This window comes from Podarcis erhardii (assembly GCF_964252035.2).
Source record: "Podarcis erhardii genome assembly, chromosome: 6".
Taxonomy (NCBI): Eukaryota; Metazoa; Chordata; class Lepidosauria; order Squamata; family Lacertidae; genus Podarcis; species Podarcis erhardii.
This window is the reverse complement of record NC_138510.1, coordinates 74,607,523-74,751,701: the sequence shown is the minus strand read 5'-3', so window position 1 is coordinate 74,751,701 and position 144,179 is coordinate 74,607,523. Positions and strand designations below refer to the sequence as shown.

General features: G+C 43.5%; 2 protein-coding genes and 2 long non-coding RNA genes across 9 annotated transcripts; 2 read left to right on the top strand and 2 right to left on the bottom strand.

Annotated features, from left to right (window-relative positions):
* The first annotated feature begins 43,873 nt into the window (after positions 1 to 43,873).
* On the top strand, positions 43,874 to 97,383 carry PALMD (palmdelphin). Of its 2 annotated transcripts, XM_081865979.1 has the most exons (9): positions 43,874 to 43,997; positions 72,729 to 72,774; positions 78,484 to 78,564; positions 84,838 to 84,968; positions 89,012 to 89,126; positions 90,394 to 90,427; positions 90,521 to 90,634; positions 93,324 to 94,427; positions 97,081 to 97,383. In XM_081865979.1, the coding sequence occupies exons 2-9, from the start codon at positions 72,730 to 72,732 to the stop codon at positions 97,122 to 97,124; spliced, it is 1,668 nt and encodes a 555-aa protein (XP_081722105.1). In that variant the 5' UTR covers positions 43,874 to 43,997; position 72,729; the 3' UTR covers positions 97,125 to 97,383. The 2 variants fall into 2 exon arrangements, with proteins under 2 accessions (XP_081722105.1, XP_081722106.1); XM_081865980.1 differs by lacking the exons at positions 43,874 to 43,997; positions 72,729 to 72,774; positions 78,484 to 78,564 and adding an exon at positions 83,324 to 83,449.
* Positions 70,182 to 78,461, bottom strand: LOC309344062. Its single transcript, XR_014157592.1, has 3 exons — positions 77,547 to 78,461; positions 76,520 to 76,770; positions 70,182 to 70,347 (listed from the first exon to the last, which is right to left on the bottom strand). It is a non-coding gene; the product is annotated as an uncharacterized lncRNA (long non-coding RNA).
* A 572-nt stretch (positions 97,384 to 97,955) lies between the features above and the next one.
* Positions 97,956 to 98,906, top strand: LOC309343985. Its single transcript, XR_014157481.1, has 2 exons — positions 97,956 to 98,214; positions 98,600 to 98,906. It is a non-coding gene; the product is annotated as an uncharacterized lncRNA (long non-coding RNA).
* A 1,889-nt stretch (positions 98,907 to 100,795) lies between these two features.
* LOC309343831 (ferric-chelate reductase 1-like) lies at positions 100,796 to 137,659 on the bottom strand. 5 transcript variants are annotated; one of them, XM_081865930.1, is made up of 17 exons: positions 137,501 to 137,659; positions 137,304 to 137,389; positions 120,659 to 120,857; positions 118,321 to 118,457; positions 116,578 to 116,672; positions 114,758 to 114,905; positions 113,062 to 113,244; positions 112,345 to 112,446; positions 109,517 to 109,664; positions 108,531 to 108,647; positions 107,633 to 107,748; positions 107,264 to 107,350; positions 105,491 to 105,588; positions 105,143 to 105,201; positions 103,949 to 104,092; positions 102,087 to 102,148; positions 100,796 to 100,932 (listed from the first exon to the last, which is right to left on the bottom strand). In XM_081865930.1, the coding sequence occupies exons 3-17, from the start codon at positions 120,855 to 120,857 to the stop codon at positions 100,840 to 100,842; spliced, it is 1,788 nt and encodes a 595-aa protein (XP_081722056.1). In that variant the 5' UTR covers positions 137,304 to 137,389; positions 137,501 to 137,659; the 3' UTR covers positions 100,796 to 100,839. The 5 variants fall into 5 exon arrangements, with proteins under 5 accessions (XP_081722056.1, XP_081722053.1, XP_081722052.1 ...); XM_081865927.1 differs by lacking the exons at positions 137,304 to 137,389; positions 137,501 to 137,659 and adding an exon at positions 130,265 to 130,447; XM_081865926.1 differs by lacking the exons at positions 137,304 to 137,389; positions 137,501 to 137,659 and adding an exon at positions 122,697 to 122,758.
* Positions 137,660 to 144,179: the final 6,520 nt, after the last annotated feature.

The following is a 144,179-nucleotide window of genomic DNA, read 5'->3' as shown; positions in this document are numbered from 1 at the left end:
CTTCTGAAGATCTGCCATATAATTTATCTTATATAGCACTATATCACTTAAGAAATGTTTAATGGGAAGTTTGAAGGGCACAGTAGGAGGGCTTGTCAACCAGGTTATTCCTCAAAACAACACATAGAAAAACACTTTTTACTTGTTGATGCAATAGTCTGAGCATGAGCCCAAAGCAACTGATTTTGTGGCTTCAAAACCCGTGTAAGAAAGGAAAAAGCTGGTGAGGTTACCTTCTTTCCTGGAAAACAGTTTGGCCTATGATACTATAAGGCAGGCATAGGCAAACTCGGCCCTCCAGATGTTTTGGGACTACAACTCCCATCATCCCTGACCACTGGTCCTGTTAGCTAGGGATGATGGGAGTTGTAGTCCCAAAAACATCTGGAGGGCCGAGTTTGCCTATGCCTGCTATAAGACATTGTACTTGGGACAACCTTTGAAGACCACTCAGAAACTTCAGCTAGTTCAAAACATAGCAGCTAAGTTACTAAATGGCATGGGTTACTGGCCTCCCATATGTTTGTGGGTGCAATTCAAATTGCTTCTGTGAAACCTTTAAAGGCCCATAAAGCTTCGGAACAGGTGTTTTAAGGACTGCCTGCTGTGACGTTAACATATGAGAGTGCTGGAGGTGAAATAGTTAAATAGGTTACCCAATCAGAACCCAGGGGGTGGAGTCAGAGGGACTATAAAACCAGCTCTGGGAGGGGCAAAGGGAGCGGCAACCAGCTCAGATTACCCGATTTAGGAGTGACGTAGATTAATGGGGATGGAGGAGGTAAACCTCTACTGAGAACAATGCCATTTTTAGATAGATATGCATTCCTTTGTCTCTTGCCGTGATTATTAAAGAAACTACAGTGGTACCTCTGGTAGCGAACAGGATCTGTTCTGGAGGCCCCTTTCGCAACATGAAAAGAATGCAACCCGCAGCAGTGCATCTGCACACGTGCAAGTTGCGATTTGCTGCTTCTGCGCATGTGCTAGCGGCAAAACCTAGAAGTAACCCTTTCCGATACTTCTGGGTCACTGCGGGACGTAACCTGAAAGAACTAACATGAAGCGGACGTAACATGAGGTATGACTGTATCTGGTAAGAAACGCTCCTTTTGTTTGAGCTACTTATTTACTGCCACCAGGAGAGGAATCTGATTCCCCAAAGCCAGACATCAACTTTGCCCATTGACTTTGGGGGGCCCAGCCCCCACAAATATATTATTGTGGGTGCCAGGGCACCCACAGCCCTGTGGAGTTGGCTCCAGTGGTAGCTAGTCTACTGATTTCACAGTTGTACGCCTCCTTCCAGCAACTCCGGCAGCCATTGGTCCATGTAGCTACCTACCCTGATATGTAGTGACTCTCCAGGGTTCTGGCAGGGTTCTCTCTCTCTTTTTTTTTTTTAAATAATTTTTATTGGGTTTTTACATTTTATAACAACAAACACACACACAAAGACAAAAACACACAAATACAATTTCATACCCTAATTTTCTTTACCCACTTTCATTGACTTCCCCCCACCCCCTCCTCTTACATCCCAGTTCCAATAATTAATTCAGCAAGTTCTTACCTAACCTCTTAAACATATTCATATTGCTTTTAAAAATTTAATTCTTTTTGTTTATCTATATTCAACTTATCCAATTCTCTTATAATCATTAATTTCTTTTTTTTTTAAGGTCGATCTAACTTCCCTTCCACAAATTTTCCCTTTATTATATTAATTATAGGTCACATTGACCAAATAAACAAATCATAACATTTTATAGTTCTATTCTCTCTCCCCCCCTGTTTCTGTCCCTTCCCAAACAAATGTCCAAAAAACAAACAAAAAATAGTTCTTAGCCCGGATTCCTCACGTCCGAGGCGTCTGATTCTCTGTCAGTCCCTCTCTGCCAACTATATTGGTAGTCCTCTTCGTTGGTCCTAAGACCCCGAAGGAGTTCAGTCAGAGTCACATCATATTTTCTTTCATCCAGAATGTTAAAAAGTGGTTGCTGCGAAGGATCATCTACTTTTCCATACTCAAGAGGAAAGTCCCAATCATGTTGCTTTATTCTTTTTAGTTTTAATATTCCAAGTACTCCAGGGACTTCCCTCTTCTTCTTTCTCATCTTTCGCAGGTTTGTAATCCAAAGGTCTTCTTGCTCATACTCTAACAGTGTAGATTCCTGGTTGATATTTTCCACTTGTAGTGTCTGCACTCCTTCTTTCTTCTCTGTCAATTCCAAAAGCATCTCTTCCTGCTCAGCTGCAGAGTTTTTGTCATACGTCTCCTTTGTGCATTCAGCAGAGTTGTTTGTTTCAGAATTCAAGGTCATAAATACTTTGCTCAGAGCCATACTCTGCTCTTGCAGGATTCCCACGAGAAAGAACATTTTTTCTATCTCCGCCAGTAATTTTCCTGGCAGGGTTCTCTCCCAGCCCTACCTTTGCACACCTGGACCTTCTGCATGTGCTCTCCCAGGGAGCTACAAACTCTTCTCCCGAACCACAGCAAACATGTGGTTTGAACAAAGTTGATCCTTTTGTAATGATTATTTAACACTGGGTCTCTTGTGTGACGCTTCTAACAGCCACCTCTTCTTTCTCTTCAAGGACATATTTACCAGTATAGTGGTCCTTCTGTCAACAATCACAAACAGACCACAAACTGGGGGCTCATTTTCCTGCCTCCATGGAAAACCCACTTTTTACTGATGAACTGGAGCAAAGTCGATTGGGTTCTCTGTAGAATGACGTGGAGCGGGTCTTCCCATGGAAAGCATGGGGGCAAATGGAAAACAGCTCAGACCTATGCCTGTTTAGGGAAGCTTCTAATGTTTGATGCATTACTGTATTTTAATATTTTGTTGAAAACTGTACAGATGGGCGGGGTATAAATAATAAAATTATTTATTATTATTATTATTATTATTATTATTATTATTATTATTATTATTTCTAGGCGTGGGACAAGAAAAGCATGGACGACCTAGGTGGTGATGGTGATGGTTGAAGTGTCCTCAAGAGCAGGCAGGTGGGAAATGTGACAGTCAGTCAGACAGTCCCCCATCCTTTGCAGATTGGCATGCACAAAGATTGTTATTACAGTATTTGAAAAGGCATTTTTAATATGAAGTCAAAAGCGTTTTGAAATGAGAAGCACTGTCATCATCAGCATGTTGTATTTTGCATGTCATTTGGAAAAGGAAAGAAGCCAGTCAGAATGGATATTTCTGCCTACTTCTCCTATACTGGCAAAATCTTGTACCCCCACCCGGCTTCCCACTCCTGCCTTCCGTTGTAAGCAGGGTAGTTAATAGAGCTCAAGTAATGTTGCATCAGACTGATTTGTATTAGATGGCTCGACTCTTCCTTCCAAACAGACAACAAGAATCAATGTGTTGTGGTTGTTGGGGGTTTTTTCACCCCCTAACAAGCTGTCAGCCTTTTATTTACACTGAAGTACAAAATGTTTTGTTCTTTGGCTGTTTTCCTATATATGTGTTAATTAGAAAGCTTCTAAGTGCCATGGAAAGTACTTAGTATAAGCATGAGACAGCACCAGAAGAATTCTCAATTGACAGGAAATGTCAAGGCACAGGGCATATTGTTGTCCTTGGTAGATGTCTCAACGATATATCTGGCTAGTGCAAAGGTTTCCCAGCATCCACACAAGATTAGCTTCTCCCGGAAGGTTCTCTGGGCAAGAAGCATTTGCTGGGGCATAATTTACCACTCAACAGATACCCAAAGCCAAGCCTATACATTTTCAGCCCCAATAAGATCAGTTTTGATAAGGGAAGAGGACCATTGATTAGCTGTGGAAGGGGGGTGGATTTTGCCATCCTATTATTATTATTATTATTATTATTATTATTATTATTATTATTTGTATACTGCCCTATACCCATAGATCTTAGGGCAGTTCACAACATAAAATCGTGACATAAAAACCAGAAAATACGTAATAAAAACAAAGACAACACAATAATCCCTTTCAATGGGATTATTATTATCATACCTAAGAAGGGTACAGATAGGTAGCCGTGTTGGTCTGTCATGGTCAAAACAAAATAAAAAAATTCCTTCCAGTAGCACCTTAAAGACCAACTGAGTTAGTTCTAGGTATGAGCTTTCGTGTGCATGCACACTTCTTCAGATACACTGAAATAGAAGTCACCGGACCTTTCTATATAGTGAGAAGGTGGGGAGGGGTATTACTCAGAAGGGTGGTGGGAATGGGTGATTGGCAGATAGCTGCGATGAGCCTGTTGACGACTCTTAACGACTGCAATAGGTCTAACAGGAAAAAGCAAGGGGTGAGAAGGTGAAAAATGGCTTTGTCATGTATAATGAGATAAGAATCCAATGTCTTTATTCAAACCAGGTCTCTCCATAGTTTTAAGTTTGGTGATAAGTTGCAATTCAGCAGCTTCTCTTTCCAGTCTATTTCTGAAATTCCTTTGTAATAGAACAGCTACTTTGAGATCTTGTATAGAATGTCCTGGGAGATTGAAGTGTTCTCCTACTGGTTTTTCTGTCTTGTGGTTCCTGATGTCGGATTTATGTCCATTTATTCTTTGGCGTAAGGTCTGGCCTGTTTGTCCAATATAGAGAGCTGAAGGACACTGTTGGCATTTTATGGCATACACAATGTTAGACGATGAGCAATTAAATAGTCCCAAGATGGTATGTGTGATGTTGTTGGGGCCAGTAATGGTGTTGTCCGGGTGTATGTGGCAGCAAAGTTGGCATCTGGGTTTATTGCAGGCTCTGGTGCCAGTGTCCGTGTTAAGTCTGGTTATAGTATTATTGTGGGTTAGGAGTTGTTTAAGATTGGGGGGCTGTCTGGAGGCAATGAAAGGTCTTCCTCCCAGAGCTTGAGAAAGAGAACTGTCATTGTCCAGGAGAGGTTGTAGATCTCTGATGATGCGTTGTACTGTTTTAACTTGGGAGCTGTATGTGATGACTAGAGGTGTTCTGTTATTTTCTTTTTTGGGTAAGAAGAAGGCTACTAAGAAGGGTAGTTATGGCCAACTCTGCAATGCATACCCCTCAGCCATCCTGACTTAAGCGGGACATCCTGGAATTACAGAAGCAATCCTGGCTTCTGGTTGGATCCCAGGATCATTTTTTCAGTCTGGTGATCTGGTGAGAGTCAGCTGGCTCCTACGAGAGCTCAGGACCAAAGAACGATCTCCCATTTTGATCAATAGGATGTTGAAGGGCACCCTGGCCATATACTTTTCGCTGCCCTACATCTTCTTCTCATCTCTATTCACTGCTGCAAGGAACAAGAGGAAGGGCTCAGTTGGAAAGTACCCCAGGCTCAATCCCTGGCAGGTAGGACTGCAAAGGTTCCCCATCACTCTGGAGGAAGCCACTGCTAATCCATGCAGACAAGACTGGGCTAGATAGGCCAAGAGTTGATTCAGTATAAGGCAGCTTCCTCTGTGACAGGAGGAGGAGGAGGAGGAGGAGGAGGAAGAGGAGGAAGAAGAAGAAGAGGAGGAGGAGGAGGAGGAGGAGGAGGAGGAAGAAGAAGAAGAAGAAGAAGAAGAAGAAGAAGAAGAAGAAGAAGAAGAAGAAGAAGAAGAGGAGGAGGAGGAGGAGGAGTAGTAGTTTGGATTTGATATCCCGCTTTATCACTAAGGAGTCTCAAAGCAGCTAACATTCTCCTTTCCCTTCCTCCCCCACAACAAACACTCTGTGAGGTGAGTGGGGCTGAGAGACTTCAAAGAAGTGTGACTAGCCCAAGGTCACCCAGCAGCTGCATGTGGAGGAGTGGGGAATCGAACCCGGTTCACCAGATTATGAGTCTATCGCTCTTAACCACTACACCACACTGGCTCTCCACAGGAAGCAAAGTTAGGGTGCTGTGGGCCTGCTGGGTTCAATAGGAACCCAGAGAAACTGTGCAGAAACATGGCGCCTGAAGGAAGCAACTGGCCTTGCCTCCCAAAGCAATTCCTCCTGAAACCCCTCTGTCCACCCCACCCCACCCCCCAAATGGTAGTCACAGAAACATGTCATGGTCTTGAATCTGGAAACTCTAATCACATCTCTTTGAGTCAATCTTATAAATTAGGCTAGCTGCATTATGAAGCACAAGGAGAAAAATTGCACTGGCAGGCTGCTCCACACAATGAACAGACCTTTCTCAGAGATGTTGACAATGCCATGGTGATTGCACGAGCATCGAGAGAACTTCATAGCCACATGACACGATTCCGATTTTCTTTTTGTGGGCTGACGAAATTGCCCTTCTGTGCATGCTGAGCCCCATTTTGCCCTGGATCTAAGCAAACCGCAGGAGAAGGAAAGCGGAGGTTTTGCTCTAATCAACATTCACCTTCAATATCACCTTTAGCGTCACTTGGGTGCAAAGGAACATCAAGCGCTTTATAATTTGAAGTCAACAGAATGACAAATTCCAAGCCATGGAAACTCTTTGGGTTTTTAATCCTGTTCAGATTTTGTGTTTTTTCCACCCCATACCTGCAAATTGCAAGCTACGGCCCTGGTGTAAATCAGCAAGGATTCGTAAATAATACAGTTTAAAAGAAAACCCTTCCTTGGTCAGCCTGGAGATGTTTCACATTTTGATATTTCAAAGCAGGGAGTCTCTTGAGACGACGCTTGCTTCATTGCAAAGGAGCTGTCTCTTTTGCATGGAAATCAAAGGATTCTTTCACGAAATCACTCTGCTGCTACCTGGTGAACCAGAAATTATTCCTGATAGGTGGGAGAGAACATGAAAATACTTTTTACTCTCAGCTACTTGCACAGTCTTACTTTGGTCCATGTGTCACACAAGGCCCAAGTCTTCTGGTGCCTATATTTACATCTGCTCAGTAATCCACCAACTTTCAATCTAGGTTTAGGTTCCCTCTAGTGTGCCTTGGGTTAAACCACAGAGCCTAGGAATTGCCGATCAGAAGGTCAGTGGTTCGAATCCCCATGACGGGGTGAGCTCCCGTTGCTCGGTCCCTGCTCCTGCCAACCTAGCAGTTTGAAAGCACCTCAAAGTGCAAGTAGATAAATAGGTACCACTCCGGCGGGAAGGTAAATGGTGTTTCCGTGCGCTGCTCTGGTTCACCAGAAGCGGCTTAGTCATGCTGGCCACATGAACCGGAAGCTGTACGCCGGCTCCCTCGGCCAATAAAGCGAGATGAACACCGCAACCCCAGAGTCAGTCACAACTGGACCTAATGGTCAGGGGTCCCTTTACTTTACCTTTAGTGTGCCTTATTCACATCATCATCATCATCAAACTTTATTACAGTCACAGACCAACATAAGATAAAAACATGCAAACAAAATAAACCATATAAGACTTAAAGAGGAAAGGGATAAAAGCCGTTTTCTCTGCTTTCTCTTCGTATATACCATAAATATTTTGCCTTAATCCCGAGATAAGGAACCTGGCCTCCTTATGAGGTTAATAGAGCAGCTAGGAGCCACTTTTATTTTAAAAAATGCCCATTCATGATTTGACTGGGATACCAAACCATGATTTGGCATTTTGCTAATTTTTGTTTTAACCTGCTACGGAACCACTAAATTTGAACACAAAATCTATTGCACTTGGTGGAACAAACGCAATAGCTCCACATGGTGAGGGAGGGAATTACCATGAATAATAATATATTTTTTAAAAAGTTTCATGTTGCCAGCAGGTGACATGGGTCCTAGCTGAATCAGTTTTAGCTGTTTAAATTAGTTCCTCTATATGAGGTGTGGAGCTGTGGGTTAAACCACAGAGCCTAGGACTTGCCGTCAGAAGGTCAGCGGTTCAAATCCCCGTTAGGGGGTGAGCTCCCATTGCTCGGTCCCTGCTCCTGCCAACCTAGCAGTTCAAAAGCACATCAAAGTGCAAGTAGATAAATAGGTACCACTCCAGCGGGAAGGTAAACGGCGTTTCCGTGCACTGCTCTGGTTTCGCCAGAAGTGGCTTAGTCATGCTGGCCACATGACCCGGAAGCTGTACACCAGTAAAGCGAGATGATCACTGCAACCCCAGAGTCAGTCACAACTGGACCTAATGGTCAGGGGTCCCTTTACCTTTACCTTTACCTTTACCTTTACCTTTACCTTTACCTTTACCTTTACCTTTACCTTTACCTTTACCTTCACCTTCACCTTCACCTTCACCTTTACCTTTATGAGGTGCAGAGCATGCTAGTTTCAGCTGGTATCTTCCCCCAATCTTGCATCCGTGATACACAATCCAGATTGAGGAAGTGGCCTTTCTCCCACCAATTGCACTATTTTGCAAGGTGCTTTTGAAGCAGAAAGAAGAAATCTAACTGGTTTCTCTTTTGTGGGTGTGTAAAATGCAGAATCACTGGAGAAAGGCCAGCAGGGATAATGATGGGCAATCTAAATATATAGCGATTGGCAAGGAAATTTCCCTTCCAAATACAGTGTGTTTGGCAGAAGGCTATTTCAAAGGCACACACACCTGAGCTATTGTTTAGAGTGGAAATCTAGGAGACAGTCTGCTGGTAAGTGGCATCCTTTAATCTCAAACAAGGCTGATGGCATCCTTGTTTCCTTTCAACTGCCCCATCAACCATTTTAAAATCTTCTTTATTATAGCCCAGTATTCTCCTTCCCCCCTTCACGCTCTGCAGATAATATCCCCCACAGCTATTCAGAGACCTATATAGACACAGCACTAGATTAAATTTAGGCGAAGAGGCCGTGCAGGCTGTACAAAGAGATGGAGAGTAGGCAGGCGAATACTGCAAGCAAAAGGTGAAGGAGGAGAGATGTGAATAAGCCCAGAGCTGGACCATAAAGAAGGCTGATCGCCAAAGAATGGATGCTTTTGAATTATAGTGTTGGAGGAGACTCTTGAGAGTCCCATGGACTGCAAGAAGATCAAACCTATCCATTTTTAAGGAAATCAGCCCTGAGTGCTCACTGGAAGGACAGAAAATTGCCTCTTCAGTTGGTGAAAAGAGGTACCATTTAACAATCCAGAGGAGAACTACAGGCATGGGGACCAAGATCAGAGTTTATAAATGGAGCAGAATGTTAGGGCTAAAAGAAGTTGAGCAGTTAACGTATACAACCAGTCACCATGTGCATTCAGCAGACCTCATGCAGAATGCATCCATGGAGAGGGAACTGTGCACATTTCCCTGTCAGTATGCACAATAACCAACAGGTATTGAGGATTTTGCATATATTGCCTGCATTATGCATATCCTGGCTGCATATTTGCAATATACATATATTGTATAAATAGATACAGATATATGTATATACATATACATATACATGTATATTGTATATTGTGTATTGTATATTGTATATTGTATATTGTATATTGTATATTGCATATTGCATATTGCATATTGTATATTGTATAACCTATCCATTCTTAAGGAAATCAGCCCTGAGCACTCACTGGAAGGAAAGATCCTGAAGCTGAGGCTCCAATACTTTGGCCACCTCATGAGAAGAGAAGACTCCCTGGAAAAGACCCTGATGTTGGGAAAGATGGAAGGCACAAGGAGAAGGGGACGACAGAGGACAAGATGGTTGGACAGTGTTCTCGAAGCTACTAGCATGAGTTTGACCAAACTGCAGGAGGCAGTGGAAGACAGGAGTGCCTGGTGTGCTCTGATCCATGGGGTCACGAAGAGTCGGACATGACTAAACAACAACATGGCTGTACCTCTTGACAGCTCTTGTTTCCATACCTGCATGCACTGAAGTAACTCAAATGCAAGGTGTGAGGGGCACTTGTAGGGGACAATCCACACAGGATGTGCAACTTTTCTCATGCTCGTTTGTTTTTTCCTTATGAATCCCCCCCAGACCACTTCCCCCTTGATAGGTCTTATTTCTAGTGTCTTGAGCCCAGGGGGCTTTTGAGGGGGGGGGGAGCTGAGGTAAAAATGGCAGAGAGGGACATTTTCAGGGAAGAATCAATGGATATGTGGGGAAGGTTAAAGTACCCACCTCTTGCCCACTGATTCTCCCCTACACACACACACATTAGCAGGGCCCCAAATTTACCTAGTAACGTATAGTTCCACCTTGAGAATTTGCTTTTTTACTATTGGTAAGGCTTTGTTTCCATGGAAAGGCCACAAGATGGCACCACACGCTAGGGTCGGACACGACTAAACAACAACAACAAGATGGCCTGGTAATATTTTGTACCATGTGATCTGGGTGGTCACTGTGAGAAGCAGATACTGGTCTAGAATGGGTTTTTAGTATGATCCAACAGAGCTCTCGTATTCTTAGGAGGGGAGGGGAACAAGGCAGACAAAAGGAATAGGCTCAATAAGCAAAATCGTCACAGTCTCCCAATCCCTTGATATTTTCACAGCTACAACAGGAAGCTCCACAACCTGGCAAATCTATGCTTAAATGCTTCTTCCCTGGCCACTTTCTGACACCTCTTGTCCTCCTCCGCTGTGAAAAACAGAATGTCTCATCATGCACATGGTGTGCTTGGCAAAGACAAAAGGCAATCATTGCAAATTTGAGAATGCACCGTTCCCCAACACCACCACCCCACACACATAATTTCTCTGTATGGTCCACTTCACCAGAGACACACACAAAAATACCACATGGATTCTCTCTTGCATGTGTCCTCCTGTTCATCTGTCAATCAGGTCTACCTGTTTCATACAGAAACACGAACATCTGTGATGGATCTGCTCCCAATTTCCTACATCAGTATGATGTGTGTGTGTCCAATCTAGTTCAGTGTCAATAAATGATGTTCTTGACCTTAGCTCAGCTCCGCCAACTTTCTAGTCCTTGTTTCCCTTCTAATTGTCTGGTGTCTAGGAGTCAAGCATCTAAATGCTCAGGTGACTAGGAAAGGAAGGTGTTCCAACACCCTCCAGCAGCAAGAGGGGTCATGTGTTCTGCTTTAGAGATGGAAGTCCTCACTCTGAAGGACAAATTGGTCTGCATCCAATTTAAATGGCCATACAAAATGGAGAGCAGGGGCCTTGAAGCTGCCCATCAGCAGACTGCACTTGAACATCAGTCTCCTGACCACAGTCCTCCTCCCTACAGTGAGATGTGCAACGCTGCAATTTAAACTTAATAATAATAATAATAATAATAAATTTTATTTATATCCCGCCCTCCCCAGCCGAAGCCGGGCTCAGGGCGGCTAACAACACTAAAACAATACAACATTATAAAACATTATAAAAATGAGTTAAAAACAAAATTAATGGCAACCATAAGCTAAAGTCTTGAAAAGATTGCCAAAGGAGGGAGTCAGGCTGCGCCCTAACAAAAGGCCAGGTGGAACAGCTCTGTCTTGCAGGCCCTGCGGAAAGATGTCAAGTCCTGCAGGGCCCTTGTCTCTTGTGACAGAGCGTTCCACCAGGTTGGAGCCGCAGCCGAAAAAGCCCTGGCTCTGGTTGAGGCCAGCCTAACCTCTCTGTGGCTTGGGACCTTCAAGGTGTTTTTATTTGAAGACCGTAAGTTCCTCTGTGGGGCATACCAGGAGAGGCGGTCCCGTAGGTACGAGGGCCCTAGGCCGTATAGGGCTTTGAAGGTTAAAACCAGCACCTTAAACCTGATCCTGTACTCCACCGGGAGCCAGTGCAGCTTGTATAGCACCGGATGAATGTGATCTCTAAGCGAAGACCCCGTAAGGAGTCTCGCTGCGGCATTCTGCACCCGTTGGAGTTTCTGGGTCAGTCTCAAGGGCAGCCCCACGTAGAGCGAGTTACAATAATCCAGTCTGGAGGTGACCGTCGCGTGGATCACAGTGGCTAGGTCAGGGCGAGAGAGGTAAGGAGCCAACTGCTTAGCTTGGCGGAGATGAAAAAATGCCGCCTTTGTTATAGCTGCAATCTGCGCCTCCATAGAGAGGGAGGTATCGAAGATTACACCCAAACTCTTAACGGATGGTGCTGGCACTAATTGCACCCCCGCAAGAGATGGGAGTTGCCCCCTCAGTCCCAAGTCGTCCCGTCCCAGCCAGAGGACCTCTGTCTTCGAAGGATTTAACTTCAACCGGCTCCCACGAAACCATCCAGCCACAGCCTCCAAGCATCTGATCAGTGTGTCTGGGGCCGAGTCCGGGTGGCCGTCCATCAACAGATAGAGTTGGGTGTCATCAGCATACTGATGGCAGCCCAGCCCAAAACTCCGGACAAGCTGGGCGAGGGGGCGCATAAAGATGTTAAACTTCAGCAATCATCTCTGAAATGGCACCTATACATGTAAGTGAATATATGTCTCCACATTTTGTTTAGATCTGTGTTCTTCTCTTTTACCATGCATATGTCACCAGCCTACACCAGGATGAGCATTAATTCTTCAGGGGGTGGTTCTATCCTGATCACTTCCCATTAAGCCCTGTCTGCGCTCTCTCTCACACATTCACTCCCTCCCCTCCCCCCCCCCATCTCTAGGAAAAAAATATATTTCACTACAGTAAACAGAGTACATACAAATTGCTAAGCCACCCTTGAACATTTTAGTCAGAATGCTGCTTTTGGGGGCTTTTAACAAGTTTGCAGTGTGCATGCTAAATCCATATGGAGCAGAGCATGTGTTTTATATTTCCAGAGCTTCATTTCTGCTTCACTGCCTAGAAAGAAAGGTGGGGAGCGATGCACCACTCTGTACCGCTCTGTATGTGTAGCTGACTGGGTCTTTTATTTCTTGAAAAAGGCAGCAACATGTAATAAAATTTAATTGAGCCAGAAGCAATTAGAACTGAGACCTAGAACATGCTTCTAATGCCAAAACTCCTTTTTGCAAGCATGGGGATTTTATCTCACTGCTTGCAGATAAAAGAACCACACAATGCGGTCCTTATCTTCACAACAACCCCACAAATGCTGGGATCTTCTAAAAGATTGTAGCAGGCCCAGGAGCATGCACTGAGCTTTTTGGTGGATTGGAACCCGTGACCTTCCAAATGTTGCTGGACTTCAACTCCCATCATCCCTGCCTGTTGACTATACTGGATGGGGTTGCTGGAGTTGAAGTCCAATGCTATCTAGAAGACCATGTCGCTACCATATAATGCTATGTACATTGCAGCGTAGAAAAGATTCAACTAGAGATATGGGGAAGGAACCCTCCTCTCTAAGAAATTTGGCTAATCTTATCAAAATGATATTATTCAAAATTATATATTTCAAAATTAGAAATATAGACCAATAAATAAAGTCTATATTTCTTACTTTCCCTCAAATTTTCTGCAACTCTTTAGCATCCAGATCAAGCATCAATTTTCAGGTAAATTCAGAGGCAGCTCCAGAAGATAACACTGCCTCTAATCTGGAATATAGCTATAGTGGAGGAGACTGTGCTTAATTTGAGTTTTTGACAGGGACTAGACACTTTTTATATCATTTGGCATTTCTTTATTACATATACGAGGGAGCCATCATTTTCAGGACCATCCTCATCACAAGCCTGGCAAACCTGGAACTATACTTGACAATCAAATAACACTAATAGTCGTGAGGACACGGGTGGTGCTGTGGTCTAAACCACTGAGCCTCTTGGGCTTACCAATAGGAAGGTTGGTGGTTCAAATCCCCAGGACGGAGTGAGCTCCTGCTGCCCTGTCCCAGCTTCTGCCAACCCAGCAGTTTGAAAGCACACCAGCGCAAGTAGATAAACAGGTACCGCTGAAGCGGGAAGGTAAACAGCGTTTCCATGCACTCTGGTTTCCATCACGGTGTCCCGTTGCTCCAGAAGTGGTTTAGTCATGCTGGCCACATGACCTGGAAAGCTGTCTGTGAACAAATGCTGGCTCCCTCAGCCTGAAAGTGAGATAAGCACTGCACTCCATAGTCACCTTTGACTGGATTTAACCATCCAGGGGTCCCTTACTTTTAAAAAGGTAAAGGGACCCCTGACCATTCGGTCCAGTCATGGCCGACTCTGGGGTTGCGGCGCTCATCTCGCTTTATTGGCTGAGGGAGCCGGCGTACAGCTTCTGGGTCATGTGGCCAGCATGACTAAGCCCCTTCTGGCGAACCAGAGCAGCGCACAGAAACGCCATTTACCTTCCTGCCGGAGCAGTACCTATTTATCTACTTGCACTTTGACGTGCTTTCGAACTGCTAGGTTGGCAGGAGCAGGGACCGAGCAACAGGAGCTCACCACGTCATGGGGATTCGCGACCTTCTGAACTGCGACCTTCTGATTGGCAAGTCCTAGGCTCTGTGGTTTAACCGACAGCGCCACCCGTGTCCCTCCCTTACCTTTACCTTTACCTTTAATTGTCATCCCTTATACTTTCTTACTGTCTTCGCAAGTTTTTTCTGTCGCGACTTAGACTTTGCTATTTAACCCAGCCTCATTCCAGCCTTGCAAGGCAGCTTGAGGCTGGTGCTGCTCCAGCAGCGAGGCTTGGGCTGGCGTGCAGTGGGCTCCTTTCGCCCTCTGTGCCCCATGCCCCGTGCCCCGCCCTGTGCATGCGTGCACACTCTGGGAGCTATTAAAGGATGCTCCATCACTGGACATAAGCAAGCTGCACTGGCAGCCAGTGAGCTACCAGGCCCAATTCAATGTGTTAGAACTAGCATATAAAGCCCAAAGCTAGTCCTACTCAGAGTAGACCTCAGGGTTGTAGACCATATGGGTAGGAAACTCCTCCATGTGACAATGATTCCCCTCACCACCATAAAGTTCAGCACCGCTCAAGTTGTCTTACCTAGGGTGGATCTACACACAGGGGGGAAACGCTATAAATAAGTCAGTAATTAAATCGTTATAACAAAAAAAAAAATTCTATTTTAAAAATCGCTTAGATTTTTTTGCTCTCTGGAACCATCTGGTGTTGCATGTTTATAACAAATTCAAAACATTGTTTCTTGACTAATGTAGTTCCTTATCACATAACGCTAGTTCTCGCCAGGAACAAATTACTGCATAGAAGTGCTTACAGGTGGTAAGTGTAATGTCTAGACCACTTAATGATTTGTTCCCGATTAGTCACAGGAGTGCCTTGATGCTCTCGCAAAATTAACAATAGGCATTCCAGGTTATACAGCTATAACCAAGGCCCTTTCAGTTGCAGTCTTGTTTGATCAATCCCTCCCATTAGTCGCATAGGCAACCAAAGCTAATTTGCTCTATGTACATAATGGGCGAACATTTTCATTCCCTTTCAATGCAATATCTGAAAAATTACTGAGAGGGAGGGTTCTCTTAAGCACTGCTGAAAATGTTCCCCAAAGCACACATGCCCCGCTTTTTTGCCCTGGCCCAAGGCTCACAATATGATTTAACTTTAGATCCACAGTGACTGACTGATGTTAGAACCCAAAAAAATCAAGTCTTTCAATCATGCCTGAATTTTGCTATAATCATACACAAGACGCAACAGACAAACGGCAGCTCACATTGTATACGGCACTGGATTCCTAGCTGTGCCTGCAGAATTCACTATGGCTTGATGTCAGGGATTGGACTGAGGAGGAATTGTGGGGACCGCCCCCCCCCCACTCTTCCTGAACCTTCCCAAGAAGAGGAGGACAGTATAGATTTAGAACAGTGGTTTGCAGAAGGTCATAGTTCAGAGGCTACAGAGGGGAGAAGTTGGGAAATATTGGAAGAGCAACAGGAAGAAGAAGCAACAGGGGAGAGACAGCTGACAGACTTAGTGTCTTTAGAAAGCATTCCAGAACCCCCCTCTCCCAAAACCCGGCGGGCATTGAAAGTAAGAGAACAGAAAGCTCAGAGGCAGAAAGCACAGATCAGCTGGCGCAGGGATGACGTAGAATAGGAGAGACTGAGGGAGTGAGACTTTACTTGGAGCAACGCCATTATCTAAGAGAGACCGCATTCCTTTGTCTCTCTCTGTGAATATTGAATAAACTACTTGGTAATAACTCTTCTTGTTTATCTGCTTCTTGGCTGCCACCGTGGGATTCCCTGAAGCCTGACACTCAATTGGAAACCCCTCTCCTCTTTTGTGGGGACACTAGCTCATCCAGACCTACTTTCTTTATGGAAATGTTTCATAGCCTAGTGCCATTAAAGAAACATGGCCATTTCACCATGGTTCCTCCTGATGCCAGCTTCCCTGGCTAAAATATACTCGGAGTTGAGAGTGGATCTCATGCTCTTTATTCAGCTCATAGTGGTGAGGAGGAAAGAAAGTTTCCCCAAAATATCTGCTTTATATATACATTATTTACACAATGGGCTGCACATGATTGGCTAATTCCGGGATTCTCCTGTAGGCCAATCAGGTTGTGGATTCACTTCCACCTGGAGCTGGATTGCGTGGCTCCTGCGGACCAATCATAATGCTGCATTGTTCTAGGACCAATCAGACTGCTGCATTCTGAATCCTATTGTTCTAGGACCAACCAGACTGCTGCATTTTGGATCCTATTCAACTCAGTACATAACACCGGCATTTTGGAGAAATCCCCAAATTCCTCCATCCGTAGATACAGCTGGAAAAGGGTGGCCCGTGGTCACCCTCCAGCATTTCGCCAAGGAGAATAAGGACAAACTAGTGGCACGTCTGTTCTCGTGCTGAGGATTGCTCTCCAGGCCTCACCTCCACAGCACATTGGTAAAGGCTGTTTCTGTGCTCCGTCTGACGAACACTCTCTTCATTCCCTTGCTTCGCTGCCCTGCTCCATTTTAAAAGTTGAGAGTGCATCTATGGTAAGGCGGAAGAGATAATGTTGCAAATGCATATCCCAGGCTGCATACACACTCGCCTTCAGACACACATACGTCATAAGCCACAATCCACATCAATATTGCCGTCGCTTGGGAAAAACTTCACTGTGATGTGTTTCACCCTGAACTAGCTTTGAAAACGTCAGCCAATTGAAATTAAGAAAGTCCTTAAATGGACATTTACTAAGAAACCAGAGGCTTTTCTCCTGGGCATGGTTGGCCAATTGGTGCCAAAGAAGGATAGGATTTTCTTTATGTATGCTACTACTGCAGCAAGAATTCTTCTGGCAAAGTATTGGAAGATGCAAGAACTACCTACTCTGGAAGAATGGCAGATAAAGGTGATTGACTTCATGGGACTGGCAGAGATGACCGGCAGAATTCGTGACCAGGGGAAAGAGGCAGTGGAAGAAGACTGGAAGAAATTTAAAATATATCTTAAAAACTGTTGTAAAATTGATGAATGTTAAGATGTCAAGGGGTAAGAAGCAGAGAATTACAGCTGTAACCAATAAATTTATGGGAATCTAATGAAGGGAACTAAATGGATAAATTGACTAAAGGGTTGCTAAAAAAATTCTTTCTAAAATAAGGATGCAGCGAAAGGGAGGTATGGGGAAGTCGATTGAAAGAAGTTACAAGAAAATAAGACTATGAATTTATTTATGTTTGATTTGTTTATGTTTGTTTGTGTTTTGTGATGTGTTTGTCTTTTAATTATGTGTTTTAAAAATTGAATAAAAATTATTTTTTAAAAAAAATAAAATGAAAACATCAGCCAATATAAAGACCTCCAAGCCCTCTTTCCACCCACTGGTGTGCACAGATATCAAGCAACTTAGAAACACTGTTTTTTTTTGCGATCAGAAGTTGGGCACCATTGCCCAGATCTTGCAGCCTCTCGGGTGAGCACCATTGCCATTATAAGAGAACAAGGGAGGTGTTCATGGCAAGTTCTGGCACCTCTTTTTCTAGATAGGCTGCTCACCAGAGCAAGACGGTTTGAGCATATTACACTGATCCTGGTGCGACTGCACTGGCTACCAAGTAGTTTCTGAGCCCAATTCAAAGTGCTGGTTTTTAACCTATAAAGCCTTAAACAGCTCAGGAGCACAATACCTCAAGGGCCACCTCTTTCCATATGAACCACCCCAGACCCTGAAATCATCATCTGAGGCCCTTCTTTGTGTGCCTCCTACACAGTGGCGTAGCGTGGGTTGTCAGCACCCGGCCAAGGCAAGTAATTTGCGCCTCCTAACCCCTGGATTTTAGCACTCGAGTGCGAGCGCGCCCCCCCCAGATGTTGCGGCCGCCCCCCCCTGCACCCCCCACGCTACGCCACTGGGGCTGGGGGCGAGGAAAGGAGCCAAGGCTCAGCAGGAATTTATTAAATTTATTATTTGCGGAGCCCCCGCGGGCCGAGGCAGCCAAAGCCCCCTCCCCTCGGGCGCCTCCCCGCCCCCTCCTCTCCTTGGGCTGTAGGTGGAGCCCGCGCTCCGAGGCGCTCCAGATCCGGGCTTGGCGAGCGCCTCTCCTCCCCCCCCGGCCTGGTCCTGGGGCTTCCAGCTGCGCTCCGTCCTTGCCCGACCCCCCCCCCCCCGCAGCTGAGACTTGCGCTGAGAGCCGGAGCCAGCGGCGCCCCCTTCGGCCGGGAGACCCTCGCCCGCCCGCCGGCTTCCTCTCGGAGGGTTTTGGGGAGAGCAGGGCGCGGCGAGGCCCCTCGGAGCTCTCCTCCCTCCCAGTCGGCAGAAGCAGCCGCCGCCTGTGGCTGGGCCGAGGGGATGGCGGCGGCGGCGGCGGGGTGCGGAGGCTGCCCGTGCACGGCCAGGCGTTGGTGGCGGCGTCGGCGCTGCTGCAGCGGCTGCTCCTCCTGCGAGCAGTGAGTGGAGCGCAGCCGCAGTGGCAGCGGCGGGGGGCGTGCGCGCGCGCTAGGGCGCAAGGCTGGCAGTGGCGGCGGGGAGCCCGGCGGAGGAAGGAACTTGTTCCTTCCCTCTGGACTCGCGCCCCCCCAGATGTTGCGCCCGGTGCGGCCGGCACCCCTGGCACCCCCCACGCTACGCCACTGCTCCTACATGAGAGGTCCAGAGGGTGGCAACACGAGAATGGGCCTCCTCTGCAGTGGCCCCCCCATCTGTGGAATGCTCTCCCCAGGGAAGTTCGCCTGGCACTTTCATTATACACCTTTAGGCGAGGCAAAAACATTCCTTTTTAACCAGGCCTTTGGCTGACTTGATGGACATTCTATACCCTTTTAAAATGTGGCTCTTTTGGGGGGTGTTATTGGGTTATTGTTTTTATTTTATATAATGTGATCTTTTCTGTGAACCATCCTGAGACCTCTGGGTATAGGGCAGTGTATAAATTCATTCAGTCAATCAATCAATCAATCAATAATAAAATAGCACAGCATCCAGCTATACTGAGGTGTACAACAACATGCAGATGAGATTTGAATCAGGGCATGGGGGTAGTGACTCAACTGTGTTTTAAGCCAAAAAAATCCCAGTGCTCTTGTCAGAGTTCCTCCCCTCCTCCCCACCTCCACACACCAATATTCCATTACATTGGCTACCTCTGTGTTGGGATGGCAGCCTAATATTTTTACCCTTAAAGATCTTTCTAGCAGACAGTGTGTGTTGAACCATATATGGGTCAATTTCCAGTTTCCTGGGTAGCCTGGAAGTACCTTTGCTGTTCTGATAAACACTTTCCCCTCCATTTTGAAGTAGAAATTTAGAAGTATCATCCTTATGACTTTTCGGCTGTAGCCTTCCTTTAAGAAGAAAAAAGGTGTGTGAAACTCTCCCACCGCAACCAACAGGTGTTTGAATTATTTTATTTATTCAGAACACTTCTTTTTAGGTTGAATCCATAAAAATCAGCAAAACGCAGCAATAAAAACCTGTTCCATTTAACAATCAAACTGACTAAAAACAGGACAATAGCTCCCGTAATTGAGCTTCCCAGTTTAAACTCCAAAAGCTATTCTATAAAGATCTATTTTCAAAGCTTGCTTAAAGAAGGTCAGAGTGGGCACTGACCTAGGTAATTCCCCCAGGATCAGATTCCATGAGGAGTGGGTCAATGCAGAGAAGGCCCTGCTTATTTTACCTGCTAGCCAAATCTATTTTACTGACAGACATCCCAACAGGGCCTGTATCATAGATCTGAACCAACAGCCAATCCCCAAGGTAATCTGATCCCAAACCATTTAAAGCAGGGCTTCCCAAACTTGGGTTTCCAGCTCTTTTGGGACTACAATTCCCATCATCCCTGACCACTGGTCCTGCTAGCTAGGGAGGACAGGAGTTGTAATCCAAAAGCAATGGGAGACCCAAGTTTTGGAAACCCAGATTTAAAGCTTTCAGGGTTGTCACCAGTTGACAACCAGAAACATAATGGCAGCCTTTGCAACTGGTGCAGAATTAGTATAACATGAACTGGAAGTCATTGATGAATGTATGAATTACCCTGGATAAGTGCTGGACCATGCCCAATGGTGCTGAAATTGAGGAGATGCTGGAACCCACCAAGCTAAGCCTTGGGTCCAATCTCACCAAAGGTAAGCACTTTCAGTGGGAGAGTTAAACACCCATTAAAATCAAGGGGATTTTCACTATACTGTGCCCATTGCTAGCAAGGGTGTGCATGCAGTATTTGTATTTAGAAGCTCCTGCATTTAGTTATAGGAGCATGACTGATGATTAAACTTTTATGGACAGCTCCTTTTATTTACCCTGCGTCTACATTTTTCATGACAACGAGCGAATGCAGCAAAGAGTATCATCTCCGAAAAGCACTAAGCCCACTAGTAGGCCGACAGAATCAGAAATATTAATGTTCTTCGTGTAAATATTTTAAATCACAAGATTAACCCTTCCTTTTAATCATCTGTTGCCTGCCGTTACGTTTTCCCCTCTCTGCAAGTCACGCGAAAACAAAGCCCAATCAAGCTATTTTCTTTTTATGAAATCCTGCAAAATTTGGAAATGAAATAGGAGGGGAGGCTCCAACAATACATTTGCCCCTTGGGAAATAACCGCAGCTGAGAGAATGTGCTAAAAGAGACAGAATGCATAAAATATGTCATTGGAAGAGCCATGAAACACCGCAGCCTGCCAAAATCATAGCGCACATGAGATTCTTTGGAGTACACATTCTTCACATTGCAATATATTGAGAAGAAATCAAAAGTGTAGCAAGACAATTAGCAAGAACCTATAGTCACACACACACACACACACACACACACGTTCATTCTATGGAGCAAAAGTAATGTCATCATCAGGGGACGCTGATGTCATCACTGAGAGGGCATCCATTTAGATTTCCCAATCTTGAGAAACATCACACTTCATGGTGAACTGTGCAACAAGGTGAATTTCTGACCAGTTCTGCATGCAAAATATTCAGACAAATCCCAAATCAAGAACTGAAGCACAGCCACTTTGGAATCTCTCTGAAGCAGCCCAAACCACAGCAGGAAGGAACTCCTAAGAGAATCTGGGTGTTTCAGAGATTTGGATGTTTTGTTTTTAAATGTATGTTCATTGATTTTCACATTGTTAACAAATGGACGACAACAATAACAGCAACCTTCAGATGCTTAAAAAAAACCGCCAACACTGCAGACGTTGTGTCTGCAAAAATTCAAATGTTCTCCTCAAACTAGCCATATAAGGAAAATGTCAGAGTGAAATAGGCTAGGAGAGAGACGGAAGAAATTCTCCCAACAGTTTTGAGGCATGAAGTTCACCATTAGCAGTGGAAATAGTACAACAGCTTTTCTTTCTCTTAAGGTAGTAGTAGTAGTAATTAATAATTTTGCTTCTTTTGTGAGCAGCAGTAGCAGCTGTGTTGACAGCCTGGTGGGCACCATTTTGAAGTCTTCATGATGCCTGGAAACTAGGAACATTCTAAGGCATTTTGCGTGGGTGAAGGTGGCTTCCGCAGTGGAGAATATCTGGACACAATTCTGCAAAAGTGGCCTTCCTCTTTGTTGGAATGGTGAAAAAAAGAAACGAAAAATCAGAAATGTGCTTCATAAAAATGTATTCCAAGAAATTTTGGCTCAGCTCTATGCCCTAATATCTGGTACTCTGTAGGACACTGTCTCTGAACCTGTAGGTTCTACATGTCTGACAGCTATTTTGACAGACACACCCTCCATGAATCTGTGAGTAAATAAATTCATTACCACCAGATAGGTTAAATAGGTTTTAAACAGATAAACCAGAAGAAATCAAGACTGTCATTTTCCGTCAAAACTAACCTCATTAAGCAATTTCATGTCTTTAAATGACTCCATCCCCCCACTTTTGAGATCCTTGCCCTAAAAATGCAGGTCTGCTCCATTCACAGACTTTCCCATGTGTTGCTGTCAGCTTTGACTTAAATAGGCTGAGAGCATATTGTAGTTCTATGTATCCATAACGTGCACTCCCTCCAGGCATTATAAATAATTTCCATGGAAACGGGGCTGAGGAGAATTGCTGCAAACCCAGGAGAGATCTCTATGCCACTCTCCATCTGACTTCTGCCCTTCCTATTTATTCATTTTCCTTCGGTAAACTGATAGTAAATGTGTTTATTTTTTCTAAATCACGGCACAAATGGGGGTTAAAGCTGCTGAGGGAAAGGAATGAAGAATGAAGAGCTCACACAGATTAAGTCGCCACTCGGATGCTGCACCTTGAGTCTCGGAGAACGGATGGACTTCTTATATACCATGTTACACATTCGTACATAACTTTACACCAGGGCTCTGGGATTGGGAATTCAGAGGCGAGTGGAGTCTATCCCCTTCATCTCTCGTTCCCAGCGAAGCTAGGAAAGCAGTTGCTATGCCACTCCATATTTCTCTGTGCTGAGTAAAAAGCATGCAGAGAGCACTGCTTTCAAAAGAACACTCTAGACAACTATTTGTGCCCAGGAAATAGGCAGCGCGGACCTGAATTTCATTCCTCATTACGTGCTAAAATGGCCCCATTCATGCCACTCGTGGTCCAAAGAGGATATAAGGGATGGCTGACTTTTGTGTGTGTAGGTCCCCAGGCCACCCCTCAAATAATTTCACACGTAACATGTAATTTTAGTTTTGGTTTTGGGGCACTATTTTGGCCACAACTTTATTAAAATACAAAATCAGTGAGTGGTTGTTTAGACATTGGTTATGACTATCTGGGACAGAACTGACATCCCGAGGTCCGATCAGCAGCGGCGTAGTGTGGGTTGTCAGCACCCGGGGCAAGGCAAGTAATTTGCGCCCCCTAACCCGGGGCAAGGCAAGCAATTTGCACCCCCTAACCCGGGGCAAGGCAAGTAATTTGTGCCCCTAACCCCTAACCTGCCGCTGCTGCCAGCTTCTTCTTGCTGCTGCCTGGGCTGGTCGGGTGTGGTTCTCTCCCGCGCTCAGCGCTGCGCTGGGCGGCCGCTGCACTGTCCCTCCCCCAGATAGTCCCTCCCTCGCTCTCTCTCCGCTCCGCACCGCAACGCACGCCTGGCACCCTCCCCCTCCACAGTGGGCGGCGACCCGGCAGCTCGGATCGGATTCGCACAGCCAGCACTGCAATGAGAGAGAGTGAGTGAGCCAGGTAGGGGCAGAGAGCTGCGAGTGCGAGCGCCCCCCCCCAATGTTGCGCCCGGTGCAGCTGGCCCCCCCTGCACCCCCCACGCTACGCCACTGGCGATCAGTAGCCAGTAGAAGGGGAAGACAAACTTGGGGATCATTTGAGCTAAGTGTCGGACTCACGCCGCTCACTCCAGCAGCTCCCCAAGGCTTGCCGGCCCTGGTCCATGACAGGGATTGGACGAAATCGTGGCAAGCCCCAGGATTCCTTTAACGGAATTCCCTTCAGCGCAATAGGAGGGGCAGGCACAGCCTATCCTGACCCCTCCACCACCAGCATTTTATAACCAATGCCTAACCGCAACCTTACAAGTTGTGACGAATTGCTAAGTAGTAGGCAAAAAGCAATCACCAAATGGCAAAATTCCTACTAGGCCCCTGCCCCAAAGCAGACGACCCCATGACAGGCAAAGCAAGGTCAACCGGAAAAGAGGGCGGGCGGGAGGGCGGGCGGGCGGGTGATCCGATGCACTCTGCAAAGAGAAAGAGAAACCAGAGTGCCCCAATATTTAAAGACTATGGTCCCACCCAATTTGCAACATACAATTTGCCCCAGCAACACAGTTATCCAATCAAAGTACCAGGCAACAACCATTAACTTGCCTGGCAACCATAGGGCTGGCCCAGCGGCCCACACCGCAACACACGCTCTCACTTAATTGGAGAACGCGCTTTGTCAATTTCCCACTCTTGTGACATTTGTTCACTAGATTCCAAGCACCTGGGGCTTTAGCATCTCTGAGCATGTACAGAGTTCTTTCTTTTCCCCAGTTAAAGTGAAGCCGGGCATTCCAAATGGAATATTTCATTGCCTTTCTGGAGGCAGCCCTTGTGTGATGTGGGATCTGAGGCTCTGCAACTCACCCTCAGCCTTCCTGATTAGGGTGATGGAGGCCTTACAGGTATATCTAGTCTGGTGGCAGGTAGAAATTCAACTGAGGGCAGGAGAGAATGAATGACCAAGCATGGTTTTAATGTAAATTTGAATCACAACAAATCAGCACTTCACAAAGCTGGTGTTTTGTATGCACAAGATTTTGGAAAATAATGGATCTGTTGCGGGCGGGGGTATGTGCTTAGCTCCAGAATCAAGATGATCGCAGACCTGCCCAAAAATGGTTTGGTGAGAGGAAAGGAAAGGAAATCTCAGTGGCTTGGCAAGTAGGTGAGTGATGCCTCTGGTGGAGTAGGCTCAGGTGAGGGTCATATGCCTCGTAAAGCCCAGAGTATATCACAGGAAGACCGTCCTGGCCAAGCCTGCATCCAGATGAGTTACCTAAGGGTCAAGCTGAATGGTACGAGTAATCTCACACATTTAAGCTAGAAAGGGAGGAATGTGGTGATACCCCAAAGGGCCACAATAAATGTGATAATGTGTACCCCGGAAATCCTTGAGTATGCTTCTAATAGAGAATTTATGGTAACCTGTTGCTTTATGAAACTGATGATTTTGCAAGTCCCCCCCCCCCGGCAATTGGGGCAGGAATACAGCTAATATGTGAATCACGAAGATGCAGCTCAAAACTAGAACATAAGTTGCTACATGCTACTAATGGTTAAATGTAACACAGGTTCCCAACATTGCATACAGTGGAACCTCGTGTTATGGACAGGATCCGTTCTGGAGGCCTGTCTGTAACACGGAACTGATGCAAGCTGAAGTATTGTGTCTGCGCATGCGCGCAGCGCGCTTTAGCACTTCTGCGCATGCGCGAGCAGCGAAACCTGGAAGTAACCCTTTCTGGCACTTTTGGGTTGCTGCAGGACGCAACATGAAAACATGTAACCTGAAGCAGGCACAACATGAGGTATGACTGTACTAACACAATGTAACAAATCATGATGGGAATCAGCAAAATTGCCAGTGCTTATTGCACATGTGTATTAAATATTATATGAGGTAATGATGTATATGATTGGTGAAAATTGAAATGCTTTGTTTGAAACTTTATAAATATCATTGCCTGAACCATCGGGCGGGGTTGTAGTTTTGTGTAACTATCTGACTGTAACCTATTGCTTTGCAATAAACCACGATGGACTCTTAACACCTCAGGATTCTGAATTTATACTGGCATAAACTCAGGAGATAAGCCATTTTTGGCTTACAACCAACTAGTCAGCTAAACCAGGTGAGGGTAGTCAATGGGTCTTAAACCTTTGGTGAGTTATGGACTTCCCCTGCATGCGAAGACAGGCTCTGGTAGATTGAGTGGATGGGACCAATAATTGGTCCAGCAGTCAAGAAGACGTAGAGGGAAGTGATGTGTGGATAGAGCCACATAATAGGAAACATGTGAGTAAAAGGTAAAGGTAAAGGGACCCCTGACCATTAGGTCCAGTCGTGGCCGACTCGGGGGTTGCGGCACTCATCTCGCTTTATTTGCCGAGGGAGCCAGCGTACAGCTTCCGGGTCATGTAGCCAGCATGACTAAGTCGCTTCTGGCGAACCAGAGCAGTGCACGGAAACGCCGTCTACCTACTTGCACTTTGAGGTGCTTTTGAACTGCTAGGTTGGCAGGAGCAGGGACCGAGCAACGGGGGCTCACCCTGTCACAGGGATTCGAACCGCCGACCTTCTGATCGGCGCCACCTGCGTCCCTCTAAGCATATGAGTACAAATCCCCAAACAGGACTTATCTCTGCATCTTTCTTTGGCTTCAATCTTCTATCTGCTTACTTGCGAGATCTCCACCAAACTCAGTGTGACTGACTTCTGAGCAGACATGCAGAGGTCTCGTTTTTTCTCAAACGCAAAAACCACCGTCTGTTGCTTCTCCTTACACAGAGACACATGGATTACATCATCATCAGCTGGAAGCTGGAGAGAGAGCTTTGCTTTTGCCCTATCCAAAACTCTTAAGGAAGACGTCTAACACTTAGTTCCCATGGAAACACATTCGCCTGCAGTTTTCTAAGAAAAGGATGTGTCTGGTACCTTTGATGTGAGGCTACCAAGGAATATTTAAAAACCGTTCTTGTCTGATTAACCCTTTTGCTGTCAACCCCCCCAAAAAAAAAAACTTAACAATCAATAAAGACACGGTGCATGCAGTCTTGCAAAACGTTCGTTGCAAAGAGATCCTGGCGACTTTCACAATGTGTTTGTGGAGCAACGTAAACAATGCCCTGATCTGGCATCCATGCATGGTGTTAAATCAGGTGCTTGTTATTGATTTATTGTAACATTTACTAACTGCTCTTCTTGGAACTGTGCATGGCCTGTGATATAATATACAACAAATGCTATAAATAAAACAACAGTGACAAATTGCGGGAACGGTAGATTAAAAAGTCCAGCACAAAATCAAAATACAAACTGTGGGAGAATACAAAGGTTTTCACTGGCATCAGGAAAAGAAGCGCCATGGAACTGCAGAGTTGGAAGAGACCCTGAGGGCCATCTAGTCCAACCCCCTTGCAACACAGGAATCTAAACTAAAGCATCCATAATAGAGACAGTGCCTGAAGAACCTCTTGTAAAAACATAGGCCCATCTAATCCAGCACCCTGTTCTCACATTGGCCAACCAGTTAGCAGACAAAACATGAGGCCAGCAGCATCCTCCTCACTAGTAGAGAGCCAGTGTGGTGTAGTGGTTAAGAGCAGTGGACTCGTAATCTGGTGAACTGGGTTCGCTTCCCCGCTCCTCCACATGCAGCTGCTGGGTGACCTTGGGCTAGTCACACTTCTCTGAAGTCTCTCAGCTTCACTCACCTTACAGAGTGTTTGTTGTGTTGGAGGAAGAGAAAGGAGAACGTTAGCCGCTTTGAGACTCCTTAGGGTAGTGATAAAGCGGGATATCAAATCCAAACTCCTCCTCCTCCTCTTCTTCTTCTTCTTCTTCTTCTTCTTCTTCTTCTTCTTCACTAATGCTCCCCAGCAACTGGTTTTGGGAGTATTACTGCCTTTGTTGGAAAGCAGTGTGGGGTGCCACAACTGAGAAGGCCCTGTCTCCCATCACCACCTACCTTTACATACCTACCAAGTGCCCTGGGGAAAATGGGACATCCTGTTGTTTTGCTCGAGATTGCGGTGGCCATTTTGGGTGCAACAATCAGGCGTGCTTTCGCGCCTCAGTCTTGTCCCCCAAAAAAGCACTTTTGGGGGAGTGAGGTGTGGGTGAGAGTGAGGTGTGTTGACATTTTTCCGCAGGGCCTGCAAGACAGAGCTGTTCCACCTAGCCTTTGGTTTGGACTCAGTCTGACCCTTATGCTGCCCTCCCCTTATGGTCTTGATCTATCGGCGACTTTTATAATGAGGCTGCATTTTAAATTGCATTTTAGCCTGTATTTTAAATTGCCCCCCCCCTTATGTTTTTACTGTGATTTTATTGGTGTTAGCCACCTTGAGCCCGGCTCTGGCCAGGGAGGACGGGGTATAAATAAAAATTATTATTATTATTATTATTATTATTATTATTATTATTATTATTATTATTATTATTATTTGACTCACCCGGGAGTGCATGCTGGAAGACGCTCACCCAGTTTTGTCTGAAAAAGTTGGACAGTGTGCCTTTACAAAGGCACATAGCAGGACCTCTAAAAAAATGTTTAGGGGTACTCCCATTTTCCTACTCATATTGAAATACTGCCCCTCAATGAGGCCAAACTCAGGTTCACAAAATGCTTAGGGGTATGTGTACCCCTGCGTCTCCCCAGAAAAAGAAAAAAAAACACTGGGTGGGTCCATAGGGATAGGTGGTCCTTTAGGTTTGTTGCTCCCAAGCAATTTAGGACTTTAGAAGCCATACACCAGCACATGGTTCCACATGGCAGGGCCCTCCCAAAAAAATGTGCTGCTGCGTCTTACACTATCTGTGATTTCCGTACCATCTTCAAAGGCAGAGCCACATACAGCCTTGTGTTGCAAACGCCTAAATGAGGGTAGTTCACTGCGGCCAGGCTATTTCACCCTATTAGAAAAACCTACCCCTTATCAAAGGAAAACATCCTTTTGAAGTGTACGGTATTACGAGTAGTAATCACCTGTAATATCTTTGAAGTTTTCCAAGTTTGCAGTGAGCTAGTTTAAAGTGCAGGCATGTAAATAGACATTAACCTGATCACCTCTGGTGAGCAAGAACCACCTCCAGGCAATCAAGCAAATAAACATTTTTAAATATATATATTTTTAAAAAACCTATATACACACAATCTCCTTTCTGGCTGCCAGCATGCCATGCATCTTAAGAAAATAAGAAAAGCCTGCTAAATCAGGGCAATAGCAACTGTGGCTCTTTATCTGGGATGCAGAAAGCATTGCTTCAAGTCATCCATGCCATCATAGACCCACCCACCCCCTTTTTTGATTACTATGCATTGGTACAGTGGTATATATATACACACACACAGTGGTACCTCAGGTTAAGTACTTAATTCGTTCCGGAGGTCCGTTCTTAACATGAAACTGTTCTTAACCTGAAGCACCACTTTAGCTAATGGGGCCTCCTGCTTCCGCAGCAGCGCCGGACCACGATTTCTGTTCTCATCCTGAAGCAAAGTTCTTAACCTGAAGCACTATTTCTGGGTTAGCGGAGTCTGTAACCTGAAGCGTATGTTACCCGAGGCACCACTGTAATGTGTTTCACATTGGACTACCACAAAATATGGTCTATAAACTTCAGCTACTCTTCAGTAGGATATAACCAGGACAATTTGATGACAACGGAACACTTTTCACCAGTACTTTTGACATCTGCACTGACTTCCAGTCTGTTTCTGGGCTCAATTCAAAGGGATGGTTTTAAGATTCAAAGCCATGAGTACCTTAGAGCTAGGCACCCTGAACAATTCTCTCCTCTTGTTGTACACCTTTGGGTCTTTGGTCTGTTTCGGCACAATACTTCTTATGTGTTTATCTACCTCGACCCTGAGATTAAGGCCCTTTTCAATCAAGTGAGATGCAGCAGATGTTCTTCTCAGTGGTGGCCCCTCATTCTGTGGAATGATCTCCCCAGAGAGGCTTGCCTGGCACCTTTTTTGAGTGGTCCTATCAGCACAAGGATGCAGGTGGCGCTGTGGGTTAAACCACAGAGCCTAGGACTTGCCGATCAGAAGGTTGGCGGTTTGAATCCCCGCGACGGGGTGAGCTCCCGTTGCTCGGTCCCAGCTCCTGCCAACCTAGCAGTTCAAAAGCACATCAAAGTGCAAGTAGATAAAGTAGCAGTTCGAAAGCACATCAAAGTGCAAGTAGATAAATAGGTACCGTTCCAGTGGGAAGGTAAATTGCATTTCCGTGTGCTGCTCTGGTTTGCCAGAAGTGGCTTAGTCATGCTGGCCACATGACCTGGAAACTGTACGCCGGCTCCCTCGACCAGTAAAGCGAGATGAGCGCTGCAACCCCAGAGTCAGCCACGACTGGACCTAATGGTCAGGGGTCCCTTTACTTTTTACCTTTATCAACGCAAGGATGAAGACCTGCTCATTTTCCAGGGCTTTTAATTTTTTTTATCTGTTGTATATTTTCAGTAGCAATGTGGTTTCCTTCTCTGACACTGAAACTTTTATATTGAATTTTCATGTTGAAATTTCTATCAGGATGCAAAGCAGAGACCAGTGAGGGCAGTGGCCTGTGGACAGTGCCTAGACCTGAGGCACCCCAGTCCTGAAACAGGTCACTTTAAGCACAAAACCCAACTTACTATTGAGGAAAACTTTTTAACCCCCATCGTTCTGCCCAGATATTGAGGTCCAGCTCCGAGGGCCTTCTGGTGGCTCCCTCCCTGCGAGATGTGAGGTTACAGAGAACCAGGCAGAGGGCCTTCTTGGTGGTGGTGCCCACCCTGTGGAACACCCTCCCATCAGATGTCAAGGAAATAAAGAACTATCTGACTTTTAGAAGACATCTGAAGGCAGTCCTGTTTAGGGAAGTTTTTAATGTTTGATGTTTTATTCTGTATTTAATCTGTTGGGAGCCACCCAAAGTGTTGTTGTTGTTGTTGTTGTTGTTGTTGTTGTTGTTGTTGTTGTGTGATTCTGGTTTGGCAAGCCAAGAGATGGCAACATTTATAGCCAAGATGGATCCACAGTCAATACACAAAAGTAATATATTCACCACTGTGCTTTAACTGTCTTAACAAAACTGTATTGGTATCTTAAGAAGGGATGGGTGAAAATTACATCAGCCACAGAAAACTGTTCATTTTTAATCAGCAGATGAAGCGAGTCGGGTCAAAGATTCTCACTGACCCCACTGAGTCCAGCCACCTGCACAGATTCTGGACAATGCATTATACTTTCCCAAGTTTTTGCCAAGCACCACTCTCACTAAATATTTGGCTGATTCTGCCCCCTGGTGGGGATATGTGGCTTTGGCTTATAATTCATTGGTTTCGGAAAGAAATGCGTGGGGGGAATGCAGTCACGAACCAACTAAAAATATCCAATACATTACATCCGCAGCTTAAAAATCAGTTCAGGAGGAGGAGTAAGCGAAATAAACAATCCTCTTCTATTTGGTGAATTCTCAAGGGGGGGGGGAGGAAGGTTGATCAATTTCCCAGATTTTTACTTCTTGAAATATGGCAACTTTATCTTCTGACTCCTTTTATAATGAGACATTTCCTCCTTTTTGGCAATGCAAATGTGGCCAGTGTTCCTGAAGCTGACAGCTGCTGAACCAGGGTTCAGTGGGGTTGGCACCATGCATGGAGAATTAACATGATATCTGGCTCCATCTTTAACTGAGAAAGAAAAAGCACGTAAGATAATATGCCCAAAATACAGAGGACAATCTAGACAGCACCCCTGATTAATTAGCATGTTGCAGAAAGAGATGCATGTTGGACATTGCCTTTTGTACACACGCATCGTCTCTTCTGGCAGTTCTGAGAGAACAGTTGTTCTCCTCGTATCTAAAATTATCCTTCCCAGCAAAGACAAGACAAATACAGATAAGCCGTGTGTGTGGTGACATAAAGGGTAATTTAGTCCTCAAGCTAAGGGGGCCCAGGGTTCTGTAAATGCTTTGAAAATCTGCTCAGGTTTTCCCTCTAACAATTCGATTCATGTTGTCATTGGTGGGAGCGGGGGCTTTAAAAAAATAATAAATCAGCAAATTAGAGTTTTTAAAAATATATATATTTGTATTGTAGAAATAATGAGACACGTCAGATCTTTAATCTGTTAGGATTTATCCAGATCTTTAATCTGTTAGGATTTATTAGAACTCCCTACAAGAAAACCCACTGGGATAACTAGATGTGAATGAGGTTAGAACTTCTGCACCTTTCATAGCTGTGTAGAAGGGAGGTGTTCTACAGGTGTAGCTAGCCACTCAGAGCCTAGCTGTGCCTGGTGAAATCCTTTTTCTGACAGAACTTTTTTTTTTTTTTTACAATAATATTTATTAAGTTTCATACAAATATAACACATACTGTAAAACAAATGAAACAAAAAGAAAAAAGAAAATAAAACAAGTAACAACAAAAGATACAACAACACACACATGAACAATACAAATTAATTAATTAATTAAACTTCCAACCTCATAAACATATTACTTGACTTCCTCTAGTCCCTCCCATCTGAATTTCCTTGTAACTGAATGTAGCATTTTTTCCAATATCATTATTCAAAAATATTCCAATTATAATCAAATTTCTTAACTTTTCTTAACATTCTAAATCTCATTTATTTAATTAAATCCTGATTTAATCCTAGGCCTATTTAGTACTTTCAGGCAACTTCTAATTTTTAATGTTACAATATTTATTCAAATAGTCTTTAAATTTCTTCCAGTCTTCTTGATATTCCTCTTCTTTTTGGTCGCGGACTCTTCCAGTGAGGTCAGCTAGCTCCATAAATTCCATCATCTTCATCTGCCATTCTTCCACAGTTGATAATTCTTGTGTTTTCCACTTTTTGGCTATTAAAATTCGAGCAGCAGTTGTGGCATACAAAAATACCTTTACATCTTTCTTGGGCAATTCAAGACCTGTTATTCCAAGGAGAAAGGCCTCTGGTTTCTTTATAAATGTATATTTCATCATTTTTAAAAATTCATTATAAATCTTTTCCCAGAAGTCCTTCACCTTGGGACAGGTCCACCACATGTGATAAAAGGTACCTTCCTTTTCTTTACATTTTCTGACAGAACTATTAAAGACACAAGAGGTTTGTCATCCTTGGCATACTCTGGATGCCATACAACAGAGGTGGGTGACAGCCAAGGCCTGCGTTCCCTTCTGAGCAGCCTTCTTCGGGACCCCATGGCAGGAGAGATCCAAATCAAAAGTGGGAAGAGAAACAAATTTAAACAAGTAGACTTGTTTCTTTGCACAGGCAAGCGAGAAGCACGGCCATCGTTTAATGACACATTCCAGCAAGGCAAAACAATCGTGAAGGGTGTGGATACCAAGCCGTATGAGGATCGGTTGAAGGAGCTGGGTACGTTTAGCCTGGGAAAGAGGAGACTGAGAGGAGATATGATAGCCATCTTCAGATATCTCAAGGTCTGTCACTTGGGAAATGGAGAAAGCTTGTTTGCTCCTCGGGAGCAAATGGCTTCAAATGGCTCCAAGTTACAAGAAAGGAGATTTCAACTGAACGTCAGGAAGATATTTCTTATGGTAGGAGCTGCTTGACAGTGGAAAGAAACAGTAGACGCTCAGGTTGCGAAAGTGATCCATGTGGGATGCGCATGCGCAGGTTGTGATTCTGCACTTTTGCACATGTTCAAAGCACAATTTAGCACTTCTGCGCATGCGTGACGGCTGAAAGCCAGAAGTAACCCGTTCCGGTACTTCTGGGTGTCGGCAGTCCGTAACCCAAAAAAAGCAATCTGAAGTGTCTGTAACCTGAGGTATGACTGTAATCCTGTAGAAGTTAGGTCCCTATCTTCCTAAAAAGCCTTCGTACTCATGAATATGTGTGTGTGTGTTCAGTCCAATCCCTTTAGTTCATCATATTTTTAAAACATCTGTTGGGAATGCCTGTGTCCCCTGCACAGCTGTATTTCAAGGAATGCATTTACATGAGTCTGCAGCCTGCTGTGTAAAACAAATTTAAAATATTGGGATCTGCCCTTGATAGATATGCAGCACAGTTAATTAAATATCACACTGGCTTTAGAAAAAAGGAAACACCAAAAGTGATGCCCAGGGGAGTTGCTCGGGCTCAGTTCAGTGACCAGAAATTGACAGCTAAAAGACCTGCCAGAAATCGACAGCTAAAAGACCTCTTGCACACACTGTTTATTTCTCTTTGTTTATCATAAACCTCATGCCTTGGGATCTTCTTCCCCTTGGCACATCTGAGTGCCACAAGCTAATATAATTTGGCAGAGATTTTATTCAAAAGTATTTTTGCTGCTGTCATCTCATTTCCTTTTGTGCTATAAAGTCACTGTTTCGGTTGATGTTTCGAATGGAAAGGTAAACAAAGAAATGCAGTCTGTAGAGGAAAAGATGGGATTGAATTGTGAAGTTTTTTTATTGTAATAAAAGACTTGCTAAGAAAATTGCCTCTTCAGTTGGTGAAAAGAGGTACCATTTAACAATCCAGAGGAGAACTACAGGCATGGGGACCAAGATCAGAGTTTATAAATGGAGCAGAATGTTAGGGCCAAAAGAAGTTGAGCAGTTAACGTATGCAACCAGTCACCATGTGCGTTGAGCAGACCTCATGCAGAATGCATCCATGGAGAGGGAACTGTGCACATTTCCCGGTCAGTATGCACAATAACCAACAGGTATTGAGGATTTTGCATATATTGCCTGCATTATGCATATCTTGGCTGCATATATGCAATATACATATATTTAAATCAACTATTTGGGGCACCTTTTCCTAGTAATTTTCACAAACGATGAAAGTGGCTGAAATTTGTGGCTTAAATCCTTAAAATGCCCCTCATGAGACTCTTAATCCCAGGATTTCTCTGCTAGAAAAAAGGGTGCCTGTACTGAGTACCCAAAGACCCACTACCCAAGATCCATGGTGACTCGGTGGGCACTATATAGTTTTGTCACTAGCAAACCCTCCCAGTTTCCCTATTTTCCAGGGACAGTCCCGGATTAACAGAAGCCATCCCAGTTTCTGATTTGATCCCGGAATGTTCCACTTTTCATTAGGATGTCCCTATTTTCATCGGAGAAATTTGGGGGCCAAGGTGATAAGTAACTATACAACCATCAGAAGACATCTTAAGGGAAGCTTTTTAAAAAATGTTTTATTATGTTTTTATGTATGTTGGAAGCCACCCAGAGTGACTGGGGCAACCCAGTCAGATGGGTAGGGAATGAATGAATGAATGTGTTGTTGTTGCTGTTGTGGTTGTTCTCCTTATTATTATTAGCTGGATATTGTCAATAGGTGACACAGGACTTGGTTGCATTATGATGGACTCAGGAGTTTCCTCCTGCTTTTCCGTTCTTGAAAGAGACAATCAAATACTTGCCCTGCTGCTCCCTGCCTTGTGTGTCCTCTGAGCTTTCCATCACACTGAGCAACAGCTCTAAAGCATGCTCACAAGCATTAAGTCTGCCCTTTGAACACATTTTATTCTGAATCACCGGCCATCAGACTATTAGCCAATCCAACTGGTGAGATTAGAGTCTTTCAGTGCTGAGTGTATCTGCATCTTACAGCTTTGTGTCTCGCTCCTTGGTGCAAGGAGTGACCATTTAAAAAAAACCTCCCATGTGGACGATGAGTGAGCAGCCAGCACACTGCTGCTGTCATAGACTTGAATCAAATCCCAGAGTGCATGTAAGCAGCATCTTTCTAACAAAGAGCTCACCTTTCTGGCCAAGTCCGTTTTTAGCTCTGCTAAAGCAGCCGCTGATGAGAGCTCCTTTTAACGCACCTTCATCCGTACAGGATTTCTCCCTGCCTTTTTTGAAGGACTGGATTCCATGCCGATGCTTGAGTATTAACACAGACATGAATTAGGCTTCATGCAGCAAACTAACATCCACAACAAAACCTTACGCTCCCAAGCAAAAGGACAAGGAGAGAGAGAAGTGGAACTTTAAGTCCAGCACATAAGCAGAAAATGGCGATCAGTGCTGCCAAAACAGAGACATGGCTGTAAAACCTACATTATCATGCTAAGCATATCAGCCCTGTGCCTCTTTCCACTACTATTCTGTAGCGTAAGCCTCTAATCCAGGTGAAGGATGCTATATTTGTTGACATGCAGAGGGCTGGGAGGCCAGCTGGCAAGCCCCAGCTGGCAATCTCCTTCCATCGGCCCGTGCTCCGACGTAAATCAGCGACCTAGACTTGAGAAGCCAGGGCACGCTATTAGCAGAGTGTACTGCGCACACAGAATAGGCGTGAGGCTTGTGAAGTCATACTATAGCTGCAGATTTATTAATCATAAATCAGGACAAAGAAACATGTCGTCTCTCTCTCATGTCGTCGCAGAACAGCAAAAGCAAAAGCTATACACAAACGGAAGTTCCCAGCATACTGTGCTGGAATGTAAACAGACATGTGACACACAACATTTCCACATGCCTGTCCCTTGAGGTGGAATGGAAATGTCAACAGCATTTGTTTTTCCCACACCTACCTATCACCAAATTAAAAACCATAAGGTATGTTCTTGTTAAAAATGCAATCAGCAGAAAAACACAAGAGGACTTCCAATGCAGTGTTGCAGTGTGGAATGTATCCTGCTCAGCATTTCGTAGCCCTTGACCACACTCGGTCCTCACTTGCCTCTTTGAGGGAGGGAGATCTTTTCTTTTAAGTATTTTTCTGTATTTTTGTAAATGGTCATGGTCCCCCTAGCCTACTCTTGCCTCCCTCTTGTCCATGGGCGGGCCTACACTGTTCTAGTGACCTAAGCATTGGCACTTACCGCCTAAGCATCAGCAATGGGCTGGTGCTCTAATGACGGCCATGTTTGCTTGCTGATGGCCTGGTCTTGCCATCACAACCTTCACAGATGAGAACTGGATTAGGCCAAAGGCCCATCTAGTCCACTTCTTGGAGTGGTGAACCAGATGCCCGTGGGAAGTCCCCAAGTCCGCAACAGCACTCTCCCTGCCTGGGATTCCCATCAACTGCAACTCAGAGACATACTGTCTCCAAGATGGAGGTAGAATGGAGCCATTATGGTGAGTAGTCATTGTGACAAAGGCAAAGGCCCCTGACCCAATGACCAGGCAGAGGCCGCCTAGCCCCAAAATGCCTTTACCATGGGACATGCCCTCCATCTCCTAAGTTGGCCTCCTGCCCTCAGGTGCGGTAGAGGACACTGTTGTGCCTCAGATGTTGAAGTAGCCCAGCTGACTTCTGTATGTGGAATGGTTATTGAGGGGACACCATATTGTCCTTCACCACAGGCAAAAAAACCCCAAAAAGTCTGGAACTAGTCCTCATGTTTACTGAGAATGAAATTCCACTGTGTTCTGTGTGGGTTACCTCCAGTTAAGGTCTGAAGAACCCACCCATTTTGGTTTCCCTCCATTCCTCATTGTTCCAGGCTTAACTCTAGCTCACCACATTTCCACCAGTTTGATTTCTCCATTTTTTAAACTCCTCATGAAAATCCATCAACATTTTTAGTGTGCATTTCTCCTTACAGGTACAACTTTGTGTGTGCAGATTTTGATCAAGACACACATTTCAGCGATGAAGTTTCCCTAATGAAAGGCATGTTTGTATTGCACGTTATTTCACCCATACAAACATATGCGCACTTCTTTACTTTTTTGGCTGGAAAACTGCATCTCAAACTTTTTGAAAAGGGTGCGAGTGTTTCACTTCATGCATTGCGTCATGAAGATTAGGGTAGGATGACATTCAGGGATTTCTCACCCATCTCTAAGTGAGCACAGAATCGCAGCCTTGGCACTACATAACACCAAGACTCGATATGTCAAAGATACCCATCCTTGCTTGCTTACTTTTCAGGGAGGGGAAAAGTCAGTACTTTCAGCCAAGCAGATGATGAAATGGATGAGTCTTAATGCCATTTTTTTCTGTCTATTTGAGATCTATTTTTACCTCTGTCAAATGAACGCTTGCCAAGCTGTCTGGTACATTCTATACTGCCACCGTCTGGCCTTTGCCAAATATGTGCATTTCCTAAATCCTGGGTTACCTAAAAGAAAACAACGAAATTCCGTGGGATTGTGAAGGCTTCCTGTATGTCCATGGCTCCACTGTAGCACACCTGTAACCAATCCCAAGCTCATGAAAGAAGTGTGTATTTCTTTTAAAGATGTGCTATTTCCCCACACTGGCATTTATTTCCCCTCGTCCTCTTGTCAATCGCTATTTGCTCTGTGCATTTCACAGAAAGCAGAAGCAGTTTCATCAAAATTAAATGTTGTTTTGACTATTAAATGAAAAAAAAAACAATTAAGGCAGACTAAGAATAGTTTAAGGGACGGGCTTGCCGATCAGAAGGTTGGCAATTCAAATCCCTGCGACGGGGTGAGCTCCCGTTGCTTGGTCCCTGCTCCTGCCAACCTACCAGTTTGAAAGCACGTCAAAGTGCAAGTAGATAAATAGGTACCACTCCAGCGGGAAGGTAAATGGCGTTTCCGTGTGCTGCTCTGGTTCGCCAGAAGCGGCTTAGTCATGCTGGCCACATAACCCGGAAGCTGTACGCCGGCTCCCTCTGCCAGTAAAGCGAGATGAGCGCTGCAACCCCAGAGTCGTCCACAACTGGACCTAATGGTCAGGGGTCCCTTTACCTTTACCTTTAAGAATAGTTTGGTTTTTATAACAGGCATGCCAAATATTCCATTTTGTTATTATACAAGCAATTTAAGGGTGCTAGCAAAACAGATGTCATCAAGGCCCCACCCAGAAAGTTTCTATTTGCACCTTACACACCTTCACACGATGTCTAGGCAGCTAATTTCACCCCACTATTTAATTTATAATGGAAGAAAATGGCCTCTTAGCTAGCCACATCTTGGGCAGGTTAACAAAGGCAGCAGAACAGTTATAACTAATAAATCTCAACTGGAAATTCTTTGTTGGTCTGCAACAAGCAGCATGAGATTTGTAATTTTGGATCACTTACTGTATATTCACAGTGACTCTTTCCTAATGGAGCATAATTCTGAAATATCTAGTTGCCTAATACAGTTCCTTTAATAATATTAATAAAGTTCACTTTAAACTGTTTAGCTTTCTTCCAAATTCTTCCAAGCTTATAAGATATTTCCACTTTTGGACTCAAAGAAACATTTCTATTTTGTTCCTATTGCCACTATGTATGGCAGAATCAAGGGGCAGAAATCACAGAATTGTAGAGTTGGAAGGGATTTTGAGGGTCATGCAGTGCAGGAATCTCAACTCAAGCATCCATGACAGATGGGCATCCAACCTCTGCATGAAAACCTCCAGTGAAGGAGAATCTGTCACTTCCCAAGGGAGTCTGTTCTACTGTCCAACAGCTCTTACTGTTGGAAAGATATTCCTGATATTTAGTCGGAATCTCCTTTCTTGAAACTTGAATCCACAGGTTTGTATCCTAGTCTCTGGATTAGGAAAGAAAAAGCTTGCTCCATTTTCTATGTGGTAGTTCTTTAGATAGTGGAAGATGGCTATCACATCTCCTCTCAGTGTCCTCTTTTCCAAGCTAAACATACCCAACTCCCTCAACCAATCCTCATAAGGCTTGGTTTCCAGACCTTGATCATCTTGGGCACCTTCCTCTGCACACATTCCAGCTTGTCAATACCCTTCAATTGTGCTCCAGGTGTGGTCTAACCAAGGTGGAACAGAGCAGGACCTTTGATCAGGACACTCTACTTCTGTTGATGCAGCCTAAAATAGCATTAGCTTTTTTTTGCGGCTGCATCACACTGTTATCTGTAGCTTGTGGTCTACGAAAACCTCTAAATCCTTTCCACATATACTACTGATAAGCCAGGTGTCCCACATCTTAAATTTCTGCAGCTGATTCTTCCTGCCTAAGTATAGAACCATATGTTTGTCCCTATGGAAATTAATTTTGTTTGTTTTGGCCCAATTCTTCAATCTGTTAAAATCAGTCTACTTGAATCCTGATTCTGTTGTCTTCAGCTCCCAGTTTGGTGTCATCTGCAAATTTCTTCATCCAAATCATTTATAAAGACATTGGACAACAACGGGCCCAGGACAGAACCCTGTGGCACCCCACTTGTCATTTTTTTTCCAAGATGACGAGGAACTATTATCATTTATCAGTTTCAGGCAGGTCTAATGACCTTAAACTGGTCGTCACATAGTAGTTCAGGAATTGCCAATACAGTGCTTGCGAACACCACAAAAAGGTGTCAGTAACTATCTCATCAAATTTCTACAATGAATAGGAGACCGTTTCTTCTTCCTGCTCAGTTCCAGTTTTCTCAACCTCTCCTACACATCCTTCAATTATGTTCACTTCCATGAAAATGGAAAAGCAGAATTTAAATGATGAGATATGACCGTTCTGAAGAAACTGATTTTGGCCATTTGAGCTAGCCAGAGAATGTGCACTTGTACTAGGTTTGAACAGGACCCATTCAAACTGTTTTAGAATTACAAGCAAATCGCATGAGTTGGCATATCGACCCATTTCTTAATGTCAGCGAGCTGGAGGTACATAGTAGCAAAACCAACTCAGGCATTGAAGAATCAGGGCTTACCCCCAAGTAAATGGCTAAAGGGTTGCAGCCTAAATCAGGCCCAACTGATCATTCAGTATCACTAAAATGCACATTTAAATTTAATCAGCAAGATCCACTTATTTAAGGGGAGTTAATTGGTTAAAGGTGTAGCAACTAATCAGCTATCATTTACTAATAAAAAGCTGGGAGAGACATCAACAACTGACAGTGCAAGCCAAAACACATCTACTCAGAAGTAAGCTCCACTTGGTCCAATAGCACTTACTCCCATGTAAGTGTGTAGAGCACTGCAGCCCTAATTTACTGACATAACCAGCTTGACAAACTCTTGCTTTATTTAGTTCTTCACAGCTCTAGTTCCTAATGTAGCTGAAAAGCTTCCGTCAGCTGTTGATGTAATACTGACCTCCACGTTTCCATGGTAGCTCTCATATTGCCATCTCTGTCAACAATCTGCTTCCAGTTCTAATTTGATCAGGCTCTTGCTATTAATAGAAAGATTCTGCAGGCAGCTATTCTATTCATCTTCTTTCAAATCCAAGGAATGGTTATTGCTGAAAATCAAATTTTGGTTAGCACCATTCTAGTCAGGTTTCAATAGCTCATTGTTGTTCACACTATCCTTGGAAAGGTTCTTGCTCTCCAGCTGTGTGTGTGTGTGTGTGTGTGTCTGTGTGAACTTTTCTCCACCCATGTTCAAACTACCTCTTTTTCACTCTCTAGCTACACACTCACACACAGAGCTCTGACAAGCTCATTTCAGTTTGTCATCTAGGAATATCAACGGGCCATCAGGATCCATCAGTGTGAGGAAGATTTGATCCAACAAAGTTGTCCTGTTAGTACAAGAACTTCTGCCTGCACAATGGGACTCTCCTTGTGCACCCCCACCTCAAAATCTGTTCTGGGGAGTTCCCTATGGAGCAGATTGAGGGGGGTGCCAGGAAGAGGAGATGGGTAGAGGGTTGGGAGAAGGTTAGAAGGTTACAGAGAGGATAGGGGTGGCAGGTGAGGCATGTAATTATCCAGAACAGCCTGGTTTGTCTTGGTAAGGAACAGATGAAATGAACTGTATTATTTCCATGTTCTTTTTAAGGTTCTTTTTTATTTTACAGTGCATTTATGAGCAATTCTTTTTTCTGGGGGTACTCAAGGCTACACAGTACTGACATCTTCTCCCCCCCCCCAAAAAAAAAAAATGTCAAAAGTGTGACATTTACTGTAACAATTTCATTGTGAGTACTGGCACTTTTTTCCTTTAGGGGGAAAAAAAGCACTGGTGTGTGTGTGTGATATTTGTGGCCTGCTTTGGAATCCCTTTGCCAATGAAGAGTGGGATATACGTTCTGCAAATAAATAAATAAAACAGATGGCCTCTCACATCTCTCTGTCCTGTATGTGTGTGGGAGAGATTGGGAGCAGCGTTTTGCTGAATTCCTCCAAAAGGAGGAGAATTTCTGCGACCATTTTTCAAGATTGCCACTCACCGTTCATGGAGGAAGCAGTTGGTGGAACATGGGATGGGCTCCCCTGCTGCATCTGCACTGCCCTGAGCTCCTCTCTGCCTTGCTTGCTCCTTCCCCTCTCCCTCTAGGTAACCAGCTCTGATGGAGAGCCTTGGGAAGTCAGGTGAGCAGTGTTGCAATGCCCACATTGCCTCAAATACTGCAAGGCCTGTACCACCATGTTGGCCACTCAGAGAGAGAGAGAGAGAGAGAGAGAGAGAGAGAGTGTTTCCTGCGGTGATGACAGCAATTGTGCTAGATCCTCAATGATGTTCTAGATGTAGCATCGTTCCAGGGCACTGAGGAGGGGAAATGGCAACTGCTGCCCCCTCCCCACAAAAAAGAATCCAAAACCAGTGGAGAATATTCAAAGAAAATTCTGTAGGGTGGCCTTCTCTCTCTCTCTCTCATGAGTAAGAAAAAGAAAGAACTCTCAGAAAAAAATCTATGGTGGGAAATTGTGGCTCAGCTTTGTTGTTGTTTAGTCATTTAGTCGTGTCCGACTCTTCGTGACCCCATGGGGTCGCCAGGCACTCCTGCCTTCCACTACCTCCCGCAGTTTGGTCAAACTCATGCTGGTAGCTTCGAGAACACTGTCCAACCATCTCGTTGTCTGTCGTCCCCTTCTCCTTGTGCCCTCCATCTTTTCCAACATCAGGGTCTTTTCCAGGGAGTGGCCAAAGTATCGGAGCCTCAGCTTCAGGATCTGTCCTTCCAGTGAGCACTCAGGGCTGGTTTCCTTCAGAATGGAGAGGTTTGATCTTCTTGCAGTCCATGGGACTCTCAAGAGTCTCCTCCAGCACAGATAATTCAAAAGCATCAATTCTTCAATTCTTCGGCTCAGCTTTAGAATCATATAATTGTAAGTGGTCCTGGGGGTCATCTAGTTCAACCCCCTGCAATGCAGGAATCTCAACCCACTGTCTCCCATCCAATTTGAAACCCTTCTCAGCTTGGCAAATGTGCTCGCATTTTCATTGCTGCACCAGTGGTGTTAACCATCAGAGAAAGCTCTGATCTTTCAAAAACTTAAAGATTCCTAAGTATCATTAGAAGAAAAGAACACAAGAACAGGCATCCTTGAACAGCTCAAACCACCCAGTTTTCCCAGCAGCCAGCCAGGTGCCTGTAGGAAGGCTGCAAGCAAGACTCAAGTGCAATAGCCCGGCTGTGATTCCCAGCAACTGGCAGTCTCAGGCACTTTGCTTCTGAGAGCAGAGGGAAAACATAGCCATTATACTGTAGTAGCTATTGATAACCTATTCTCAAATCTTCTTTTAAAGTCATCAGAGTTGGTGACCATCACTACAACTTAGGGAAGTGATATCCAGGGTGTTTTTTTCAGCCAGAACTCACCAGAACTCAGTTTGGGCACCTCTCACTTTGGCACCATTGTCATTATGAGAGAACAAGGGAGGTGTTCGTGGTGAGCTCTGGCACCTCTTTTCCTTGAAAAATAGTACTGGTAAAATCCATAGTTCATCTGGAGACCATCTGCAAACCACAAGTTCCTGTTGAAGAAACATCAGCTGATCAACCTGAGCTATTAACACTTGGGTAGGCAAACTATGACCTGGGAGCTGGATCCGGCCCAATCGCCTTCTAAATCTGGCCCATGGATGGTCCGGGAATCAGTGTGTTTTTACATGAGTGGAATGTGTCCTTTTATTAAAAATGCATCTCTGGGTTATTTGTGGGGCATAGGAATTTGTTCATTTTTTTTTTCGAAATAGAGTCTGGCCCCCCACAAGGTCTGAGAGACAATGGGCCGGCCCCTTGCTGAAAAAGTTTGCTGACCCCTGTATTAACAGCAACCCTTCTAACAAAGCAATGGTTAGGCAGCAACAGCAAAAGTCATAGCACTCAATCTTGTCTGCTGCAATTGAAGAAAATGAACACCATTGAAAGCTTTCACTTTCCACAAGGGGGAGACTTCACCTCACTGGATATGCGTTGTTCATTTCAAATGAAACTTCAGTGATTTTCTGTGGAAGCACAACCAGAATTTTGAATGTATCAATTACAGGGCTTTTGATGTGACTTCATTAGTTTCCCAAAGAAACATCTGAAAACATGTGTCGCAAATTTGTCGGGTATGATTTTAGCTGCATCTTAACTGGCAGTGCTGCAGTTGGATATCTCTGGGGTTAAAAGTGACTAGGCTATTCAAATTCAAAATCCATGAGTCATTGTTATTTCTGTTTTGGCAATGGGCCAGAACTTTCTGCACATCAAAAGCAATATGTTAACCTTCCCTTCTTCCCTGGGTCATCTCGCCTGCTGTTCACCAGCCTTGACTCAAGATTTGCCCAGGCATACATTCCCGTCAGTTCATGATTGCATTCAAACCCTAAATTTACCGAGGTTAAATATTTACTAATCTGGTTTAGTGTGCAGCTGTCATGTTGAAATCAATAACAGATTGGTGATATTATGCTTGCTATGCCAGCAGGTGCCTCTCCCGTAAATTAGATACTTACGTCAACAAAACCCAATAGCAGTCAGATGGTAGCCTTCATTATTACAGATTCGAAGTTCCCTACGTACACTCTGACCCGATGCCATTTGCAGTGTGGCACCAATAACTGCTGCAGCAGTGCAAGGCAATTCCTTGGATTAATCACTGCTCTACGAAAGCACAAAGGTAAGAGATGGGGTGTTTCATGCTATTTGCAAAAAGAGAAACAGATGTATGGACAAGGTTTTTGCCTAGAGAATTCTACTGTATGACTCTGTATGAGGTTTTCTCATTTCTGTTGCGGGTGGATAGCATAGCTGTCCCTCCCCCCCCCTTTTTTTTTTTTAAAGGGAAATTCCCTTATTCTGAATAGGATTCCTCACAGGAAAAGGGAAAAGTTGACAGCTATGTTGGGTAGTGCAAGACCAGCAGGATGTAGCCAACTCATTGAGACTTTACTCCAGCTCTCATAGGCTGCCTCTGCAATCATCACCATACACACCTGTGACAGCCCATTCAAAGAGGAAATCTTTGGTAGACCCCCTACTCTGGATTCTTCCTGGGAAGAAAAAAAACATCCAAAGTAGGGGTCTACCCAAGCTTTCCTGCTGCCCCTGTTACATAAGAGTGTGAGGGTTCTCAATCTTTTAATGCAAATGATATAGGGCAGAAATCAGGAAACTGTGATCTTCTAGACATTGTTGGATTCCATCTCTCATCAGCTCCAGCCGGCACAGCTGATGGTCAGAAATGATGGGAGATGGAGTCCAACAAGAGCTGGAGGACCACAGGTTCCCCATCCCTGATACAGGGACACCAAGCTATATTTGTGATGATGCAGCCAGGATACACAAAGAAGGTGTCATACATATCAGGTGTCATCTGTAAGCAGGGCTGCCAACTTGAATAAAATATGGGGGGGACAGGTAAACCTCACCCCACATAATCGATCACATGACGCGGCACGCACACACCATTTGAATGGCAATACCCATCAACTGGGGGAGGGGGCTGGCCCCTTCAAATATTTTATGGGGGAAGCAAAGGGATCTCAACCCCTAGGAGTTGGCTCCTATGTCTGTGGCATAAATACACATAGGTAAATAAAAAGTAAATACAGTGGTACTTCAGGTTACAGATGCTTCAGGTTACAGACGCTTCAGGTTACAGACTCCACTAACCCAGAAATAGTACCTCGGGTTAAGAACTTTGCTTCAGAATGAAAACAGAAATTGTGTGGCAGCAGCAGGTGGCCCCATTAGCTAAAGTAGTGCTTCAGGTTAAGAACAGTTTCAAGTTAAGAATGGACCTCCAGAACGAATTAAGTACTTAACCTAAGGTACCACTGTACACTGATTCATGGGCCACTATGGTTTCGACAAATACATTCCAAATATCATTACATTTGTCCATATATAATTTCCATCTGAAAGTGATCTGTTCGTGGGTTACTGTACAAGCTTTGGCGTGTCATCTATCCATTGATTGAAGGAGGCTGTCCATCAAAATGAAGAACATGCATACTTCCCCTAACCACCTTGCAACAAGAATATGGCATCTGCTGCTGAATTTTGCTGTGCTTTCTTTTGACAAGCCAAGGGGAAATGGCCAGCGACTCAATGCCACCTGGAAGCTGGAATGTAGAAATCTAGTGCCTAAAGCTTTACAATGGAGGGATCGCTGCTGCTTTCAAGAGCACTGTGTGTTAACAGGAAGGGAAGGAGGAACCTGAAAGACATATCACACAAGCTTTCCTCAACCTGATGCCCTCCAGATATTTTTGGACCACAGCTCCCATCATCCCTGCCCACTGGCCATCCTGGCTGAGTCTGATGGGAATTGGAATCCAGCAACACCTGAGAGACACCAGGTTGTGGAAGACTGCACAGCATAATCTCAACAAAGACGAAGGCCAGTATCTGAAAGGACAGGTTAAATTGAAAACCAATCTTAGAAGAACCTGAAATTGAGTCTGCATAATTTATGGTGAACTTTAATGGGCTCTTTTTCTTTAGGTGGCGTGAAGTCACTGAAATGAAATACATTTGCGGCAAAGATTATTTAACTGCTTTGCAATTTAAATTAAACCATGATATATGTCTCAGAAATATCCATTTTACTTGTGTCTGTTTAGCAGGCCTCTGTTTTATTACTTATTTATTAGCTTAAAAGGTTTTAATTTTAACTTTCAATTGAAAAATTCAGAGTGGTTTATAATAAATCTGTTGTATCAGATGGGCATGGGATTATACTTAGAATTCTTGTGTTTCCCTTCTTTTTTCCTTCCTTGCTCTGGTTCTTTATTATTATTTTGAAGTACATTAGTTTTGCCCCCAAATCTATAATGATTACTGGGGAAGGAATGAAGGAACATCCTCTAATATGATTTACATTATTCAGGTATGTTAACAGAGCATGAACACAGTAAATTTAGACACTCCTTTTATTAAATGGATGCCATTTAATACGCTTTCCCTCCTGGAATTATAAAATCATAGAACTGTAAAGTTGGAAGGGACCACAAAGGTCATTCCCTGCAGTGCAGGAATCTTTTTGCCTGATGTGGGACTTGAACCCATGACCTTGCGATCAAACTCTACCAACAGAGCTCTCCCTATCCAACAGCATTGCCTTATATAGGCTTCCGACTATTAACAGAATGGCCTGAACTTCAATTACGAGCACCACATGGGAGATGGCTTGGATGGGAGTTGGATGTACATTTGATACTATATGTGAGATACCCTCCACCATAAGTGGTATCTCTCAGGGACCGTGCTGAGGAGGGCTGCACTGAGGAGGAATGGTGGGAGCCTCCCCCTCCCCCTGCTCCTGATCAGGATCCTGAATCTTCCCAGGAGCAGGAGGACAGTATAGATTTGGAAGAGTGGTTTGCAGAAGGACATAGTTCAGAAGGCAGAAGCTGGGAAGTACAGTGGTACCTCGTGTTACAGACGCTTCAGGTTACAGATGCTTCAGGTTACAGACTCCGCTAACCCAGAAATAGTACCTCGGGTTAAGAACTTTGCTTCAGGATGAGAACAGAAATCGTGCTCCAGCAGCACGGCGGCAGCAGGAGGCCCCATTAGCTAAAGTGGTGCTTCAGGTTAAGAACAGTTTCAGGTTAAGAACGGACCTCCGGAACGAATTAAATTCTTAACCCGAGGTGCCACTGTACTGGAGGGGGAACAGCTAAGAGAAGAAGCACTGGGAGAGAGAGAGAGAGAGAGAGAGAGAGAGAGAGAGAGAGAGAGAGTGTTAACAGACACACTGTCTCTGGAAAGTGTCCATCCGCTCAGCCCAATGTCAAGAAGACCAGATAAGGTGGCAGCACAGGAAAGCACAGTGGTGGAGAGATCAGGTTACAAGAGGCTGTAGTGACGTGGGGGACTAGGGAGGAAGTGGGTGCACCTTCATTCCTAGGAAATGGATTCTTTGTTCCCTCGCTGTGATCATTAAGTTTCTAACTGGTAAGAAGACTCCTTTCGCTTTGTTCTGCTTATCTACTGCCATTTGGAAGTTCCACACTTAAATTGCTGATAATTTCAAAGAGGATTAACTCTTGATATACTATTTGATGGGCAAAACAATTCAACCCCATGATCTACTACCCTAGAGGTGGCTTTGATGAAGGAGAGGTGTCCCTCTGCCCAGCTCCACCAGTGTGAAGGGTCCTGCTCCACGTGTAGAAAGATGAGTAGAAGCTGCTGTCAACAGTATGCCTATTAGCAGTAGCCTTTTGTATCCTGCCTCCATAGCTCACAGGTCTAGTGGGATTCGAGACCAAAATGGTTCATTCCTACTGCACAAATTTATGGGGGGGGGGGCGTGTAGCACATTTTTTTTCTCAGTTTCAACACAAAGTGCCCCAATAGATCCAGGCATTTCAAGTCACCAGAAAGAGATGAATATCTGAAAAAGCATATTGGGGGGGGGGGGAATTATGCATGTGTTCTCCAAGTGCTACAGGCTCCCAGAAGGATCTTTGGCACAGCCAACATTTGATGTCTAGGGCTGATGGTCTTATAAAAACAAATGGGTGAAACAAAAGGGGGGAATTCCTGAGCTACTCTGCATTTTTGCTGCATGGAACCATCCATGTGCTTTCAGGTATTTCCATTCATGGCTATTTTGAACATTCACATACTAACAAAAGCATTTGTGAAATGCTACTGCTATGGAATGCAAACAGGAAAACTATGCAAGATGCCGGGCCTGTCAGAAAACAGTCAAATCAATAAAACTACTTCCATTTCTTTCCCTCCTTCCATATATTATTATCAGGCCTTTTTTTCCAGCCAGTATTAACAAGAATTCAGGTGGGCACCATTGCCATTATAAGAGAACAAGGGGGGTGTTGATGGTGAGTTCCAACACCTCTCTTTTTTAGAAAAATAACACTGATGATTATTATTATTTATTTTATTATTTATTAAATAAGTATACAACTCTTCACCCACAGATCTCAGAGCAGTTCACAACATAAATATATATATATGATAACTTCAGCAAACTATCAAATGTAAAAATAAAAAACAGCAATATGCCAGTAGATGACACAGATAGAAAAAACAAGAGTGTTCCAATCCAGTTTGTTCAGATTTGAAAGTAGGGATGGGAAATGAGTTTCAGCCAGTGGGCCAAATCCTAATACCCCTTCCCCAATATCTATATGGGCCACTTTGACAGGTGAGCAGAGCCTGTCTATCACCTGACATCGCCATGATGTCAGCCAAAGTCTTTCCCTTTGCAGACCAGCTTTGATTCAAGCCAGTCCACAAAGGGAAGATGTTCACTTGCCTGTCAGTTTTGAAATCAAGCTTCATGGGCAAAGGAAGCATGGTTTGCTGCATGCCCACTCGGGGAGCTCTTGAGGGGAGCCAGTCCCAGTAGGGCTTGCATTGGGTGTGAAATACTTTAAAAGACGCTGACTGCAGACCTTGCTTGCCCAGGAACAACTGGGATTTCTTGAGATATGAGAATTGGGATATAGCATCATGTAAAGCAGAGACAACACCTTGCCAAAAAAGGTCCGTATAGTTAAAGCTATGGTTTTCCCAGTAGTGATGTATGGAAGTGAGACCTGGACCATAAAGAAGGCTGATTGCCGAAGAATTGAGGCTTTTGAATTATGGTGCTGGAGGAGACTCTTGAGAGTCCCATGGACTGCAAGAAGATCAAACCTCTCCATTCTTAAGGAAATCAGCCCAGAGTGCTTACTGGAAGGACAGATCCTGAAGCTGAGACTCCAATACTTTGGCCACCTCATGAGAAGAAAAGACACCCTGGAAAAGACCCTGATGTTGGGAAAGATGGAGGGCGCAAGGAGAAGGGGAGAACAGAGGACGAGATGGTTGAACAGTGTTCTCGAAGCTACCAGCATGAGTTTGACCAAACTGCAGGACACAGTGGAAGACAGGAGTGCCTGGCGTGCGCTGGTCCATGGGGTCATGAAGAGTCGGACACAACTAAACGACTAAACAACAGCAACAACAAAAATTATGTCAGTTACGGAGTAGATGGGTGCAGCTTGGGGAAAACGAACTGATGGGCCAAATTTAGATCCCTATGGGGCCTAATTGGCCCCACAGGTCAGGGTACCATACCACTTTTTTAAGAAAGAAAGAAAGAAAGAAAGAAAGAAAGAAAGAAAGAAAGAAAGAAAGAAAGAAAGACAATGCGAAATAGAAAAGAAATGGGACAGACTTAGGCAGAAGTGATCTGGACTGAAAATAGGCCATATCATCTCCACCCATAGGTTCCCATATGCCGGGGTAGTCAATGTGGCTCCCTCCAGATGTTTTGGGGACTATGACTCCCATCATCCCTGAGTATTTGCCATGCCTGTTGGTGCTGATGGGAGTTCATGTTGGCTATTCCACTGTGCAGTTCCTGACAAACCCACCAAGATCTAATCAGCTGTTATTTTGTGTCATGTATTGGCACCGTCAATCCAATCCAGCTCACAGATTTGGCACACTCATTTTAAGTATTTATTCTTTTAGGACTTAGAATTTAGGTGAAAACACGTACCAATGTTTAAATTCCTGTCTTTTAACAGATTAAAAATAGCACAGTTCCAATGACTTCTTGGAGACCACCGAAAGGGACTGTAGTTAAGTCTTCACTAGTGATAAATGGTAGTTAGGCTCTCATGGGCACAATGCTCACCTCCTGCTTTTGTAGCATGTTTTAGCTAAAGCCACCTGGTTGGTGCTAGCATCCAGCAGGGAAATGGGAAAATCCCCTGAGGGCCTCATGCCTACTGGGTGGTGAGGAGCTCACAGAAGCAAAGCGAGAGAGATAATTCCCTCCCAGAAATATGTGTGTGTTGCTCATTCACATGCAAATGCCCTGGATGCTCTGTGAGCTCCCAGCAATTGTAGTGAATTGACACTGTCCTAATTTTGAGAGCTGGCTGTATTCATGGTGAGCCTTTGTGTTCATTTTCTATGAAGAATGTAATTATGTGTGTTTTCCATAGAGCAGACTGGCAGCACAAGAACCTCCATTCAGCAGAAAGCTTTCCATTAGGGCGTGAACAGATAAAGTCAGCCGTCAGGGCCAAGGAAACAGTGAGTCAGAATATATAGCAGCAATTGTTACGTAAGGCAGAGAGACGTGGAAAGAGTCACAAGTGTGTTCCTGTCAATCTCGGAGGACGAGGGTTTGCACATCAACTGGATATCAGGTGCGAGCACTGCTTGGTAGCTCGTTCTGTGTTTGCCGGTAAATATTTGCACACTACATCAATGGAATGTCATGCATTTGGCTTGCATGTGCAACTTGCCTGGCCTATAAGCTGCCTGAGCTCAAGTTGGACTAAGGAAGCATGCACAGCTAATGAGATCATGCTGGAATTTCACTTAAGGACCCACAGATGTAAAAATGGCCAGCCACCCATTCTTCTTCAAAGCAGACTTCAAGCAGCCGTGAGGAAAGACTGAAGGACATCTGGGACTTATACAGCTCCAGGGAAGTCCAATTTATACAGGAAACAGTTGAAAGGATCCATGCACAGCCCATTATTTTCTGTGCAATATACCTATTATGGCCCAAATGCATATTCAGCCCCTCCTGGTGGCACAGCAATTACAGTAAACTGCTAGCACATTTGCAAAGCTAAGCAGGGCCTGGTATGGTTTCAAGCTGGATGGGGGACTGCATGTTGAGATACCTGCACTGCAGGGGGTTGGACTCAGGATCCCTTCCAACTCTATAATTCTATTATTCTATAGTTCTATGAACTTCCATGGTGTATGTGGGACCATAAGCTGCTCATAAAGGTTGTATTTTGGAAGATGCACTGCTGGCACACTAATTTTACACACAGATGGGGCAGCGCATGTAGAAAGTGCATTTAAACATAGAAAGGCACACATGGGAAGCTTGGCTGATCCTGTATGAATCAGGACTGATCTATGAGCACATTAATTAGTTTTCTTTATTGAGTACATTCTGCTCAGCCAAAGAGGAAGATCCCATCAGATCACTGAGATTAAAGCAGTATGCAGGTTTATCACAACCTGTAGGAGGAAAGGAACTGATTAGACTAATGCATCTGCTGACTAACCATGTTTCTACAAAGCAGGTCTCTATACGAATGAATTAAAGGTGTGTAATGATTTGATGTAGGACCAAAAGAGGCATTGGCCCACAATATACAGAAAAAGAATCAAGTGCTCTTGCTTTCTTCTCATCAGCAGGCACACATGTCTGGGCATGCTGAATGGCAAAAGGGGGGAAGCTAGGACAGGCATGGGGAGGGAGTTCAAGTTGTTGTCTAGCAATCTTGTGACTTGCCAGTGAAATATACTGATCTGGCTGTAAAGAAAAGTGGACTTCTAGCAGAGGTTTAAGAGGCTTATTGACTCAACTCAGAATGTGGAATGCCTTCTGAAGAAGGATCCACACAAGATTACAAGACTCATTTCCTCTTCTTCTTCTTCTTCTTCTTCTTCTTCTTCTTCTTCTTCTTCTTCTTCTTCTTTTCCTCCTTCCTCCTCCTCCTCCTCCTCCTCCTCCTCCTCCTTCTCCTTCTCCTTCTCCTTCTCCTTCTCCTTCTCCTTCTCCTTCTCCTTCTCCTTCTCAGCCAGCTGGACTGAGAAGTCTAATCTGAAAAGACTTAATTTTCCTTTCACCGTTCAAAAGAGCCTATTGTGTTTGCAGTTGATTTATTCTAAAACACTTCCTTTTGGCTTATTGCCAGCTACATCTCTGAGTTATCCATTGCTATTCTCTTCATATTCTTATTGTTCCATCCAAATTAATTGCCAGAACACTTGGGATTGCCATTTAAAATTCATTGCATTTTAATTTTCTTATACTCGATGAAATTTGTCGACATCTATTCTATGAATAACACCAAATTCTGAACCAAAATGGGGAGAGAGAGACAAGGGCCTTCCTTGCTCAAATCTGAGAAAGACCAGTTCCAACAGAGGGGCAAAAGGAGATGAGAAAAAGCATTTTCTGTTTAATAATGATATGTGCATGTTTTTAGCCTGAGTATTTATAAAGATGAAAGAAGATTCCGCCTAAACATTAGGAAGAACTTCCTGACAGTAAGAGCTGTTCGACAGTGGAATTTGCTGCCAAGGAGTGTGGTGGAGTCTCCTTCTTTGGAGGTCTTTAAGCAGAGGCTTGACAACCATATGTCAGGAGTGCTCTGATGGTGTTTCCTGCTTGGCAGGGGGTTGGACTCGATGGCCCTTGTGGTCTCTTCCAACTCTATGATTCTATGATTCTATGAAGAAAGGGGAAAGAGCATTATCTGAAAAACAAACCTTCATGATATGTACAACGCCAGTCAACTAAAAGCAGACGTTCTCTTGCTCTGAGGAGGAGAGTTCCAACTTGCAGCCCTCCAAATGTTGATAAACTACAAGTCCCATCATCTTGGACCATCGGTCTTGATGGCTAATAGGAACCACTGAGAACAACATCTACAGGACCATAGATCAGGCCACCACCCACTTCTTGTGGACATTTTTAAAGACAATCTTTTGTCTTCGGCCAGCAAACATCTTAGTTGGGAGCAGGGGCAGCGTCATACAGTACCTGCATTACCTCACAGACATAACAGTGCTATATGTTGTGTGCAATAACAATTTGGATGTACATTGCTTGGTAGTGTTTTATTATAGTGTTTATTGGAAGCAATAAAAATTAGTTTTAAAAACAGACAAACAAACAAATAAACTACTTCCGAAGGAAAATTATAGAATACAGTTTTATAATAGGGCTTCCAGGCCTATGTGTCAGTACAAAGTCTTAAAAGCTGATCCTGAAAATCAGGTCCTATTTGCATGCATGTTAGGAAGATAACTGCTTCCTTTGCCCACTACACCTCTGTCGTAAAGTCTGACTGCTTTAGATGCAGCCAATGACCTTTGGATATTGAGCCAATCTTCCAGTGCACTGAAAACAAGTCTTCCTTAGTTCAATAGGCTGTATGGCAAAAGACTGAAACCAGTGATGTCAATGAAATCTTAGGGGAGTTTACGGCAATGGAGACTGTGCTTTATGCCTGAAATTTATACGTTCAGTTCCTTCCCAAAAATAAAAGCAAGATGTATTACAATTGCAGTAACAAGTAAAGGTTGGCATGACATCTGACACTTCTGTGAATGCAATAATAAATTGCTGATAACATCACATGAATCCAAAATGGCCTTTCTCTTTTTTAAAAAAAAAAAAAATGAAATAGTATAGTCATTGTTTAAACAAACCACTGATTTGGCTGCCCCTGATTTATATTGTTCTACATTACAGAGAAAGGGACAAAATGTCACATAAACACATTAATCAAACATACAGACCTTAGTATGACTCATGCTAAATAACAGACCAACATATGTTTTTTAAAAGCCCTCAGTATTAGAAATCTCTGAAAGTCTCTTGTGATTCTCAGCATTCTTACTCTTGAGATTTTATTTTATTTTTACTTTAGCCTGTTAGCCAATGCTCCACTAGAATCTCTAATATAGAATCTCCTTCCCCCTTGTTAGGACCAGCCCAAGACATTTTGCTGCCTGAGGCAAAGATGGCTCCTCTCGCATTGCATGTACAAAAGCTGACCAGACCACTAATTCAATCTTAGGTCAACTGTCATGGGGCAGTGTCTTCCACTGCACCTGAGGGCAGCAGGTTGGCTTAAGGGACACAGGGCAGATCACAAGGCATACACAGCTCTATTATCCAAAATCTTGCTCTCCCCTCCGTCCCTCAGAGCTGCCTCCCTTCTGCCTAACAGTGGGGCTGTTCCTGGCCCTTGTCAAACCCACTTTCTGAAACAAACTTCCAAGGTAAATCCACCCGAACTCCAACTCCCTGGTTTGTTTTTTCTCAGCTGATAAAAACATTTCTATGTTGGAATGCTTTTTCCACTGTCAAAATGATGTGGGCTGCTGTTTGACTGGCAACTCGCTGTTGAGTTTTGGTTTGGGGCAAACACCTAGATGCCATTATGTTGTACCGAATACCTTTGGGAAGGGAAGGCAGCTGCCAAATGTTCTAAATAAATAAGACAAGCCTCTAAAAATCTAATTTGCAAGAGGATCTTACAAAATCATTTTTTAATTATCTGGCCAGACTATGGTTTTAATGTTTACATACCTACCCACATGAAGTAATTTGTGCTCAGGCATTAGTCTCTTATTTCTACGAGTTAGTGACACAGAACTGAACAGGGCTACTTCACATGTTATGAAGTGAGATGCTTTTTCATGGGGGCTAGGATCAATGTGTAGGTCGTTTGATGGGGAAGTGTGGGCACATGCATGTACTTTTTCTGCATGCCTGTATACACATACTGTGTAACATATTTACCCAAGGATAGATTATTGGAAGCCCTTGTCCCAAATCTGGTTCTCTAAGATGAACTAGCTGGATCCACTGCTGTCAATTCAGAGGGATGAGATATCAGTAGAAGATGCAATGGCTATGGCAACAAGATTTGGAGGTCAGCAGTGTTCGAAACGCCCATTGTTCTTGGAGCATTTTGCAAGAGGGAATGTCATTTGTGTGAGCAGTTTCTAAGCTCTGGGTGCTGTACTGAGCCTAAGATTTCAGATTAAAACTGCAGAGTGGAAGGAAAGGAGGACCTTTTTCTGCCTCCCCACTTCCGGCCACTCTCTGAAGACTGGAGAAGAGACCCTCTTAAGAATATTAGGGGTTTGGGCAGGGGAAGGACTAGACCATGTGAAAAATGAACACAATATTTTAGCTGCAGTTGTGCATATTCTTGTTATAAAAAAGTGCACCTTAGACATTCCATTGTTGTGCCCATAACCTCGGTTTAAGGTGACTTTTAGCTCCTAGCTTTCATATCTCAGTTTCTATCACTGGAGGAGAGAAGAACTGGTGTCCCATCCTCTTTCCCCTCCTCTGTGCATGCCACCCCATCCATGACCAGAGAGTTATGCATGGATTGCATGCAAAGTGCTTACACTGAGCTGCTAAAGCAAAGACTGGAGCGCCATTTGTCAGGGATGCTGCAGTTGACTCCCGCACTGTAGATCCTGCACTATGCAGGAAGATGAATTGGGCCAGATGACCTCCACAGCTCCTTTCAATTCTACAAGTCTACAGAAATCTGGCAAGAATGAATTTTTTTTAATCTGCGAAACGGTTGATGAAGCCCTGTTTAAATGATGCACACCAGTGGTGAAACGAATAGTTTTGGGATCGCATGGTGTTCTTTCCCAATTTGCAAAGCATCAAATCATGAGACTGGTGGCTGTGAAATGCTGACCGCTCCATATCTACATGGGCAATGTAGATCTGCTTTTGAGAACTGCTTCCTCTGTCTCTGTCAGAACCACGGTCAGTTAATCATCTGTCCTATAGTCTCATTGCTGCTTCTGGCAATGGTTTAACAACAATCTCAGCCTGTCAATCCCTTGCCTTTATTGCACCTGATTCCACTGTCACTCCAATTTATTGCCTGCCCAGCAACTCACTTTATTTGTCAGAGGACGGAGCTCATCTATGCAGGCTGCCAGGGGAGCCAACCCAGCGATTTGTGGGTAAAGAATGCAGAAATGCACAGCTATGTACCTTCTTCTTCCCCAGGAGGTTCCTCTTTTACAACTCTTAGCCAGTATCTTATTAACTGGGGGTCTCTTGCCCCCTTGTTAGCACCACTCACCTCTCTTCAGCATCCTATCTGTGCTGGACTTACTTCCCAGGTCAAATCTGTCGCTGCTAATGTTCCCTTTGACTCATTTTCAACAGATAGTACCAGAGATCCAGACAGATCCAGACTGCTAAATGCATTTACCATTCTGTTGGCTTGCTGTATTACTTTCCTAGCATTTTCTTGTCACCTTGCTATGGTCACTAAAAGCAATGTGGACCTCTATTCAAGTAAATTCTGATTAGGACTATGTGTTGGTTTCTCTGGGCTATGGTTTCAGGATCGCAACTTTCTTCGTTTTAAGTTCTGCAGCAGCTATATCTGGGCTGAGGTTATGAACTTGCTATGGCTGAACTTGACAGGGGTGCCATTCAAATAAGATAGCAGTCCCCCTTCCTTTTGTTTTGGATGAAGAAATGTCCATCTAGTTCAGAATCCTATAGAAATGGCAGCCACCCAGAAAATCCTGGGAAATTTACGAGCAAGGTGTCAAGGCAACAGGCCTTCCCTTTCAATTCCACTTGGAATCAGATGCTCAGAGGAACACTGCATCCAAACACAATGAGTCCATTTAGCTGTCACCATGGGTATTTGCTACTGACAAATTTATCCCCACCATACAATTCTTTAATCTTTTTACCTGAAACCATCCAGGGATGTGTACACAGAGGAGAGGAAGTCCCATTACATGAGAGGAGCACCACTTGTGTTGGATACAAATCCAAGCCTTGTTTGTCAAGGTCACACTATAACGAGACAGAATACTTAGAACTGGTGTGTTTAAAAGATATGTATCTTACAAACTTGCCCTTCTAAGGGCATGTCTCCATCAAGCACTGGCACTGAACAATGTCCTGTTATTTCATATTAAGCATGCATTAGAAGACAGAAGACGGTATCAAAACATATCACCCACTTAATAAGAAGACAACAGGGGCTTTGATGTTTAATTGCATCCAACCAGCTTGTCTTGGTCTTTTGCTGAATGCAAAATAATGTTTTCCAAATACATCTGAAGATGATTGTGTTGTCTGCGAAAGGTTTCTCCTAATACAAAGCCTCAGGTCCATGTTTAGTTTGTTCCGGGCAATAAGGTCTGGAACACATATTCCACATCAAAGGCCTTCTTTCATCTTCATCTAAACTATCTCAGATTTAACGCAGAAGGCCTTGGTGGAATAAACAGCACAATGGGGTTGCTTTGCTGGGCAGGCTTCTATGGCATCATCAGAATGTGAAGTACGTATTGGCCAAAGCATCTCACCCTACCAAGACGTGACGCCTCATCTCTAGGAAACCTCTGTTCAAGAAGTACACATCTAAAATTTAATTAAGCTGGATTCCTGAATTTTACTTCCTTTGTACAGTACAGTTGTACTTCAGGTTAAGAACTTAATTTGTTCCGGAGGTCCGTTCTTAACCTGAAACTGTTCTTAACCTGAGGTACCACTTTAGCTAATGGGGCCTCCTGCTGCCGCCGCACCACTGCCGTGCGATTTCTGTTCTCATCCTGAAGCAAAGTTCTTAACCCGAGGTACTATTTCTGGGTTAGCAGAGTCTGTAACCTGAAGTGTCTGTAACCTGAAGCATCTGTAACCCAAGGTACCACTGTACTCTGCAAGTGGATAAAAAAGTATTTATATACATAACTCCATTTGAACGTTCAGCAAGCCAAGGAATTCTGTCTTATATACTACAGTGCCAATCCTTATATGGCCAAAACAGTGCCATCTATGCACAAGAAAGAGGCATCAAGATGCTTCGGGGAACCCAAAGCTTTCAAGAGGCATAAACTGGAGAAGAGGGGTGGAACTGAGAATCCTGGAACTCTGGATCAGGAGGAATCTACACTGCCACATGTTGTTGCAGGTCCCATTCTTATATAACCTAGTAATTCTAGATGACCGCTCACCTACATCATTCGCTATAAACTGACATCTCAAAACTCAGAATAATGGGAACCATACACCACATAAAAAACTACTGCTGGTCTTGGGAAAAATCAGTAAAACATGGAGCAAGATGCTAAGCAGAAATCCATAGGTACATGCAGTGCTTTTTTCAGGGCGTACTCAAGAGTACACAGTACCGGCACCTCTTTTTTGTTGTTAAAAAGTGTAACAACTTCATGGTGTGTACCAGCACCTATTTTTCTAGGGGGGAAAGCACTGGGTACATGTATGGTCTCACAGAGGGAGGGAGGGAAAGATGTTAGATATTACTTTCTGAAGCTGGAGGTTGCACACAGTTTTGGCTTCTATGGCTGGGACACAGTGATAGGTCCAAAGTAACGCAGGGAGCATCATGGCTTAGTGTGGTTTTTAACAGTGTCCTCTCTGGTCCTAGTCCAGCACTCTAAGCATAGTTTGACACTGGCTGGTCTTGGCACAGTACTTTGGTGTATTATTCTGCAGAGAGGAGGAGGAGGAGGAGGAGGAGGAGGAGGAGGAGAAGAAGAAGAAGAAGAAGAAGAAGAAGAAGAAGAAGAAGAAGAAGAAGAAGAAGAAGAAGAAGAAGTTTGGACTTGATATCCCGCCTTTCACTCCCCTTAAGGAGTCTCAAAGCGGCTAACAACCTCCTTTCCCTTCCTCCCCCACAACAAACACTCTGTGAGATGAGTGAGGCTGAGAGACTTTAGAGAAGTGTGACCAGCCCAAGGTCACCCAGCAGCTGCGTATGGAGGAGCGAACCCAGTTCACCAGATTACAAGTCCACCACTCTTAACCACTACACCACACTGGTGTGCATCATTTAAACAGAGCAGGGAGGAACAGTGAGGCAGAAGCCTGAGAGAGCCAGGGGTGTGTTTCTGTTTCAAATACGTAAGGGGATCTCTACGACAAGTAGAGAATGGTGGGTGTCATGCAACCGTAGGCTAAGTGCAGAACACCACAGCACTGTTTACATTTGGACACTGCAAGGGAAAGCTCAAATGCTTCAAAACAACACCAAGAATTTCATGATGGATATGGAGCAGCCAATGTCCAGCCAGTGTGCCAGAACTGGAACAAACATCCCCTCCACCCACACCAGAAGTAACAGCCAGGGCTTTGGCTAAGGCAGAACAGGAAACTGACATGGGAAACCCAAAACGTGATTGCTGGTTTAATTTTCCTGGCAGAAGCTGCTATTAAGTTATAAGTGGAAGAGGTTTCAGTGTTAAGCCTCCCCCATAAGGGCGTCTTCTGTGTGGATGGGAGGGTAAAATACAACAGAAGTGTTTTGGAGTTGTTGTTTTCATGATCACAGTCTTAACAGAAACATATCACAAAGGCCCCAGATAATCACCGTATTTGACTTTCCCTGGCAGCCATCTATAATGAGCTCTGTACATTTCCCCCTTAATTAATAATCTTCTAATACTATTTCCTGAGGTAGTTAGGAAAGGTAATGACATTCCAAGGGGAGTGTGCTATTCTGATGAGACTCCAGGAGAAAGGCTAGTCTTAATTAAATCTGGTTTCAGAAGCTGCCAGTTCTTTATCACAAAAACACTGTGTGTGGATGTCAGCCCCTAGACAGCTGTTTCCTCCATCTAAGGCTGCAAGGGAGGGGAGAGGAGGGATGTCTCATTAAACGGAGAAATTGACATTTAAGACTCCAGGGAAAGCCAAGAAAGCTGCAAGAATCCTTTCAAAGGAGCACATGAGCAAAAATGCAGAAATATGTTACAAGCAGTTGTGAAATGACAGGGTGGCATTCAAGGGTCAGAGTGCTGAGAAGTGTTGTTTACATGAGCAAATGATATACGCTCTGTCAGAATGGCCTACTTTTGGTGACCACGGCAATTAAATGATTCCAATGGCGCTGGAAATAATTGCAATATGCTGAGATTTTTGTCCTTCCATGCAGAAATGTAGGGCATCGTCCAGAAGGCTAAGATTAAGGTCATATCAGCACTGGGAGACAGAGATTAAAATGAAAGTTGGAGACACAACCATTTTGTTTTTGTCATTCAATATTCATTGGCACCCGACATTTCCTATCGGCCTTAACAAAAGGAAGTCAATAAAAGATACAAGGCCAAAGAGAATGTTTTTAGATAACATTATCATTTGCCTGCATGGTGACATTTTTAATGCAGCTTTTGTTTCTTGTTTACTTTTCTTCTTTTATATTGATAATTCATATTTTTGATGGTTTTGTAACTTTTATTCCATTATTGCAATATTGCAAAGCCACCTTGTGAACTTTTTGCAGAACTGAAAGGCTGGAGAACTCCACTCAGTGGGGGCCAAGCTTGTATACTAGCTTCCCCCTACCTCAGTCTCTTCTGGGCATTTAGGCTTTTTCCTCCAACACCCTGACCCCTATGCCTCTTATTGAAACCCCTCCCCCCCCTCCAACAGCAAAATGTTTGCCTTTATGAGAGAATCATTACAGCCACCATTCTGAAATTTGGCAGGCTTCATCCCCTCAGAAGAGCTCACAATGCCTGCAAATTGTATGCCATTCTGGCAAAAAAATAAAAAATCAAAGTGTTATAGGCTTGCCCTTGGGTTTTGTTTTTTTTAAAAAAAAAAAAAAATCAGAGTTGAAAGGTGCCCTAAATGAAAAGCCCTGGATTTATTTGCCCACAATTTGGCAGGCTTCATCCACTCTGGAGGGGCTTCTGTGCCTGTAAATTTCTTTCATTTTGGCCAAAAGTGGGGAAACAATGCATTTTTAGAATTCCCATTGCAGGGAACGGGGCACCCATTTTGTACAGGGTGGGCTTGGAATCAAGAGCACAAATTGAAGCAGAAAGAACAGAGTGTGACTCAAAAACAGATCAGATTGTTTTTTGGGGGGGGGATGTGTATATACAGATACAAAGTGATTCTTGGGACCTGTGCACTCCCCTTATCAAGTGCCCATTCATTACCCTGGTCCTTTCCCTGCAATGATATTTTCCAAGAAAGTGTCACCCCATCCATGAGGATTATATTTCCAATACATATCTGGGGAAACTGCAAAAAGCTTTCAAATAGATTTCGGCTTGTCAGGTATGAGAACCATAATACAAAACATTTAAGTTATGCTTTGCTGGACATGCCAAATTGTAAACCAGCTGAACACAGATGCCGTCAAATATTTTGCTTGTAAAATTCTGAGGATAATTAGATTCAAGGAAATAGATTACTAATTCAATAAATGTACGTGTTTAACATGCAAGGGTTTATGTAAGTGGTGTCTTTTTGCTGACGAAATACTATTTGATTGCCAGAGCGATTGCCCCAGGAGCTTTTTCTTCCCTGAGCCAGCCCTGCGTGACTTTGCCAGGCTGGGATTTGATTAGATCCCAGCCTCTCATAGCGGCTTGGGGAGGGTGGCATGAGAAGGACGCCATGCAGCCTTCAAACACAGCCTCTCCCCTGAGGGGCTGGGATCGAATGGCACATGACTGCTGCATCCTTCTCACATTGTCCTCCCTAGAGATCACCCTCAGAAAGCCTGACCCAGCCTGACCCAGAAACTCCAGCGGGTGCAGAATGCCGCGGCAAGACTCCTTACAGGGTCCTCGCCACGGGATCACATTCATCCGGTGCTATACCAGCTGCACTGGATCCCGGTGGAGTACAGGATGAGGTTCAGGTGCTGGTTTTGACCTTTAAAGCCCTATACGGCCTAGGACCCATGTACCTACGGGACCCCCTCCTGGTATGTCCCACGGAGGACCTTACGGTCTTCAAATAAAAACATCTTGGAGATCCCAGGCCACAGGGAGGTTAGGCTGGCCTCAACCAGAGCCAAGGCTTTTTCAGCTGTGGCCCTGATCTGTCACAAGAGACTAGGGCCGTGTGGGACTTGAGATCTTTCCACAGGGCCTGCAAGACAGAGCTGTTCCACCAGGCCTTTGGACAAGGCACGGTCTGACCCTCCTCCTTCAGTAATCCTCACAGAACTCTAGCCCAATGGTTGCCATTAATTTGATTCTGAATTGATTTTAGAATGAATTGATTTTAGAATGAATTGATTTTAGAATGTATTTCAATTAATTGATCATGATTTTATGAAAACTGTGTTACTTTTACTGTTGTTAGCCACTCTGAGCTCGACTTCAGCTGGGGAGGGCGGGATATAAATAAAAAATTATTATTATTATTATTATTATAAAACATCTTATGTTCAAGATTGCTGTTTTATTTTTGTATGAGAATGAGTTAAGAAAGAAAGAAAGAAAGTTGACTACATATAAAAGATCCTATACAGTGGTACCTCGCAAGACGAATGCCTCGTAAGACGAAAAACTCGCAAAACGAAAGAATTTTTCGTTTTTTGAGTTGCTTCGCAAGACGAACTTCCCTATGGGCTTGCTTTACAAGACAAAAACGTCTTGCAAGTTTGTTTCCTTTGTCTTGCAAATTTGTTTCCTTTTTCTTGAAACCGTGCATTCACTTCGAGGAGCAACTCATAGCACGCGGTGTGGTAGCCTTTTTTGAGGTTTTTGAAGACTTTGGTGATTTTTGAAGCTTTTCCAAAGTCTGTGCTTCGCAAGACGAAAAAATCGCAAGACGAAAAAACTCACGGAACGAATTAATTTCGTCTTGCGAGGCACCACTGTATTTAAAAGACAGGAGGGGAACAAGTCTGCCACAAAACACAAAGGTGAGCATCATGGGACTGGTACATGCCAGTAACAGTTTTTTTAAAGTATGTCACCATTTACAGAGACCAGAACAGTTTACAGACCAGAACGCTGCTAAGGAGGTCTTTTTCTTCAACTTAAAAGGTTTAACAGGGTGGTTATGAATAGAAATAGGAAGGAACAGAGGAACAGAGTCACGGAAAGCTTTCTTCCAGAGGTTCAGGGCGTGGAACTTCTTGTACGAGGGAGAAAGACAAACAACATTTGCCACTTGCTGCGGTGTAGGGTTATCCCAGCAAATGTCCAAGGACAACGTCAAGAGAGATGTTCCCACTAGGCAGAGGGAGCTATAATCACTTATTCCAAGGTTTTAAAATCATTTCTCTGGCAAAGACATCAAAACAACTACGGCTGGAAGGATCTGTCAATTTCAGTTCTCATTTTTTCAGTTTTAAATTTGTTACATTTCCACATCAGCTTGCCATTAAAAAAAGAGAGAGACTCCTCAAAAAAGTGTCAGCATTTTAGTGTGCTTTTCTCCCAATACACCCATTTTGTAATCAGACACAACACAATGAAAGTTAAGGTGTTTTCTCATTAAATACATGAATTTAGTGTATTACTGTGGTTCACCCTTCTTGTTGTGCTGTAGGGTTCCTGCTATGGAGGGCCCAACCAGCACCAGATTTAGGGCAGTGTTGGTGCAAAATTGAGATGATCCATTTGGGGACACCAAATTTTGGCCTTGAACAGGGCGTCATGTTACCAAAGATTACCCAGTCCATCCCTGGCCCACCAGCCCTCCCAAAATCAAGTGTCTCTGCCTCCGTTTACATACCCCTCAGCTACCGCAGTGAAACTGGCATGTCCCATTTTTATTTTCGTGTAAGAGTTTGGTGCCCATTTTGGGTGCCACAGTCTCGCCTCTCAAAAAGTGCGTCTTTCAGTACCACAATCTCATGCAGGTCATGTGACTTGTGTGGGAATGCCTTTCTGGAAGACACATGTCACAGTTTTTCACCTTGACGTGTTGGAGGATATGTTGCTGTGGGGATGTTTAGGGATGCGGGGAAGGATATATTGTCTAAGATATCCCATCCCAACTTGTCTTTAAAAGTTCAACAAAATCAGCAGAGTTAACATTCCCCTTTTATTTAAACACATGCACAGCAGATAGCTTGCTCAGCCTCATTAGAGTCTCTGTAAATATTTCTGGTCTTTTCCACATTTTTTGTTGTTGTTGTTTAGTCATTTAGTCGTTTCCGACTCTTCGTAATCCCATGGACCAGAGCACGCCAGGCACTCCTGTCTTCGACTGCCTCCCGCAGTTTGGTCAAACTCATGCCAGTAGCTTTGAGAACACTGTCCAACCATCTTGTCCTCTGTCGTCCCCTTCTCCTTGTGCCCTCAATCTTTCCCAACATCGGGGTCTTTTCCAGGGAGTCTTATCTTCTCATGAGGTGGCCAAAGTATTGGAGCCTCAGCTTCACGATCTGTCCTTCAATGAGCACTCAGGGCTGATTTCCTTCAGAATGGAGAGGTTTGATCTTCTTGCAGTCCATGGGACTCTCAAGAGTCTCCTCCAACACCATAATTCAAAAGCATCAATTCTTCGGCAATCAGCCTTCTTTATGGTCCATCTCTCACTTCCATACATCACTATAGGTAAAACCATAGCTTTAACTATACGGGCCTTTATTTTCCCCATTTAATCCCTCCTAAAATAAGACGCTACACAGTCTTCTGTAAAGTATAAAACATTTACTCACAAGTAATCTTCTGTTCACACAAAGATTCCCAGAAGGCAGACTTATTAAAAGGTTAGAACATAGTTTAAATGTGGTAACTATCTCCTTATGGGAGAAAGCCCCCCTTTTCTTCTCTTGGCCTGGAGCCAAGGGTGCATCTTAGTAGTGCTGTTGTTAAGATGGCATCGATAGAGACAAGAGAGACAAGATGGTCACCAGCCTGTGATTCTGGCTCCTTTACTTCAGGAGAGGCCACGCCCATCTCAAGTTACACATAGGAAGTTTCGTCTCAGTCCTGGAAAGCAGGAAGTTCTGGCTGGAGGACTGAGACAACCATAATGTCTACTCTAGCAATGTTGTGTTTGACTGCACCTGATTCTTACACCCCACAGTTGCAACGACTCCTCTCCTCCCTCTGGTTCAGTACCATCATAAGATGCTTCCTGTTTCCTGAGGCCTGACACCTCCTTGCAATGGTGATGAGGAAAAGGCTTCAGCATGGTCAATGGTCAGCACGGATGGTCCTCAGATTGTCCATCGCTGGTTAAGACAATTGCTCACCTTTGCCTTCTCCATCACTTTAAATGCAGTCCCATTTCCAAGTGTGTGGACCTCAGTTTTTCCTCCAAAGATCTCACAAGGCAGTGAATATGGTTCACTACCTCACAGTTCCATCATCTCAAGAGTCTTAGAAAGTTAGACTGTGAGAAAGTGAATGGGCCACTAGTGAGCTCCATGGCTAACAATGTAGTCCCAACTATGTCTACTCAGAAGTAAGCCCTGCTGAATTCAATGGGGTTGGGCCACAAGACAACTGATCACTGCATGCCACTAGAAATAAAATAAATAATAATCAAAGCATCCACCCACAGAAGAGACTGTGTATCTCTCCATCTCTCCTTGACTCATTGCTTGGAGAGGGTGTGGAGATGCAGAAGGATCTGCCATCAGAGGAGGCTCACTCTGCTATTTCTACACTAGTCTACATGCTTTGGACTTCCTTTCTCCCACTCAAGCCCGGAGGCTTTCTCAGAACAGTGATTCATGGAGAAACACAGAGGCTGGGCCCTGGTGTATGTTCGCATGTGTTTATGTATTTCAAATGCAGCTCGGTGTTTCTTATATGCCGCCTTGGAAGGATTTATATCCCGAAAGGCAGGATATGAATTCTTGCAATAAATAAATAAAAGCATGCCTCCAATTTCTATTCAAAAATGAAAGTGATTTCGTCTCCTGATCAGCTCTTTAAAATTAAAATGTAAAAATAAAATACAACAATAATAATGTTTTATATCAGGCTTGCAGAATTGGGGGAAGCAGTCTTAGAAGATGTTAAAAGCTGTGGGTGGTGGGATATCAGGTGCAATTCTGATGTACTGGTACCAGTCTGTGCAGTTATTTAAAATTGCCTTTAGGATCAAAATATCCATATTCATGTTCAGCTGCTGGTGTTGCCATGAAAATCTCCTATGGGTTTTTTATTATTATTTTTAAAAAAAGATTATCTAGTCTTCAAGAGCCCCACCCACTTCCTAATACAGTTGTTTAGTTATTTGCTCTGGTAATGCATCATGAAAGCAGACTCCTGCGGTAAAAATAATCCATTATGAAATAGAACTGAATACAAAAAGCATGCAGTGAGGGGTGGACCCCCACAAAAGAATGCAATCAGCCTGCCAGATCAAATTGACTACAAATGTTGCATTCATAAGTCAACATCCGTTAGGTCAAAAGAAACGTTTGCTCAGTATCTGCTACAGAGAAACGAAGGTTGGAAACAGTTTTCAGTAGATCATGCTTCCCAATTTGGACAACAGGCTTGGTAAAAATAGCTGTAAAGGAAACTATTTTAATTGTCACAAATCTCACAAACTCTCTTCCAGGAATCTTACAGAGACCGTGCCTGTTGAAGTTTCTGAGCTATCTGTATGTGATATCTTGGTTATGGCACCATCATAGACAAAGTGGGCTTAAGGCCAGACAAAACGACAGCTGGTCCATTTCTCCCTTTTGCCATGCAAATCCAATTCAGAATTGGATTAAAGTAAATGGTGGGAAAGGGATGTGAGTGGCACTGTGGTCTACTGAGCCTAGAGCTTGCCGATCAGAATGTCGGTGGTTTGAATCCCTGCAAAGGGGTGAGCTCCCGTTGCTTGGTCCCTGCTCCTGCCAACCTAGCAGTTCAAAAGCACATCAAAGTGCAAGTAGATAAATAGGTACCGTTCTGGCGGGAAGGTAAACGGTGTTTCCGTGCGTTGCTCTGGTTTCGCCAGAAGCGGCTTAGTCATGCTGGCCACATGACCTGGGAAAACTGTCTGCGGACAAACATCAGCTCCCTCAGCCAGTAAAGCGAGATGAGCGCCGCAACCCCAGAGTCGTTCGTGACTGGACTTAACTGTCAGGGGTCCTTTACCTTTTTTTAAATGGTGGGGAAAGAACATACAAGTGAGGAAACTATTGAAGGAATTTTTGCAATATGACTCACTTGAAAAACAGTGACATTATTCTTAGTCTGCAATGATATCTATGCAAACTAATCTGAACATAAAACCTACTGAAACTATTAAGCAAACTTTGCGCTCAGTCTATGTTTCCTCATGTATAGCTGGGTAGTTCTAAGTGAGTTCTGTCCTCTGCATGTTTGGTTCAGTGCCTCACTGCTATGTGCAAGGCCTAACATAAGAAAGGCTTTGCTCCTTTCTCCTCAAATTATACACCAGGGGTTTTTGTTTCTTTGTTTCTGCACTCAAGTGTTATCAAATTTATTCTCTTTCTAGGCCTTGTCTGGATTATTTAAAAGACTTTGCTAATACTTACAACCATGCTTGGTTTAAAAGAAAGGCAAATAACATAAAAATGGGGAAAGAAAAGATGCTGACTTGTTCACTGAAGATTTATAATTATCCAAAAGTAGGGGCAAGCAGATAGTCTGTGATTTAGCACCACTATGCAATTCACTTGCTATATAATCAGCTATGGAGTCAAAACAGAAATTTTGCAAGCAACATGTAGCAATTGGAACACCTTATAAAAGCGATCAATTCACATACTCCCTTTTACAAGGGCAATACCAAACCATATTAATTCCTCTGGTTATTATGTCTTTTAACAGCTGGGTGTTGTTGGTGGTGGTGGTTTTGTTTTTTGTTTTTTAAAGGAAAAAACTGGCTAGGTCTGAAACTATTCTGCTACTTAACTTTGGCAGAGCCTGAGACCCTAGAGAGAGGATAAAGCAGGAGTCTTCAAATGCTTAAAAAGTTCTTTTGTAAGATAAAAAACCAGCTGTTCAGTATGACCAAAGATGGATAGGCCAAAAGCCTGGGCATCAGGTTACAGGGAGGACAAGTGTGGCCAATTATTTGGAAATTCTTTGTGCGTGATTTTGCAACAGGACTTTGACCTAGGTAAAAAAAGTAAAACTGATTGCTGGAAAACAATCTTTTCTACTTCATTTTATTCATTTTGGGTATACGACTATATCATACTCATGGTAGATTAAATCATACTCATATCTGTTTGATTTACTGTGTTCTAGTTTTTAGAGTTTAATTTTAAATTATTTATATTTATATGCTTTTATTATTGCATATGTCTGTATTTCTGGTCTGTGACCATAATAAATCAAAATTCATTCATTCATTCATGGTAGTCCCATTGTTTATTGACTTCAGTGGGTCTGCTCTGTGTTGGATGCCACCTTTTAAGTCTCTTTAGGCTTCCTTTCCAAGTAAGGTCCTCTATTATTATTATTATTATTATTATTATTATTATTATTATTATGTACTGAAGTTCTCACCCTGGGCCAGCAGGGGGATACTGTACATAGTTATGCAAATGAAAGATCGAAAGTGATGTTCAGTGATTGGATAGTTTGTATGCAAATGAAGGATCGAAAGTGACGTTCAGTGATTGGATAGTTTTAGAAAGTTTTAGAAAGTTTTAGAAAGTTGCAACAGTTACATTGTTCTGGAGCTCTGTATAAGCAGGCTGACTGAGCTCCTCAGTTCAGTTCTGTTCTAGCTTACAAATAAAGAGCTGCTTTGGAAGAATCGCTATATCGTCTGATATGTTCGCCCACAACATCAGATGTCAAAGCGATAAACAACTACCTGACATTCAGAAGACATCTGAAGGCAGCCCTGTTCAGGGAAGTTTTTAATATGTGACATTTTAGTGTATTTTTCATCGTTGTTGGAAGCCACCCAGAGTGGCTGGGGAACAAATAAATTATTATTATTATTATTATTATTATTATTATTATTATTATTATCATCATCATCATACCCCGCCCATCTGGTTGGGTTTCCCCAGCCACTTTGGGCGGCTCCCAACAGAGGACTGCTTGGCAGGGGGTTGGACTCGATGGCCCTTGTGGTCTCTTCCAACTCTATGATTCTATGATTCTAAAAATAGAATAAAACATCAAACATTAAAAACTTCCCTAAACAGGGCTGCCTTCAGGTGTCTTCTAAAAGTCAGATATCTGTTTCTTTCCTTGACATCTGATGGGAGGGCACTCCACAGGGCGGGCACCACTACCGAGAAGGCCCTCTCCCTTCTTTAGAAATAACTGTTCAGCCACTGACAAAACTTTAGAATATTAGAACTTGATTTCATCTTCTGATCAGCTCTTTAATATTAAATACATAAAAATAAAACACAACACTAATAATGTAGTAAATTGCCTTATCTTTCCTTTGTGGCCATCAATCTGCATAATTTCAGCTTTGTGGGAAAGATATCAGGTCTACAGCACAGTGCTTTGAGATGAATAATGTAGAATGTCACTTTCTGTAAACAGGGGCCACATTCTCACAATAAATTTAAAGCCCTGTTGTGCCAGTTTTTAGGATTGCCCTAGAGAATCCTGGGAACTGTGATCTGCTAAGGGTTGTGAGGTGGCCCCAATTCCACCCCTCCCACAATTCCCAGAGTTTCCTGTGAAGAAGGAGTTATTGTTAAACCACTCTGGGAATTGTAGTTCTATAGGAGGTGAACAGTGGCATCCTAACAGGCATCAGCACTTTTAACAAACTACAGTTTGTTCCTTTGCGGGGGAGCCATGACTGTTAAAGTGGTACAACAGTGCTGCAAATCCATGGCACCAGGTTGAGGAAAGCTGAGATACAATGAGAGGGAATGTTTCGCCTGTTCATTCCTCCTTGTAATTCAGATAATAAAGGCACAGAATCTATGTGCTATGGACAAGTGACACTGCATTCCCTTCAACATTTCTCTGATGAAAATAGGGACACCCCATTCCATTACAACAACAATTTTATTATTTATACCCCCAGCCCCTCTGGGCTTCTTCCAACATATCATTCCCTCCAACATTTCTCGGATGAAAATAGGGATGTCCTGTTCTTCTTCTATTATTATTTTTATTTTTTTATTTATTATTATTATTATTATTATTATTATTATTATTATTATTATTATTATTATTATATTTATACCCCACCCATCTGACTGGTTTGCCACTCTGGACTGCTTTCAACATAAAAACATGAAACATTTTTTTTAAAAAAACCTTCCCTATACAGGATCCCCTTCAGACGGCTCAGGGGTCAGATAACTCCATTCCCTTCAACATTTCTCCAATGAAAATAGGGACATCCTAAGGAAAAGCTGGACATTCCAGGATCAAATCAGAAACCGAGATGGCTTCTGTAAATCTGGAACTGTCCCTGGAAAATAGGGACACTTGGAGGGTCTGGCACAGCTTCACTGCACATTTTTCAAAAAAAAAAGAAGAAAAAAAAAGCATAGACTGATTCCCATGTTCATCTATATTTGAAGAGATTGTGAAGTTACAGTTACATGATACCAAAGGCACAGAACAATTTCAAACCAACTCAGATTACACGTTGAAGAGATTTGTCAGTCTTTTTGCAACGAGCAGATATTATTTTTCATCATTCTACCTGTTTTGCAAGTTTTGTGTGTATTTTTAGAATGCTTGCCCTTTTAACTTGGAAGATAAAGAACTTGCTCAACGTTCTCAGCCGTATAAAATCACATTCAGCTTCACAGTTGTTGAAAAAAGCTCAGCTTTACTTTCAGAGTATGGAAACTCCCCTATAATGAAAGGGGGGACATTAATTTTCTATGTATAGAAAAGATCAGGTCCTTAATAATTCTGAATTAACGCTTTCTTCTTTTCTTTTCTAAACACTTTTAATTTATATCCTGCCCTTCAGTGTATGCTAAAAACTCCCAGGTCACCTTACAAAAGACACCATGAACACTATGAGTAGGTTATGGCCCCACATACACAATGGAACTTCATAAAACCATAGAGTTGGAAGTAACTTCTGAGGGTCATCTATAGCCCAACCCCCTGCAATGCATGGTTCCCCCATCCAATTTGAAACCATAGCAGACCCTGCTTAGCTTTGCAAACGTACGGTGGTTTTTCTTTTTAATTGTTGCACCACTGGGGGACTTTAGGGTCTATATATATTGCAAGTGATTCTTGCACCAGATTTCAAATAGTCAGCTCAAAGTATTGCCATATTGGTGACCTAGAGAACCATTTTCCGTGATAGACTGAGCCCCCGTTGCTCTGTCTGAGCTCCTGCCAACCTAGATGTTTGAAAGCACACCAGTTCAAGTAGATAAATAGGTACCGCTGCGGTGGGAAGGTAAACGGCGTTTCCATGCACTCTGGTTTCCGTCACAATGTCCCATTGCTCCAGAAGCGGTTTAGTCATGCTGGCCACATGACCCAGAAAGCTGTCTGTGGACAAACACCGGCTCCCTTGGCCTGAAAAGTGAGATGAGCACTGCACCCCATCGTTACCTTTGACTGGACTTAACCGTCCAGGGGTCCTTTTTCTTTTAATGCTGCCTCTGCAGAGGCCAAGGCATGACTTTGGCAGTACTTGCCTGCTTCTCTTCTCGCTTACCCCAACCCCAAATTCCTCACCACACAGAGTGTGGCAACCAAGGCAGGGGATGGTTCTGTTAGCACTGTACTGCCAAATGGTAGCCACTGCCGAATTGGTGCCCCACCTACACACAGCTGGTACATACATTGTACACAACTGTACAATGCCATAAGAACCTGCTATCCAGTGGTACCTCGGGTTAAGAACTTAATTCGTTCTGGACGTCCGTTCTTAACCTGAAACTGTTCTTAACCTGAGGTACCACTTTAGCTAATGGGGCCTCCCGCTGCCACCACACGATTTCTGTTCTCATCCTGAAGCAAAGTTCTTAACCTGAGGTATTATTTCTGGTTTAGCGGAGTCTGTAACCTGAAGTGTCTGTAACTTGAAGCGTCTGTCACCCGAGGTACCACTGTATACTTCTATCACTAGATTATAAAATGTTTTTAAAGCCTACATTTGAGTTTAAATTTAAATTTAAACTCAGTGGATAGGTTGGTTGGTTAGAGCATAGTGCTGATAATGCCAAGGTTGTGGGTTCAATCCCCATATGGGACAGCTGCGTATTCCAGCATTGTAGGGGGGTTGGACAATGATCCTCAGTGTCCCTTCCAACTTAATTCCATGATTCTAAATTACCACACACAGAGACAACACTGTGGGACGGCAGCATTTGGAGCTTCGTTAATTATGGAGCCCAAAATTTGGGATCCCCTCCAAACGGCTGACAAATTTTTGCAGGGTTTCATAGCAAAGAAAACACATTTTGCAACACATGCCCCCCCCCAACTGAGTATTCGAAATTTCAGGGTTTGTGGTTAATTAAGCTAACATCTGGTGTAGTATAGCAGCTAAGGACTTTGAGGAAAAGTTTGAAGCCTGCAAAAGAGAGCTCTGTTACAATTTAGGTTGTGATCTAGGTGACCTCAGGCCAGCTAATTCTTCACAGCCTCGAGCCCTCATCTATATTATGGGTACAAGTTATAAAGTCTGCCCTTACAGGGGCAGCTGTATGGGTTACAAAGGAAAAGCTTTAAATACTACAAAACTGCTAATTATTCTGATGACGGCATCTCAATGAACACTAAATGAGGGGTATAGCTTAAAGATGTCAGGGATTTACATTTCACCTCTTTAAAAATAACTCCTACCATTGCGCATTAAAGAACTCCAGCAAATATGATTTGCTGGGGGGGGGTTGGGCAGTTAACGGTTAATCTATGGCATGCCAAGTGTGCATATGATTACGACAAAGAATTGGCAGCTGCAGAAGGAAAAGGGCTTGTGTTCTGCCGTTCAAACTTGTCAGTCAACTCATGCCAGTATTCTGGATGTCTGCCTCCCTAGCACACCCTCATTACATGTGTCTGTCTGAGCCGACTTGCTCATCTGTTCGGAGAAACACACCACATAAGTCGGGAATTCTCTCTCCTCTGTGGGAATTAGATCATAACCCTTCAGAAGCATTTGCCTCGTCGCCCTCCTCCTCCTCTTCCATACGGGAAACCTCTGTGCCTATGTAGTGTTTCTTTGTAGATTTCAAAACCTGTGTGTTTGTTTGATTTCTAGAATGGAAGAAGCTGAACTGCTGAAGGAAAGATTTCAGGCCATAACCGTAAGTACTTCTTCTCTATAACAATCTTTATGTGTGCTTGTGTGTGTCTGTCTGTCTTGTAATATATATTTTAGAAAATCATTATCAAAGCTGCTTAGAGGTTACTAGGTGGCTGGAACGTCTCCCTGTTCTGTATGAAATCCTTCGTTTCTGTCCTTATTTTGTTCCGTTTTGTAGACTACAAACTTTGGGCAGTCAGCAAAATTCTGCATATGACTTGCATTTATGGCAGGCAAATAAATTTAACCATTAGCTCCCAGGCGCTGAATGCCAGAGATGTAGGAGTCAGGTAATGTTTTATATCAGGCATGTGTGATGCTGTCATTAAGACCAAGTGGCTCAGTGAGTGTGCATCTGTGCATCAATTTGAAGGACACCAGGTCAGAAAGCTAAGAATGAACTGGAACAAGGAAATTCCATAGTTTAAAAAGAAAAGAAGTACCCTGGGCAATTAATCTTCTGCTTAATTAAATGAGTATTTGTTGGTAGTTCATGGGAACACCAACATTCTGTGTGTGTGTGTGTGTGTGTGTGTGTGTGTGTGTGTGTGTGTGTGTTTTAAAGGAGTATGATATGGGAAATTCAATTCAGTTCACACTATGGTGGAGATATTTTATTCATAAAGAACCCAGCGCTTGCAGAAAGTTGTCTCAGAACTGTGCTATTCTTAAGAGGAAGAACGACAACTAATAGCACTGACGTCTAGCTCCCTATTGATCTGATCTAACCCTCATTCTCTCATCTCATGACAAGTTTGGGCCGGTAGATTAGTTCACTGGCTATTCTTTAAGGGCAGAGCTATGATTGGCTGTGGGTGGCATCATAGCACAATAATGATCATGTTCCTTTGAAGCGCTACTAAAGCTAGACGCAACATGCTTTGGAAGAATGAGAAAGCTCTTTCTGACATTTTTGTTTCATGCATGTTCCCATTGCTCCCAGTGCTTCCCTTGCTTACACAACTAAAGAGCTGATGGTTAAAGAACGGAATAAGTAAATTCAGCTGTTCTTTAACTTTCAGGAGCTATTTATTTCACAACCCTTGGTTCAAACTCTTATTTTGTTTCTCCATGAATAGCAAGACTTCTTGCTGGTGAACTGGCATCACTATCAAACGACTTCATAGTCAAGCTTGCAAATGCAGCCACTGGCAATGTACCCATTACCAACTTACAACACAACTTGGTCATTCTTTTTCTCAATTCAGATCAAAGCTGGTTTGGGGCGAAAATGCATCAAAACACAGTATTTCATAGGAAATGTCAGGATAGATAAAGGATAGTGGCTAATGTCATACATCCATTGCTTCCCATACATCCATTGCTGCAAAAAGGCACTAGATGCGGGCTACTCACTTTGTAGCCCATGAATAAAGAGATCTGCTGTGGAAATATTTTCTTCCTCTTTTTTTTAAGATGGAAGAGAGTCAAGCCTTCCCCATTCCACTTTTCAGACCACAAGCGACTTAATTCATGGTGCGCAAATATTTGCAGGCTAGTAACTTTTATGGGCTTGTTTGCAAGGTTGTTCACAAGAAACAGAGGATTTCTTCCCGCATCCATAGGAATGTAAAGGAGAAATGTTGCTTCCTGCTTTGAGCCTATAGCAATAGTACAACACTAGACAACTCAAAATTCAAAATAAATCCTTCCAGTAGCACCTTAGAGACCAACTAAGTTTGTTATTGGTATGAGCTTTTGTGTGCATGCACACTTCTTCTTCTTGCATGCACATGAAAGCTCATACCAATAACAAACTTAGTTGGTCTCTAAGGTGCTACTGGAAGGAATTTTTTTGAATTTTATTTTGTTTCGACTACGGCAGACCAACACGGCTACCTACCTGTAACTAGAACTAGACAACTCAGTTGGTCAAGCACTGCTGATACAGTGCTATCAATACACATCGCTGCTTGATACGATACAAGAGGACAGGTCCCTGCCTTAGACAGCTTGCAGTCCAAAATTCAATATGGAGGAGACAATAGGGGAAAGTATAGGAAAAGGAGGCAGGGGTATACCGAGGGAGAATGCATGTTTGTTTCCATTACATGTATTTAGACTTGGTTACAATAGGATGTGGGCACTTGAGGTTGTGCCAAAGGCTTCATGGGAAAGCTGGGTGTGTTAAGAAGGGGTTTGAAGAAAGGGAGAGGGCCTCAAGAAGGTATGGGGGTTTTTTAGGGGAGGTAAACTGGTTGGGGGAAAGAGGGGGAGCTTTTTCGGGTACCCTAGAAGTAACTGAGGAACCTCACTACAAGAAGCTTGAGCAGGCATCTTCATCCACAATCCACTGCAGATAAGAAGTTGGCTTGTTGATTCTGGCTGGTCCTTACATTATTACATTTTCTAAGCTATTAGTCTCAACATTGGCTATGTTCTGGTACCCTTATTTAGCTTGCTGCTTTTGAAAGATTTGTGCTTATATGGCCCTTTAGTGATAATAAATGCAAGTTAATATAGAAAGTGGTTCGATTAAACACATAGATTTCTTGCTGGAAATGAATGAAGTTTTTTTTAATTTAAAAAAACCGGCTGAGAAATGCAACAGCTTTTAAGCTTTAAAAGTGTGTCAACTGACATATATTGAAAGGGGATGGAATAAAGGCTAATGCATTAGTGGAACTTAATAGCTGAATAATAATTCTTTCGTTGCTGGAAGAAGCTCAATTCCTTTCCTCTCACTGCACTGTCAAAGGCCTATTACATATAATTTTTCTGTTTCGTGAAAGGTTCCTAGTAAGAAAGGCTGGATTAAACAATAACTACAACCCCCACTATGCTTCTGGAATTCTCTGTGACTACAAGCCATATCTATATAAGATCCCACAAGTCATTTCAATGACTGTAGTGAGATGTGGATTTTTTATTTCAACAACAACAACAAATATATTAGAAGGAAATTCCACTTGTTTCAGTAGGACATATTTTCTTCAAATAATTGTGCCTAGGTTGCTGGTAGCTAGTTTGATCCTTAGGGGGAACAGGATTGCTTTAGGAGATTGCAATGGTAAAACTGGAGGTTCGGAAAAGTAGTATCCCAAACTGTGCTCCAATGCACACATTCATGCCATTCCCAGCAGTGGTACCACAAATATATATATATATATTGTTAGAATTCCTGCTCCATGATTACAGTCATGGGATTTTTGTCTATCACATGACGGTGTATGTTTTGACTCCACAGAGTGGGAAGTGAAGGAGACAGGACATTTGTGTTACTGTGTTCCGTGAAGTGGGACTATTGTCCTTTGTTCTTTTTCTGTTTGCTGTCTGATGCTAGAGAGAGAGGGAGCCATGTTGAAGTGCTCTGTGTGTGTTTTTATATAAATAAAGTAGATTAACCAAAATGCTGAGTTGCTGAGGTCTGTTACGCAAGCTATGAAGACTCTGCGGATCCCTAAGTGTGCCAGTGTCTGTTGGCATAGGTCGCTGTGATGTTCAGGCAGAAGAAAGCTTTTGAAGCTCCTGAACAATCGACCAGGAAGGCGAGAACATGCCATTCGGGCATGTGTCTCTGCCAGGGTCCTACTCGAGAGTAGAACGAGCTCCTAACATATATATGTGCAGGGCACTAGGGGGTTTTTTAGTTTAGTTTATTTCAATTATTTATCCCTTCACACAACTGAAAGGAGTCCCAAAGCTATTTACAAGAAAATATAAAATTACATGATACAATATCCATAAGTATGCAAAGAAAAATACTAAAAGTCTTTATCCAGAATAATCAAAAGCAAGAATATCACCTCCAACACACTGCCGTGAACTTCTGTGGCAGGAGTCACTAATGGGCCTGTGGGCACACATGTCTTTCTCTGGCGCCCACTGAGTCCCTTCGACTGCTTCTCTCCTCACTGAAATTCGGCTTGAAAGAAGAATTCTGTTGCAGCCGGTAGATTAGACTGAATTATGTGCTCATCTGTGGTACGTGTCTGGTGCCCACAACAGCTTCTCCAGTTTGAAAATTAGCCCAAGTGCCCAAAAAGTTTAACGGTCCCTGCAATACAAAGTAGTGGTAGCATTACCTTATGGAAATCCCACAAAAGCTGATGAAACACCATCTGCTCTTTCTATATTGTACTCCAGTGTAAAACTCCACTCCTAATTCACTTAGGGCATGTCCAGATATACTTAATAACGAGTGGTGATATGTTGCTATATATTCCAATGTAAAACTCCACGATTATTCCATTACTTTTCACTTGGGGGGGGGACCAAATTTATGTTATGTGTGCAGTAAACTAATTCTGGAATTGAGCTCACCTTGTTTTGGTCAGACGTACCGCCTTAGTTTAAGTGCTGAGCTCAAGAGAATCCCATTTGCCAAAAAAAGGGGGGGCTGTGCACTGTTCTGATTGGTTGGCCCTCATAGTGATCTTCCCCCACACCCCCTCACCAAATACCCCAAATTTCCTTAGAAGGGAAGTCCTGCCTTCCTGGAGTCGGGAGAGTGAGCAAAGAGAAAAATTAAATTGTCCCTGGATTTGGAGCCAAGAATGTGCCATTCGTTTCTCGAGCAAAAGTGGGGGGGAAATCTGAGATCCTTTTGCAGGATACTGTGAAGGTATATCTGGAGGCATGCTCTGAGTTAGGAAAAAGTGCTCTCTTTGGGAGTTTGCTTTTAATCTACAAAGTCATTTTGATGACCTAATTCATGGCCAAATTAATATAATGGCATTCAGAAGAAAGGAAGGCGTGAAGTTCAGACTGGCAGCAGGATGTTCTTGAAATCTGGATTAACTGAACCGTTCAGAATTGCAACTGGGGGCGTACCTTAGTAAACAAAGTTTAAAAATGGAACGACAACACCAGCTATCATTCTTCTCTCAGATATGTTCAGCTGTTTCTCTCAGCAAGATGCGGAAGTAGAAGCAGGAGGCCCTGCTAAAAGTATAAACGTTATAAAGGATACATGTAAATACAGGCTAGCAAACTATTTACATCCCAAATGCTGTTTATAGTTGCGTTATAGGATGTGTGCCAGAAATAACTCCTATCTGCAATGAAGATTATTCCAAGTCTCTAGACAATGATGGGAACAGAGCCCAACCTGGTTGCTAAATTTTCTGTAACTGAAATTACCTCAGTTAACACCACCCTTGCTGTTTCTCGCTTGTAAATATGTAAAGAAAACAGAGGCATATTTGGGGACTTGAAAGAATTGCCTCCTGAAATTTGAATTTGTTTTCCTGGTGATTGATAAATGAAGGGAAACAATCATTTAATAGTTTTGCATACCTAAACCTTTAATACTAGACACAGCTGGTATGTACTAAAAAGAAAATGATATGTTGAAGAAGAACCCTGAGATTTGTTCTCAGAAGACAGAGATGGATTTAAAACTATTTTAGCAATCCTTTCCTCTTCCTAGGGAAACCAGGAAGTTGCAGTTCTGTGAGGTGGCATTCTCTAAATTCACACTAAACTGCCATCTCCAGGGTTCTTGAGGGAATCCACAACCATTGAAGAGGTATAAAAAAACCTGTATGTTTGTAGTGTAGATATGCCCAGTGACGTCCTTTCCTTTTCATTTTTTCTCTTTGTTAAATGAAGGCAGAAAAAGGCAGAGAACTCCCACATCCCCATCTCAAGCACTTCAAATAGCTTCTAAAATCTAAGATCTCATTTCTTACTACACAAAGTTTTCATATTCCAAGATATACTGTACATTTTATTCTCTTTGGTTTTCTACCATTTTTGTAATTCACAGGACAAGAGGAAACTTCAAGAAGAAATCACTCAGAAACGCCTTAAAGTCGAGGAAGAAAAACTAAAACATCAGCACTTGAAGGTAACCTGCCCATGAGGAGACTCAGATAATTTTCTTCTTTTCTTTTTTGGAAATCCACTGTATAAAAATATAAGAAATCAATTGGCTTATACAGGTGTATACATCCCTTGATTTCTCTACACCGGATGTCTGTTAGCTCAATATTTGACCTGAGTTGATATAAAAGCAGCCTTTCCGCAAGCAGGTGTACAAACACACAAACACACACACACGACTACAATTCCCATCAGCCCCAGACAGTATGGCCAATGGTCAGGGATGATGAGATTTGTAGTTCAAAATATCTGGAGGACATCAGTTTGGAGTATGTTGATATGTGGTGTCACATCTATATTGGCCCATTCACACATGTAAGTAATCACTTGACAAATATGCTTGTGTGAACCAGTCTGACGCAACTGTCCTGTATAATCAATACAGGTCCAGTTACATACATTCTTTCCTTCACAAATCTAAATATTTCTTTAATTTTTGCAGTTTGAATGTCATCTTTACTTAGGTGTACAGGTGAATTTTGAATTTTACTAGCTAGAAAACAGAGTGCATTAGTTAATAATTGTCAACCTAGGTTCCTTTAAGAGGAAAGGCAATATATAATTTTAATAAATAAATAGCAGCACTGGGCATTTCTTAATAGACTTGAGTTGTTTAGTGATGGTTTAGTGATGGCCAGAAATAACTATTTAATAGAAGCACAGCTGCACATTTTTCAGACAAATTGGATCCTCCCTTAAAGAAGGCATGTGTTGCGGTGAGACCTGACAACCAAACCCTGTGTTGTGGGTGGGTATGATTGGATAGCCACAACACCCAGTTGGTAGGTCCCTTGATCCTGGGTTTAATCAGGCCAATGGGACACAGGCTAAACGGATAGAGGGACCTACATATACCTATGCACGTGACCCAGAGCTTCCTCTTTCAGTGCATGCATCGGAACACCCGCCCACCTCTCCTTACTTTTAGGGCTTGTTGCGCTTGACCTTGCTATGCTGTTGTGTGTCATCTGTCATTGGGACAGGGGCACAGTAGGAATTTCCCCACTTGGCTGATTGGCTGTTGCCATTTGGGTTTTGCCTGCCACGTAGCAAATTGTCACAACTTGTAAGGTTGCGGATAGGCACTGGTTCAGGTGATAGGGATGGGGGAGCGGTCTTGCCATTGCTATGCGGAGGGTATTCCGTTAAAGGAATCCAGGGACTCAGTGGTTTGGTCAACCCTGTGAGGGGGTTGTGCCCATGCCTGAGTCCAGGGGGACATCTGGGTGGTGGACATAGCCTGTTCCCGGCTTTCTGCCTAACGGGTGTTCACCATAGGCTGACCTATGCTGGTGCCCTGGGTCAGCGCTACCTGGAATGGTGCAGGGAGCTAGAAGAACCAGAGCCTATGCAACCACTCACTTGCTGTAATCAATAAAGTTGTGGCCTAAATTCTGCCAAAAACCAAACAAAAATTTGAGTCTTGTCTGAATTTATTTAAGGGGGAGGTTAAAAGGTCTGAACATGCAAAGCATTTTCAATTTAGTATTGACTATAGACTCCATAACAATGGGATTCACCAAAGCATTAAATAAAAGATTCTTCTAAAATCCTCAGGCAGTAACTTGGTGTATCTGCCAAATGTTTAGTCAATTAACTTAATGGTCCTACATGAAAAGATGTTCTGACCCTGCTTCCCACGCACTACAGAAGCACCTACAGATGTCAAACTTGCCAAGTTCCTTGGTACAAAATCCCAATTACCGATGGATCAAATGGCCAGCCTCATATGAAAAGCTGAGCTTTTCAAGGACAGCTTGACATTGCTTGTCATATGAAGAACGAAACAATAAAAAATAAAAACTCACAGTGCTCATTTGTTGACAGTAGTCAAAACAGTGTCACAAAAATCTCGGCACAAATTGTGTCCTGACTAGAGGCTCAGTAGTAGGACGTGGTTGTCAAGGTCAGTGAGAAAGTGCAAGAACTGCAGAAGTCACAAAAGTGGTCTCCAGGTTCTCCATCAGTTCAGTAGTGAAAGGGTTGATGCTGCTGCGGCTGTCATGGCTGGGCGCATTGAGTGTATGCAGCATCACGTATATACAGTGGTACCTTGGGTTAGGTACTTAATTCGTTCTGGAGGTCCATTCTTAACCTGAAACTGTTCTTAACCTGAAGCACCACTTTAGCTAATGGGGCCTCCCGCTGCCGCCACACGATTTCTGTTCTCATCCTGAAGCAAAGTTCTTAACCCGAGTACTATTTCTGAGTTAGTGGAGTCTGTAACCTGAAGCGTATGTAACCCGAGGTACCACTGTACATTGAATGCCTGAGCAAGGGTCCTGCGTAGAATTGTATGCCCAGAAGCATCTCTGCAGACAATCTAGAACCCTTGACTGTGCAGGGATCTCAACTGTGAAGACAGAGCGCTCTGCTCATTCAGCTGGACATGCAAGGAACCTATCCAGGCAATCAGTAAACATGGGTGGATTGAAAAAGATGGAACCTGCTGCTCCCTATCCACACATGTCCACCGCACAGCGAATTTCAGTGTACAGATTAGAAGGGATAGGAGTGGGTAACATGTGTCCTCCAGACATTGCTTAACTACACTTCCCATTACCCCTGACCTTTGGCAATGCTTGGTGGACCTGTTGAGGGCCAGAAGTTGCCCTTCTCTAGAGTAGAAGAATGATAGCATAACACCTGAAAATGAATTCTTTGTGTTTTCAGTTATGACAACCATCCAGCAGCCACTACCCTCCCCTTATTCATGGGTGCTTATAGCAGAGAAGTTGTGTCCTGCCAAGGACAAAAGGATCAGCTGTTCTTCCTCTACTCAGAGGTCCAGGATATGGTTTAATATAGCTGTGGCACACCTGCTGCAGAATGATTGTTTGGGAGCCCTTAAGTTGCACGTGCAAATGAGCAATGACGAATCTTTTTCTTAAGCCATTGAGAATCTGCATTGTCTTTAACCAGTGAGAAGGGGTGCATGGAGCCCCGGAGCTCTAAAAACCAGGAAGCATGTCCCATCAAACTGGTACACTACTTCTTTTGGACAGCTTCTTGTTTAATTAACATACCCATCATATAAGCTTGCTTCATCAATTTTTACTGCATCACTTCCACTGTTAATGACCCAGACTGTGTTATGTAGTAGACAGAATTACATAATTTTAACATATTCTCGCTCTTAAATGAGGTTCTCATTGCTGTCACTCCCGTGCTTTCCTGTTTTACCCCCATCCAACAGAGAATTTTAATAGTGTTATTGCTAATAAGTATGATTGCGCAAATTATTATACAGGGATTTAGATTCCATTACAGTATTTTGAGAAAATATAATTAAATAACCTTGAGAGAGGCGTAATTAGAAAGTGATGAATCGCTGTAGGAGCAAGGGTTTTCGTGAGCACGCTGCTCTCCGTACTAAAGAAGGGGCAAAACTACTTGCCTACAGATTGCAAAGCTGGAAACAAGGAATCTCCCACCAACATTAGTGCACATCTCATGGCTAGGTTTGCATGTGAAGTCTCCAAGCACACGAAAACATGCTTGCTTTTGTGGAATAATTCACATAACACGCTTAATGACTGCAGCACTCATTTAATGGGTGTGAGATACAACTTGTTGTTGTTTAGTCGTTTAGTCGTGTCTGACTCTTCATGACCCCATGGACCAGAGCACGCCAGGCACTCCTGTCTTCCATTGCCTCCCGCAGTTTGGTCAGATACAACTAAGCCTCCTTTAATGGCAAATTACGTTCCTTGGATGCTTTGCAGCCACAGGGGAGTGTCGTCGCTGGAACTAGAAAAACCCTAGAGTGGGTATAGAATATGGTCAGCTATCGGGAACAGTCAGTTGCTGAGCAAGAGGAGAGGAGGAGTTCATAATCAATTGCTAGTGCTCACAGTCCCAACATGACCTCTGTGAAAGGGACAAAAAGATGGGAGGAGAAGAACAACGGAGAGGGCATTGCTTGCCTTTTGCTCTTGGAGTCTTTTCGCATATACAGTGCTACCTCAGAAGTTGAACAGAATCCGTTCCAGAAGTCCGTTTGACTTCCAAAACGTTTGGAAGCCAAGGTGCAGTTTTTGATTGGCTGCAGGAAATCCCTGCATCGGACATTCAGGTTCCAAAGAACATTCACAAACCAAAACACTCACTTCCAGGTTTGCGGTGTTTGGAAGCCAAAAACGTTCAAGTCGCAAGGCATTTGTTCAACCAAAGTACGACTGTATATCGTTTTGTAAAGGAGGGTTACCCAGTGTGTAAATGTGTTGTAAATGAAGGCAGTTGAAATGGAAGTGGCATCATCTTTGGCCATATTTCCATGACAATTAAAAAGGTTTTTTATTCTCTCAGACTTCTAGTGGGAACTAATAAGACTGTGCTGTTATGATGTTGAGGAAGGCTTTGACATTCGCTGCAATATTTTGATGGGAATGGACTTTTATAATGGCTGTCAGCTGCTGCTTCATATTGTGTTTTATTGTATGTTGTTTTAGTTGTATTATACTGCAGTTTCTTTTTAATGTTGTTACTCACTTTGGAATTGCAAAAAAATATATAATTGAACAATCAATCAATCAAAGCTCTTTACCAATGAATTTCAGGGATATGGGAAGGCAACGGTGAACATTATTATCAGACCAGTTGTTGGTTGACTGCCATGGCTCTGTTAGGCAGCTTAATGCTACATTAAGACATCAGCTTTCATGGCTACCTTTCCCCAGTTTGAGAGTGGAGAGAGCTGGAATTGCAGTTGCTATGCAACTATGGAATGCATTCCTTAACTCCTTCAGGGCAGCTCAGAGACCATGTCCTTTGGTTGCCCAGCAAACCCTATATGTGCTAGCTAAAAATAAATGAGAACTGTGCCAGGACTGAAACTCTGGCACGAACAGGTTGGCATCACTAGTAAAAGAGAACAATGCTGCAAGGGAAAACAAAAACCAAAAAAAGAAGTAATTATCTGTGATTATAATGGCAGGCCAAGTCCAGGTGACATATCCCTGGAAGGAGATGGGGGGAAACAGGCCTTAGGGATGCTATCTCCATTTTAATGACATACAGGAGGGTCTTGCAGTATATTTTACAGGTCCTCTTCATTTGTTATGTCCTTTATCCTAACTAATGAGTAAAATGTTCTCATTGAGTTCCAGCTCATAAAAGGAATGTACTTGACTCTTTTAAGAAATTGATGTTGGGGCAGAAGAATCTGTCTAGAGCCTTAAAAGGGAACCTTTTAGATCTTTACCTCTTAAAGCACTGTAGGCACATGTGAAACTTCAAGCAACATTTACTTCACATTATGAAACGGTTGGCTCCTGAGGAAGTATTGTGGGAAGTATTTGCTTCCAGGCATGCCTGGAGCCTGATGGCAGAGGTCTGTGCTATCTAATGCCTCGGTGCCAATAATATGGTGGAATGTGAACTACGCTAGACAAATGTAGCATGCCATCATTGAGGCCAATCTGAGAATCTTATCCCATCATACTGTGTTAGTAGCCTCTGTTTGGCATAATATACTTGCAGCACCTAAGAAGCCACTCCATAACAGAGAGATCCTCTCTTTTTGAACCTCCTTTTTACAAGTTCCCCTAGATTCCTGGTTTGAGGGCCACCCAAGGAAATTCCTACAAAAGCAGCCCACGGTTAAGACTATTTCTGTACAAGTAGCCTCACACTGGAAAGGGGAGGAGGAAAGAGGAGGATGGCAGAAATCAGATTGTTTGTCATGGAGCAAGAATATTAAATATAATCATTCAGATGATCTGCTCATGAAGCCAAGATATGAGCCTTTGGGCCATGTACATAGCCCTTTCAAACCTTCCTTCACTTGAGGTGACAATCAAACCAGGAAGTCTCTAACCATAGTTTCCCATTTCATCCAAACCAGGAAACTATGGTATCAGAACAGGATACTGAGCCTTCAAACCATGGGTTAATATCCTGATTTGTTCCATACTGTTGACCACAGTTTCCCAGTGGAAATGAATGAAACAGGAACCTATTCGTTAATGGAAGGCTTCCTGGCTTTTTCGCTTGATCAGAGGGGTTGTATGCATAGCCAAAAGGCTTTTTTAAGCCGAGACATGAAACTTCTGAATGTCACCACTGAGCGACCACTGCTTCTGCAGCCTTGCAGATGCATATCTGGCCTGTGGTAAAACAATTTGGTTGTTCATCAAGGTGGAGCCAATGCATGCTTGATATGGGAATTTGTGCCAGATGTGTGGCAGTCGAAGGAAACTGGTAATGAGATTCTTTTAAAATATGTTAATATCTGTAGAAAAAAGCTCTGCGTGAGAAATGGCTCTGGGATGGATTAAATACTCTGACTCCAAAAGAACAAGAAGAAATGCAAAACCAGAATCGAGAGGATCAACAACGGATGAATGAGCTGGAACAAAATATCCTCAGGTACAGCACAAATTCTTCTTTTTATTGCTCGGTTATTAAAAGCTATGTGATCAGATCACTTTTCTATTCTTAATGGGGATTATTGTCTCTGGGGCCAGCTATTTGCCTTCTGCTGTTTCAATAATACAGCCAAAATTCCCCCCCCCCCAATACCTTGTTTTAAAATATCATGTTCTGGATATGCTGCAAATGGGTGAGATTTCACCATGTTTTTAAAAATCATTACTTAAAATTGGCAGCAAATGAGCATTTTAACATTTCAAATGGCACTTCAGTCCCTGGTATCTTCAGGTAGGACTGAGAACAACTGTTTTAAATCCCGTAGAACCACGCCTAGTCATTATAGAGAATGCAGAGTTGCATAGGCCAATTTCTGACTCAATATAAGGCAGCTTCCCATGTTCCTGTGACATTTTGGATAGGACAGAGTTTTTAAAATTCTGATGTTCAACTAACAATAATAAAACAAGGAATCAAAGTTGCCAAAACTGTTTCGACATATTTGCATTCCCTCTGTTGCAACACCCCTACTTCAGTATGAACGCTGGTATCGCAAAGTGTTGACATTCATATTGGTAGAGTAGAGCTCAAATCTTGAAGTAAAGAATTTGAAATGGTTCTTTTTTTAAAAAAAATCTTTCTTCTACAGAATGTGGTTGGTTTCGAATTCAGCAGAAGTACAGTCATCCCTCAGATTACAGATGCTTCACGTTGCGCTTTTTTGGGTTACAGACCGTCGAAACCCAGAAGTACCAGAACAGGTTACTTCCGGGTTTCAGCAGTCACGCATGCGCAGAAGCTTTACATTGTGCTTTGTGCATGCGCAGAAGCACCGAATCACAATCCGCGTATGCGCAGATGTGCCACTGCGGGTTGCGAACGTGCATTCCGCACGGATCACATTTGCAACCCAAGCATCCACTGTAGTTATTTTCCATATTCCATTCAGTCAACTTTAAAGTGCACTCAGGGGTGTAGCTAGCTGCTACTGCACCCAGAGTGGTGGGGCGAGGCAAACTGCCACGGGGCTGCAGCAATCCGCGCATGGGGGTGCCGCACAGGGGTGCCACGGCAATCTGCCCACTGAGTCCGCCTGCTGGATGCAAGCCCCATGCTGCCGTTTCGGGCAGCATGAGGCCCGAGCTACCACGTCACTCCCAGAAGAGATGCATGGCTTGGGGGCACTGCAGGCCAGGCCCTGCGGTAAGTGCTGCCCCCCACATTGTGCCATATTGTCACCCCCCTCAAGGATGACACCCAGGGTGGTCTGCACCCCCCTTCCTACAGCCCTGAGTGCACTACCTGGTCTATATGCCTGAATTGTGCCTCTCTGCTTGAGGTGCCCTAATCACCTCGCAATCAACGCAGGTCTCTCAGCAACCATGGAAACTGGTTTCCCACATGCTGTGAGTAGGAAGGATTTGGAGCGTGGAATTAGCATCAAAAGAACCCCCTGTAATGTTGTTACCAAGGAGCACACCCGCAGCACCTGTTCAGATCCTCTGTGGTCTTATTAGAACTTTCTCAGCCAATTCTTTAGAAAAGAATTCTTTAGAAGCCAAGCACCTTAGAAACCTCAAATCATATCCAAGGCTCAGCACATAACAGTAGGGAGAGCTGAAAACAACATTGGCCGACACTGGCACGATTTGGAGTTGCTCCACACATTACACAATGCATTTTCAGTCCTGTGCGTGTACATATATACGTGGCAGGAATTTGTGGCCGGTAGATGATACGAACAAGAGAAGATGTGTACCTGTTGTGAGCATGTGTTGCCTTTCTTACATGTACATATTTAGGCCTGGATGAGGCCTCTGCGTGGCAATGGGGAGGGACACCACCCCCTCCCTTCCTCTGTGTAGTGCTGTTTCGCCTCCTCACCCCAGGGGAAAGGAAGCCTGGATGAAAGATTATTGACTTTTAAAACATAATTTGCTTTGTTTGCCAGCTCTTTCCTTTTTAATTATTTTTATTTTGACCTTTCACACGCAGGACTCCTCCAAATTGTTGTCACTCCCAGAAAGTCTGTCTTGGTGCATATACACCCCCCCCCAAAAAAAAAGAAGCACCCTGGCTTTTGTTGGAATAGATGCCAACCGATTCCCAACCAAATGTCATCCGTACAAAACCAGAAAGGTTATCTGACAAAAGAGATTCCGTTAACTCCTGGATACAGATAATCATGTAGCAAATTAGATGCTACATGGGGGGGAACAGGGACAAGCAAATACCGCTTTACTCAGTACTGATTGCATCAGGCCCTGTTCTACTCTTTTGGCACATTTACAGTGACTCAGTAACTGCTAACTCTTCAGTACTATTTCTCACCGACGATGCTGTGCATCTTCTTTTTTGCTTGAGCAGCATTGTCAAATCATCCATTTTCGGATTGATTTGGCTGCTAAAAACAAGTACTGTATTCATGCCCAAGCTGAGTGAAAGTATTTCTGTCCATTTCCAAGAGAATGTGAACTGCAACTCCTGGAAATAATACATTGTTCTTGACATTCAACTTTTATGAAGTACCAACCCAACAAAAAGATGCTGTACAAAATACAAAATGGAAAAACCCTCTCCCTCACCACACTGCTCCATTCAGTGTTACACAGGGCAGACAAGAGCACAGCTTTCCAAACTGTGTGTTGTGACACGTTAGTGTGTCGGCCGCAGTGTGTAGGTGTGTTGCACGAACGCTTCCTGCTCTCCTTCCAGGGCTAGAAAGGAGTTAGTTTAACCTCCGGTCTGCTAATAAAACTGAATTACCGTGTTGCGAAATGATGCATGTCTGCAAAGTGAGTCACAAACATGAAAAGCTTGGAAAACTCTGGAATAGAGTGTGCGGCAATTGCATCTGATAATGCGCCGTTTGAATAGTTGGCAATGTCTCCTCATTATCCCAGCTCCCATTTTGAGTAGGGATGAAAGAAGGCAGCAAATTCCATTCTAAACTGCATTCGTAACAAACAGCACTGTTTGCATTCCACTGCAGTTTGGATTCTGTCAAATACTATGTTATCTGTCTTTCTGTCCCCTATTTTACATACGTTATGTAACTATTTAGGTAACTAATGTAAATTTCATTCATTTCAATGTAAGAGAAGCAACAAATCAATGTTCAAAAAGCCACTTATTGTATATTATTTGCGGAATTAAACAACAACATGCTTGAATGTTGAGCATATTCATTTGACTGGTTTCTGTTCCTGGTTTCCACAGACTAACCATGCGAATTGCAGAAATTTCTGCTTCCTTTTCTATTTTCATCAGAATTTTCTGACATCCATTTCTTAGAGGGTCACTAATCTAACCAAGCTGATGTGACCCACAACAAAATGTGGCAGACTGTCATGTTCCTTATTCAGTGCCATTCTCCAGGACACTTCATTTCATTCCTCCTCCCACATAGTTTTCTGCAGTATTCCATGGTCACTGAGCATGCTCAGTCCTCTTGGGGATATTTTCGGAGATTTTTCATAGCTTTACCAAACCTTGGATTCCCTCAGACCTGCAGAGACCTCCCTCTTGTGCCTGAACATCAGAAATAGGGGTAATGATGGGCTCGAAATCAAACCACTGTTGCACTGCTGGAGATTAGGTGGTACGTAGACACGGGTGGCGCTGTGGGTTAAACCACAGAGCCTAGGACTTGCCGATCAGAAGGTCGGCGGTTCGAATCCCCGTGACGGGGTGAGCTCCCGTTGCTCGGTCCCTGCTCCTGCCAACCTAGCAGTTTGAAAGCACATCAAAGTGCAAGTAGATAAATAGGTACCGCTCCAGCGGGAAGGTAAACAACATTTCTGTGCACTGCTCTGGTTCGCCAGAAGCAGCTTGGTCATGCTGGCCACATGACCCGGAAGCTGTCTGCAGACAAATGCCGGCTCCCTCGGCCAATAGAGCGAGATGAGCGCCGCAACCCCAGAGTCGGTCACGACTGGACATAATGGTCAGGGATCCCTTTACCTTTACCTTTTAGTATGTTTTATCTTGGCACCAGTTGGCACCATTAACTATTGCTTCTCCAAATATTGTACATAATGCAGACTTGAAAAAGAAATTGAGGACCTTGAGAAAGAAGAACTGGCCATCTCAGCTAAAGAAAAGGCCATACTGAAGAAGCTTAAATCGGTAGAAAGAACCACAGAAGATATTATAAAGGTCAGCGTCTAATTTTAAAGTCCTGCTACTGATGTAATCTCTGTCGCTTTGCAAAAATAATCAATTGAGGGGGAGGCAAGGATGAAAGCAAGGGAATGTCAGAGCTCCAAAGTGAAGTTCAGCAGGGGGAAATAGGAGCGACTAAAACTTACAGTGGTCAAGCCCCTCCAAAACATGCAGGTTTATCAAGATATGTTATGTCGAGATTGCCACAGGAATGTTGCATCACATTTATACTCTAGCACTGGAATATTTGCACTTTGTGCTCTGAACTACAGCATTATTTTAGCATTAAAAATAGCTCAGGGTTAACTGTTGACTGTATATCTACGTTGGCAGAGTATCAAGAACATATGGAGGGAGGGGGGAGCCTAAACTCAGAGAGGAAAAAATGCTCTCTATGTTTATTCACCCTTCAGTCAAAGACTGAACAAACACACAAGCTTGCCAGCATGTCCTGAAAGTCAAATAGGCCCAAAGGGGTATTATGCAATCACTTTTGTAGAGAGAAGCTACTGCCATACATTGCCCCAGAGTGGTTTAATTGAAGATGCGGCAAGGCAGAGAAAGTCATAGACGAAAAGCTATATTGCAAGAACAGTTGTCATCTCACCCAGGAATGACAAATATATTGACCAATAGCATATGCCTCATAGGAAGGTAAAATACCTTATTTAATAACCCAGCAAAATTATTTTTATTTTTGATGTTTATTAAATTTGTATACAGTCCTATACCCACAGGTCTCAGGGCGGTTCATAAGATAAAATCACAAAAATACATAATAAAAATAAAGACAAAAACAATCCAATTATCCCCCCCTCCCCAACACATTATAAAAGGGCATCCGTTGTCAATTAGCCAAAGGCCTGGTGAAAGAGGAACGTTTTTTGCCTAGGACCTAAAGATATGTAACAAAGGGGCCAGGCAAGTCTCCCAGGGAAGAGACTTCCACAGTCGGGGGGCCACTGCAGAAAAGGCCAAGTCTTGTGTTGCCACGCTCTGGACCTTTTGTGGAGGAGGCACATGAAGAAGGGCTTCAGAAGATGATCTCAGGGTCCAGGTAGGTTCATATGGAGAGAGGCAGTCCCTGAGGAAATGTTTTTTATATATGGAGGATATGGTGTAGCGATTTACAGAAATATACATATACACATATATATATTCCACTGCTGCTACATATTCTGTAGCTGTGTGGTTGACAAGCTGTGACACTTTCAACCCTACTGGTGGTTATTTACAATACTTGCTTCTTCTTTTTTCTTAGTCTGTGAAGGTGGAAAAAGTAGAGACTAAAGAAGGTATGTTCACTCAGAAGCCTAGAATTTTACATTATTTGTGCCTAACATTAGAGGTAAAAATGGTTATGTTTTAACCATTCTCTCTTTTCACAGAGCCACCTGACTACATTTATGCCAACATACCTGACCTTCCAAAATCTTTCAGGCCTTCTGCACTTAAAAGGACAGGGCATCTAGAAGCAGAGGACGATGAAGAAAAGCGAAGAGGTAAAATTCAGCAATGCAGTTGAAGAAAGGGTGCAGACTTATAATGGGGTACATCTAAAATGATTCCAGATTTAGGAAATGAAATGTGTATTTGAAATAAATAAATAAATAAATAAATAAATATGTATGCATGGATTAGATTAGATTAGATTAGGTAGATGATAGAACACACAGAGAGACACAAATCTTTTTTTCTAGTCCATATAGCTCAGTATTGTCTACTTCAACCTGTAGTGCTCTCCAGGGTTTTATGCATTTGACTAAACTTCTAAACAGACTTTTCTCTTAAGATATATATATATATTTGAGGATGTGTGGCACTGGCTACACACAATGTTGTTTTGTTTGTTCTATTTTGTTTTGCATGAGTTCTGCGTGTGCTTCGTTTGCCAAGTAAAGAATGTGATGGTGAGCACACTATTCTTCCTTGTCAAAGACACCTTGTTTCCAGAATACTGCTAGCTATATCTGTTCCATGTTCCCGAATATCTCCAATGCTGAAAGGAGAGGATGGACAGGTTTTTAGTTAGCAAACATTTTGAAACGCCCAGAGCTAGCCCTAGAGCACTGGCAAAGACTGAACACAAACCAGTGCCTTCCAGATACCAACACAGAAATTCAAGCTCCACCCCATGGCTGATCTTTAGCGAGAGCCAAAATGACAAGCTGAAAGATGTTCCCTTAATCGCTCCTTTTGTTTCCTCAAACCTTGCAAGTTGGCAGAAGAACATGAGGTCCAATGAGTGTCATTGTCTACCTTAACTTTATTGTGCTATATCAAACTTGCACGTTATCCCGGTAGCAGGAATGGAAATGGTTGTCTCAGCTCTGCTTACGCGTTGCCATGGGTGTAGCAGGCTCCTCAGCAGCACGGCTTAAAAAAATAAGAGTCTTGCTGAATCACGCCAGAGGCCTATCTAGCCCAGCTGCCTTAAACCAAGTCAGACAATTGATCCATCTAGTTCAGCATTATCTTCACTACTGCCAATAGCATTTTGGTCTTTTCTTGCCCTAACCTGGAGATGCCAGGGATTAAACGAGAAATCTAGTGGATACAAAGCATAGTCTCTACACAGCTTTGGTCCTTCCTGAGGAATTGGTGCTTTCTGTTTTTCAGGCAATGCCTTAGAGGTGCACATGTGCTCAGATAGGCTAGTAGAACGACTTCCTGTCTTGAATTTATTTGTAACGCTGACTTACAAGCTCAGCCCTATTGCCACCAGAACACAGACAACCCACCAACCTGTTCTGGCTTTTTGCAGAGAGGGAAATGGTAGCACAGTATTACAGCAGCTGTTTGTGTGGACCTCCATTCCACACCCCCATCCTTGCTTTAAAACATTGCAGGTAGCCGAACAGTAAGACCGAGAGCTGCCTCTCTAGTCTTTAAAGGACAGGTGACATATAGCTCAAACCAGCGAGGAAAAGATAGGGAGGGGGCTGGAAAAGGGAGAGGGAAAGCCCTCTGTTATTCCTCATGAACTCCTCCTGAGGGCCTCCAATCCTTACAGCGTTGGGCTCAAAATCTCCTCCTGAGTAGCAGTGTATTCTGCCAGTGGATTCTAAGATATCTGATGTCTTTCTCCAACCATCTGTGACCCCAGTTATCACAGAGGCTAACTGCATGTGACAGTGGCAAAAGCCATTTCCTGGAGCGTGGGTTGTGCTGTACTTACATAAGGTAGGCTCAGGGTGATTGAAACCAGACAAGAAACAATATAAGGCATGGAAAAGATGTGCTCAATCTTCGTGCCTGCACTTTCCCTACTCAAAAACACACTTCCCAGGTGCTTTTAAGAGCAGCAGGGCTTGCCGCCAGTCTTCGAGCTCCATCAGGAGAAAAACAGCTGCAGGGAGAGCAATACAAGTAAGAAAAGTAGCAGCTGGAGAAGAATCTATCACACTCTGCATGCATTGCTTGAAATTATTCGACACGTTCCACAGGAAACTGCTGGTGCCCCATGTTCTAACACAACCGCCTGCTGCTGTCATGTGCAAGTTCTTGTAACCTAGCATAATATTATTATTACAGTGGTACCTCAGGTTACATATGCTTCAGGTTACATACGCTTCAGGTTACAGACTCTGCTAACCCAGAAATAGTACCTTGGGTTAAGAATTTTGCTTCAGGATGAGACAGAAATCGTGCTCCGGCAGCGCAGCGGCAGCAGGAGGCCCCATTAGCTAAAGTGATGCTTCAGGTTAAGAACAGTTTCAGGTTAAGAATGGACCTCCGGAACAAATTAAGTACTTAACCTGAGGTACCACTGTATTATTATTATTATTATTATTAACATTTGTCTGAGAGAGTGAAGTTGGTGTTGTTTCATCTCTTCAGGTCTTTTTTGATTTGTCGCCACAAATCAAAGTTGTGGAGGTATAATTTGTTGAGGTTTCTGCTTATTTGTACCCCTAGGTATCTGAACTTGGTGCGGCAAAGTTTTATCTTGGTGATGTTGGCGAATTCTTTTTGGGTATGGGGCACACAGCTTCAGACTTTGCAAAGTTTACCTGTAGGCCCGACACCATTGCAAATGTGTTGAGTTCTCTGATTATGGAGGTTGCTGTATTTATGGGGTCTGGTGTCGTCTGCAAAGAGCCCTAATTTATTGTACTATTGACATTTGTATATATCTTTAGCACTTGTGTTACTTTGCTTTATAAAGAACTCTCATTTCTTCCAATGCAGCATTGTTTGCTATGGAAATTAAAGTTGAAAAAGACCTGAAGACTGGAGAAAGCACAGTTTTGTCGACAATACCACTACCGTCAGAGGAATTTAAGGGCGCAGGAGTGAAAGTGTACGATGACGGCAGAAAGTCGGTCTATGCAGTGTGTTCCAATGGAAATGTCACAAACAAGGAAGTAGATGACCTTGCGCCTGTCGAAGTGGAGGACCTCTTGAGGCAGGCAACGGAGAAACAATCCAAGTCTCCCACTGAATATCACGAACCAGTATATGCAAACCAGTTTTGCAGGCCCACAACTCCCCAGAATGATAAGTTAGTCCAGGGATCAAATAGCCGAAAAGGAGCTCTTCAAAACAAGACAAACAGCCTGGACTGTTTTTATAAGGAACCTGCCTATAAAAAAGAGCAACCATTTAAAGAAAATGGCCTAGATTCTTCCAAGAGCTATCGGCACAATTCTCACTCTCCGGTCCTTCAACGAACACGAAGCCCACCACAGATTAGCCCCCCAAACAAGATGGCAACTAATGTTCAAAGAGAAATTCTACAAGAGGCTGTTGAACCCTATCAGAAGATGGGAGAGAACCAACAAGGTATAAAATTCAGAAACTCTGTAAGTACCCATGAAAGGCCTCCTTCAGGAACTCTGGAAAGTGATGAAGGTTCTAGTTATAGTGTGGTCCAAGCTGTGCCATGTTACGTGGATGATACCGAACCCGTTACAATGATTTTCATGGGTTACCAGCATGTGGACGATGAAGAACTGAATAAAACTGTCTGTGGGTATGATGGAATTATCCATGCAGAACTCGTCGTCATTGACGATGACGGCGAAGAAGAGGACAGCAAGGAGGAGAGTCGAGCTGGAAAGCCTTTGTATCATCCAGTTGTTCCTTCTAGCCAGGTTTACCAGACCCCCAACCAAACAAGTGCAATTCCACAGACAAACCCCAGCAAAACCGCCAGTGACGGTGTAAATGTGTCGCCTTATAAAAATTCCATATCGCTTAAGGAGCAAGAAGAAAGTCTAAGCTGTGCTACCTACAATGGTCAGATCGATGGCCGGTTATCAGGTGATGGAACAGAGGATCCCTCCTTAACAGGTAAAAAAAGGGGCAAGTCACAAGACTGTTGCGCTCTCATGTGACAGACTGACTACTTCTGTTTCTCCCTTCATTCCTTCCTTGCTTCCTCTTGGCGTCTCTACACCTCAGAGCTGACTAATACAGACTATCTAACCCATTTCTCCTATCTTCTAACACTTTCATTCAAATGTTAACAATGTTAACCATGCTACACTGAAGGACCTAAGTGCACAACGCAGAAAAAAAAAAATTTAAAAGCTGCAGATAGGGCTGGTATAAATCAGATACAGATCTCTGTACTTCAAGTGCAACTTGGAAACACTGATTAAAATGTTATCTCCTTGGTCCTATGGCATGTGAGAAAAATGGTTGCATTTCAGTAGTAAATAATAGCCTTTCTTCCTATTCTGCGTCTCCATTTCTGGAGCTCAGTCATGCCTCTCTCTGTTCTCCCGACTTTGTACTGTATAATGTACCTTGCACCTTAACACAGAAAGGCTGGTTGAACAGGTTTGCTTTACTTTAACCTTGATTTAACATTGGCCACTTCACTTGAAATGTATTTATGCAAGTTTTGATATCTTTTCTTAGCCTGCTTGATTTGGATGTATGTGGGTTTGTTTGGTTTTTTTTAAAAAAAATAGTAAGTATGACTAAAATCCAATTCTTTTGTCTAACCTCTGTCTGTCTGTCTTCTTTAAAATAAAAAAGGTGTTACATTTTCTAACCTGTTTGCATGATTACTTTCACTCTGCTTTCACTCTCCTCCTTGCTAGAAACTTTGTATTCTGTATGCTTCTTAGAACACAACAGCCTCAAATCCAAGTACTTCAAACTTCTGGTAATAGTTCTGTTGGGGGAATAAAGGACTGGGTTCACCCAACGTGGACTGCAACATATAGGCCTGATCCCCCAAAGAAGTAAAGCTGAATTATTTGGATTTATAACAGTTTACATCTATTGACTTAATTTAGGACTAATACTGTGAATATGCATGCAGTTGCACAGAAGAAAATCCCACTAACAAAAATCAGGAAAGTATACTTCAATATAAATGGATTTAGCACCAAACAAATTTATTTCAATGGGCTTTGAACTTAGGCAAGCCTGCACATGTATTGAAGCCTGCCGGTCTGTTTTACAAACTCCCCCCACTTCACTCCATCTTTGTTTTCAAGGCAGTTGACAAAACCAGAACATTAATCAAGCCACAGATGAGCCACCATACATGACATTGTGTTGTGTTGTGTTGTGTTGTGTTGTGTTGTGTTGTGTTGTGGGGTCATGAGTCCTGCCTGTTTTATGTCTTCCAGCTTAAATGGCATTTACAGAGCCAGCTTTTCGTGATCTCTTTGTGTTAAAATTTTGGAATGCATTGCAGCACATTCAGCTCAGGCGCTCACCACCTGCCAATAGTACCCCTCCAAATATGAGTTCCATAGCAGAATAATGGAATTCATATTAACCTAAGCTAGCCTGGAGCACATTGTTCCCTGACTGCAGAACTTGTGCCCACTGCTGAAGCCAAGTAGTTCTTCTTGCTGCTTTGGTCCTCTTCCCATGCATTGTTACTGTGCCTCACCACATACGGAGTAAGCAGAGAATGCTAGGAAATGAGTAATTTTCCCAAACAGTCTCCTAATTATCCTGCTTGCCCCCCAAAGAAAACAAAGCCAGGAAGACCAGCTGTAGGGCAAGGTAGCAAACAAACAAAGAGCTGCTTGTGAGAGGGGAATAGAGGTGTTCTCAGATCTCTTTTATTTACTTGTTCCTTGTCAAAACCCATCTTACGAAAAGCCCTGAAGTCAGTGCCACCCTGCCATGTCAGGGGAAGGCCCAGTAGTCCAGAGAAGCATTCCTGGATGCCTTTCACATTGGAGGAAGAGCGCGCTTAAAAATCTAAACAACAAAAAGGGGCAGCCTTTGTAACCGTGTGTGTTTGTGTGTGTGTGTGTGTGGAATAAGAGTTTCGTACCAAGGAAGGAAAAGAGGCACAAGTGTCAACAGGCCAGAATGGAAATGGTGGCGCCTCCTGCAGTTTAGTCCATGAAGTTTTTAGCCTTCAAACATTTTCAAACCCAACTCCTTGCACCTGATTGTGGTTCTAGACTATGGAGTTTTGATGTTTTTATTAAAGTAGATCCTACAAGGCCCACCATGTAGTTAGTGAACAAAGGCTGTATGAAACATTTCCTAGCTTAAAAAACACAGCAAGGTCACTCTTTTTCTTGACTTGGAATGAGGTTGGCTTGGTGGGCAAATGCCTTAAAATCCAGTATTTCATAAGAAATGGCACGATACATATGAATCTAGCATTGTGCATACATCACTTCCCAAACCAGTGGCAGGAGCGCACTGCTTTCAGAGTGAAGAGAATTCTCAACTGAGAAATTAAAAGGCATATTGTTTACTGTCAAGAGTCCAGCAGGTTAGAGGGCAGATCAATGACCACTTTGACAGCCGTGCAAGCTGTTTTAGTGCCCATTCTTCCTTCACCTGCCATCTATGCCGTTGTCTCTCTGCACCTTAATAACTTCTGATTTTTAACTCTACTAAAACAATGCTCTCTTGGACCTAACCATTTGAGGTAAGTGCAATTCTCTTTAAAAGTTAGATTTAGAATTGGGATAACGCATGGAATTTGTGACTTTTTTATTTCTTTATGTTGCAGCTCTGAGAATGAGAATGGCAAAACTGGGCAAAAAAGTCATTTAGGAGCTGCAGTGGTATAAATACTGAGTATCTGCTGGTGTGATGTGAAGCAGAAGAAGAGCTTTCTCCATTTCAGACTTTGACGGCTTTCGCCTATTCAAAAGAAGCATACATAAGAATAATGGCACGCTGCAGGAAAGTGAATGGACCGCAAGTTGTGCTTCCAGCTATCCAACCCAATCCATATGAATTTAACTTCAAGTGCCTTCAAAAATTTCTGATAACAAATGGGACATTTCTAATAAATGCTATGACTATGTAATTGGAAGCTAAGAGCCAGTATCTTTAACAAGGCAGCATCCATAAGAGTCCCATTTATTGAGTGAGGATTGGCTGTTTCCTATTCAGATCATTCTCTAAGCCCAACCACACAAGCAAGAATATATCTTCCTAATCTTACCAATTGTGGATGGAGTGTCACAGCTCATGATTTGTACATTCCCATAAATCATGGGATCTGAAGTGGGACTATGACACTTCAGGATGTTTACTACTACCCAAACCCACCATCTTCCCTAGAGATTATCTCCATGTGTTCTTTTGGTTCTTGTTAAGGAAACCCCTGGCAGGGTGAACTACTGTACTGTATTTTTCACTCTATAAGATGCACCAGACCACAAGACGCTACTAGTTTTTGGAAGAGGAAAACAAGGAAAAAAATATTCTGAATCTCAGAAGCCAGAACAGCAAGAGGGATCACTGCACAGTGAAAGCAGCAATCCCTCTTGCTGCTCTGGCTTCTGGGATAGCTGCGCAGCCTGCATTTGCCCCATAAGACGCACACACATTTCCCCTTACTTTTTAGGAGGGAAAAAGTGAGGAGAGAGACTGGGTGGGTGGGAGAGAGACTCACAAGCAGGGTTTAGGTGGTTTCTTTCCACCATCTTATGCTTATATCCATCTGTCACTTTTCCACTCCATAGTTACAGACTCCCACTGACCTAGGAATAAGCCCCATTGAATTCCATAGGATTTACTGCTGCGTAGTCATTGTTAGGATTGTGCCATTAGCCACCTCAGATTAAACAGCGCTTCCCTGCCCCACTGTGGTCATTTTTCCTCCAGCGCCTCTGCTAAACACATTTTCAGACAGGTAAAAAGGTAAAGGTAAAGGTACCCCTGCCCGTACGGGCCAGTCGTGTCCGACTCTAGGGTTGTGCGCCCATCTCACTTAAGAGGCCGGGGGCCAGCGCTGTCCGGAGACACTTCCGGGTCATGTGGCCAGCGTGACGAAGCTGCTCTGGCGAGCCGGCACTAGCGCCGCACACGGAAACACCATTTACCTTCCCGCTATAAAGCGGTACCTATTTATCTACTTGCACTTAGGGGTGCTTTCGAACTGCTAGGTGGGCAGGAGCTGGGACCGAAAGACGGGAGCTCACACCACCGCGGGGATTCGAACCACCGACCATACGATCGGCAAGCCCTAGGCACTGAGGTTTTACCCACAGCGCCACCTGCGTCCCTTTTTCAGACAGGTAGACATGGCCAAAGTTCTGAAGAAGTTAAGAAAAATAAAAATCACAACAATTCATGCTCCAGCATAAGGATTTGCTAGAAGGAAAGTTCTCTGCTTCAGGACATAGCTATCTGCTGCACAAGAACTCAGCCTGGGCCACAAACAGGACAGAGAACAGAATGGGCAAGACTTGCTGATTTGGAGAATTTCTGGAGACAACAGGCTGAAGTATGTGTACAAAAAAAATATTTAAAATAGTTGAAATTTTGTTTGGGCATTGTGCTTTCAAAGCACAGATTTCTATTCGGATAAACATTTAGATTTGTTCTTGTGGGCTGTTTCATTTCTTTGAGTTGGCAACCATTTAAACTTAACCATGATTAAACTCTGAGCAAGAGCACCCCACAGTGTCTCAGCAGTAGAAGTGACAGTCCCAGTGGCTCGGCTGTGCATCCAAGAGTTTTCTATGAAAATGCCAAGTGCAGCAAGACTGCATCTTCCCTACAAACAGGTCAAAGACAATGAGAGAGAGAAAGAGAGATTTGGCAAGCAGATTAGCCTGCTTCAATGCATAAGTAATACATATAGTTATGGCAAGAGGCCAGGGGTTCTCTTTAATTGCCCATTTCATTAACTTTCAGACAGTGAATCAGGGACACCTGAAAATACAAGTCCATGTGTGGATGGCACTTGCTTCTGGACAAACTGAGATGGCTTCTTCATATAAGTATCAAGAAAAAAGTACACAGAGTACACAAAGCAACTCTTTTAATTTATGCAATTCACACTCTCATAATAGGATAAAAAAATGAAGCACTGGAATGTAATGCACAACTATAAAATCAGTGCAGATGGCCTCACACTTGATTTGTGCAGGGTGTAGCAGGTAGGGAAAGCAAGGAAAGGGTCAAGGGGACAGGGAGTAAGAAATCCAGTTATTTCAGTCCAGTGTGGAAGACAACATGAACCACAATGGGTGGAATCTAATTGCATCCTTTGCCTGTGGGAAGAGTTTTTCATCTAGCAGCAGCCTTTGCAAATGGATGAGGACAGATTATTTTTGCTCATCCTGCACCTCCCCCTCCCACCGGCAGCATCTTCCATGCTATTCTTGAGGGACCCACACCATCTAGAGCATTGTCAAAAAATCACCCACCTGCCTCTGCTGTTTTCAGTGACATCCAATGGATAATTGGATTTCACCCAGAGACTGCAGGTTGACAGTTTTTTTCATATACACACATATTTAGATATACATGTGCCAATCATTCTTTAAACAAATGTTGGCACTAATTCTAGAGAGCTTTCTGGGACAGCTACTAGTTACCTGTTAAAGAAAGAGTGAGGGGAGAGATGTAATCTACAAGAACACTGGTTGCTTCAAAGGAGAAAGGGCAGTTAGATCTCCACCAGCGCTGTTCCCCCCCCCCCTTAACACCATATAGTCTTCCAACAGAGCTACAAATCCAAGACGTTTGTGTCAAACACAATCCTTGGGATCTCCGATGCCTGAAATAAGTTGTTCCAAATGATATCTGGCCCCTAACTGGCTTCCGTTCTCGTTCGCTCTCGACTCACAAAATTGTTTCCAAATATAACTGCAGAAATCCCTATGGATGAGGCATCCTTAAAAACTAATGCCTTGCAGTCTGAAATCCAGCCACAAAAGCCTTTAGTGGTAGACCATTATTCTTCATCACACTGAGACAATGACTATCTGCATCCATGCTCAGGTTAGAGGCAGGCTGGGGAGAGAGATATGTAGACCTTTAACCATCCTCTAGCTAGCCTATAGACCATGAGCACATGGAGCTCCTATGCCATAATGGTGGTGGTTGCAGGTGGAGACTAGCTAGGAGTGACATGAACATGTTGACCTATTAGATGGACAGGCAGACAGCTGATCAAGTGCAATGGCAGGCAGTCCAGTTCAAATCAATGGCAACCCTGGAACAAGAAAGGCCAACTTCTCAAATGGAAGCTCTCCCTTGAGCCTTGAAGTGACCGATGAATCTACAGGATCCAGATAGACAAATGTTGAAGGGAGGCGTTCTGACCAGGTTGGGACAACGTATTTGCCAAGAAAGGTCTAATTCTGCCCTGCAACGGCTGTATAACGAGGACCAGGTTTATATGAGGTTTCTTAAATCCCGAATTGGCAGTGTTTACGTTACAGATCATCCTTCTGCTATGAACTTCAGCAAGACACATCAACAGTTCTATTGCAAGCTCTTCGGAGTATTAAAGGCTTCTTCTTTGTCATACTTTTACAATTGCTGTCAGGAAGGTGATGAGAAATGCCACATTGCCACTAATGTAGATGAACAGTACTGTCTTTTTAAATGTATGCCCCTGTAAAGAGAGAAAGGGAAACACTGGGAATGCAACCATTTGTAAAAATGTTGAGTCAGTTCAGCAAAAATAAGGAGTGGAGAGGATATACGGCAGGTATGTGAAAACCATAGCTGTCAACATTTTCCTTTTTTTTAAGGGAAATTCCCTTATTCCGAATAGGATTCCTCACAAGAAAATGAAAAAGTTGACAGCTATGGTGAAAACTCTGGCCCATCAGAAGCCAACTTCCATCAGCCCTAGCCAGGAAAGCCAATGGTCAGGAGTAGGGGTAGACAACATTTCCAGTTGTCTCAGTTTCTCATTTTTCCACTCTAAAATTGTCCCCATTTGGCACAAATGTGATTTCCGGTGTATATATATATATATATATATATATATATATATATATATATGCTTTCGTAGATTTTCACGGGTACAGGAGGACACCCGAGGACACCAAAACCATATATATATATATATATATATAACCCTCATGAAAATTTATCAAAATCTTTGTAGGACTTTCTCCTAATAAACGCATTTTTATATGAAGGTTTGACTAACTTAGGTACACATTTTCGCAATCAATTTCCCTTAATATCATTTATTTTTCTTTGTTATTTCACCAACATATTCATTTTTACACACACCTTCCCCCAGTCTATTTATTTCTGTAAAACATTGTTTGGTTAGGCAACTACATCACAAACTTTGGATAAGTGTGAATTTTGAAGGATAACTGATTCAGAAAGTTTGAATTGGACAGATTCGGCTTTAAATGTGAACTGGATTTAATTTCCCCTTCGTTCCTAACTCAGGAATAATGAGAATTATGGTCTGGCAACATCTGAAGGGCCACAGGTTAGGAAAGGCTGCTCTGGAATGTACCACTACAGGATACAAATGGGGGGAAGACACATTCCAAACGCTTCCCCATTGAAAGAGAAACCCTCTGTACACGATACATCAAGGAGATGGGAATGGAAGAAGGAAGCTTGTGCACAAGGCTAGTCACCTTTTGCATTAGCTTGCTTTTCCCTTAAAAGCACATGGGAGCATTCAAATGAGCTAGCCTTACGCCCTGAAAGTAGTATAGTTCTTAGGAGGCAGCTCCATGCTCAGAAAATATATATATGCATATATTTATCCTCTCACATGCATTCTGTGCTTACCTGTGCCTCTGCCGTTGTAATGGACTGCAGAATCTGTATCCTGTCATCTTCCAACACTTGAACTGCAAAATAAAAGTTTCACAGTAAATTTTTATTTAGCCTGAAGCTATCAAAGCACTGTAGAAGATACAAATATAAAGGTAAAGGGACCCCTGACCATTAGGTCCAGTCATGGCTGACTCTAGGGTTGCAGCGCTCATCTCACTTTATTGGCCGAGGGAGCCGACGTCATGTGGCCAGCATGACTAAGCCACTTCTGGTGAACCAGAGCAGTGCACGGAAACACCGTTTACCTTCCCGACGGAGTGGTACCTATTTATCTACTTGCACTTTGATGTGCTTTCGAACTGCTAGGTTGGCAGGAGCTGGGACCGAGCAACGGGAGCTCACCCCATCGCGGGGATTCGAACCGCCGACCTTCTGATCAGCAAGTTCTAGGCTCTGTGGTTTAACCCACAGCACCACCCGCTATATAATCCCCCAAAATGCAAATTCTGAAATTAAAACCGTGCCTACAAATCTAGATTAGAGCTACACTCTACCCTTTATGTTTTTGTTCATTTACCAGATTATCTTAAAAGACACCAGAAACAATCCAATGCTAGATGCTTAAGAACCTCTGTTTTAGATTGTTTTGAGCTTCATCCACCAGTTCCCAAAAAAGGGGGTGCCGCTCGTTCATTTGAGATGGAGACACTGTTTGAAATGAGCATATTCTGATGGAGAAGTGGGAATGCTGTCCTTCACATAGTTCCATTCTGGAACACACTTTACTTATACAAGACACTCTGCAGCAGGTATGTGGAAGCTTTGACACTCCATTGGCCATGCTGGCTGAGATTGACAGAAGTTGGGAGTCCAACAATAGCTAGAAGGCCACTAGCTGGGGAAGGCCATCCAATGGAAGACACAAGAGGGCAGGGGAGAGAAGTGTGGACAGATATTTCCATTTGGTCCCAGGAGAACAGAGCTCAAATGCCTGTTTATCCATGGACTCCCCCTGGTGTCAGAAGCATTTACCATCTCAGCCTCAGACCCTGTTCCATAAATTAAATCAATCAGAAGTTCTTTGCCCTTCAAACCCATCTCTCTTCAAACTGATAAGCAAAGGCGTTGTGTGATGGGCTAGTTTCGATATGCATCCCTCCAGCCACTTCTGCCACATTATCGCTCCTGAATAAAAATTATTTTATCAGGTACCGTATTTTTCGCCCTATAGGATGCACCGTCCCATAGGGCGCACCTAGTTTTTTGGGGGGGAAATAAAGGGGGGAAATAATTCCCCCCCAGGCGCGGGGCTGGGGCGGGGGAGGCCCAAGCTTCCCCCGACCCCAGTCCCCAAACAGGCAGCTCTCTGCAAGCCGTGGGAGCCTGGGGCTGGCTCCCGCTGCGTGCGGAGAGGTCCGCGAAGCCTGGACGCGCTGAGCTCAGCACGTGCAGCCTTTGGCATGCAGGCACCTCTCTGCAAGCAGCGGGAGCGCTCCGCTGCTTGCGGAGAGGTCTGCGGAGCCTGGAGAGCGAGAGGGGTCTGTGCGCACCGACCCCTCTCGCTCTCCAGGCTTCAGCGAAAGCCTGCATTCGCCCCATAGGACGCACACACATTTCCCCTTCATTTTTTGAGGGGAAAAAGTGCGTCCTATAGGGCGAAAAATACGGTATATCATGTTACATTTCTCCACTCAAATATGTACCTGGGGCTTTCACAGCAATTGTGAAAACTGCAGGGGGGGACAGCAGATGAGGATAATGCAAACAGGTCTTTAGACAGTGAAAAGCAATCTCTTTCGTGAGCCAGGATATCTGCCTCTTGTTGCAACTGCATTGTGTTCAATGCAAGCTAAAGTAGAGATTGGTCATGCTACCTTTGTGAATGAGGCAGTAGCCATGTATCTCCAGGAGAACATCGGTGCCAACATGCCAAGCTACAAATCCCATCATCGTATATGTATCCCATGGGTCTGGAAGGTTGAGAGCTGGCAAGTCCATTCCGAGGAATATTACCACCACTAAAGGACAGGGCCAGGTTTACAAAAACAGAGAGTAAGCAAAATTAGATCAAGTAATTTCAACCGGCAGTACTGCAACTTATTGCTGCAGTGTGGTTAGCAACAAAATACATGATAAAAATACAACCCAAAGTCCCACATAATTACAAGCTACCTGCTCACTTGTATAAAGCAAGAGATTCCATATCCTCTGTGGTTTCCAATGCACAGACACTAAGGTTTCCTCCAGAACATTTTGTAGGAGTCATTCAAGTGACCACTGAATTTTATATTTGTGCATTTAGAGCATTGTGGACCCATAACAACACATCTTTTTTTTTTTTTAAATTGACTCTTTGCAGTTTGGAAATGACAGGGAAATGCATTGACAAATGTTGGATGAACAAATGACTAATGGAAAGGTGTAAGCAAATCAGAACAAGTGTCCAATAAAGACCAGACATAGGTAAACTTTGGACAAGTCAAAGTTGGGATGAATACCCAACAACTAGGCTATCCAGAGGAGCTTTAAGCCTTCAGACACAATGTTTAGCAGTTGTAGTCTATGCACTCCCAGTGATGGTCAGATTGTGGTCACAGAACAACATGCATTTATTTGATATTGCATGTGAAACCAAAGCAATTTCAAGTACACTGGTACCTCGGGTTACATATGCTTCAGGTTACATATGCTTCAGGTTACAGACTCCGCTGACCCAGAAATAATACCTCGGGTTAAGAACTTTGCTTCAGGATGAGAACAGAAATCGCACGGCAACGGCACTGCAGCAGCAGGAGGCCCCATTAGCTAAAGTGGTGCTTCAGGTTAAGAACAGTTTCAGGTTAAGAACAGACCTCCGGAACGAATTAAGTACTTAACCCGAGGTACCACTATAGTCAGCAAGATGCCAGAGTGAAGTTACCACAAAATGCAAGATCTGTAAGTATTGGACTGCCACTTGTAGAAAGCCACACAAATTAACTTAAGAAAAGCATAATTAATACCCATTCTTCCTAGCCATCTTACAAAGTCAACATTTTAGATAAGGCTAGAATGAATTATTCACTCACCTGCTAATATTCTAGCAGTTGTGCCCGTGCTCCAGTGTAACCAGTTGAAGATTTCTCTTCTGTTCCCAAAGAAAAAGGAAAAGAAAGTCAGTGCATGATTCCAAACACCATCAGTGCCCGGGGTGTGAAAAGAGAAAGAGGATGATTACATCACCACACACTCATTAGGGTTGCTGTAACTGGAGTTTGCAAACTTGGGGGTTACAAATTTCTGGAAGAGGGCGTAGGTCTGGGGTTTCCATACCCATTAACCACTGGATCATTGCCCTTTAAAACTCTTAACCCGGCTGGTAATTCCCTCGCACTCTCATTGGAATATATTTATGTAACTTGAGCATGCAAGAATACCTTGGTGCTTGAGGTGGAGGTCTGAAGCCTGCCATAATGGGCTGAAAGATTGCCAGTGCCATCACCGTACAGCCAAGATATGGATGGAAGCCTGCTTGCTGTATAAAAGATGGGTTTGGTTATGAACAACCCTCCAACAATGCTTTTTTGATAAAGACTGCACTTCACAGCAGGATATAGTCATTGCATGGATATGCTATGCACGTTCTTGAATACAGTGGTACATTGGTTCTCAAATGCCTTGGTACTCAAACAGCTTGGAACCCAAATACTGCAAACCCAGAAGTAAGTGTTGCGGTTTGAGAACTTTTTTCAGAAGCCGTAACATTTCAGAATGTTACGCTTCCGATTCGAGTGCCACACTTCCATTTTGAGTGTTATGCTGAGGTCTATCTGTTTTTGCTATTTATTTTGCATTTTTGTTTTTGCGGCTCTTTCTTTTTGTTTTTGTGACTGTGTGGAACCCAGTTCAGCTACTGATTGTGTTACTGCAGTACATTGTTTATTACTTTCATTTTATGGATCAATGGCCTCGTTGGATAGTAAAACAGATTAATCCATTTTGCATTACTTTCTATGGGAAAGCGCACCTTGGTTTTGGAACCCTTTGGTTTTGGAGCGGAATTCCAGAACAGATTAAGTTTGAGAACCAAGGTACTACTGCACTTAAGGGACCGTTTTCCATACTTAGAAAGCCAGACTTGGAGAGAACACTTTTATTTTATTTTTTAAAAGATTTTTTTTAAAGAATTACCATTATTTACCAAGTATCAAATAGAAGCACACACATGCACAAAGACTCCAGAACAAAGAAAAGGCCCCAAAGCTACTAGGAGATGGCATAATACCGTATTTTTCGCCCTATGGGACACACTTTTTCCCCTCCAAAAATGAAGCGGAAATATGTGTGCGTCCTATGGGGCGAATGCAGGCTTTTGCTGAAACTTGGAGAGCGAGAGGGGTCAGTATGCTCCGCACTTTGGGAAGCTATCCTTAAGCCTGGGGAGCCCGCGGGAGTTCCCGCAGGGCTCTCTAGGCTGCGGATAGCAGCCTGCTGCACGGAGCGCGGGGCGCGCTGAAGCAGAGCACCCCACGCTTCGGGCAGATATCCGCATCCTAGGGAGCCCTGCGGGAGTTCCCGCGGCTGGGGGGGGGGATAATTTTTTTTTCTTTATTCCCCCCCCCCAAAAAAAACCTAGGTGCATCCTATGGGCTGGTGCGTCCTATAGGGCGAAAAATACAGTAATTCTCAGTTGGTTAGACCATGGTGCTGATAACACCAAGGTTGCAGGTTTGATCCCTGTATGGACCAGCTGCACATTCCTGCATTGCAGGGGTTGGACTAGATGACCCTCAGGGTCCCTTCCAACTCTACAGTGCTATGATTCTCTCATTGTGGAGCAAATTCTGAAGACAATTATGCTATTGTATTAGGGTGCATTCCTAACCTTCTTTGGACCAGGTTTTGAGGAGGGGTGGATGAATACTGGCACAGCAATTTACCTCCTTCACACACACACACACACACACACCTTCCACCCCAGCACAAGTTTGCCTAGACCAGACGGAAAATACAGGATTTTTCACTTGGTCATCCACATCAGGTGTCTTACATAACAAATCAAGAACAAACTTAGCTCTCGGTTCTGAACTTAGTGACTCTTTTATAGGTAACGGGAAAGAACAGTGTCAGAACACATTTTTTTTAACATAGCCACACCTGAGGAGTTACATTGTTGAATGAAAGCATCAAGCTTATGTAATGTCACTTACATCGCTCCAGCCTCCCCGGTATAAGAATGGAAGAATGAAAGATGCACCTGTAAGCAGCACTGTCATCACCATTAGGGCACGATGGACCTATCGATAAAAAGTTAGGTATTTTAAAGAAAACAGCTTAGTTCAATAGAATCCAGAGACTCATTCTTATGCAAAATTCTAGTAACAAGGAACATGGTGGCAGAAAATCAATCTGTTTAGAATAAAAATGGAACCTATGCTCTTAAGGAATACACAAAAGGATTTGAGGGAAATCTTGCAGAAGGTTGGATTGCAGGACCTTAGATATGCCTTCCAACTATTATGATTCCTAGTACATCACTTAAATAGAGACAATGGCCATCTTCTGGCTTTTCCTCCCACCTGAAACCAGATCTCTTCTCCAAACAGCAATGAATTAGGCCAGACAGGCTTGAAGAATCGGGCAACGATCACACCAATGCTAACGGTGGTCATCCATGCAATGAACATTAATGCACCTGAAAAAGGAAGACACAAAAGGTTCTTGCAAAGAGCTATAAGTTGTGAAGTAGCCACGATTTAAAAATAAAATAAAATCAAAGGTCACTTTTATGGCTTCAGACATTCAAAGAGTGCTTTTCGAGCCATTATGGTTTCTTTCATCCCCAGCCTGAAATATCAGAAGCTGTTCTTACACTGCTTCCTATAAAGATGGTATTATATACTGAGTTGAATAGGATCCAAAATGCAGCAGTCTGATTGGCCCTGCAACAATAAGATTCAGAATGCAGCAGTCTGATTGGACCTAGAACAATAGGACCCAGAATGCAACAGTCTGATTGGTCCACAGGAGCCACCCAATCCAGCTCCAGGTGGAAGTGAATCCGCAACCTGATTGGCCTACAGGAGAATCCCGGAATTAGCCAATCACATGGGACCCATTGTGTAAATAATGTATATAAAGCAGACATTCTGGGGGAACTTCCATTCTTCCTCACCACTATGAGCTGAATAAAGGGAATGAAATCCACTCTTGACTCCAAGTATATTTCAGATGGTATGAAAGTTTGCATACCTTCTTCCTCTGAGAAGCTTTCGTGTAGAAAACACAGGATGTTGTCTATAAGAGGTCCCATCCAGTGCACTCTGTCGTCCCCCCTAGCATCCCATACAGAACTGCAAGACTTTGAAAGTTCACCTGTTACAGATGCTGCAAGAAGACCCCGCCACCCCAGCTACAAGTCATTGGACCACAGGAGACCTAGCCCATCCTTGCACATGAAACAGAGCATTAGCTTGCCATGGATCTTGATGAGAAGTGGGGAGCGGGATCCTCCAATATCCTTTGCCGGTCCTGTAACGTTAAACTTTCCATCTGTGATCAGAGGCTGCCTGTAGTGTTTATGGATCATACCTCCTGCGCAAGAGATGAAGAACAGATAACATGTTAATGGCAAAGGAAGGGTGGGGAGAATTATCTGCACCCTGCAAGGAACAGGGACTGCAAGGTAGGTTTGGATAAGAGGTTAGTGATTGGCTCAAGATTACCCAGTGAGCTTTGCAGCAAAGTAAGGATTTGAATCCAAGTTGGTGGACCTGTAAAAGGGTAAAAAGAGTATTGGGAAATAATTTATAAGGAATTGGGGAAAAAATGTTTGAAAGTACTTTTTTTAAAAAAAAACCCAGAATCCTTTTGGGGGGGAGGATAATTCAGATGGAAATTCCCAGGTGTCAAAAAAGGCTATTTATGTATGCCACTACTGTGACCCGTGTTTTGTTAGCCCCAAAATGGAAAATGAGCGAGCGCCCATCTAAAGAAGAATGGCAACTCAAACTGATGGAATATGCACAGCTTGTGGGTCTAACATATAGAATAAGAGAACAAGAAGAACATACGTTTAAAGAAGACTGGAAAATGTTTACTGAATATATGGGGGAAACTGTGTACACTTGAAAACATTGGCAGCATTAAGATAATTTCAGCAGTGTAAACAAGTCTTGCTGGATGTATTAATGGAATACTGAATGGTTTAGTTTATGTAAAATATGCAGGGATTTATGATATGCAGATTGAACCATGGAAAGAGAAGAAGGGAAGTCATTGATATTTTAAGGTTTAATGAATATTTTAAATTGCAAAATAGAAAACTTAATAAAAATTGCACACACACACACACAGATTTGAATCCAAGTCACTCCAGGAGGGCTCCATTGCCTAACCACAGTCCATAACCAGTAATGGAACCTTAAGGATTTTTGTCAGTTTTCTTTCAGTTCCAAACTTACCTTCACTGACTTCCCCATCTGCCATAAATATATAGTAGTTTGCATCAAGATTAAACCTCCCTTGAAGAGCAGGAAAGTGAATTCTTCTTCTGAAAGAACACTGAATAAGTCCGTCAGCCAGCCTCCATGACATTTCATCCAGAGCAGGCTGTGGGGAAAATAAATTAATGCCAGTTTAACATTTCTGCCTCCCAAGCTGAATGACCACAAATATAGCTTTGTTTTGTTTTTTTACATGCCTAGTGCTGCCATCTAAAGCTTACAGGCAACCGGGTTTATCAGAACAAACATTCCTGATCATGGGCGTGGCCAGGATTTTTGTCACAGGGGGGCAGAACATCAGTTTGCTATGTATTTTTATTGATTGGGGGAGCAGTTGCCCCTCCCTGCCGCCTCCTTGGCTAGGGCCCATGTTCCTGATCCAAACTGGCTGGCTTTTAGGAAGCAACCGCAGTGCATTTGAGACAACCAATGTATTTCTAATGCTAAATTTGGTGTACCTACACAGTGATTTCTCAACATCATCCTACCAAGACCCATGAGGAACAGAGGCAATTTTGAAAGCTCAGAGTCCTACCATACCCATGCTCTGTGGGCAAGAAACTCTTATATTGGAGTGGATGAGTTGAAAAATGTTTATTCAGATGAAGAATCGGAAGTTCCTTAGTTTCTTAACTTTTCTTTCTTTCTTTCTTTCTTCTCCTCTGCATCAGTGTTTTTATTTTACTTAGATTAATGTTTCAGTTTGGACAGGAAAGATATTTGATAATAATCTTTGTATCTCTCTTTATAAAATCTAGTAAAAAATTATTCCAAAAAGAGAGAGGAACTCTTTGCAAGCAATGGAGATCAGAGGCAAATAAAAGCTGGATGCATGTGCCAGTTTCACATGACTACCACACCACCCACAAAGGTGCCTCAGGCTGTGTACAGAACATATATTTAAAGCACATGACTTGACCCAAAGAAGGTTAGTGTAATTTAAATACTGGTGTTAATTGCATTAACTGTGCTTAGGTCTGTCTCTCAAGTTGCCCTTCCCCTGGGTCTGATTTCTGTTCAGGGTTAGGATCCCTTCTGAAACAGCTTGAGGCTGCAGGATTCTGGCATGACTCATCCCACCCCTTTCTCACCAGAGGGAGAAGTGAGTTTGTGCATGTGTGTATGTTGGCTGATATATATAGCCAGAAGCAACCAGCAGCCTTGCATGGATCTCTGTCCGGTTTGAGTCTCTTTGCCATTCTTACCTCAACTTCCTAAGACAAGGTTACTATACTTAGTTTGTTAGCAGTGTATAGGTTACAATGCACCAGAATCTCCTAACTGCATGTATGTCACGTGAATAATTGTCTTGTTGATTTGCAGCAATAAAATACTTTGCTTTGAACTATGTGGGCAAAGAGTTTTCTTCAACATCAACTCTGAAACGCACTGACAGCAGAAAAGGGCAAAGATCCCAAAGCTTTGCTGTGTTGTTCTGCTAGTTACGCTGGTATAGGTGCGACCTTAAAACATTATCAAAGAATCCTGGACACTGTAGTTGGTTAAGGGTGCTGTGAATTGTGAGTAACGTACCAGTTCCCAGGATTCTTTGGGGGAAGCCAAATAAGCCAACATATGTAGGAGTGTACGTGTCTATCAAAGGAACATGATGGATTCAATCCTATAATTTGCATTAAGAAAATAAAAAAGGGTCCATGGAACAAATACCTCACTTTGGGAAAGAAAAGACGAGCTTGTTAAAGCCTCAGTGGCAAACTGGGAAATTGATATAAGACACAATATACCGTATTTTTTGCTCTATAAGACGCACTTCTCCCTCCACGGGGAAAAGCCCCCAAGAGCACACGCTCTGTGCGCTCTTTAAAGGGAGCACGGCTCTTGGAGGAGCCTTCCTCCCACTGCCCGGGAGAGGCTGCGCACAGCTATCCCATAAGCTGTCCTGAGGGCACCGGGACAAAGGCTCCCCCTGCCCGCAAGAGGCTTCATGCGGCTATCCCAGAAGCCAGATCCCTCTTGCTGTTCTGGCTTCTAGGATTCAGAATAATTTTTCTTGTTTTTCTCCTCCAAATACTAGGTGCGTCTTATGGTCTGGTGCGTCTTATAGAGCAAAAAAATACGGTAGATTTTTAACCTCTGGGGAAAAACTCTGGAAAAGTGACTTGAAGTTTACAGCATGCTATTCTTTGAAGGAGAACTACCTGAAAATGATTCACAGGTGGTATTTAACTCTGAGTAGGCTTGCTAAGACGTATAAGTCTGAATCAGATAATTGCTGGAGATGCAAAGAGGTGGAGGGGACGTTCTTTCATATGTGGTGGACTTGTAAAAGGGTAAAAGTACTGGGAAATTATCCATAATGAATTGGGGAAAAAATGTTTAAGAGTACTTTCCCCAAAAAACCAGAGTCCTTTCCGTTGGGGATAATTCAGACTGAAATTCCCAGGTGTTAAAAAAAGAGGTTATTTCTGTATGCTACTACTGTGGCCTGTGTTTTGTTAGCCCAAAAATGGAAAACGAGCTAGGTCCCAACTAAAGAAGAATGGCAACTTTAAACTGACAGAATATGCACAACTCACAGACTATATAGAACAAGAGAACAAGAAGAACATACATGTAAACTACAGTGTAAACAGGTTTTGATGGATGCAGTAATGGAAAACTGAGTGATAATAGCTTTTGTAAAATATACAGGGATTTATGATATGTAAAATGAGCCATGGAAAGAGAAGAAGGGAAGTCACTGATATCTTGAGGATGTAAAATGAGTATTTTAAATTGCAAAACAGAAAATGTAATAAACATTATATCTATAAAGACACAAATACCTCTGAATCAAACTCTGGATAAGCACGTCCAGTTAAAGAAGCTGTCTTGATGTCAACGTGGTGACTGTCACTAATGCAGAGATAGGCATCGTCACCACCACCCTGCAAATAATGTCAAAGAGATTGTTAAATAGCATTCCCGGGGCAGGCAGTGCCCCCTGGCTACACAGCCAAGACAAATTCACTTAAATTCATTAAGGACACATTCACTGAAGTTCCTGTTATAACAACCCCAGGACTAGAGTCAATTCAGCTTTAACTTGCACAAGTAGTAAGGGGCTGCAAACTCTGGTAGCGACATGATGCAAGCCCCTAGGTCCTAGGAGTTTGGGAGCACATACAAAAATGAGCTCTCAGGATCCGTACTACCACCAACACAAAGAATAGCACGTCGGAAGACTTTATTTGCCACTCTTGTAAAACGCCCTTCATTCAGCCAAATCCCTGGGTGCTATACTTAGCAAAATAGATTTGATAAAGTATATTATCAATGAAATGTGCTCTGTACATCTCATACTTATTCAGTGCTGGTGCAAGCAGTCATGCAGTTGGAAATGTATATATGCCCTGGATACTCATGGAAGGGAACTTCTAGCTAATTGCAGCTCCCTCGCTCAAGTATATTCTGGCTTTTTATGGTTCATTCTTATTTCCAGAAGTCTATGCAAATTCCCCAGATTGGCAGTAGGATCCGAATGGAAAATAATGTTTACGAACCATCCGCTGGTCATGAGACAGTGCAAATGCAATATAGCCATCACTAGGACCACTCATTTCCACCACAATCAAATCGACATGGTCTCGTTTGAAAGACAGAAAGAAGCAGTCGCGGGCTCCAGGATCACAGTCGGAAGGGTTTCTCACACAGAATTTGTTGCTGCCACAGTCGGATGCACTGAACTAAGGGAGACAAGAAGCCAAATTACATTACCTAATAGATCACTACTTGAGAAATGGCTGACATTCTGGAAAATGTACTCGCACCGTTGCAGGATTTTAATGGGAAACCATTTCCCACAACCTCAGATTTCTACCCAGCAATTACAGTTAGTTTCTCTGGCCATTATTAAGCTGCAAGCCTCAAATCGACATCGTTCAAACTCTGTAATTTTGGGTGCACAATACAATCCCACTCTTGTCTTAGTCAGGCAGCTCTGTTAATTGTTCGAAACTTTGCATTAGCAGGAGTATAATTAAAGGCTTTCTGAATCATACCAAACTGCTCCAGATAATTACACAAGCTCTGTAAAGATTAAAAAGGAGGTCCCTATGGATTTTAATGAGGAGAAAGAATGAAATACTGTCTGTTCATTTTGCAGGAGGCCGAGTGCAAAAAAAAAAAAAAACCCCACTCTGCAGCAAATAATCATTTAAAGAGATTACCCTAAAGTTCAGTATTGGAGGCAACAAGATTCATCTAAGTTTTTGAAATGGTGGGAATGATAGTTAATACAGTACTTGACAAGAGACAAGAAGACTGAAAGGAAATCTAATCTATAGCTGCTACCCAAAAAGGCAAACAAGATTCAACAGAAAGCAGGTGACTGATGCAATAGATTCATGAAGAGGATTAAAAGTGTGGTTTCATGGTTGGAAAATCTGTGTAAAGGCTGGCATCTATTTCTGCACTTGCGTTTGAGCCAAGGATTAGGCAATGAACAGGGGAAAACGCTGAGCCTTGGGCATAAGACTTCAGATCACCTTGAGCCCCATTTGTCATGAAGATTCTTAACGCAAGAAATCTTATCAGCCAATATATAATTTGTGTGACCAAGATGTGATAAGGCCTAGTCATATTGCACACTCCTTCCAGTGTCCACCACCGGGGGGCATGCAGTTTGAACAAAATTATAGCCCTGGAAGCACATCTAGTGTGAGTTATGGCGCATTCTGGCACCATGCACCAAGATGCAGATAGGTATCTGGAGGTATAAAAGTCATCTGGCAATGGTGGTTTGGAGCCAATCCATGCATTCCTTAGCACACAACAAGCAGTCAGCTGAGAAGGCTGATACAAAGTGCAGTTGGGGCTATCCTTCAGCATGGGTCAAAGGGGCACTTACAGGGCTGCCATACGTCCGGGATTTCCTGGACATTATTGGGATTTCAAAGGTGGAAGTGACGTTTGGGGGGAATTTCCAGAAGGCAGTGGCTTGTCCTGGATCTTCGGCAAGTAAACCGAGAAATCGTGGGGGTTTTGCGTTTTCGACAACTTTGGGGTCTTCCTAAAAAACGCTTTTGGGGTATCCTGGTTTTTACTTTTGGAAATATGGCAACCCTAGGCACTTATACTCAGTGAGAGGGGAGTGTGTGACTGGATACCCCAACTCTTTTTCAGGCTGCAATCTTCCCTGATGAAGTCACATTTTACTAAAATCCAAACAGTTCCGTTCACGAGCTCAGCACTACTTACTGGTTGGGTTAGATGAGAAATAGGCAGGGAAGTTCCAACAGTCACCTCAGTCACCACAGGTGTTGCCAAGGTTGGTGTATTGGGCTGGGAGATTGTAGGACCTGGAATTTTTACCCAAAATACTCTAAATTTTTCTACAACAGTGACTCTGAAAACAAGACAAAAGCGAGATTTGAACCAAAATTGTGTACTGTTCTCTTCTGCATAGAACAAGTCCTTCCTGAAATCCAAAACAGATGTTTTGGACCAGCTTTCTTTAACCTGATGCCCTCAAGATGTAGTTGGGGGTCCATTTCCATCAGTCCCAGCCACCATGACCAATGGTCAGGCATAACAGCAGTTGTCTGCAGTGCCCCAAGTTGGGGAAGACTGCTACATATTTATTCCTGTGTTAAGTTACCAGGAAATAATCTCTGACCTTATACCATTGCAAGAGAGTAATGGTTGCCACCAGTCATGGTGGCATGGGCCTGTCACCCAGAGTTTCAGATTGGTGGAGAAGATAGCAGGTGTTTAGTTGGACAATGGAGAAAGATGTGCACAGTGAAGACTTGGTTGGTACATTTCCCTGCAAATATTAGCAAGCTCTGTGTGTCAAACAGCTTTCACCATCAAAATGCTTTGGACTACAGCTCCCATCAGCCCCAACCATTGTGGTCCTGCTGGCTGGGCTTGATAGGAACTGTAGTTCAAAGCATCTAGACAGCACCAAGTTGGTGAAGGCTGCTGCAGAAAATCAAAACAAGGCCACAAGCTTGTCATGCAGAGGTTTCAACTAGCCTTGCCACACAGGCAGGGAAACCCATCGCCAATGGGCTTAATTCTCTGCAAAAGCAAATAAAAACATTGAATAAGTGGAGGTGAGTCATCTCTTAACATCTAAAACATGACAGCTTTCAGGAAAGAGAAGTCTAAAATAAATATTTTGAAAGCCACAGGAATATAGATGCAACAGTGGTTTTGGTGATACAACAGTAATGTTACTTTTTTTAGTCATATTTACATTGATTTCCTTTTACAGAATATCAGAAGCAGGCTTTTAAAAGAGGGAAGCCCTTTACTCAGAACAGAAATATGTTCAAGACTTATAGGAACATAGGAAGTTGCTATTAAAAAGGTAAAGGTAAAGGACCTCCAGTCAAAGGGAACTATGGGGTGTGGTGCTCATCTCACTTTCAGGCCAAGGGAGCCAGTGTTTGTCCACAGACAGCTTTCTGGGTCATGTAGCCAGCATGACTAAACCGCTTCTGGTGCACCGGGACGGAAACCAGAGGACACGGAAACGCCGTTTACCTTCCCGCCACAGTGGTATCTATTTATCTACTTGCACTGGCATACTTTCGAACTGCTAGGTTGGCAGGAGCTGGGATAGAGCGACAGGATCTCACCCTGTCATGAGGATTCGAACCGCCAACCTTCTGATCGGCAAGCCCAAGAGGCTCAGTGGTTTAGACCACAGCGCCACCCGTTGCTATATACAGAGTCAGATCATTGTTGTCTACATTGGCCGGCAGCAGCTCTCAAGATTTCAGACAGGTTTCTCTCTTAACCCTACCTGGGGATTTTTTTATATTATAGAGCACCTTGTGCTCTCCAGATGAAGGGTGCTACAAAAATTAGAAGAGGAAGAGGAAGAGGAGGAGGAAGAAGAAGAAGAATTGAATTGCTACATACAAAGGAGATGATCTCCCACTGAGTCGCATCTTCTTCATAGCAGTATTGCTGTTTTTGTATATAAGTTTTGAAAGGAGACTAACCTAAGAACACTCGGTCAGAAGATTCCAGCTATAGCTGAATTTGTCTTTATTATTCATACTTACAGAAATTGTATTCTCTTTGGTGCATCTCTAGGAGCAATCCAATAAGCATCTAGGTGGCTTTTCTTGGATTTACTTGTATGGCTGACAGCTGAATTCTGTAACATACAAATGCCCCATTTAAGCATTACGCAGTGAGATCATGCAAACTACGGTACTCTGTTCATGAATCATCTAAATGGTTAAAGCAGTCTACCACAAGTTGCATTTTAATATTTGGCTTGTATTGTAGGCTTATTGACATCACATACTAACGAGGTCATTAAACTCAGTATGGATTAGAAGAAAAATATTTCTCTGCCAACACTAACTGCTACCAATGGCAGGAGAAAAATCTAGGTGTGCTCATCTGGGGATCTTTATAATCCAAGCAAGATTTGAACCAAAGTTTCCCCACATCCAGCCATGACATCAGAGTAGAGTCACGTGAATTTTAATTCATAGTACATTCACATAAGCTCAGTTCAGGCTTGGGGTTGATCTGCATACGTGTTTCATGAAAGTGACACAAAATCTTGAGAAACGCTTTAAACAAAAAAATAGGTTTGTGTTGAATGGGGGGGGGGTCACAAAAGCACAGATAGATTTTACTCCAGAGTTGTTTATTTTATCAATGTTTACAGGATCTAACAAGAAGATAAGTTCTAAGGATTTCATAATGCACTTATTGGTGGCAGCTAGAAAAACAATAGTACAACATGGGGAAAACCCTGCATAATGTATCTTTGAAGACTTAGTATGGAAACATATGGTATAGCAATATTAGGGGGGAAAGAATTACTTTCTCCACATGTTTGATACAAGGAAAATCAAAGGCATGGGATTTTAGTGTACAATTTAGTGTGCAGTGGACATTGGAGAATACGAGGCATTACCAGAGGTGGTGATAAGGGTGTGGCTCTGGTGAAGTTGTCATCGACTATGGACCACTGATTATTGTACACTTTGAATCATAATGTAGGATTTAGATAAGATATATATGAGAGATATACTATATCATTTGGATCACCTCCATAATGGTTTGTGCTTATATAGATAGATGGGTGAGGTATAATTAATTTGTTGTTGTTGTTGTTGTTGTTTCATTTGTAGACTTTGAGATTTTTGCTTTTGTGTACAGTCATGGCTATCCTCCCATATGAAAATAATGATTATTATAATGATTACTTGGTGGTCAAGGCATATGCCAGTTACCAAAGGAAGCTCCATGTTAGAAAAAGTTTGAAAACAATTTTGGAAGCGGTTTCTGGAACAGCTTCTGAAAAAGGAAACCTAGAAATTTGTTGTTTTGGTTTTTTAATACATTTGTAACAAGATGGGCTGCTGTGCTATGTATATTACAAAGGAGAAGTGACTTTGCTCTGAGGTCCACTAAGGTACTCTAGTTACATATGCTATGGAAAAGACAAACTAAAAGCTAAGTTTAGAAATTGTAGTCTAGTAGCAGCCATTAACACACTTTCATGTGGATACCCCAGTAGAGGGAGCACTAACATTTAATTGTTGCCAGTAAAGGAGAACATTCATCCCGAGCCAAACTTCTGCCAGTTTCATTTATAAATCTTAAAAGAAAAAGAAAAGGGTATTTTCATACTCATACAATTTATTTCTGCTATGCCATGCCAAGCAGATGCAGGTGGGGAAAAGTAGCAACAGCATATTCTGCTGCTGGGGGGGCCTAATCCACTTGGAACTAATAGGGAAACCTGCTTGCCAAAGCCATCTGGAAGATGCAGGGACTCTTACCTTAACACGCCCACAGGTGAGGACCTGAGATCTTTTCCTGTCAGCTAGGGCAAAGGAGCCAATGGCAGGCCCCTCCAGGTTCTCAGCACTGCGGGCTTGTAGAAAAAATCCTTCAAACGCAGGTCCGGACAAACTAACTGAAACCAGGAGAACGAGGGAAGAGATGGCTATTAATAAGCTCTAGTTATGTCGCCAGCACCTACCTGCCTCTAACTATGTTTCCAGGAAAGGGAGGAACTGGGCGTACCTTTCTCCCTACCTGCTGTTAAGAACTGTGAGCTGCTGGTCTAAGATGCCTTGTAAATGTTTCAGTACCTCATATTCTTGTAACCTCCGGACTAGACTACTGCAATGCACTCTGCATGGGGCTTCCCTTGAAGCTACAACTGATGCAGAAGCCAGGTTTGTTGGCGGGGCCATACTATGCCTGTTCAGAAGCAGCTTACCTAGTACCTTCCAAGCCCAAATCAAGCTGTTCACATTCGCGTTTAAAGCCCTAAATGACTTGGCCTCCAAATAAATAAATAAATGACTTGTGCCTCCTTCTCTATAGAACCAACACAGGCATCAGCTGAGGGAGCCGTGCTGGTAGTTCTGCCGCTGCGAGCGGATTTCTTGGGGCCACTACTGACACCTTCTGGTGAGAAATATAATAATTACGAAAAACAACAGCCAGGACACACTCAAGAAGGGTTGGTGTCACAGGAGAGTAGGGCTGGATGCCTCCTGAGGCCCACATCACCACCGGTCCTCTGTCCCTGCCTCTGTTCCTCCTGAGTGGCTCTGTCTCCTCGTGTCTGCTCTGTCTCCTCTGCCCACTATGAGCAGGGCCAAGTGCAAGGGGAAGGAGCAGCTGCAGCCTCTTAAAAAAGTAAAAAGGTAAAGGGCCCCTGGATGGTTAAGTCCAGTCAAAGGAGACTATGGGGTTGAAGCACTCATCTCCCTTTCAGGCCGATGGAGCCGGTGTTTGTCCACAGACAGCTTTCCGGGTCATGTGGCCAGCATGGCTAAACCGCTTCTGGCACAAGAGAAGCCTGAGCACACGGAAACACCATTTAGCTTCCCGCAACAGCATTACCTATTTATCTACTTGCACCGGCGTGCTTTCGAACTGCTAGGTTGGCAGGAGCTGGGATAGAGCAATGGGAACTCACTCCGTTGTGGGGATTCAAACCACTGATCTTCCAATCGGCAAGCCCAAGTGGCTCGGTGGTTTAGACCACAGCACCACTCATGTCCTGCTGCAGCCTCTATACACCTTGCTCTCTCCACCTAAGGAGTGGTGTGGATTAGGTCCTGACCAGGGCTGGATTTAGGTTTGATGAGGTCCTAAGCTACTGAAGGTAATGGGGCCCTTTATATGTCCAACTGTCCTTTGTCAACAAAAACTTGTTGCTGTTTTTGTGTTGAATATATGCTATATGGTAATTTATGGACCTAACAGATATCTAACCAGTGATATTTTAGGGAGCAGGCTAGCAGGTGGGGCCCATTACTTACATCATAGGAGCCTACGCAACACAAAACACTGTTGCTGTATGTAGGTTTTATTTTGTTTTTTATCTTATATTTTGGAAATGTACATCCAGTTTTTTTCTTTACATTTTTTTTGGGGGGGGGGGGGCTAAGCTATACAGTCCATACCTCGGGTTACAGATGCTTCAGGTTGTGTTTTTTCAGGTTACGGACCACCGAAACCCGGAAGTAACAGAACGGGTTACTTCCAGGTTTCAGCAGTTGTGCATGCGCAGACGCGCCAAATCACGCTTTGCACATGCGCAGAAGCGCCGAATCGCATCCCCCGCGCGTGCACATATGTGCAGATGTGGGTTGCGAATGCTGTGGGTTGCAAATGTGCATCCCACACGGATCAAGTTCGCAACCCAAGCGTCCACTGTAGCTTGTTTAGCTTATACAGTGGTACCTCAGGTTAAGAACTTAATTCGTTCTGGAGGTCTGTTCTTAACCTGAAACATTTCTTAACCTGAAGCACCACTTTAGCTAATGAGGCCTCCTGCTGCTGCCACTGCACTGCCGGAGCACGATTTCTGTTCTCATCCTGAAGCAAAGTTCTTAACCTGAAGCACTATTTCTGGGTTAGCGGAGTCTGTAACCTGAAGCGTCTGTAACCCGAGGCACTGTATGTAAATCCGGCACTGGCCCAGATGAAGTAGGAAATCAAATGGGCAAGAATGACACTGGCAAGGGGGTGGGACTGAGGGCCCTTCAACGAAGGGCCCCACAAAACCTGGAGCACCACACCCAAGTATGTGAAGAAGGCAGCGAGCGTTATGTCCTTCTTGCTGCGGACGGTAGTGAGGCAAGAGGATCACAGTACCTTTCACGTGGTCCCCTGGCTTGAACTCCGTCACATTTACTTCAACGGTGTGCTTCGGGAAGCGCTGAGGCAAAGAGTGTCCATGTAGGGGCATCATAGTCTTACACGCCTCTCTTACTTTGCCATTTGGGAAGCCGGTTGATGGGCCAGAAAGGCAGGCGAGGACCCAGAGCATCAAGGCTACTCCAGGAGACTCCATCTACAGAAAAGGAACAAAGTTTTAGTCCCCCAGAAACATTTCCAAAAGCAGCAGATTTATTTTTTAAAGCCATGGCTAGGAGAAACAGGCCATTGCTGTTCACCCCTCCCCTCTTTAAAGGAAGGAGCTTCGCCCAGCTACATTACCAGATCTTTTTCTATAGACTATTTCTGCATCTTTGTATATCTTCACAACAACTCTGCGAGGTAGGTTGGGCTGAGGATGGCGAGCTTCATGGCAGAGCTGGGATTGGTGCTGTGGGTTAAACCACAGAGCCTAGGACTTGCCAATCAGAAGGTCGGTGGTTCGAATCCCCATGACAGGGTGAGCTCCCGTTGCTCGGTCCCTGCTCCTGCCAACCTAGCCGTTCGAAAGCACGTCAAAGTGCAAGTAGATAAATAGGTACCGCTCCAGCGGGAAGGTAAACGACGTTTCCATGTACTGCTCTGGTTCGCCAGAAGCGGCATAGTCATGCTGGCCACACGACCCGGAAGCTGTACGCTGGCTCCCTCGGCCAATAAAGCGAGATGAGTGCCGCAACCCCAAAGTTGGGCACAACTGGACCTAATGGTCAGGGGTCCCTTTACCTATACCTCCAGAGTTACTCTAGACATGACACTACACTACATTGACTCTTCAATTCCTTTGCCCACCATCCTCCCACACTTTCAAGATTTAGAGACCTAAAGTGGCTGTTTTCTTTAGTTGCCTGTAATAATTTTGAAAAGGTACAGTCGCTGCACAATAACCAATCAATCCTACATGTTTTGACTTGCATTATCTCCTCTGTCTATTAGCTATACTCCAAAGGAAGATCTGTTCTCATTTCCATTTTAATTTAATTTTGAAAGACAATCCGTTATTCATCCAAATATTCGGGAACTAAGCCAGTGCATTGGAACCCAAATTTCATGTGAATCTATTCCAGTGAGTGATGCCACAGTTACTAAAATTTATATTTCAGAGCATGGATAGTTTTTAAACCAACTATTGTTTACTATTGGGGGGGCGAGTTGGGAGCAGGTTTGTTGCACAAGAGCACTAAATCCTGAATTTGTACAACTTGAAAATGCAGGTATTTGATGGAATCCCATCCACAAAATAGAGACAATCTGGATGTGACCATTAAGCACGATGTTTTCTCTACTCCCAATACTGATAATTATGTCATGCAGCACATAGACTGAACAGACTAAAAGTGTCACCTATAAAGCCTTATCTCCAAGCCCTTTCAGAGGTAATCCAATGGCATGGAATGTTCACACACATTTCAACTGCTGAGCAAGAGTATCAGCAACGAAATCCCTACAGAGCTGCTTCTATACACAGTGAGGGACATGAACTTTTGGACAGAAAAAGGCTTACACATAACGCAGGAATAGGAGGTGGGGTTTTTTAACTGTTCTTATTTTATCTGTAAGCTACCTTGAGTCAGGGGGGAAAGGCAGGATATAAATAAATATATAATAATTATAATAATATTTTTTGCAGGAAAGGATACTAAACAGGTAAACAGGTTTAGAACAGGAAAGCCGGGTGAGGAAAATATCAGAGGAAACTAAGAACAAGGAGCTAAGATGCCCTGGGCAATGAGCTGAGAAACAGAGGGGCTTCCAAACTGCTATTGTGCACTCGCAATTCTATTACTGCACCAGTAATTAGTGCAGTAATTTGCACACTCCGAATTCTAGAATTGAGCAAAAAGTTTTCCACTTAGAAAAGTATATACAGCAGTCTCTTTGCCTTCGTTCAAGATCCAATTGGCTGGTCTGCAACCCTAAGCTCAAGGACCGTGGAGAACAATTTCAGAACAATTTAGATAGAAGTACCAACTCATACCTGAGGAAACAAAGACATCATCGGTCAGGATACTTAGTCCAATGGAGTCGAGACATAAATATGGAGAGGAGTCAGCGCTTCTTAGCTTTGAAGATTAGACTCCTGCCCTAGCGATTGCTCCTCCCAAGGCATATGGCATTCAGGATAACAGCAAACAACTGTCTGACAAGCAAACTGTATCCAACCTGCCTTAAGAGACCCAAAATGAAAGCTAATCTCACGGTGTCTTGCAGCATCAGTGATACACCAGGAATTGAAGCTTTGGAAGCATCCAGCCTTTTAATATTAGCAATTGTATCACACTCCTTGTTGAGCAATTCATCTCTTACACTAGCAGGGAAAAAGTGACACCGTCTGTGACTACCATTTGGCCTTTTAGCTGAAATTGTCACAAATTAATGAAACATGGATGGGCTGAATTTGATGTGCAGGCTTCATAAACTGCACTTGACCTTGGTTATCATTGGCCATGGTGCAGCTAAGGCTGGACCTCAAAGCAAAGGAAAGGATCCTTGAGCCCTGTGGGGTGGGGGGCAAATGACCCCAAAGAGCAGCTGATAGTGGGAGATCAGTGAAAACCTCAGTATATGCACCTGGGCCAGAATGGTCGCATGACCCACCATGATCGTCCCTGGTCACCACAGCAGCCACTCTTCCCTCGTATTTTTAAATACAACTTTATAGTCAGGAAGCAGCCACTTAGGCCTCATCTGCACTGTACATTTGAAGCATTATTTAAACAGCCTTGGCTTCCCCCCAAAGAATCCTGGGAGCTGTAGATTGTTAAGGGTGCTGAGAGTTGTTAGGAGACTCCCCCTGTTCACAGAACTGTAATTCACAGAGGCATTTAACAATCAATCCCTCTTCGTAGGAACTCTGTAAATCGTAGCTTCGTGGGTAGCAGTACCCTTAACAAACAACAATCCCAGGATCCTTTGAGGGAAGCCATGACTGTTTAAAGTAGCATGATACTGCTTTAAATGTATAGGGCAGATGCATTAGGAATGCTTGTTTTATTATTTTTAAGCTTTAAAAAAATCTCTTCTACAAAAGAATGGTTGTTGTTTAGACGTTTAGTCGCGTCCGACTCTTCGTGACCCCATGGACCAGAGCACGCCAGGCACTCCTGTCTTCCACTGCCTCCCGCAGTTTGGACAAACTCATGCAGGTAGCTTCAAGAACACTGTCCAACCATCTCGTCCTCTGTCGTCCCCTTCTCCTTGTGCCCTCCATCTTTCCCAACATCAGGGTCTTTTCCAGGGAGTCTTCTCTTCTCATGAGGTGGCCAAAGTATTGGAGCCTCAGCTTCATGATCTGTCCTTCCAGTGAGCATTCAGGGCTGATTTCCTTAAGAATGGATAGGTTTGATTTTCTTGCAGTCCATGGGACTCTCAAGAGTCTCCTCCAGCACCATAATTCAAAAGCATCAATTCTTCGGCGATCAGCCTTCTTTATGGTCCAGCTCTCACTTCCATACATCACTACTGGGAAAACCATAGCTTTAACTATACGGACCTTTGTTGGCAAGGTGATGTCTCTGCTTTTTAAGATGGGGTATGTATTCCCAAATAAATATATTTCAGATCGGAACAGCAGAAGCAAATTCACTCTCTGGCCCCCACCCCCCAAAGTAGTGATATGATTCACACAAGTTTAAAATGCAAAACTGCACACGCTCAGGGATATTCCTTTTTTTCTTTTCTTTTTTATCAGGACTAGCAAACTTTTGTTTTCCTCTGGTATCTCAGGGATGTAGAACCAGTTGCAAATGCATGTAATGGTGGCAGAGGGCAAAAGGGGAATGTTACTGTGCTGTCTAAAATACACACAAACCATTAAGTCCATGGACTAAAGCTACCAAGCTGCATCACTGGTTGATAGCCTTGAGGTAATTATTTTTCTCCCTTACACAGAGACATTCTTGTTCAAAATACAGATACAAACAGTCAAGCTTAGTTTCACATTTAATCTTTCCAAAAGGTTTGTGAAAAGATGAATGGACTCACATTTTCATGGCAAAAGACAGCCGTTAATGTGAAAAACTATGTGTCACATAAATCATAAGGGTGGAAAAACAAAGTCACTCGGGAGACAAGGCTTAGGAATTCCCCATGCAAGGAAGAGAATCAGCAAGGAAGCAAACCACTTACAACTGGTCCTGAAGAAGCAATCAAGAGAAGCTATGGGTCGCATTCAACTAACCTTTCCTCAAGGTAGATCCATTGAAATGATTGGACCCAACTTAGTCATGGACATTAATTTCAACGGGTCGACCCTGAGTAAAAGTTAGTTGAATGCCACCCTACACTGGCTTAGATAAGAATATCAACTTGGAGGTAGAAAGACAACGCATGATAGCCAAGGCTGTGTCCACATTCCCATCAACAGCACACTCACTGTGTTGCCCGTGCTGAGTTTTTAATCCATGTTCACATGACACGATCTAACATGCATATGCATCCTGCACTTCGTTATAAGGTGCCACAGTTTCATGCATTGTTTCTCAAACCAGCTTTGGAGTCCTTAGGCCAGGATTTCCCAAACATGGGTCGCCAGCTGCTTTTGGACTACAATTCCCATCATCCCTGATCACTGGTCCTGCTAGCTAGGGATGATGGGAGTTGTAGTCTAAAAACAGCTGGAGACCTAAGGTTGGGAAACTCTGGCTTAAGCTTTTCCTAATTCACCTATAGCAGGGGTGTGAACTCCTTTGCATAGGGTTAAGATATCCCCATCATGTCAACACCTTCTGGTGTGTGTACACAACCAGAAAGTCATGTCGATGTGGACAGCTAGGGCACTCTAAGTAAACTGACCACATCCTTAGAAGGAATGAACAATAACAGAAGTTTAACTATCACTTTAAAAATTACCATGTGATAGTCTAATACAGTGGTACCTCGGGTTACATACGCTTCGGGTTACATATGCTTCAGGTTACAGACTCCCCTAACCCAGAAATATTACCTCGGGTTAAGAACTTTGCTTCAGGATGAGAACAGAAATCGTGCTGCGGTGGCATGGTGGCAGCTGGATGCCCCATTAGCCAAAGTGGTGCTTCAGGTTAAGAACAGTTTCAGGTTAAGAACGGACCTCCAGAACAAATTAAGTTCTTAACCAGAGGTACCACTGTAACTGCACAAATTCACATATCTCTGCAGAACTGCAGCAAGGACCTTGGCATGGGTTTCAACAGCAGGGTCCTTTCCCATCAACTAAGTAGTAACTTAAATCTAGGCAGAATACTAGGGACCTGATTTGACACAAAAAAGTATAGTCACTTGAGTTCATTGATGGCATTTGCAAGAGGAAATCCCATACCTATCTTGGTTCTCCCATCTATGCAAGATTTTTGCCTGAATGTGCCAGCATTAAATGCTTAATTAAAGGAGAACTGCCTTTAGAATAAATCTTTTCGTTCTACTACAAAAGAAAAAAAAGAATGGCATAATTGTAAGGAACGCTAAGCAACAGTGTGCTATGAATGAATGAATGAATGAATGAATGAATGAATGAATGGTAACACATTAAGAATGTTAAATAATGCTGTCATTTGTTTGCTACCAACAAATCCAGATTATTCAGTTATTGCAACACCAAGATGACCAGTTTGGACTTTGCAAACTAAGCTCCATACTCAAGGATAAGCCACAGCAAAGTTTGACACCTGATAAGCCTGTGTAGAAACTAACAGGAGACAGTATTTGTTGAGCCTTTTAGAAACTTGGATCTAACTGAAAGTGGACCAGAAAATTATTGTAGAGGGGTACACACACACACCCCACAAGAAGTGCATCAGTTTGTGTTCAGGTTCAGCCTTCCAAGTTATGATTTACTGAGACCCAAACTTTCATGGTCATTAAACCACAGTAACTATGAAATGCAAGGCTGTTAGTAGACATCTAATACTTCATTTATCCATCCACCACATTCATATGACTACCTTCTTCAAAGGATCTGAGTGCTGTGTATGGGTGTCTCCAGATTGTCAGTATTTTGCAGGATGGATATAACTGCATACCAGAACTGCAGGTTTGCACAGCTTTTGTGTTCCAGTGCCCGAGTGCAACAAATCCAGTTTATAAAAGGCATCTGTGGTTTGAAAAATGCATTGAAAACCCAGAGTTTCCAATGGAATATTGTCTAACAAGCTAGATTAAAAAGCCATTAATAAGATCAGCTCAGTAAATAAATAGCCGGGAAAAGCTAAGTTTTAGCAGTTACCTAGTCTATCCACATGTAACACCTAGAACAAGAATGATTTAGAAAGCATTTGCAACCCAGAAAGTTCTCACAGTGAGATTTTTCCAGCTATACAGCTGCAGTACTAAGCACACTTGCCTCGGAGTAAGTCCCATTGAACTCAGTGGAATTTCCTTCTGAGTAAATATGCAAAGAGTCACACTGTGAAAGGAATAGCACATTCTACAAAGGTTTAGGAAAGATGTTTGGTGAAGCACAGAGATGTGACTTCTTATATTTGTGTTTTCATTCCAGACTTTCACCAGCTCATCTGTTTGATCTTTGGTCCCTTGCCATCAATGGGGTTTAACTGCCTGTATCTATGAACAGTCCCTTAAGGTCTTCACAGTCAGACATTTTGACAAGTTGTACACATGATGCACATATTTTCTCCTCACTCAGTGCCAGAACTCACCATGAATAGCTCCCTCATTCTCTTGCAATGACAATGGCGCCCACCTGAGAGGTGCCGGAACGGAGTTCTGGCAAGTTCTGGCTGGAAAAAAGCCCTGTCCCCACCCATCCAACTACAGTGAAGAATTTGGGAGAATCTCACCATGTTGTGAAATATAGACAGCTTTGATTTGCCAGTTTGAGAAGCCATTTGTTTCAGTAACCACTTCCACCATGATTCATCTTTCCTATGACCTTCTCCAGGAACTTCTGCTTAAGAAACTTCCTACATTTTGGTGGCTGTTTTAAGAAAGGTTTGAAATTGCCACCACACTGACTTCTACGTATCTGGCCAAGATAATTTAATGCTTCTCACTGCTCAAGTGCACCCCTCAACTTACAAACTATGGTATGTTTCATGCAAATACTTTACATGTGTTTAAATATATATGTAAGAATGTTAATAATTGTAACCACTGGTTTTGTTACAATAAGTCACAAGAAAATCACCAAAAGTATCCAGCAAATTACTATGTATCATATACTATCTTACTAATGAACCCAATAGCAAACAATTTAATCTATGTTGCCTCGATCCATACACCATTATTCTTTCTTGTTTCACAATAAATGGGATTTTAGCCATATTGATACATAACTTCCCAGAAGCCATGATATCTTGTTAACATGTTGCTTTCTATTGAAAGAGTATACAAGTTCATATTTCCCTAACCCTACATTCCAGGAAACCCTCAGATAATCATAAGATGATCTGTAAAAGGAAAACTAACGTCCCCACAAGGTTTGTTCCCGACACCTGATCTTGCCTTGTGACAAACAACTGCAGGGAAATGTTGGGGTGTCCTCCAAGGTTCACCCACATTTTACACAAATGGAGCAGCCTGACAGGCCAACCAATGTCTTGCCTAACCCAAGTGCAAACCCAACAACACACAGGATCTAGAATCCTCCTTGGAGCTCTGGAGTTCCTTGATTTACCTGTCAGTACAGAAAGGACTCCCTGAAGGTAGGAAGATTGAAAACCATGGATCTAGTGAACACACGTTTTCTTCCCACTGTCAAGTGCCCTCTCCTAAAGGTAAAGGTACCCCTGACCGTTAAGTCCAGTCATGGACGACTCTGGGGTTGTGTGCTCATCTCGCTCTATAGGCCGAGGGAGCCAGCGTCTGTCCGCAGACCAGTGGCGTAGCGTGGGTTGTCAGCACCCGGGGCAAGGCAAGTAATTTGCACCCCCTAACCCATGGATTTGCGCCCCCTAACCCTAACCCCCAGATGTTGCGCCCGGTGCGGCCGGCCCCCCCTGCACCCCCCACACTACGCCACTGCCGCAGACAGCTTCCAGGTCATGTGGCCAGAATGACTAAGCTGCTTCTGGCGAACCAGAGCAGCGCACGGAAACACCGTTTACCTTCCCACCGGAGCGGTACCTATTTATCTACTTGCATTTGATGTGCTTTCGAACTGCTAGGTGGGCAGGAGCAGGGACCGAACAACGGGAGCTCACCCCATTGCAGGGATTCGAACTGCTGACCTTCCGATCAGCAAGCCCTATATTGGTACACACCACTCCAATCTCTGCTGAGCAGCAGCAAGATTCAGGGAAGTTCCAAACAGTCTGTTGAGAATTCAGAGGTTGTAGCTTTTTAAGATATATGGTTCATTTTACACCTGGATCTACATGGAGACGAATAGAGTTCACAGCATTACATCTCCAGAGTGTCTCTCCTTCTTCCTCTCATAGCTTCAGCAAGCTTGAGTCCAGAGCAGCCAGCTATGCTCCCCAGTCTCTGGGTTGCAGCCTCTACAGTCAGAAACACTCTTTGTTCTCCCTTCTTGTTCCCAGCACACCTTGCTAAGACCCAAACCCACCCTTTTCCTGGCACCTAGCATGCACACCCCATCACTTGGCAACCTCTGTCTGCCCAGGCCCAAAGATTCCCCCTCAACATGGGCCATCAGCACCTTTTGTCACATTAAAGACTTGGCTTATCCCTTGCTAGCTGTACGCAGATGTCTGGACTTGTGGTCCTAAACTGAACAAAACCGTGCTTGGCTTAGTTTTAATTAACTAAACTTTGCGTACTTCATGAATTTGCGAGTTGACTCAAATTCTAGCTCTTTACTGACCCTAGAGATTATGGAGACAAACCCTCCAACATTACTTCCATGAAAATAGGGACGTCCTATTCCATAATGATAATAATTTTATTATTTATACCCCGCCCATCTGACTGGGTTGCCCCAGTTATTCCGGGTGGCTTCCAACATATATAAAAACATAACTAAACATTTTTTAAAACTTCCTTGTATAGGGCTGCCTTCAGATGTCTTCTAAAGGTTGTACGGTTACTTATCTCCTTGGCTCAGGGGCCGCATAACTCCATACCCTCCAACATCTGCTGAAAATAGGGACGCCCTACAGAAAAGCAGGACATTCTAGGGTCAAATCAGAAACTGGAATGGCTTCTGTCAATCTAGGATTGTCCCTGGAAAATAGGGACACTCAGAGAGTCTGTGGAGAGTCTGCCCCTCCCACAAACTCATAACATCAAATATACCCACCCACAACTTTGAATATTTGGTTACCTTAGCACACACTGCATTGAAACAAAGGCAATAAAGTTTATAAGTACAGAATCCGATCAAGTAATAACTCTATTTAAGAGCTCCTTCAGCTTTTCCTTAATTAACATAACCAATCTCTGCAATATATATTGGGATTTTTTAAAAAGAAGAAGAACAGGGTGAGAGAAGGCACAGGTTTGGCAAAGCCATCCAACACACAGCCAGCCACAAAGTCCCCTCTTATAAGCGTCACACTGAACACAGTGTCTTAAGCACAACATAGACACCCAAGATGTACACGCACACACCCTCTTAAGAAAGGAATTCATAAGACACCTGTTTCTTACCTTAAGGAACACGCTGCTCGTGCGGCATAAACGCAGCTGCTAGGCTTTCCCCTTTTACCCAAACAGGATTTTTCCTTTTTTCTTTTTAATAAAGGGTGGGCATTTCTCTGGCAAGCAGGTCGTTCCGACTCCCTGCTGTGAGCATGGAGGCTGCAGTGAAGAAACGCGCTCTTATCTTGCAGGAGGCTCTTCCTGCTTTCTGACAAGCTGTATCGCATCTCTCAGACGTGGGTGGAGCCAAGCAAAGTTAAGGCGAAAGCAAACTCGTCCTTGAAGCAGCTTTGGGGAAGAATTGGGTGGGTGGGTGGGTGAACACCCCGCTGGAATCAGCGGGACTTACTTTTTCAGATCAAGGAAGAATACATAGGCTCAGGCTGCTGGGCTCCTTTCATAGATACATCTGGGAGTGACCCCCAAGAGAAACAAAACCCATCGAAGCTTGTGGGATCCACTTCCAAGTAACTGAACTTTAGTCCCTCCTGCAGCCCCTCCAAGTGTCTCTATTTTCCAGGGTTTTACAGAAACCCTTCCAGAATGATTTGATCCCAGAATGTCTCACTTTTCCTTAGGACACCCCCATTTTCATCGGAGAAATGTTGGAGGGTGTGGAGTTATGTGACCCCGCAGCCAAGGAGATAAGTAACTATGCAGCCTTTAGAAGACATCTGAAGACAGTCCTGTATTGGGAAGTTTTGTAGTGTTTAATGTTTTATAATGTTTGTATATACGTTGGAAGCCACTCAGAGTGGCTGGGGCAACCCAAACAGATGGGTGGGATATATTATTATTATTATTATTATTATTATTAAATAGGACATTCTTATTTTCATCAGAGAAATGTTGGAAAGTGTGAATCCTGCTAAGAATATGCACTCAGTTTTACAGCTGCCTTTTAACCAAATAATGAAGAGGCCCTGATCCTGCATTCACTTACTGCTAAAAGTCATTTGAAATCAACTAGACATCCTTAAGCACATTTGGCTTAGGAACAGCCCCTTGTCTTGCCGCCACCTCAACTCCCTCCCCTCCACTTCACAATACCTTAAAACCCTCCAAGAGAGAAAAAACCAGAGCAATTTCATAAATTGACCAATGTTCAATCCATTCATAAAGTTCAGAATCTTTTTTTAACAGCAACAAAAAAATTGTGTATGGCACTACATGCTTGTTAAGTATTTACAGAGCAAGGGCAGCAGAAGCAACTCATTTCACTAGCTTTCTTCCCTTTAACCCCTCAAACACTCATTTGGAGTCACTGGAACAGCTGCAAAGACTTCTATTTCCAAGTCCTATTTACCTCTGCTCAGGATCAGGGAGCAAAGTCCTGATATTGCCTCTTTCCTCCATTTGCTGACATGTTCCTTTAGCTATTTGCTTGCACAAAGTTTGTCCAGAAGTTAATGAGCCCTATTTACTGAGCATTCATTCTGATTTGGTGGCAATGGAGGTTATAAGACTTCCTGCGAATCAGCTGCGTTTCTCTGTTGCAAAACTGCATTTCTATGGGTCTCAGACAGGAGAGTGAGAAAGTATCTCTCTGAAAGTATGCCTTGGCAGACTGCATGTTTTTAGCCAAGTTAATGTTAGCACTGGGTGGAGGAAGGTGGGTATTTGCTAGAAAAAAATCAAAGCATGGTGGTTTATCCTTCTCCTGCCTGCTAGTATCCCTTTAAGACTGTTGTTACTCTCATTGGATGAACTGAGCTGAAGGGAGGTGGTCAGAGAATGGATATGGAGGGGACACGGTGGGCAAGGGAAAAACTAAGCCCCCTCCTGCCCTTCAAATCCTCTCACCCGCATGAATGTTATTAGTTTTACCTCATAATGAGTAGCTGTCAGCTGAGATGACAGGAGAACAGACTGCTTGGAAAATCTTGGTAATTCTCAATGTGCTGCTTATCTGCTCATCTTGTTATGGCTGGTGGCAGTTATTGCTTCAACCTCCTCCTGAACTGAAAGGACAGAGAGTGGCTTAAAGCAAATCACCAACCCAGGCCATCTGAGGCTCTTTTATGTGTGCCTTCACCATGAGAGGTCCAAAGCGTAGCAACACGAGAACAGGCCTTTTCTGCAATGGCTCCCTGTTTGTGGTATGCTTCATTGCATATCTTTAGTCACCAGGCAAAGTCTTTCTTATTCTCCCAGGACTTTGGCTAATTAAACAATATATGGCCTTTTAAAGGGGAGGAATTATTGTTTTTGTTAGTTATTATTTTTGTGTTTTTATATTGTGAACTGCTCTATGATCTTCAGATCTTCGGGTTACATACGCTCGGGTTACACTGGTACCTCGGGTTACATACGCTTCAGGTGACATACGCTTCAGGTTACAGACTCCACTAACCCAGAAACAGTACCTCGGGTTAAGAACTTTGTTTCAGGATGAGAACAGAAATCGTGCTCCGGCGGTGTGGCAGCAGCAGGAGGCCCCATTAGCTAAAGTGGTGCTTCAGGTTAAGAACAGTTTCAGGTTAAGAATGGACCTCCGGAATGAATTAAGTACTTAACCTGAGGTACCACTGTAAACAGATTTAATTAATAATGATGATGGTGATGATAATAATAATAATAATAATAATACTGTAATGATGGTGAGCATGATAACTATGTACCAATAAGAAATGGAGCAGTATGTCTGCACCCAAACCATGGCAGATGCAAGCAGTACTGAAAGCGAAATTGCTTATAAATATCTTGATATCATCAGGAGCAAAAAAATCACAATAAAAAGCTGCCTTCTTCTTGTCACTTAGGCTGATCACAATTCCCCATCTCTTCTCTCTGGCGAAAATGAGGGGAAAGTCATGCCAGTTTCACCAGTGCCTTCTGATTTCTTTCAATGTCTCCTGAAAGTCCTGTTTCAGGGATGCTGGAAGAATTTCCACCCCTTTTTCCTGTCCCTTTGGGTTTCCTTCAGCACTGTGTGTGCACCAGCATGTGTGGTGTGCCAAGTACTACTTTCAATCTTACTGGAGCACAGGGAGGGTGGTGAAGTAAATGGCTGTGAGGTGAGATGGAAGGAAACCTCTGTTAGGATATTGATGTTCTGTTGCAGCTAAACAGATGTGTGGAGCTGTTGTATGTCACATGTCTGTTTACATTCCAGCACAGCTTGCTGGGAACTTCCGTTTGTGTATAGCTTTTGCTTTTGCTTCCTGCTCTTGGACATGAAAGAGAGCAGACATGTTTCCTTTGTCCTGAACTATGCTGAATAAACTGCTTGTAAATATGCTTTACATATGCCTCTGTCCGCCACTTCTGCTCTGCTGGTTAAGGCGTGCTCAAGTTTCTGAAGCTGTGAGTCGCTGTTTGATGCTGTTCCAAAGAACCAGAGTTTGCCCAGCTGCCGGCCAGTGGGCTGGAGCCAGCTGGGGGCCTGCGAATTGCCCCCCTTCCCTTGGACACATCGCAACAACCACTAGGTCTGCATCCAAATCTAGTTTCAGCAGAGTTTATTGAGCCAGCTTTGGGTAGCCAATCAAGTTAATGTCCTCTTCTGCACTTGCTGGAGTAGCTGTAGTGATATTTACAGTAAAAGTATCATTGGCAGACAGGGAAGGGCTTCCTGGTGATAATTACAACATTTCAAAATACAGCCAACAAAACCAGTTTTATCAGTTTTCAGCTCCACCGGGAGGCATCCTTTGTAAGGATACTGGGCTTTGATTGCCTAATTCAAACCAAACCACACATTTGGCTCAATCTCTTTAATTCTAATGTCATGCCCTCCAAGTATCCCGATTTTCCAGGCACAGTCCCGGAATTACAGAAGCCATCCCAGTTTGTTTTTCTCCTGGTTTTCCTTTTTCCTCCCCTCCGTTTCTCAGAGAAGTATTAAAAGTGGTGTGTGTGGATTTGGGTGTACGTGCAGAAATGGAGTCTGTTTACATGGGAAATAAAATCCCTGAACCAAATGAAGGAAATGCTGAAGCTGGGATACGGAGCCCTTCCTATAATTTCGAAGGAAAAGGCGTACCTGTTAATTTGCTCTGAGAATCCACATCTTTGCATTGTTTCTTGTAGAAACTCACCAATGTTAGTAAGCTATCCATTCAGGAACTCATTTTATTGTTCTAGCCATGGCAGGCATCACTCAGTACGGAGAGCATCCTTGTGGCAACTATAATGTGCGTTCCAGTCCGGTAATATTTCTCCAGCTGCTTGTAACTTCCATCCTTTGCACCTGGCAAAGTGATCAATAGGAATTACGTCCCTGTGCAGCAGAGCCCTATTGATCTCCATAAAACTTAGCAAATGCTGAAGTTGTGAGCTAGATTACGTTCATCCCAGCATATAGGTAAAACTCAAAGCTTACATTTCAGGGTTATAGATGGTGGAGGAGGCAGACTAGGTAATGTAATATTTTGTGGGACACAAAGACATCATTAGAAAAATTGATTCCATTCTGATTTTGTTACTGTCCTGAGAGCTGTAACACAGGGACACTCAAAACATTTAAGTTAAGCAAATCACTTGGCATATTTGCAAAGCACGCTGTTGCGCTTAACAGCTTGTGAAGAACCTTGTCCATTTTAACTAATGGTGTTCTGTTGCACCAGAAGCGGTTTAGTCATGCTGGTCACATGACCCGGAAAGCTGCCTGCAGACAAACGCCAGCTCCCTCAGTCTGAAAAGCGAGATGAGTGCTGCACCTCATAACCGCCTTTGACTGGACTTAACTGTCCAGAGGTCATTTACAATGAATGGGGTTTGGATATTGAGAATGCAAATCAGATACTGTGTAATTTCTATCCAGTCTTCTTTTTAATTATATCTTCCAGAAGCCTAGAATTTTAGCAGTACACAGAACTGTAATTATGCTCTGCAATGACCTATCTCATTATGTAGGTACTGGAAAATAGATATACCACAAATCCCAAACAATATCAGATTGTTAAGTCTGCTCAAGCTCATTTTATTTATGAACCTTCAAGACCCTGTTATATTGCATATAACATGTACCAAAATGCAATATAAAACAAGTCCTTATATTTCAATGAAGCCAGTCAACAGAAATAAAAAGGAACAAACGAATAGATGCAAGATGAGGATAACATAGAAAATCAAACAGATTTGGAACTAGAATAAAGTTTCAGCCTGTTCCAGAAGGCTTTTCTTATGTCCTTATTGGGGGGGAAGCATGGTTTACAAATATCCTGTTCAAAGCCATGGCATCGCTGCTGCATACAAAAGTAATTGCTGCTGTTGTTTTTCTGACCCTGGAAAAGAGCTGTGATCTTCCTGCTGTACTGTTCATGTGAGGGGGCTAGTCATAGGAGCAGTTAGTTGCACTTACAATGACCTAAGGAGGAATTCAACATAGCGCTAAGCAGATTGCTCCATTAGCCACTACTGCAGCAAGATTGAACGCAGGAGAAGTGATGGGGGGACCAATGCAGCTCTTTGCCAAGCATGCAAGGGACCCTAGGTATGCCTCTGACTAGAACTAGAGCCAATGAGGTCTAGTGGTTACTCAAGTATCAATCTAGGACACTGGCGGCCAAATCCCCACTTGGCCATGAAGTTCATTGGGTGACCTTGACTCTTAGGACTAAGCTACAATAGTAAAAGATATATATATATAAAAGTTTCCATTGTGAGCTTTACAACGTTTTTTCCCCAGAGCGGTTTTTTATAGCTGTGTGGGTGCAGCCTTAGCCTAACCTATTTCACATGGTTGTTGTGACAATAAAACAGAGGGGGAAAGGAGGGAAAGTGGGAAGTAGATGTTGTAAATAAGCATAATGCAGTCCTTTTATAATATGGGTCAACTGCAGCTGTTGTCGTTGTTCCTGTTGTTGTTGTCTGCCTCGAGAGACAATGGAGTGCCCCTCTAGAGGTGAAGTGAAACCGCTGCCTTTTCAGCACCCAGGTGACCTCTCCAGGGTGCAAGCCTGGGCAGTGTGAATGGAGGTCCTGGGCTACACAGATGACAAGACCCCCCTCTCAGCCTCGCTGATGTGGTCCAAAGGAAGCAGAGCAATACGTTTGGCAACAGTTTGGCTGCAGGAGTTGCCTCCAAGGCAGCGGAGGTGCCTTGCATAGTATGAGTGTCACAAAGCTAAAGGACTGAAAAAGGACCCAGCATAACTTTTTGTCCTTTTTTAAATTACAACAACAACAACAACAACATAGTATCATCCATTTTAATATTTCCACATGCCTGACTGGTACAATGTACAAATTAATATAAACACTATACTGTACCTGAATTCTCCAGTTGGCATTTCCACCCCTTTCCCATAGGCTTGCAGCTGAACTTTTATCCTTAGTGTCAAAGTCCTTTAAGTTGAAATGTTGCCTGAGCAAAAATAAACCTGTTTTCATGAGATGCAAACCACCTACTTCTTTGCAGTAAATATATAGCGCTATTGTGCAAATCCTTCTGTGCACATAGTTTCTGAAAAATGCCAGGGGAGCAAATTCTGTGCAGCAAGCGCTCAGTGAGAAAGAAATTTTGGAGCGCATCTCCACTCATTACAGCACAAAGTGCCACTGTTTTTTTCTGAGTTTAATAAACTCTGTCACAGCAGAGTAGCAAGTGCTGTGCGTTTTGAAACTCGCGGATGACCTGTTTTAATTAGAGGCGATGGGAACTGAACTGCATGTTGGCTAAATGGATGCCCCGGGAACTCTGTGGATGCCATGTTGTGTGGCCAGGCATTCAACTGCCCGAGTCAAAGTACAAGAGGTTGCTCCCTCCCCCATTCCATGTACATAGAAACTGACTGGACTTGCAGCTGGAATCTTATTTTAAGGTTGGCATTTGGACAGAGACTTCTGTTGCCCTTGAAGACAGCAGGGTAGCTTTGGGGATAAAGGGCAGGCCCCAGTGGAACATATAACCCCAGCATTGGCTGCCTGAGGTGGCTGCCACAGGAGACCTAGTAGCAGAACAGGCCCCGGAGCCTCTCCATTCTTTGCTTTGTGTGCTGTGCTCCAAAACAGTGCTACTGAGCAAGGTAGGTCAGAAGGCAGGAGTCCTGCAACCCTTCAAGCCTCTCGGCCACACACCCTTTTCCCGGGCCACACCTCTCACCAGCTCTGTTTTGCCTCTCCACCTCGATGGTTTTTTCCTGGCTGGAATTTGCCCTTGAACTCGTCTTGATACTGTCACTTTCTTGCCTGGATGGAGAATAGAGAGGGGTGTGCGAGTGCGTGTAGAAACCAGCCTACCAAGCAGAGGTAATATTTGCATTCAGTGCTCCACTTGCTTTCGCCACTGGCCCTACTCACCTCTGGCATGAGGCCCTCGAAAGGTTGCCCAGATGAGAATGTGGCCCTTCGGTTTCTTACCCCTAGCATTAGAGAACTGGAAGGATGCCTAGGGGCTTATAGCAGGGCGAGAGGGTCATTGTTCCCTATGCAATAGGAGCTCATGGAGTGTGGGTGTCCTTTGTTATTGAAGATGTCCTGGGGTTGTGTTCCTGTTGGCAAGCTTCCATTGACTCCTTCCATGTGAGCCTCATTGCCACAACAGCCCCTGTTTGGCAGTGTTTCCATGGACACTGGACCACAGCTGTGCTTTTTTTCTTCTTCTGCCATTTTGCTATGGGGTTTTTCTCATCTAACCTGGGCTGAGCACATAGCAATGACATATCTCCACCCGAACCGTAGCCAATGCAGACGACTGCCTGCTCCAGCTTGTTCAACATGTTTTGGTAGCCCCAGTGCTACTTAATCACCGTCCAGGCAGTCTTCCAATAGACTTGAATGGGTCTTCCTACAGCTCTCTCAAATGCAGCTTCTGAAATCCCCTTGCAAGTTCTAAAAGATCTTTGTAGGTTTAAACAAAGGGAAGGGTGGCATTGGGTTTTTTCAGAAATACAAATGCAAAGCCTTACTGGATATAAAGATTTAGTCATAATTCTCTGGATTGCAAAATTTACTCATAGGCTAGCAAAACGCCAGTATGATGGATTGCTCAAGTGTTTGGAGCTGGGCAAGTCGCCACAACTATAGTCTCCCATGGTAGCAGCCTGTGTACTTTCTCTCACAGAAGTCAGCAAAGGTCTTGGCGAACTGAGCTTATCCTTCTCTACATTCTCCCTTTCATTTACCTGGTCACATGTTGGGTTCATTTCTTGCTCATGCTTCAGCCACCGATACAATAGCTTCATTTTATAAACATGATACCCAAAACCCAGCTTCAGTAGAATTCATACAAGTGCTTGATGTGCCCATATCATTCTGAAAAAGTATTTTTATTAAGGCACTGTACAGTTGTGCTTCATTTATTGGTGCATTCTCAATTTTGTGATGATCACAGAGAAGATGGAGGGTCTATCCCTACAGGGAGGCAGCCCCATCAGTAGATATTTGGGCACACTTAAAAGCGTCTTTTTTTTTTTATTGAACAACGAGGAGAGCACCAAGTGGATTTTCTGCCTCAGGTGCCAAAATGTCTTAGGGATGTCAATGCCAATTGCATTTTACAATATATTCTTTACTATCATTTGCCCAGAAAGAGATGCCCAGACATGTGTGACTGCTACGCTCCAATTTTCAGCATTCTACCTGCAGCTTCCGGTGAAGAAGAGCAGGGTTTGGAAATATAAAACCATGCATACTGTAAAAGTTCATGTTATGGGAAAGCCAGAGGCAGGGGAGATACAAAGTAAGAATGGACAAATCTGACAACTTCCAATCTTTGTTCCACTCAGTTTCTCACCTTTCCAATCTTAAATTTAGTTCTCCATATTTCTACATCAGTTGGCAATCCATTCCACTCCTCGTGAAAATTTGAAGCATTTTAGAGCACATGACCCCAAAATACATATTTTTATGTATATACACATTTTTGCAAGCAATTTTGCAAGCATTTTATGTTATTCTCACTGATTATGCATTTTAAGCCACACTGTTCTATATTTTATAAATTTCTGTAAACATTTATTTTGGTGGCATAATGTGAAGAACTGCGAACTTTGAACTAGCTGTGTTTCATTTTGCATATTGTTTCAAAAAGTGCTAATTTGTTAGGTTCGCATTACAAATCCTAACCAAACCAAATTGCTTCTCCATGTGTAATGCAGAGTTGCTATATTTAGTAGCACTCATGTTTCTTGTACCATGTAGTTATAACCTAATGTGAGGAAGCGCACCTCATCTCAGACATGTATTTCCAACACAGGGCCGCCTCTACCGTTAGGCAGAGTGAGGTGGCTGCCCCAGGCAGCTGGTTTTGGGGTGTCATGAAAGGAAGTTGCTAAGGGAATTCCTTCATTTGTATTTTCTATCTTATTAAGAAGCGTTTGTGGGATTTTCTGCTGCAGGTTTCAAATAACTTGACCGTCCTTACTTACTGTGCACCTTGAGTGTGGAAGAAAGTCTGATCTTTGCTGTTCTGTCACAGGTAGCAAAATACAGTGGTACCTCTGGATGCGAACGGGATCCGTTCTGGAGCCCTGTTCGCATCCTGAAGCGAATGTAACCCGTGTCTTCGCATGTGCGGGTTGCGATCCGCCACTTCTGCACATGCGCGTGATGTCATTTTGAGCGTCTACGCATGCGCGAGTGGCGAAACCTGGAAATAACGCGTTCCATTACTTCCAGGTCGCCACAGAGTGTAACCTGAAAACGCTCAACCTGAAGCATATTTAACCCGAGGTATGACTGGTTTTCCCAGTAGTGATGTATGGAAGTGAGAGCTGGACCATAAAGAAGGCTGATTGCCGAAGAATTGATGCTTTTGAATTATGGTGCTGGAGGAGACTCTTGAGAGTCCCATGGACTGCAAGAAGATCAAACCTATCCATTCTGAAGGAAATCAGCCCTGAGTGCTCACTGGAAGGACAGATCGTGAAGCTGAGGCTCCAATACTTTGGCCACCTCATGAGAAGAGAAGACTCCCTGGAAAAGACCCTGATGTTGGGAAAGATGGAGGGCACAAGGAGAAGGGGACGACAGAGGACGAGATGGTTGGACAGTGTTCTCGAAGCTACCAGCATGAGTTTGACCAAACTGCAGGAGGCAGTGGAAGACAGGAGTGCCTGGTGTGCTCTGATCCATGGGGTCACGAAGAGTCGGACATGACTAAACAACAACATGGCTGTACCTCTTGACAGCTCTTGTTTCCATACCTGCATGCACTGAAGTAACTCAAATGCAAGGTGTGAGGGGCACTTGTAGGGGACAATCCACACAGGATGTGCAACTTTTCTCATGCTCGTTTGTTTTTTCCTTATGAATCCCCCCAAGACCACTTCCCCCTTGATAGGTCTTATTTCTAGTGTCTTGAGCCCAGGGGGCTTTTGAGGGGGGGGAAGCTGAGGTAAAAATGGCAGAGAGGGACATTTTCAGGGAAGAATCAATGGATATGTGGGGAAGGTTAAAGTACCCACCTCTTGCCCACTGATTCTCCCCTACACACACACACATTAGCAGGGCCCCAAATTTACCTAGTAACGTATAGTTCCACCTTGAGAATTTGCTTTTTTACTATTGGTAAGGCTTTGTTTCCATGGAAAGGCCACAAGATGGCACCACACGCTAGAATGATTACATTTTTTGCACTAGTGGCACAAATACCAACAGCAACTGCGAAGAACTGATTCAGGGCTGCCAACTTGAATAAAATATATGGTGGGGGGGCAGGTAAGCCCCACCCCACATAATCAATCACATGACGGAGTGCACCCACACCATTTGAATGGCAATGCCCATCAACTTTGCGGGGAATGGCCCCCTCAAATATTTAATTGTGGGGGCGAAGGGACCTCGGCCCCTAGCAGTTGGCTCCAATGAACTGATTATGATTCTATGATTCTATGAAATAAGGAATGAATAGAGTTGGAAGAGACCACAAGGGCCATCGAGTCCAACCCCCTGCCAAGCAGGAAACACCATCAGAGCACTCCTGACATATGGTTGTCAAGCCTCTGCTTAAAGACCTCCAAAGAAGGAGACTCCACCACACTCCTTGGCAGCAAATTCCACTGTCGAACAGCTCTTACTGTCAGGAAGTTCTTCCTAATGTTTAGGTGGAATCTTCTTTCTTGTAGTTTGGAACCATTGCTCTGTGTCCGCTTCTCTGGAGCAGCAGAAAACAACTTTTCTCCCTCCTCTATGTGACATCCTTTTATATATTTGAACATGGCTATCATATCACCCCTTAACCTCCTCTTCTCCAGGCTAAACATGCCCAGCTCCCTTAGCCGTTCCTCATAAGGCATCGTTTCCAGGCCTTTGACCATTTTGGTTGCCCTCCTCTGGACACGTTCCAGTTTGTCAGTGTCCTTCTTGAACTGTGGTGCCCAGAACTGGACACAGCATTCCAGGTGAGGTCTGACCATAGCAGAATACAGTGGCACTATTACTTCCCTTGATCTAGATGCTATACTCCTATTGATGCAGCCCAGAATTGCATTGGCTTTTTTAGCTGCCGCGTCACACTGTTGGCTCATGCCAAGTTTGTGGTCAACCAAGACTCCTAGATCCTTTTCACATGTACTGCTCTCAAGCCAGGTGTCACCCATCTTGTATTTGTGCCTCTCATTTTTTTTGCCCAAGTGCAATACTTTACATTTCTCCCTGTTAAAATTCATCGTTTGTTTTGGCCCAGTTCTCTAATCTGTCAAGGTCGTTTTGAAGTGTGATCCTGTCCTCTGGGGTGTTAGCCACCCCTCCCAGTTTGGTGTCATCTGCAAATTTGATCAGGATGCCCTTGAGTCCATCATCCAAGTCATTGATAAAGACGTTGAATAAGACCGGGCCCAAGACAGAACCCTGTGGCACCCCACTAGTCACTCTTCTCCAGGTTGAAGAGGAACCATTGATGAGCACCCTTTGGGTTCGGTCAGTCAGCCAGTTACAAATCCACTGAGTGGTAGCATAGTCAAGACCGCATTTTACCAGCTTCTTTACAAGAATATCATGGGGCACCTTGTCAAATGCCTTGCTGAAATCAAGGTAGGCTACATCCACTGCGTTCCCTTCATCTACCAGGGTTGTAATTCTGTCAAAAAACGACATTTATCCCATTTATCCCTTAATTTATCCCATCCTGCCTCCAAGCAACAGGTTAGAAATGTTTGATCACACACACACACACACACACACAGAGTAAGAAATATTCATCACCACAACAGCCCTGTCAAGTCGGTAAGACTGAGCAAGAGTAATTCGCCTTAGACAATTCAGTGAGCTTCTTGGTTAAGTAGGGATTTCAGCTCTGATGTCCCCAGTCAAAGTCTTGGCTACAAGGATGCTGTCTGGCCAGGCTGCATTTTGTTCATGTATGCGTTGCATTCAGGCACAGAAAAATTAACTGTGTGGTATTTCCCCCTCTCACACACTTGAGTACAGTTTCCTCTCCCTCCTTCCGGACACATGAAACTCTGCCTCAGGCTTACATTTCAGAGACCTGTCAGAAAACTGTTTGATGAGCCCATTAAATTATCCACGCCTGCATACAGGCTGAATGAGTAATCAATGTTCAACACCATGTGAATTTGTGGGGGGAATTGTGCAGCCTTGATGTGAAATATTCTGCAAATATGTTTGCCATTGCTGTAATAATAATTGTAATTATTCTTGTATAATTGCAATTAAGTTCATGTGACAAATTTTTGCATAGTAACATTGATATGATCTTCTCTAGCAGAGGTGGTATTATTTTAATGTTGTAGTAGTAAAGTATGACCACAAGCAGATACGGTGTTCTTATACCCAAAGTACTTCAGGTTAATCAAATTTACACCAGCAGAAGACCTAGGTCCAATCCATAGTATCTTCTTATCTATTTCAACTTTCTCATTTCAGCGCCATCTTAATTCCACAGTATGGTGTCCTTGCAAACATAAAAAGCACCTCACCAAAGTGACTGTAATTTGAGAACAGGGTGGTTTTTTTAAAACACCTCTGAGTATTGAAAATAGACTGACCTTTGACTACTGACCTTCTCTGCAGAGTGCAGTTAAAAATATTTCATCGCTGAGACACTTGTGAGCAGCTGGACTGCTTCTGTTATAGGGTTGGCTGCAAATAGTAGGAAACTAGGGGTGCAAAGCTCTGAAAGAAACTAAGTGGATTGTAGTGGCATAAATAAATAAATCAGTGTTTCCGATTACATAATTCACAGCAAGAAACTCAACACAGAGGCATGTACTGCTCAATATCCTGAGATGGTACATACTGTGGCAGTTTAGAAATGACTCTGCTGCAGCAAGAACTTTTAAGCTGTGATCTTGTGATTCCAGTTAGATTAGAAGTACTAGTGGCATGCTCATGCTACTTCTCTTAAAACACATTGAATTTGTTACCCCCTCCGCCCATGTGTTGTACAGCTCTTTCCTCCCTAACTGTTCACATCAGCATGGCTTCAATAATGTCAGATTCGTTTCCGTTTGCGGACACACCAGGAGGGTTTTTCCCAATTGGCCAGAGGCAGATTGGGAAAGATTTAAAAGACTCCAATCAGTGTCCAGTTTGAGAAACAATGCATCAAACAGCAATAAAGTGGTACCTCGGGTTAAGAACTTAATTCGTTCTGGAGGTCCGTTCTTAACCTGAAACTGTTCTTAACCTGAGGTACGACTTTAGCTAATGGGGCCTCCCACTACCGCCATGCCGCCGCCACACGATTTCTGCTCTAATCCTGAAGCAAAGTTCTTAACCCAAGGTGCGATTTCTGGTTAGCAGAGTCTGTAACCTTAAGCGTCTGTAACCCGAGGTACCACTGTATGCATTGTGGATCAAGTCTATTTTGTGAACACAGATTAAGAACCCAGCATTGGAAATGCAATGAATGCCTAGTAAATTGGAGTATGAACCTAAACATGTTGTCTGGCTTCTTTGAATGGGCCTATCACGATGAGATATTCAGGGTCACACTGTGATGATTATTCCATTGTTGCAAACATTTCTTCTTGCTATCCCCTCTCCCTCCACTGTTCTAGCGGGTTATTCCCTCCAG

Coding starts and splice junctions, on each gene's coding strand:
- PALMD (XM_081865979.1), top strand. CDS start 72,730: ATGGAAGAAGCTGAACTGCTGAAGGAAAGATTTCAGGCCATAACC. Junction 84,969..89,011: donor CTGGAACAAAATATCCTCAG/GTACAGCACAAA, acceptor TACATAATGCAG/ACTTGAAAAAGAAATTGAGG. Junction 90,428..90,520: donor AAAAGTAGAGACTAAAGAAG/GTATGTTCACTC, acceptor CTCTTTTCACAG/AGCCACCTGACTACATTTAT.
- LOC309343831 (XM_081865926.1), bottom strand. CDS start 122,717: ATGATGTCTTTGTTTCCTCAG. Junction 104,093..105,142: donor AACTGCTAGAATATTAGCAG/GTGAGTGAATAA, acceptor CCTGTCCTTTAG/TGGTGGTAATATTCCTCGGA. Junction 100,933..102,086: donor TTACAACGGCAGAGGCACAG/GTAAGCACAGAA, acceptor CTCTCTTTACAG/GGGCATACATTTAAAAAGAC.